The following is a 144179-nucleotide window of genomic DNA, read 5'->3' on the forward strand; positions in this document are numbered from 1 at the left end:
TAAGAAAAATTTGTTGAAACTTCTACCAAAACAACAAAAGTGAAGAAATTTTAACCTCGTCTCTTTCTATTATGTATCTACCTTTTTTGCTGCCATGTAAATCGGATAGCAACATTTGAGCCACAATTTAATTAGTTATTCATATTATTTAAAACTAACCTTTTCTGTGAAGGAGTTTGTTTCGTTATTTCTAGATCTCAAAGTTAAATAAAACGTTTTTGTTGCATAGGTTTACATAATTAATGAAGTATTCTAACATTTGAATATAAATAATATTTTTACATGTCTATTTTCACATCAAATTACCAAGTTTTAAAAGTAATCACGAACTGTTTTAAATGTAAAATAGTTTTTTATGCTCGTTTGAAACGTCAAACAAAATACTGAGAATTTTCTTTCGAAATGAGAAACACTTTGAACAAACTATTTTCAGTTAAAATATGTAAAGTTATTGAGGTCAATTAGAAAGGTTATTTAGCAAAAAGCTGATGTTTATAGTTAATGGTTAGAATTTAAGAAGTGTGTTTTAAAAATTATGAACTACCCACTTAAATGTTATAATTAATTGTATAATTGAAACCGAATATCAAAATACAAAATCTGAATACAAATGAACTAAACGTTGAGCTCTATTAATTAAGTGGAATAGTCAGCATAGCTTACAAATTTTACGTGATTTAACAAGCTTGTCTCCGGACTAAGGATACTATTTTAATGATATCCAGGTTTTTACTCGTACATACATCCGAATCAATTCTCGCTTATTAAACAAGAATATTTTTCCACGAATTAAATGTATTTTCCAGAAATTTTATCGGAAAAATATAAAATGTTATAAAGATTTCATATTTATGTAAACTTGATAAGCAAGCCACAGTGTTTTTCATATTTAAACAAAGTTATTTATTTGTTCTAAGTCTGTATTGTTTTACATAATCATTTTTATGCAAAATTTTAAAACAGGTTAAACTTAAAACTTTAGTTACTTAATAATTATTATTTTTGAATTGTTTTTAAAATCATTGTCAATTTTGGATATTGGACGAGTTTACTTACTTATATAGGAACACGTAGTCCTCTAAGTTAATAGTTCATTAGGTACGGAACCTATGAAAATATTTACCTTACAGCAGGCGATGATAAAGTAAAATATTTAACTGCATCATTACACTTTTCATAAAAAAACCTGCATATTTATGAATAACTATAAAAAACTTACCTAGTAGAAAAAAAATAAGAAAATTTTTCTATCAAACAAGTTATTATATCGACTTATTTAATATAATTTGAGATGTCGTAACTATAAAAATGGTTACACGTTGCATTTTGTAAACGTCATCTAAAAGATAATAAACGCGTAAAATAAACTTAAGGTATGTTAAATTTATTAAACAGGAGATCAGGTTGCACAGAGTTTGAAAAGATAGTTATAATAATTTATATTTCAAAAAAATGTAACAAACTTTAGTGTAGTATGTCAAAGATGTAGATGTAGGTATTTACATAGATCGTTTCCACAACTGGGATGTCCAATTAAGGGAAGTGTCTCGAAAATTTTATAGTATGTTACAACCTTTGTCAAATCTCAAAAAAAATTATCCCATGTAAAGCTAAATTTCACTTTGTAAATTACTCTTTTCTGTCCCAAAATATGACTATGCTGATGATTGTTTAAACTAAATGAAATTTAATTCAATTGACTCGATCACCTGCTTCAACCTGTTTCAGATATATATTAGGGTAAAAAAAAATTATCATGTCTCTGGCCACCGAAATCAAATATAGTGGCTACGGATTTGGCACCGCTGAAATTTTACAATACTCTGTCAGCTACACTCATCTCATTCAATCTTTGTACACCTGTGCATATCTCAAATGTAGATTTGTATTTTTGTCCGATGTTTGTAACAGACCTTCACTCGTCGGTATCACGGTGATTCACACTCCTCTACATCGGTTCTGAGTTCATGTCTATTTCGGTTGAATTAATAGCTGTTCGTCTCTGGAATTGGCGTTGTTTCAAAAAGATCCTTCCCGAAAAGCTTCCATTAAAAGTCTAGTTAAAGTCTGCTATCTAGAAAAGCTGATTGCGTGATTTATTTATCTTTCTAGTATAAATTAACTTTAAAATATTTCAAAATATAGAAGATCTTTTAAAATGTCTAGATTTTTTTTCTATTGAAACAAACTTATAATTAAATTGTATTTAAGCTTAAAATATTACAAGCTGGACGAGACAATCACGATATTATTTTTTAAAAAAAGGTCATTACTAAATTGTGTCCTTTACTTTCATGAATTCTCTTTGCTCTTTGATATGTATTACTTCGCCAGTTTCATAAATCAAAGGTCGTTGAAATTAAAGTAGTAATAATTAAACACTTATATAAGTACGTATTATATAAAATATTTTATTGTTATTCACAAAAAATCTTTTAATAAACTTTTATATGTTTGAAATCCATAATTTTATTGTAAATATGTATTTTCATAACAACGAAATTAATTACGTTGCGTCCACATGTGATACATTAATATATTTAAGGGAGACCAATATAGTAACAAATAGTTCTTGGGATGTTAATATAAGAAACATTATTTAATGTACCAATGCACTTTATTGTACACTCCTATCACTTCCCTTTCCAACAACTTACTTTTATTTATCTGTCCAAATATATGACTAAAAATGTAGTCTAAGAAAGTTTATTTTTATGGTTTTTTATTAAATACTAGCGAGAATAATCCTTAATACTATACGTACTATAAGAATGTTAATTAAATTTAATGAAACTACAAAAAAAAACTAAATTTGACAATAATCGCTGGAGCAACATCGTTTTATGACAACGACCTCATAACGTGTGACGTTTCTGACACTGCTATCATTGCAATGCCTTGAAAAGCAGAATATTCCCCATATTAGGTACATGAGTAATAAAATTTTATTGCAGTCGTTACGGCTACGGTATACAAAACAAGTTCATATATTATTTACTTCGAAGTATTTGTAGATAAAGCTAAGATTTTTTAATATCTTTGCTACATACTTCCGACGTTACGGATACTTTGCAGCAATCGTGATCACGGGCAGACGAGACAAAAATATCTGTCAGTTGGTCTTGTTATTTGTCATCTACCGGCAAGTGTTTGCAGTCCTCTAAAAACCTCATACTAACTGTGGTCTGCATTGAAATCAACAATAATTTTATTCTTATTTGATTTTAAGTTTGCAAATCTGTGAATAAGGCAAAACACTATACGAGTATATATACACGAGGCAAAGTAAGGTAAATTCAATAAACAGAACAGGCTAATATAGTTCTGTTCAATAAATTATTGAAAATCCAAACATTTCATTTAAAAATAATACCTCTATATTCCTAAAAAAAATTTTAAATTCCCGTATAAATTGCGTGCCGATTTATTAATGGCAATAAAGTCAGTCAAGTGTTGCAGCGGAAGGCTCTATTAAATCACGTACTAGAAAAGGAAGCTGCTCGCTTATAAATAAAGTTGTTGTCATGTGTAATATTTCTAGCTATCTGGTAAATATTTTTTCGTTTTATTCTCAAATAATATTCAATGATTTTTAATAACATATATATTAATATTTTATTTATATCATACAGAACAAAAATTATAAATAACACTATATAAATATATATATGTCAATGTGATAGAACAACGAGCTTTACGTGAGTATGTTTGTAGCAAGCTTTTGGCTTACTATACAACTTTGACCACTTAGATAGGTCTCATTAGTTAAGGCTATTTAAAATAAGAATACCCTTGACCAGGGCAAGATGTAGCATATAATAAAAAATGGTTCGCTGAGACACATTGTGGTGCATTCGGATCAATGCCAAAATATTTTTCATGTACACACATAAAGACATTTAGACCGACGTAGAATAGATTTTTTTTTTTATTGTTTGTGTAAGATTAGACTAAGATTTAATAAAGTAGTCTTTTTAAATATTTACAATGAAAAGTATTAAGTATTTTGAATTTTTAACATATAGTTTAAAGTTACGATACATAAATAACGGAAATCCTATTTGAAATTTATGTAACAGACATATGTGGGACGGTTTTAATGAGATATAAATAAAAATAAAAATAATTTCCCATAATATATACAAAAACTAAGATTAGCCTTACTTGTTATGAAACAAGCATCCTTTATTTTTGCTGTAAAGTTACTTAACTAAAGTTCTCTGAAGTCGCAAGAATAACAATAAATAAAACTAATTGCCAACTCCCAAGTTACAACAACGATATGTTTTTAAGACCATAATTTTTATAGTGAATTATTATATAACTATGGTGTAATAAAGTTCGTGATTTTTAAGAATTTTATAACACATTAAAAAAACACTTTTATTTCAATTTATACTTAAGACACGGACACGCTTTATACAGTGAGACGTTTTATACTCAGAGACATTGATCTCTAATTTGATTTTACATTTTTGTTAAAATACAGAAAGCACATCATTAATTTTATGCAAAAATACACAACTACAAAGTCACTGCAACATTAGTGTTGAATATGTTGTAATTCGTTGTATAAGTATCTCGAGTTCACATAATATTGTTATTTTTCGTATTCTGTAAGTGACACAGTACGCTGTCACTTACAGATTATTAAGAGCAACAATACTTTATTTTTTATACATCTGCTAAAGCTTTCGTTTTTAATTATCATTGGGAGTATATTTAAGCAATTACTATACATTTGAAAAATCAACATAACTGTTAAATAATTATCAGAGTTATTTCTTTTAATACTTTATTTTAGTTAGTTCTCCTTTTCTTTAACCTGGTCTTAAAAGCGCTTGAATGGAAAATCAATGTGATTTTGGTTTCAAGAAATTTTAGGTCAGGCGTTAACTATTCTGGTGGCAGCAGAATACACTGCATAATTATAGTATTATGGTTGAGCCTCGAGAAAACTTGTGTTTCAAACTTTCTCCGCCTGTATAGGGAATTTATTTTTTATTAAAATAATACATACCACAAAACTACTTTCACAGAGACTTTCGGAAAGTCATTAAGGGTGTCTTTGAACTAAATGACTAAGCATGTAAATGTATCGAAATATCATAAATAAAATTAATTAAAAGCCACATTAGAAAAAGCGGTAATCAAATTCGTAGAAGATTATCTAATTATGTAAATTTATTTGTGACAGAACAAAGCACACGATAACATCCGAGGCGCGATTTGATTTTTAACGATATTGCAAATATTTGTGGTTTCGATGTCGAGTAATATAATAGTAAGTGGGCTTCACTGAAACTTCTTACACATAACACAAGCAATAAAATTGAGTTGATTAGACATTCAAGGCTTTTTAGGACATTAAAGGTTTTATATAGCCCCTAGTTATATTCATCTGAGTCGAATAGATTTTATTTATGCGATTCCGCTTAAGGATAGCGAGTTTGATTGCGTATTTATCTAAATTGACTACGCAATAGTCTGAATATTTATAACAGTACATAACAAAAACACATTTGGTCCCATATCGTATCGGTTGACAATTGAAATGACGAAAATGAACTTGAGCAATATTCAATTAAAACACGACTAAGACTTAATAAAAGGAATCTTTTTTAGTGTTGTAAAATAGAAAAATACGCCATTTAATTGAAAAAGAATATAAAATTATGACAAGTCAGAAATATTATAATTGAAAATAAAATGTTTAGTTAAACAATGTATAGAAAGGAATTTCTACGAAGTGCCATTATTTATCTTTCGGAATATGTTTATTTAAGATAAAAATGTTGTTATTCAATTTAGAAATAACAATTTGAAGTAGAAAATTGCTTTTGTTATTGTTGAAATTTAATACAATATAGTACTTTTATGTTATGCGAGGTTTTCGCTTGTATTCACTTAAATAATTATATGTTGTTCCGATATAAGCAGTTCTTTATTTTACATTGTACTGAATGTTATGTTTTATAAATATTCTCGTAAATGCTTTTTCATCTCGTAGTCCTGGAAACATGGTAGATGAAGTATCCGATAGTAAATGAAACAAAAAAAATACGAGGAATATTCGAAAAATGTTCAGTAACACCAATCGTTTATAACACTCAGAAAATACGTATATATTATATAATGTTTATGTCCATATACTTGTATTATTCAGCTGTTCGAGAAAGATTATTTTTGTTCAAAGCCCTCTCGATTCAGGTTTGGCTTGATTAGGTCCAAGTATATACTAGTTATTAAGCTAGCTTTTATCCTATTTCATATATCTAAGTAAGGTTCGTAATTTCCTTTCTTTTTTACTGTATAATAATAATAATTTGTTGTTTTATATATTTTATCAAAATCTTATAAGATATAACTAAGAAATAAAAAATATATATTGAGATTTTCGTGAGTTTTGTTCATTTAAATGAAACTAGTATTTTTCGGATAAACTACGCGTGATTTATTTTTGTAAAAAACTACATACTCCCGACGTTTCGGTTACTTTACAGCTACCGTGATCACGGTTACAAAAATAAATCACGCGTAGTTTATCCGAAAAATATTAGTTTCATTAAAAATATATATATATATATTGAGTACAAAACACATACATAAGTATATCATTGAAATATAGAAGCATAAAGAAAATATTATCAAATGTTCCAGGAGGTTAACAAATGAGCCCCGACGTATGCTACATTAGATTAAGTCTTGTTTAGTTTCAATATAGCTAAACGTATATTATTATAAATAAAGTGTTTAAAGACATAATTATTATATATTATCATAAATAGTAATCTATTTATCTAACCAAATAATTTCAAAATATAATTTAATTTTAAAAAAATCCGATCACTATACTTTATATGCATCGTTGTCATATAATGTATAGGTTCAATCAATCCGTAGGTCGCTTTGGAAATTGTTATTTAAATATTAAATTTACCTACTCTATTTAACCTATGGCTTTAGGATTGTCGATCGCATAATTTGTTTTACTATTATGATTATATGAATTAATCTATTACCCTCACTTTAGTCGGTGTATTCAGGACTCTACACTCAAAGTTTAAACGTCAGTATCAGTATCAGTACCACAAGTTTTTACACTACATACGGATCGTTTTCTTGTTTTCTTTGTAAGCAATGCAAATTTTAGGTAAGCTTACAGTACGTATAATTTGTCTAAAGGATTTTTCTTACAAAATCATAATCGAGGCTCTTTGTTGAACAACTTCGAAAAATCATTTTAAAGATCTATATACGGTCACAAAATTCATATTCTTATTCGTGTTTAATCTACACGTTTATATATGGCTCGCCTCAATGTAAACATTGTAGGTAAAACTGAAAGTTAAAAAAATATAAAAAACATTATAACAGAAATCACCAAAACAAGGTAGAAGAATTTTGAATTCAGTTTAATGTAGACATTTTTGTGAGCTTAACTCATTATGATGTTGCGGTTCAGTAATCAAGAGATAAGAAGCAGTTAGAAATTCCAACTTCCAATAACAGATGGGCTTTATGACATCTTGAATTTAAAGTAACTGTTGTAAGTAGTTCAATAAATCAATAGACTGACCAACATTCACGACACTAGTGATGTAGACACACAAAAGATAACTTCTTCGGAGTTGTTAATCGAGGTTGCTGAGTCATTATTTGTTGTTGTTTTATAATAATAAATAAAGAAGAACAAATGAAGTTTCATTTTATTTCAAGAAACGATATGATATTATAAAATATTTCATTGTATGATATAACAAGTCAATGGTATTTGAACGAACATAAAACAGCGGGGCGTTTCTAATTTTGAAGGCAATTTTTCATCCCGGTCTGGTCAATGACTTCTTATAATAAAAGTAAATTTAAATGAATCTCTCCATGACCTCAATATCGTGACACAGTAGTTAAAGTACTTTTTCTATTATAACAGCCACTTTATGTGGTAACACCTTTTTATTACAAGCTTTTTATTTAACTTATAACGAAGCTTTGCATTTACGTACACAATTTATAGAAGTTAAATTTAGTAACTCAATTTTGAAACAGATATTTTCGAGGGATTGAACAGAAATTAAGTAAACAAATTTAGTTTGGATGACAATGTACGGCTTAATTTGTTAATTCGTTCTTAATCCAATTTAGCGGCATACCGAAGATGGCGTAGTAGTTGTTTTTTTAATTCATTTATAACATGGCCATCAAATCAAAAGACTTCTAAGAACAACTCTGTTCTTATTTCGACAGGAGAGTGATTTTCTGTCGTTTCATCTCTTAGTGGATGGAAATGAAGATGTAGATGTTATAGTATCCAACCATATACTTTTGTAACAGCCTATTCACTCTAACCTGGAAGACACCGAAAATCTCCTAAAAGTATGAGTTGTGCTGCAGAATACCAAAGTATAGCCCCTTCAGTAGCTTCACAAAAATGTCAAAATGTCAGAAACAATATCTCATCCCCTAGTCATCACTGTGCGTTCAATAGACACCAGCATTAATTATTTTGTTCACATCTCTATCCACCAGGTTCCAGAAAGTAGAAAATTTGGGATTTTCAAGGTGACAGCAAATGTCATTTCTAATTTACATACATACACTGGCTCGGTAAAGCAAGTTATACTTGAAAGTGTATCCTGGGTATGTAAAACACGCCGCGTCTGGAGGAAATGAACATCTGCGTTTCTAAACTAAACCAAGGCTTATAACCCAATAACACGGTCAGACTCATTGTGCCAGTGAGGGCTTTATCTGGATACTACGGGAACTCCCAAACCACCTCCAGAGATCACCATCTGGTCCCCTCATCCAAACGCCACATTGACATATTGGAGGACCACTGGGATTATACACAGTTGTCAGAGCAGACTTTCATTGGTGACTAGCTCACTAATTGGCCCTCTACTGCCTGCGAAAGGCCAGCTCAGCACTCGTCTTTGGATCCTGTCTTCCAATTTCTACCCTCTACAACCAAGCATTGGACAAAACAAAGATTTTGGCTTATCGTAATCGGCTCAAATCACAAGGTGTAGATCCAGCCTTCATTCGGCTTCATCAGACAAAAATGGGAATCCAACGAATTGGTTGGCGGCACGACTTTGTCTAATACGTGGCAATTCATTGTCTGCCAGAGGCCGATGCTATGACGTCTTGCCAAGAAAGCTGTAATATTTAAACGTCAAAAATAAATAAAAAAAGAAAAAAATATTCTTACCATCTACTTACAACATCGTAACAATATCGATATAGTTTAAAAACTTAATGATACATTTGCTTGTAGAAAAAAAAATCAATTAAATGACTTTGGTGTCTAATTTTAAGTGTTAAAACCTTCAAAGTAAGGAAGGATTTGTCTATAGATATTTTATTCAAGAAGGTAAGGATTTATACTTCAATGTTATAACAAGTTCAAGTAACCTATTTTTCTTTTATTGCATATTAAAATATCATATTGTTTTTTAAAAACGTTTTTTCATTTTATTTAGTAACTCGTAACTCAGTTTTATATACGTAAATAAGAAGAGGCATATGTGATGATCGTAAGATATTCTCAAAACCCCCAGGGACTACATCTTGTAAATACAATATTGAAGTATCTTACGATATGTTCAAGAATAACCAATGTCTTAAACCGCAGGGACCTTGTCGATTAACATTAAACGTCCCGATACTCATTTTCTACTGCAACAAGAATAATACGTAAATATTTGCTGTATAAATATTTCCTTTATTTAAGCATACGTGGCTGGTTTAAACTGTACACCGTTTATGGAAATATTTTATGCACAGGCAATTTCATTTTTCAACATTTAAATGTCAAAACCAAAATTAGCCAAACCGTTAATTAATGCCAATTGCAAAGCGCCAATTTCTTAACTAACTTATTTGAATTAATTTGAATTATAATTAATAATTATTTAACTGTATTTATATACATTTATATTATTTGTTTATACAATAGAATACATAAAAGAAATATAAAATAGACATACTTTTTTTAAACAGTAGTTCGAGAACAACTAATTTGTGTACGGTTACAACTCATTGTAATTCATATTTTGTAAAAAGGTCAGATTCGTTGTTTGAAAATGAGGAGATTTAGAAACATCAAAAGTAAAACGTTTTCAAAGTGTCTCATATATTTTGACAAATTCCCTTTTCTCTTTGTTATGTTTTACAGCACCGGGAGTAATTTCCAACAACTTGTGACATGTCGCTGGAAATTAAAGTTAATATTAAAAGCTACACTTCTTTCCTGTCATGAAATATACATATATATATCAAAATGTAAAAATTTATGAAATTTAAAAGTAAAAACTGTTGCTCTATTTATATTCTAAAATCAGAACAATAATTATTTTAAAATATGTACTAAAATTTTTGTTTGGAAACATAATACTATATCTGTTTGTTGGTTATCTATTATGAACATTATTTATATTTGACTTGCACGACAAACTTAAATAACTTTGAATAACAGCTTTGATATTTTCATTCATTTTTCACATAGAAAACATCCAGAATACTGGAGAAAAAAGTTGTTCATAACGAAAGAAAATTGTATTGTAAGATGTTTTGAAAACAATCAACGATTACGGCCTTATAAATTTTCTGGTTTTAGATTTTTCATGTGTACTGTTGCTGGTAGATTTTTTTAAAATATCCTACAGAAACGTCGTATATGATGCTCCATTCTAATGAAATAAATTATATGAAAATTTTATGATTTGCATACTTTATTACATAACAATAAAATAAAATTTTATGTGATAATTAAAGCAAAATTAATCGGAGCCAAATTTTATACCTATCTGTGGTGTGTTTTTATGAATTGAAAAACGATAATTTTATTTATCTAATATGTTTAACTGCCTCAAAGGCTCTGTAAAAGGCAAACCAGTAAATTTTTTAATTAATTTAAGATACCCGAGAACCCGTGTCAAAAATATACTTATTTAAAAAAAAAAAATTATCCATGGGTAAGACCATAATTTGCTGAGTTAAGAAAAGGAGTCGTCATGTTAACAGCTTCCTAAACAAACGATATAAAAATAAAACAAACTTGTTTCTTAATTAAATTTTTAACAATGCCTGTCTTATAAAAAACTTTATAGCTTAATAAGGAATAACATTTTTTAAACTCTATCTCCACAACAACATTGTATTTGATTTAACAAACACCGCTCCATAGACGACTTATCTCTGTTAAGCTTCGTCTCTCGTGGACACTTGTTATGATCGATGATTGCTGCTGGGTTAAGGAGTTTGTGGATATGTTTAAACGAAAACGGGTAATGTATGCTTAAACAAGAAATCCATTTAATATCGAAAAATCATTTAGTTATTAATCTCGATGCAAAAGAAATTCATCATCAAAAATTTCAATTAATTAACAAGGTCTTAATTATTTATTACGTCGCTTAAACCTTGCTATAATTATATTAGTCACCTCAGTTCTATAACTACAATGAATATATTCCTTTATGCATGGGAAATACATTTCTAATTTACGTAACTAAATTGCTACTTAATTTGTTTTCCTGCTCTCTTAAAGTGTAGGTTTAGTGCGTCAGATGACAATCGGCACTTAGAAAACCAAAACCAGTCAATTTGTCATGAAAACGTTGCAAAGGAAATATACTGGTATGGATAGGGCGTCGCCGCATAACGACGCGCAGACATATCGCCTTAAATCTGCGACAAATATACGAGGGCTACTGGATCAAGACCAGAGTCATGAGTGTCAAAGTAGTAGTGTATAGTGAAGTAATAAATATCGTTTCGGCTTACGCTCCGCAAGTCGGTTGTATAAAAATCGATAAAGATTCATTTTAGAATCTCCTGGACGACGTACTACAAGAAAAACCAATTGCTGAAGTAACAATAACAAGAGGCGACCTAAATGGCCGCGTCGGCAGTGAATGTCGGCCTTATGAACTTTTACACGGAGGGCATTGGTATGGGACCGCAAACGAAGAGGGTAAATCGATCATGCAATCTACCATGTCTCACGATCTTGCCATTATTAACACTTACTTTTCTAAAAGGCCAGACCACTTAATAACATTCAACAGCGGTACAACGTGTTCGCAAAAAACTGCAAAGTTATTCCGGGAGAATGTGTTGCACCACAGCACCGAATTGTTGTTATGGACATTAACTTTAGATATATAGTTATACCTAGAAAAAGAAAGGAACCTGAACTAACTAAATGGTGGCTCTTAAAAGGAGATACGGTACAGGAATTTCGTAGGGAGATGGAAGATCTAAAACTAATTAAAAATGTAAACAAAGTTGTATTGTATTGTTGTGTTGTAAAACAAGACATGAGAAGTAGCGATCTTCAGGAAGACGATGTCCATGATAGAGCGAAGTGGAAGCAGAAAATTAGAAGAGCGGTCCCCGAAATAAGCTGAGACAAACGCTAAGAAGAAGAATTAAATTTTTACCAGCCCCAAATATTATGTTCGTTCAAACGCCATTATGCCTTACTAAAACCTCAATTTTAAAATAACAACTTATTTTAAAATTCTCTACATAGGATTTTAAATTATTAAATACTACTTAGTTGTTAGTACTTTTTTCGTATGAAATAAGGGTGAATCATATAGACACTTAGTATGTTATATTGATATAACATCGTTAATGTATCCTAATTGTAATAGCATTACAAAAATATTGTATTAAAACAGCTCTATCACTTATATAAACAATCTTTATATTTGATCGAATATTAGAAAGGACATGCAATGTATTTTAAATGCTTTCTGAAAACTCCAAATCCAAGTTTTCAAATTTAGAATTGAAAAAGAAGAATTAAGGAAATTAAATTCGGTTTTGACCAAAAACCGTTGTTTTATATTATAGATAAAAATAAATATATTTCAAAACACATTGTAGTATTTTTCACCCGCGACTTCGTTGACGTGGCTGAGAGTCGTCATTGAAATAAGAAACAAACAAAAACAGAACTTTTCCTTTCACAATATCAATACAAAAGCAGTTATATTTTGCAATTTAATACTTTTGTTTACAAGAAAGACGCTTTTCGTTTTCTAGAATCATTTATTTTGTGATTTCCAATAAATCTTAAAATAAGATATTGTTATAAAATTTGAAGCTTGTTATGTTGACCTAAAGTATAAAAAATGTAGTGTAATTTTTTTTAATTTAACATTTAAACTTTTACAAGTACCAAGATTTAAATATTTTAAAACCAATTACTAGCTCTTGATAAAACCTTAGATTTCTTTTTTTTTTTCTCTAAGTTTTTTCGTCAACTAAACATTAAACACTTTAACGTTTGGTTATAAATAATAGATAGATGATTAAAAAACTAAGAAGTGCTTTTTATTAAAACTTAACTGTATTGAGATTTACTCCAGATTTTAATTAAGAAACTAATATTAATAGATTAAATAGTTCGTTCCGTGCATAAATTTTCCTATCTACTATCAGATTATCTTTGTACACGACCGATAACAGAATTTCCAAACGAAACCTGAATACAAATGACCAGTTCATAAAGCAAGTCCAATTAAGCGAAATATTCAGATTACATCCAAACATTGTTTATCAATAAAGTTTATGAGAGTTGGTTAGATGTCGTCTCTACTGGGGTGGCCTTTTAATAATACCAAGCACCTATAATTAAAACTAATCATACTCCTTAACTATGAATCACTTCCCAAAAACTCGTTTTGAGGAAGTGGAGACATTATTATGGTTTTCCTAAGCAAAACTTAATCAATGCTTTCTAACTTTGCATTATGAAAGAACCTACTTGAGCCGGGATTAAGAAAAAATAATAGTTTTATAATAATATCCTAAAATAATTTAAGAAATAATTTTTTTCATATCCTAGCAAAGTCTATCGAAGCTAATTAATATTTCAATAAAATATCTTTTTCATCAGTCTCTATTTCATGCCTTTGTACTTATATCCCATCCATAGGAAGTAGCAATAAAGTTCATAGTCAGCAATAACGTCTTTGTTCCAACAATCATTGGCCACACACAACGCTTGTAAAACTTTTGTCTTAAAACTGCATAAACTCCACAAGAGGATATTCTTTACGAAAGAAGGTGGTTTAATTTGTTAAGCCAGTCTGATTCAGCGATTTAACTCTCTCGAAGTTGAATCTACTCAGCTGAAGAATCGGACCAAATTAGTATTATAAATAGATTGGTCGTGTGATTTTTTTTTCAACCCACTATGTTGATATCCCACAACAAATGGTGAATAAATAGTAACTTGGAGAAATGAAAGTCATCTGATACGTCGATTTGATAAAATTTAATACTAGAAGAATAATTTTAATATATACATGTTTATGACTTGATATATGATAGCACTTAAATATTTTCAACTACTTAAAAAAACACTGCCTTACCTGCCCTTTACGGAGAAGGAGCGTTTTAGGATCAGTAATCATTTTGATAAACAAGGGAATTTCGTATTATAAAAATAAATAAGTATTTTACACAAAAATGATAGATTCTCCTTAATTATTCCATGCTAAAACCGTTGCCGCTTTGAATAAAATAGCCCGGTCTCATTCTACAATCTGTACGGTCATCGAACGCTACAACTTCTTGAGCATCAGGGGTTAGATCTTGTGTACGAGTAAGTGCCCTTTTAATGGTTGTAGATCTTACTACGCTACAATAGAGGTGAAGAATTTCATAGAGGTGGTATGATGCCAGGGGTATTAGAAAGCAATGGATAAAACGCAACTTTTTCTTTTATTACTCGGAGAACAAAGCGCATAAAATATTCTCTAACTCTCGACCGGTGATCCTGAATGAGGTCATGTAAAATCTCAAAAGGACCAACGCATCACTTTTCGGAGCCGCGACCTAATTGTTTCTGTGTCTCTCGTCAGGCTGAGAAAACATAGCAGCGCTTTGTGTTAGTTTTGTCATACTCCACCCGCAAACCCAGCTCATAGATGTTTCCTAAGAAACAACTCACGCCTAAGATATTTAACTCCGAAAAACTCCGAGGCTAGGATCTTTGCTATTACAAGGGTCAGCTTCAGCGAAAGACAGTGAACCCGCAATGAAATGAGTTGAAAGCTGAATGAATAAGTTAGTAGCAATTTTCATATCGTATTATTGTACTGGTGTACATTTTTAAATTTTATTTTAAAATTTAACTACGATATTTTCTTTAACATGTGCAGCACTTTCCAATACACGATTTTCTATTAATTTATTTTTATTTTAAACATGAAAGGATATTTCAATGTTACATCACATACTTTTAAACCGTTGGAAGTGATATTGTTACACTTAGTTTTTTGACTTCTTTTTAAATATTGAAACTGAAAAAAAATATCATAAACAAAATCCATTTTATAAATGTAATATAGTCCAAAGATAATAAAAACTCACGAGTGCCATACGATTTTCTTCTGATGGTAGTTTTTATTAATTTTGTAATATTATAAATTTAAAAAAAAAGCGAAAAATCTTTGGCAAAATATGAATATTAGAAAAAAAGCTTGAGCTTTGTTGCCCTTTTAAAGTGAGCACATTTCAGGGAAATATCAAAAGCTTTTACAGTGATCTATCTATATCTCACATCTATTTGATGATGTTTCAAATGGTTTTGTGTAAATGAACAGTTTAGGTTATATCACAAATTTTTTATGAAATAAAACCAAAACAACCAATTAGTGATAATTCAATTCGTTGAATTGCTACTTCCCACTACTTATCCTGAAGGGCTACAATACGTGTTATGTAAAATGATACACATCTGTAAAGTTTGATGTTCATAAAATTAATAGTTTTAGTGGCTGCATCATACAAACAACGAAACACATATCAACAATCTATCACATTTTTACTGTAAATAACATTTCTACTTTCCATAAACCAATTTTAAAGCAAATTGGTCGATTTCAATATCATATTACATGCGAAATTATTTCCAAATATGTTTGTGTTCAAAAAACTTTTAACTGAATACTATACCACAAACTTATTCCTATAATTGCCACCAACATTTTTTCAAAAATTATGCTATAAAGATTTATGTAACCGCTTGTAAGGAAAGCAATTTTATATATAAAACACGGTAATTTTGCAACTTTGCATCGTTATTTAGTGACAAAACGACAGTCATCTTAATATTAAATCATTTGACTTGTAACCTTATTATATTTATATTAATATTATAATTTATCGTTCATTATATCCGGTACATTAAATTTATAACTACATAAGTAAAGAAAAATGTGATTTTTACGTTTATTTTGAAACCACTACAGATATTTCTTAATACAATATAGCTTTAGTTTGTGATAAATCAAGAACTTTTATTATTTACTGAATAAGTTAAATTATTAAAATTGAACAACCTTGTAACAAAGGAAAATTTATTTCAAAATATTAAAACGAGATACTTACCATACTAGACGAGACTGAAGTTGACGACATGAAATTTTTTTAAATAACGTTACTGAAGACGAAAGTGGCTCGAAAAATGTGTGAATTTAAGTTGTTATTAAACTGACAGCGATTATTTGATACCAAAATTGTAGATTTGAAAATTCTCCACAAAAAAGTAGAATTAAAATTTTGCACAAAATTGTAGATTTAAAATTTTGCACAAAATTGTAGATTTAAAATTTTGCCCGAAATTGTAGATTTTTTTTTATTTAATTAAATGATATAACAAGGGTTTTTAAATTATTAGGTAAAATTATCTATTTCTAAAATAACAGCTTGGTAACTTAATTTTAACTTTCATTGAAATTATTCCAAAAACCAAACCTAAGTAGGGCGAAGAATATTTCCCTTATAACTGACCAAAGAAGAAATTATTAAAGTTGAGTAAACAAAGATGGTATTTTGTTTCAGACCAGTGTTTTGGGGTCTTTAAATTTAGATAAAAATGACATATAATAATAGCCAATATGACCAACTAAGTAATTCATTTCCCAAGAGAATTGACTCCATTGAGAGCCTTAGTTGGAAGGCTTAGTTCATTTAAATTGTCTAAATTTATGTTTAATTTACTTTTAATAAAGCGATAAGCGGACCAGTACTTTGTAGTTTTAGAATAACTTTTAAATTAAATTTGGGTTTCATCCAACAAATCTTAAGTTTTGTTAAATTAAAATTAAACAACTACATCTTTTGTTACTGTCATGAAAACTTGAACGCTATTTTAGACTAAAAATATATAGGAATAAATTTAAGAAATTACAAACTGCTTTAATGAATCTAAGTTTTTCGGATACTGAGCGTTTTTTATTTCTTTATGAAAGGCAGACGGGATGAAAGTACCCGCTGTCATTGTTGCTGTTTAGGAACCTTAACTTTGGCATTATGTAGATATAAAATAATAAAAACGTGTACATAGTATCCGAATTAAACTAATCCCATTAGAAGTACACGCGAAATTCTTAGGTATCATTACAAATTGCTTCACCGTCCGGAGTCGAGCTTCAACTAAGTTTGTTTGAAAATTCCGAGATACGATGTCTTAAATAGAGATTGTTATACAATCTACATAAACAAATGCTTTGTTGAAATCCAAAAGCACCTCCGTATTTCTATATTATAATAACATACAACTTTATCGTATCTACTATAATGAATATTGTTTAGACGCACCTGTGTACAGCATCTAGGTGCACATCTCTTTTTCTTAAGTCGGATAATAAGCTGAGTATCATTTAAGAAAAATTAATTTAGACAGACACAGTTCTAGATGTTCCAATATATCCAAAAGATCTTTTGTGTTCAAGGGTAACTAAGGTTACTTATTGAATTATATATGTCTACGTTACTTGTGATATAATAAGTGGATGTTTTTTGTAACCTAATTTATTATAATCACGAGCTCTTTCTATGTTACACAGAACCTTTAACCTTTAACCTTTGCTATAATTTACGCAATGAAGAAGTACTCAAAAAGAGGCACAACACTCGTTCTATCGATAATATGTTTGTTCAAGTATTCAATCTGAAATTTTAAGAACAGGGGAATTATTTTTCAAAAATTTCGACCTCCATTTATCGCTACTACATTTTATTCCGTACACTCGCTTAATTGAATTTATTTGGTGACAAAAATATGTTTTTCAATATTTTATCCACTGTCGTAATATAATTTAGCGTCTATTGTTTATTTTTTGTGGTCAACTGTGAAGCAATTAAATATCAAGTGAAAATGTTTATTATAATTTATGAAAGGTATTTAATATGATTGCATAATTTAGTGGTATCTTTTATTGATAACAAATAACCTACTACAAATTATTTCTTCATAAATTACGAAACGTATATTGATTTAATCTCAACCGTTAGATCAGCCATTATTGTGAGGTGCTTCTTTACACATGACTTACTCAAATATCTTAGCTGAGAAAAATCTTAACACATGTTACGGAGTTGTGACAAATGAGCCTCGATGCATGCTATTATGGAACTAGTGTTGTGAATCATGTAAATATCGATATTTTATTTTCTCATATAATCTATGCGTAATATTCAAAAGGCAGACTAAATCTGTTGATTAAAAAACGTATTAATAAGATGTGGTCCTTGAATCAGAACGAAGCTATGAATAAATTAAAACGTGACATTTGAGATTGACGTCTTAATTTTAGGGGAATAACTTTTTCATTGCCGCGGTCGATCCTTCCTGTTTTGAATGACGCTTTTCATTTAGAATTTTCGCGAAACTAAATGTATAGTCACAGATTGGTATTTTTTTTATCGAATACTTTTTTCTCATCAATAATATACATCGTAAATGGTTTGTATTAAAAATGTTCCTTTGGTCATGCGACTGAATTCCACTCGTATATATTGTAAGATGCACATCACCCATGTACAAATTATATTTTATTGATAAAAGATAGGAAACGATAAAAAAAAACACAGTTTTATAGGTTAATATTACAATCCTTTATAGTTTTAGCAATTTAAATAAAATATTTTATTCGCCGTCAATAGCATTATTACTGAGAATTTTATACGAAAATTTAAACTTATTGTTATTACATAATACTGTGTATTTTTATTACAGAACTTGTTTGCAGTCCATTAGCTCTTGAATTAATTAAAAAAATATCTCTTACTTATATAGAAACGCAATGGAAAAATAAAAAAAGTTAACTCTACCATAATGATAGCATATTATTTCCAATTTCGATCTATAGTGTTTTCATTCGTGGTAATAACTTGAAAAATGAATAAAAAACTGAGATGCTCAGATTTCATCGGATTATAGTTAATGAATTTCCTACTCGTTTCATTCCTCTATGGAATCCGTTTCGTGTAAAATAAATATCTATTAACAAAGAATAAAAAATACGCTTACTGTGAATGCTATTGTTTTGAATTAATATAGTCATGTATATATTTTTTATAATTATTAATTCAATAATTAATACGTATGAATTAAGCGAAATTTTATTCAAATAACGCGATTGTATTTCTTAATGCAACAACAATTCCGTTTACCAAATTCTCTTGTTCCAATTTTATTTTATTTTATTTATGTAGTTTTTTCACAATTCGTTAATTTTAAAGCATCAATACGTAAGTTGGACGAATAAAATTACATTGCATTGACGCACTTATGCTGATACTGTTATATGTTTAGACAATATTTATTAAATATTATTTAAATTTATTAACAAACTATAATCAGTTTGTTAATATTCTAAACCCTTTTTTCACATATTATTGAGGACAAAACTAGTATTATTCGGATTTACTACGCGGATTTTATTATTTAAAAACTACATAATCCCGACGTTTCGGGATACTCGCGAAAATCTTAGATCTCATTATTATTGAGGACGCAACGCTTTAATAAGTCTTAACCTCATTATTCGATAATTAATCTTTAAATGTAAAATGATAACTTATGTATATAAAAACTATAAGTATATATAATAAATATTGAATAAAGAAATAAAAGTATCCTAAAACAATAAAAAACTTTTAAACAATAAAACATTTAACTATGTGCAATGTGTGATTACCTGTCAATCCCTGTTCAGGTTATGAACGAATATTTAAACTCGCTTCCATACATACACGACCAGTTCAATAACACAGGCACGCTGTCTGACTTTGTCGCAGTCCGGTAAAAACATTTTCACGGCAAACATCACCCGAGCTGTCATTTGTGGATGACGGAATATGTCGCGATACTGATGTTTACGTCAATGTTTACAGTACTCTTGTTTATTGACAAATATAAAGACGCTATTTTAAATCTAACTGTGATTTCAAATCGAGATATTTTTGTAAAGATATCCACTATCTCTAATTTGTGTAAGAGTTGCGGACAGATTTATTTTATTCGAGAGTTTCTTATATTTGAAAAGATAGATAAGAAAAATCGAACTCCTAATGAAAATTAATATCTATTATCAATAAAAATACTAACGACTTGGTTTCCCTCAACACTTTATTCCCTGGACCTCTTCATCTCTCCATCATTATACCAATAAACACACGTTTCCTCGGACAAGGAAAATGTCTACGAAATTCCTATTAAATGTTCCAGACGTACAACAAATGAACTTTGACGCGTGCTACCATGTGTGTGATGTTTTGTAGTTTGTCCATAAATAAATGTTTGCCATCAATACATAAATCTTTATATAAAATGATTTTCTCCACTTTATTATCTAGGACAAGGAATAACTTTAAGCTGTTATGGAGTTGTTTTTAGAAAGATATGTTTTTGTTAAAGCCTTTCTATATTTGTTAAAATGGCAGTCAAAGTTTCTAAGACATCTACAGTTAAATATATATTAAATTCAAGATTATCTTATAATTATAAAAAAAATTGCTTTAATATATAAAATAAAGTAAAAACTTTTACATTAATATAAGAATTCTCTGAATGTTTTATATGCATAGATCTAAACTTTTTTCTACTAATTCCTACAATTAGTTACGTGTGGACGCATTTCGTCAATTATTGTCAGACTTACAACATTTGTATATGATTACAAAGAAGATATATAAATGACTGTGAAAAGAATTTCTTCCTTTTAATCAATATAATTATGAGAATATTGACTCTTGTATTAAAAATAACAATTTGAGATTACTGTACTGAAGGATGTAATCTACACGAACTTTTACAAAAACATTGAAACAATTTTAACGAATTTATAACATCCATAACGATGGCTACTGTGAAAAAGCCTTATAAATAACAGGCAAACTCCACTATAGTTATAATGAAACAGTCAAATTGGTTCAAAAATAAGACATATCAAGTCAAATATTTCTTCTAAACTTAAATATACACATAATTAAAGATAACTGAATTTTATTGTATAATTATTAATAATTTACGTTTCAGAAACTATGAATATCAAATATAAAACTTTGTATTGCTGTTAAAGAAAGTAATTCTGCAATAGGGAGAGTTTATAAGATAAAAAGTTGATCCTAGGGTGACTTCGATTTATAAATGCGGTCGGAAATGAGAAAACGCGCCCTCCGGCAAAGCGCCACCTGAAAACGTAGCTAAAATATTTCAGTGAGCGCAGCATTAAAGGTAAGGAAAGTTTATTTAAAATATAAACCTTTTATTCCTGAAAACAGTAGAAGACAAAAAGCGTTTTTAAATCACGTCATTGGAAAGGGAAGCGACTCGCTTATAAATTCTGTAAATTTGACAGGTCTTGTTACGACAGACGTTTGGGTTTTATCGGTTCTAAAATTATAGGCTTTGATTTAGTTATATTTTCAATTTTATATTGATGCAAAGAACATTTGAGGATCTTTTTAAACATACGTTTAACCGTGAGCGCATTCTGCCGGCATCCAGAGCGGTACGCCAGAAAATTAAGAAATCGATGGCGGTAGATCATAAATAACAAGGACCAACTGACAGACATTCACACCTCGTCTGCCCGTGATCACGGTTGCTGCAAAGTAACCGAAACGTCGGGATTATGTAGTTTTTAAATAATAAAATCCGAGTAGTAAATCCGAATAATACTAGTTTCATTTAAATGAATACTCGCGAAAATCTTAGATCTCATTATACGTTTAACAAACTAATTACTATTACAAATCGTTAGTATTCTTTACTATTTACCTTCATATAGTGTCAGCTTTCCTATTAATATAAAATATTATGTTAATTCAGAATTCCATTCTACTGTATATTCCAAGTCAATGACATTTGCCCTTATTTTTATTTCCTTTATTTACTGGCAATCGTGAATCACTTTATCGAGTGACCATACGCAAAAAATGAAATACATAATTTTAGAAAAGAAGTGATACTCCCACACTGCTGAATCAATATAGACCAAACGTTTAAAACCGCATCGAAATCGGGCTGTCCGTTTGCGAGTTATGATACCACATACAGTTGCACACACAGACATCGAACTTCAAACTAAAAACACAGGGTTGTTTTTGCGTCAGGGTTAAAAAATTAATAGCACTGGAATCGAGTTTGAATTTCTGACATTCGCTTCGTAACTTTCATAGAGGACGATAGCAGTCTACACGAGTGGTTGTAAATTGAATTTAAGTTTGTGGAGGTGCTGTTAGTTTGTAAGAACATTCGTTTTAAATGAAACTAATGTTTTCGGATTACTACGAGTTATTTTATTATTTTTAAAACTACATACTCCGGACGTTTCGGTTACTTTACAGCAACCGTGATCACGGGCAGACGAGATGTGAAAGAACATTAGTTTTGTATATATAAGTGATCCGTTTTTGGTTTCAATAAGAATAAGTGAATAACTTTTTAAGACTGTTATTAAATACTAATAATATTAGTTTCTGAATCCTGAATCTGTAATAACAATCGTTTAACTCTCGGATAATATTTACTAAGTAAAGTGATTTCAAAACCTGAATTGGCGGCTTTAAAATAATATAGAATTTAGAAATAGCAAATAGTTTTAACTGTAAATAATTTATTCTGATAAGAAAAAAAATAAAGTTTACATAACAGTTAAGTGTATAAACATGATATTGCACAATTTTATAACGGCGGTATATTTGTTAAAGGAAGGAAGGAAATGCTCTTTTAAATAACATCACCGGAGACCGCGGGACCCGGTGATGAGTGTGGAGACGCGTTGTGTGTTGATAAAACAATTTAAGGATGCCATTGATGATTGGCGTCACTGGAATTTTAAATTCATACAAGAATATCTTTTATTACCTTGTATTTAAACGACAACTTTTTATGAAAAAAATAAATTAACGAGACATTCAATTTCACGCAAGTAATGTTTTCAGTACACGACATTTTGTGTGAACTAAAAAGAATACTATGTTCTGTTTTTTTTAAGGGCATATGAATACTTTAAGCAGCGTTCAAAAATAAAGAACTGTTTGTTTCTTTGTTAACATTAATAACAGTTTTAATTTCTTAATAGTAACTTTAATCTTTATAGTTTACTTATGTATGTATCGCTTATTTACAAATTCCATTACAGTGATAGTTTAGTAACTTTGATAAGTAAATATCAATAGATTTATTAAAATCGTCCTGAATTTTATATTCAAAGAAGATGAACATCAAATTACTTTTCAACTGAATGTGTTTGAGAAGATTTATACTTGTAACAGTGTATACCAATCACTTTCGTTTATAACCCTCACTGGCGTTGTCTTACTTGACAAAACCATGACATTTATTTGAACTATTACTTCCATTATAATATTTTAACAATATATATTAAAAAAAACAAGTAATTTTAAGATTACTTAAACGAAACATTCACAATTATTCTATGCATAATTAGTTGTAAGTAAATGTATAAATCATTCTTTAGGCTCCAATAGAATCGAGGAACATATAGAATATGCGGTATAAATATAAGTTTGACGCACTTAGGAAGGATCGTAATTCTGCTGAGTCAGGAAAGGACCGTCGCGTTGTCATGGTTACGAGACATGCACAAACTATCACATGGTATTAGTAAAGAATTGATATAGTTACAAGTCCTTTCATATTTTTCTTCATGAAATGAAATTTTATTTGGGAACAATCAATTCGATCTTAATCACCAAGGTCCCAGCGGGTTAATATATCGTTTAGTCTAACCATAATTACATTTAATCTACTGCGAGGTTCTACGTACTATGGATATGTTTTTGGGTTTAAAAAAAAAAGTATTAATATAAAAGACATTTTTGGTTTACGAATATGAAAATCAAAGTGATTTCGATTGGAATATAAGGGTTAAATTTATCAAAACATAATGAGATCTAAGAATTCAATTCAATGAATAACAAGGAGATTCAACCAATTCTAAGGGAAGAAACAATAAAATCGATTGAAACACAAACTAGATAAGGCACCTGGATCAGATTTAGTCACAAACGAACGACTAAACACTACTATAATCAATATTATAAATATATTTCTATCCTGTATTCTAACTGAACTGAACTGAACTTTCTAGAAATGTTTGTCTTGGTCACCTGTATTCCACTAACAGTTAATATACCCCGTTTTATTCCTAAAGCAAAATTTTTTAATTCCTTTGTATAGGATTTATTGTTTTAACATTTTCTTATTCAGTGAGGAACATTTTCCATAGTACTATGTACTAGGTACTGGGTACTGGCGAATTGGTGAATTGCTACAGCAGGTCCCAAATCACCCTAAATACGGGCAGGAAGGGGAGCCGGGGAGTTTTAGTGGGTATTCCCAGTGCCTATACCATCAGGCGCTGGGCGACCCCCACACAAAACTCACTGTCGAGCCAGGGCAGTGAGCAGTCTGTAAGAGGATTTCTCCCCGAAAAATAAAAAAGAAAAGTTAGGTACTGGTGTACTTTGGGAACCAATGAAATTTTTATATGAATTTCACAACTCGTTCCAAATAATAATTAAAGTAACGTGCGTTTAAATTATATGAAGCGAAACAAATTATCATGTTTTATGAGTTATCGATGGATTTGAATAAAGTTCTGAAATTAATTTATTATTGAATCTACGTTTTTCACGGTACTTGACACTCAATTCAAGAATCCTTTTCATAATATTTTTGAAATAAATCCTAAGAAACTTATATGAAATATCACAAAAGTGTTTTCAAGTAAATAAGAGCGCATATCCTTTAAGAAATCATAGTGAATTTTTTTTTTATTTTATAATACGTAATTTCCGTTTCAATTTTAAGTCTCTCATTATCTACAATATAATTTTATCAACAAACTTTATTGATAATGAAACTAATATTTTTCGGATTATACTACGCGTGTTTTATTATTTTAAATAACTACGTACTCCCGAAGTTTCGGTTACGTTGCAGTAACCCTGATCATCGTGATCACTGCAGAGGAAAGCTAAATTATAACCATCCTTGAATTACAATCCCTCAAGAGATGCCGGGATCATGACACGGTACCAACATGTGTCAAACTATCACCTAAAAAAGACATAAAACATAGCGGCAGGAGGCTTCACCAGGCAAGTAAACGGTTACTTTGTCATCTTATTAAACAACAAATTTTATTTTTGATATTATTAATCTTATTGCATTTAGAGATCAAATTCAAATAATTCTTCTTCCGATTACTTAATTTAGTCGTATTTTTTTCTATACCAGGTTTCAAAAATCAAATACCCTGCAGGATAATGTGGCAAAATTTCGAGTTTTGTTTAAAAAACTAACATAAAAGATTATCCAACGGCAAATCCGATATAAGATACATTAAACTGATCTTAAATCAGTACATTCATACTGAGAGAAATGTTTTTATGAACTTATGTATTTATATGAATGTTTCGTAATATTTTTGGGAGCAATATAAATTACAAGGTGCTTATAGTAATGATACAAATTTTAAGAAGATTGTGGCAACAACTTTTTATGGATTTTAAATGACAAAAATGAGATATTTCTCAAGCAATAAACACATTAAATAAAATTATATTTTTTAATTTTCTCAGAGAATCTTTAAAATTTATTAAATCCTCTTTGTTTTATTTACTTATTATATACATTCAAATAGCTTAAGTTACGTGTTTTATATTTAATAAAAATAAAACAGAGACGATCTTTATCTATAACATGTTAAACAGCTGTTGGAACTGATGACCATAGTCTATAGAAACAAAAAGCTGAGAATTCATTCCCAGATGTGTTATGAGATATTTGTTAAGTCAATAAATTACTCAGGAACTAGCGCGGAGGACATACCTATATCCCTATAGTTGTTATAATGTATTATAACGTGCCAGTAATAATTTTAATATGTAAGACTTCTGAAAACGTTAAACTGAAGTAACAGTGTTATAATATTAATGTATTGTTTATTAGTTCTAAAATCAACCGTAGTATTGATCAAATTGTATAAAGAAATATAATAACGGCCATTATTGATGGAGATACAAATATGCTCAAAATACGAGTACGTCAATATAAGTACTATCTGATACAGCATGCATTTTTTTTTAAATTTAATATATAATACACTTTTACTTAAAGATAATTAATTACACAAACGCATGCTTCAATAGAGCTTTCTCACTACAACGACTACTAAGGTACTGTCGGTAGTACGACTTGTTTTGTTACATTGTATATGAATATTATTATAATTGTTTAAACAGTTCCCACTCATACATGAGATCTACATCTTTGTAGACGGACAGTAAGGTTTAGCCTCAATTACTGTAATTTAGGTTTCATATAAAACTATTTATTTCTTCACATTATTTATTCCATGTTATTATGTGTATTTATTAAGCTCTTTTTATTTATTATAAGATATATTAACAAGGGTTTTAAAGAATATATCGTATGCCAATATATTAATATTAATAAATTAAGGCCAGTCAAGTGTTGCAAGGGATTATCCACCTTACTATAAACGGAAGGAACTCGCCAATAAATATGGCCGCGTATATTCTGTAAATAATATCATTTATTTGGAAAACAATTAGTCCTATATTTTTATAAAGGGATCTCTTATTTATGTTTTAAGAATAAAACATAGCTCATTCTTAATAAAAATTGTGTTAAATAAGTTACCTTGAAAATTTCATTGATCACGAACAAAGGAAAGTTTCATAATATATCCGATGTTTAAAGTGTGACATGTAGTAAACTTTCTGCTATACCATCAAGGGCCTACATAGGAGTGCTCATGAACTAATTCAACTCTTTTCCTTTTCATTAATATATATCACTGATGCACTTATTCTCATATTTTTGTCATTATAAGCCAATTAGGATGAATAATCATGAAATGTCATTTTTTGCAATCATGAAACTGCAATTCTATTATGCATATAATATACAAGATCGAAAAATATTAGTTATAGCGCTATACTTAGTCTCACGAATCATATCACAATATTGTAACAATAAAAACACCTTTTTCACTTAATGTGATGAGACTTTCGCGAGTTTTATTCATTTAAATGAAACTAATATTATTCGGATATACTACGCGTTCTTTATTTGTCATTATTACAATATGTTATTTTAATACATGCAATATATAAACCATATTTGATGTCTCTATTGGCTACAGAACAATCCTTTAACAGGATTACTTAAAAAAAATTCCTTTCTGTGTTAATTGATTTTAAAACCCGACTCAAAAAAACTATTTTTTGTGGTACTAAAGTCCGTCTTCTTGGGACGGTCCTTAAGTATGTTTGGTTTATAACGTTTGAGAAGCATAACATTATTATTTTCCATATTATTTAATGTTACAGTATTCCTGAACAAAAAGTAATCTTCATTACAAGCGATGTAGATGCAATATTTATTCCAACTTTAATTAGTTCATTAAAAATGTAAGAATAATCTTGCGTAACTGTTGTTGTAGACCAATGTTAAGTATATATTAATTAACTTATATCATTTGAAAGTCTCATCAAAGCGTTAAACTTAATTTGTGACTTTTAACTCTTTCTTTATTTATAGTCCAAGGTCCCATTGCCCCATTTTGTTATGGACAAAACATATGTTATGGGCTATTATTAGTGTGATTGTAAAAAAAACACAATTTAGGGGGCTATTTAAATGTATTATGTAAGTTGTTAGATCAATCCTAGGGCCAAATATCCATCATGCATCTATCCATCTAGCATTTATGATTAATTAAGTGCCTTTTTAAAAGTGTTCCATTCAAATTATCTTATAATTTGTCCAATAAAAGCTTTTAATAATAATTAAATGATTTATTATCGTCTTATTTTTTTTGCTATCGGTATTTAAAGTGTCTGACAAAAAATTGTGAAGACAGAAAGTGTCTGTTAGTATTCATTTGGAATTGTTTACAATATTTTTTACAACACACGTAAAAATCAGACCTCAGACTATAAGTAATTTGAGTACAATTTTTCATTTATCTATAGGACCTGTTACCTGAGAAGTAGCCGTCGGTATAAGGTAGCAAATATGTATATGTTTACTGTGCACACTTATACTAACCTATGATATAAGTAAGATCCGGGGACCCTGCGAACTTGAACTATCAATTTCAATAAGTTCTTTTAAGTTTTGTAGTTATTATCTTTTTTGACAATGATAAGATGATTTTTAAGAAGAAATGCATTTAATGGGCTCGTGGCATAAAAAATGTTTGATTTATTACATATAAGTTGTATGTATATATACACATATACGTATATGTTACCTAAACATTTAAAAAAATAAAATATATATATATTAGTAGATACTCACCAAAAGACCCTGGCTTACATTTGAACTTAATTTTTTAATTAGGTAATAAATTTACGAGTAAGTTTTACTTTGTAAAGAAAAACATGGCGTCGAAAGTTTATTTTGTAAATTAACTAAAGGTGTCGCGTCGGGTTAGGTAGATTTACCTTCAAGTCTATTTTAACTTTCCCATGCAAGTTATTAATATCACGATGGATCATATGAAAGCCACTACATGAATTGGATTCTTAATATTATTGTGGATTTTCATAGATTGCACTACTGTTGTAAACTACAATTACGCTTTATGACGTCACCAGTCAGAGTCAACTATCGTATAAACATATTTATTAAGTCGTTTATTCGTACGGATGTATAAAACATCAACTCTGTCGGACTAAAGTCTCTATAACAATTGTGATTGTATAAAAAATTAGCCTTTTTAATAACTTTGTCACCATAACAGGCGAAGAGAGAAACTAGAATAAAAATCTTATATTTATATAATTTTTATTGAACACGTCAACTAATTTTGCTTATGAAATTACAGTGTTTTAATAAATGAAGTTATAAATTATACATAGTATCCAATACTGATACAATATTATTATACGATAGAGTTTGACTTTGATATATTGTAAAAGTATTGACTGCAAACAAACGGTTAAGAAAACGCTCGAAATCATTTTAAAGTTCCAAGACATTCAGTTGTGAACACAAGATTATACAAAGATGAAGTCCAAAGTTTACAACTTTGTGGCATTTCAGCTATGATATACCGCTCAGCTGTATAACAGTCATTGTGTATAATGTAAGGATTATATTGTCTTTGTCACAAGAGATTATTTTATAATTGTAAGGGAATATCTTTTTATGGAATTATCATTCTTGAACATGTATCTAGTAACAGAAGTCACAAATAGTATATGAGTTTATTTTTTATAATTTCGAAAATTTAATTGTAGTTCAACAAAAACAAATCTAGATTTAAACGAACAACTCATTTTATATCAATTATGAGAACAAACGTTACTCCTTAATATAATAAGTAGAAGAGGTTCCTTTCTGTTTCCGGATTCATTCTAATTAAAGAGGAGTTTGTGGTGAAAGACTTTAACTAAGTCATGTTTCGATACATCCTTATAATTTGAAAGGTTGCTTGTTGCGAGCAATCGGCCTACTTGAGGTAAGGTAGACACCGTCGCCCATGGACCTTGGCTGTGAAAGAGGGAGGGGAAAGGGTGGGAAAGCGAAAGGGCAATCAGCTCTCTCATTCCTCGGATGAAACGCAGAAATTAAAGAGTTATTCACACCGATTTTCTGTGAGAGGGAAGTACTTCCGCCATAGAGCCAGCGGATTTTCGAGCTGTAGCGGCTTGACCACACCTAGGCTCTACCACCTCAGAAAATTATTACCTCAATACTAGAGTATATTCACGTGTATTACAAATTAAGACCTCTTAGTTCCTGCATGTATGTATTCTCTTTGAACAATTGTTCGCCATTCCACGTGTCTCTTCAATGAAATAAGAATGTCATACTTGAAGTAAATTTGAGATACGTTCATTATTAAATAAATTTTCTACGTCATACAATTGAAATAAAATTTTTATTTAGGTAAAAGCCATAACAATCGAAGTAGCTACGTTCTCAACAAAAATATCTGTAATAAGCACCTTTTTTAAGAAGTATAGAATGACTCGTATAATAAGTAATTACTTCCAACCTGTCGTCATAAGGTTTTGGGATTTTAAATATATTTCTTAATATCTCAGTATTCTTTAAGCTCTGTGAATTATAACAGTATACTGGTAAGTTAATATATATATATATATATATATATAATCACTGAAATATTTCGTTGTATTTTAATATTGATGTTACAACAAGTCATACTGGCGTTTGAATGAACATAGCACGGCGGGGCGTTTTTAATTTTGAAAACAATTTTCTTCCCGATCTGTGATTACTTCTTTTAATAGAAGTTAACATAAGAATGTCCACCCACACTGGCAGAATGTACTGTGCACGTCTTTGCACGGATGAAGGCCACATTTAAAACAACCAACCCACCAATAATCTCAACATGATCTCCAGATACAAAACCAAAATTAAATTTCCTTCAACTCTAAGTTTCTTAAACAAGGATGTGTTTATGTCTTGTCCTTATATTCCTATCGACATTACTCGTGTTATATTCGTACACTGTAAATGTCTTTCATGTTTATCATTGACAGTTGTTATGAACCCAAAGGATCATATCTCATGTATTCTTGAAGTATCGTAGGTATAATAATTGTAAGTCTAAATAACGTATCAAGCCGCTGAGACCTTGTCGATTAAGACTTGAGTGTATCCAATACAGAATAATACAAAATAACTTGTAATCATATCAATTCGGTGTTTGAAGCTTACATTACTGGTTTTGATTGTAACACATTATTTACAAATGCCCAAAACCAGCAATGGTTATAGGATATAACAACGATGCGAGTAGTTTTCTTGTCTAAAACATAGATAATATAGAATATAATATTACTTAGCAAACGCAACCTGTGTCGGTGATGTGATATTTTTGCATTTTATTATATTAAGTTTAAACGATATCTTCGATAACCGTCCCTCGGGTTTCACGAATCTAAATCAGCTTAGGTATTCTATACCACTTTATTGTATTAATTTTCGATTTATCTTGACATTCAAAACCAAAACCTGATTTTTTTTTCTCTATCTTTAATAATGATATAAGTAACAGGTTCACTTCAGCTATGTGGTGGTTGGTGAATGTAATACCTCGTCTCGTAACCATGACAACGCGACGGTCCTTTCCTGACTCAGCAGAATTACGATCCTCCCTAAGTGCGTCAAACTTATATTTATACCGCATATTCTATATGTTCCCCGATTCTATTGGCACATAAAGAATGATTTATATACTTTATACATTTACTTCGAATTCATTACGAATGGAATACTTGCGAATGTTATGTTTTAGTAATCGTAAAATTGCTTGTTTTATAATATTATTTTTCAATATCGTAATGGAATTAATTGCCTAAAAAAAAGTCATTACCTTGTTAAGTAAGACGATGATAATGCAATTTATGAAGGAAAGCTATTGGCATAACTGTTACGAGTATAAATCATCACAAACACATTCACGTGAAAAGTAATTCGATGTTCATCTTCTTTGAATATAAAATTCAGGAGGTTTTTAATAAATCTATTGATATTTACTAATCAAAGTTACTAAACTATCACTGTAATGGAATTTGTAAATAAGCGATACATATGTAAGTAAACTGTAAAGATTAGAGTTACTACTGAGAAGTTAAAACTGTCATTAATGTTAATAGAGAAACAATTCTTTATTTTTTAACGCTGCTTAAAGTATTCATATGCCCTTAAAAAAAACAGAACATAGTATTCTTTTTAGTTCATACAAAATGTCGTGTACTGAAAACATTACTTGCGTGATATTGAATGTCTCGTTAATATATTTTTTTCATAAAAAGTTGTCGTTTAAATACAAGGTAATAAAAGATATTCTTGTATGAATTTAAAATTCCAGTGACGCCAATCACCAACGGCATCCTTAAATTGTTTTATCAACACACAACGCGTCTCCACACTCATCACCGGATCCCGCGGTCTCCGGTGATGTTGTTTAAAAGAGCATTTCCTTCCTTCCTTCCTTTAACAAATATACCGCCGTTATAAAATTGTGCAATATCATGTTTATACACTAAACTGTTATGAAGACTTTATTTTTTTTTTTTCTAATGAGAATAAAAAAATTAAAGGAATAGCAAATGGTTTAAAACCTTTAATTTTTATTTCTTTGTTATTTTAAGGCTGTCATGTTGGATACTAATTAATTTTACGCATTTAAATTTTTATTTATTTTTTTTATTATAATTTGATGGATGGGATCATCTCTTGAGAAATTGATTAACTACGAGTAATATTTGAATTTTATATATAATATTTTACACTCTTATCAGACCAGTTTCTAATGAACACTCATCAGATAAGTCTTTTCCCAACTCTTCTCATTTTCTATGCGCTGATAATATTAAAAGTTTCACCTATTAGAATCTGATATTAAAAGTACCGTATGCAGCTTATCTCAGATATAGTAAGGGATCTCCTAAATACCCTTTGAATTAATACAAAATTATAAATGTAAATAAATCAAAGCCTATAATTTTAGAACCGATAAAATCCAAACGTTTGTCGTAACAAGACCTGTCAAATTTACAGAATTTATAAGCGAGTCGCTTCCCTTTCCAATGACGTGATTTAAAAACGCTTTTTGTCTTCTACTGTTTTCAGCAATAAAAGGTTTATATTTTAAATAAACTTTCCTTACCTTTAACGCTGCGCTCACTGAAATATTTTAGCTACGTTTTCAGGTGGCGCTTTGCCCGAGGGCGCGTTTTCTCATTTCCGAGCGCATTTATAAATCGAAGTCAGCCTAGGATCAACTTTTTATCTTATAAACTCTCCCTATTGCAGAATTACTTTTTTTTTTAACAACACTACAAACATTTTTTATTTGATATCCATAGTTCCTGAAACGAAAACTATTAATAATTATATAATAGAATTCAGTTTCTTTTAAAATGTCCTGTATATGTTTAAGTTTAAAAGAAGTATTGTATATTATGTCTGTTAGTAAAAAAAAAGAAACTGTGGAGTTTCCTTGTTACTTATACATGTACTTGAACTACGACCGTTTTCATTGACACTATGAGTATGTTGGAATTTTTTGATTTTTTTTCTAGAAAAGATTGGATAGATTACACTTTATTTCCTAGTCTCGAATTGATTAGCGAATAGAAGAGAAATTATATTTATTATTATTAAAATTACTGACAGAAATAACGACTTTTAATGGTCTTTTATTGACCTGTCTAGCTCACACACATATGCAAATGTTGCAAAAATACTAAAGGCTATCACCAAAGTACAAAAACAACAACCAAAAATCGATTTATTTTTTATGAATATTTTAGTCAAAAAATAACAAATGTGTAAAGTGAGTCTGGGATATTTAAAAATGTGATATTTTCTTTTTCATTTCATTTTATAAATTAAATAACATTTAAAAATTATATCTAAGATTTTCGCGTGTACACATTAAAATAAAAACAAGTTTTTTGAATGCTTCAGCTATAAAAGAGCTATAACTTAAGTAAAAGGTATAACTATAAGGTTATAATCATAACTTTTTCAACCGTGATCAAAAAAGCTAGATTAATAAATACCATGTTATTTAATTTTTTTATGTAAAATCCTATTAACACACACACACACACACACATATATATATATATATACACACAATACATCACACACATGGTAACACGAGTCGAGTTCATTTGTTACGCGTTCGTAACATTTGGTAGCAATTTCGTAGACATTTTTCTTTTCCGAGGAAACGTGTGTTTATTGGTATAATGATGGAGAGATGAAGAGGTCCAGGGAATAATGTGTTGAGCGAAACCAAGTCGTTAGTATTTTTATTAATAATAGATATTAATTTTCATTAGGAGTTCGATTTTTCTTATCTATCTTTTCAAATATAAGAAACTATTGAATAAAATAAATCTGTCCGCAACTCTTACACAAATTAGAGATAGTGGATATCTTTACAAAAATATCTCGATTTGAAATCACAGTTAGATTTAAAATAGCGTCTTTATATTTGTCAATAAACAAGAGTACTGTAAACATTGACGTAACCATCAGCATCGCGACATATTCCGTCATCCACAAATGACAGCTCGGGTGATGTTTGCCGTGAAAATGTTTTTACCGGACTGCGACAAAGTCAAACTGCGTGCCTGTGTTATTGAACTGGTCGTGTATGTATGGAAGCGAGTTTAAATATTCGTTCATAACCTGAACAGGGATTGACAGGTAATCACAAACTGTCCACATAACTTTTTTCCAAATATTAATTTAAGATATCTGAATGACATTAAGTAAAATGAATTAAATGATCATTAAATGTTTTAAAGTTAAAAATAAAAAAGTGCAACCAACCTTTTTCAGAATAAATGGTATTATTTACAGAATACACGCGGCCATATTTATTGGCGAGTTCCTTCCGTTTATACTGACGTAGTTAATACGCTTTCCCTTGCAACACTTGACTGGCCTTAATTAATTAATATAATATATTGGCATACTATATATTCTTTAAAACCCTCCTTAATGTGTCTAATAATAAATAAAAAGAGCTTAATAAATACACATAATAGCATGGAATAAATAATGTGAAGAAATAAATAGTTTTATATGAAACCTAAATTACAGTCATTGAGGCTAAACCTTACTGTCCGTGTACAAAGACGTAGATCTTATGTGTAAAGTATTAGTTTGAATAGTGTTAAAATATTAATTCTATTTCAAACAATTAATATAATGATTTTATTTAATCGATTCCATACTTATGTCACAATCGTTGTTGTGATAATTGGTTAACCTTTAACATTGGCTTCAATATTAATATATTTACAGGTATTTTAATAAACAATTAAATAACCACAAACGCGTGATCAGTAGGTTTTGTGAGGGAGGGCACTATGGCTATAAAAAAATGTCAAGCCTTACTCCATCCTTAAAGCGGCTTCGGATTGGACTATAACGATGGATACGTGTGAAAAACAATACAAAATCCCCCAGGATGTTTGTGCTTCGGCCTCCAAACCAGACATATTTATGTATTCGCGAATTTTAATGTTGTGAATGTTGTGATGATAGAGCTTACGGTTCCTTGGGAAACCAACATCCCCAAAGACCATACCATCAAGGTCAACAAATATTACGAGCTCACGAATGAACGTACTTCGAAGGCAGCCCTAGTAGGTTCTTTTCAAATTTAGTTAGGTAGGGAGAGGAGCTTGGACAAAGGAGGTGAGCGTTTAAGGCGCGTTAGATAGGGGCCCCTTAAACCTACACCTGGGTCGCAAGTCCCAGGCACTGTTGAAGCTCCTCTCCCTGAAACGCGTTGGACCCGGCACCCGCACGGTGAATCTATGGAATGCTGAGAGGTTTCGTCTCTTTCTTTATCACAATTCATATATGGATTTAGTTTCAAGATCAATCCACTACATCATATTTTACGAATTAACAGTCATTAATCCAGTCAGTGAAATACTAGAACATTTTACAAAAGACAAAATATTACTTACAAAGTATAAGCCCTCGTTGAAACACAATATATATATTCACAGTTTAGTGCACACTTGATAAAGTCTTCGCCGACCAAACGGTGGGAATTGACTGTCTGTTACATTAAGAACATTATAACACTTGCCAGTCGTTTTTAAAACTACCCTCATTTAGTTTCTATTTACATTTGCAACAGTAGGTCAATTCACAAATTAACTTTACAATTATTAAACATTGTGTAGTACAATTCAGTTAATCATTACAATATCTAACATAAGAAATGAAGAACTTTTTAAATTATTATAATAATATACATATATGTAATAAAACAAGTCGTACTACCGACAGTGCCTTAGTAGTTGTCGTAGTGAGAAAACTATTGAAGCAGGTGTTTGTGTCACGAATTATCTTTAATCCAAAATGTATTATATCTGAAATACATTATAAAAAAATGCATGCTGTAACAGATAGTACTTATATGAACATAATTTGATCATATTGCCACTTCCATCAATAATACCCTGTTCTTATATTTCTTAACACAATTGATCAATACTACGGATGCTTTTAGAACGACTACAATTGAGAACTATTAAACAATCTCGCAGATGATCGTCGTGGAATAGTCTTAGACGGCTGCGTTTCGTCCGATGAGTGAGAGAACCGGTTGCCCTTTCCCACCCTTTTCTCTTCCCCAATCAAGGGTGATAACTCATCCGCAAATCTACATTGTGGATGTCCATGGGCGACGATACTACCTCCACCAAATAGTCCGCCTGTTCTATTGCCCCTTTAGTATAAAAAAATATTAATACTAAGTGATTGTATTTAAAACCATTCTAATTGTTTTATATCAAACATCTAAAATATGACTATTTATATCTATATAACTCTATTTGAATCTATACCACAAACCTATTACCCTGGTTTATATAGCTACAATTCAAAAGTTGATAAAACAAATAAAGACCACAGAACGATATTAAACAATGACGTAGATTTTCCACCATATAATTTTTTTAACCTATAAAATTTCGATGTCAAAACAACAAAATCATTTTAAGTTTTACACACAATATAATTCATTTATTCAGGAAACGATAGTGCCTTTTGTTATAGTAGATAATATTATGTTAGCTTTACAAACGCGAAATCTTACATAATTAGATTCTACGTATTTCAAAGCTGAATCGCGACTAACTTTGAAACTTTGTTTAATCCTGTATTTACAACTTATCTTTCAACTTTAAACTAGTTCAAAGCGTGTTTCTTTCTGTTTATTTAATATCATCGATGTTCTCGAAATTTCATAGTATTTTTGAAACTATTTTACTAAATTAATTGATTTTATAAACAGTCTTTTTAATTTTATATATGTAAATGCACAAAAATACTGAGTTTCGATATTAGTCTTTTAAGTCTGGCCGCTTACTCGTAGCAACATTATCTGGGTTTAAGATAACAATCAATTCACAATATATTGTACATGACCGGTGTGTTTTAAGCCAACCATACCTATTTTTTTCATGATTTCAAAACCAGTTGAAACCTTAAAAATATCTTATGAATAATAAATATTTGATTTTATTTAAAAATACGATGTTTCATCCAAAAAACAGACACACTAAAACGCTCCAGAATAAAATTTTAGTAATATACATATATATATATATATATATATATGTATATCACTTCGTCTGCCCGTGATCACGGTTGCTGCAAAGTAACCGAAACGTCGGGATTATGTAGTTTTTAAATAATAAAATCCGCGTAGTATATCCGAATAATACTAGTTTCATTTAAATATATATATGTATATGAATCTGAATGATTCTCATACGCTTTATTAAAGTATCAAGTCTTATGTCTGTATTTGTTTTTGATGGGAACACTTGTATAGTCTGCCATCCGCCCCCCTCCATCCAGGCGAAAATGGGGTTGACTATGCGGGAAATTGAAAAGTGCGGGAAAAACCCAATCAACCTCAGAGGTGACCCTCACCGATATAATGAAGCAATATCGCTTTTGCCTGCAACAGTGAAGCTTCGACGGCTTTCGCTATACTATTGTGGGAATATCCACAGTTACTCAAGAAAGCACGATTGTGACCTGTTTGAATTGTCGTTGCTGTCCGCCAACTAGCCGAGCATAACTATAATATCACTTTTCACGTATAAATCTAGATCTCACAAAAATTTATGAGATCTAAGATTTTCGCGAGTATTCATTTAAATGAAACTAGTATTATTCGGATTTACTACGCGGATTTTAGTATTTAAAAACTACATAATCCCAAAAATGTGGAACGCTTCACGATTTTGCGTGTCATCCTTGCGCAGGGGCCATGCACGTGCAGGGGGCACGCAAAATCGTGAAGCGTTCCACATTTTTGGGATTATGTAGTTTTTTAAATAATAAAATCCGCGTAGTAAATCCGAATAATACTAGTTTCATCTCACTAAAATTTCCATACCTACAACAATACTTCATAATTACGTAAATAAAGCTAAATTATAAATCAAATATTTTTACTAATGCTTTACAATCTACTAAAAACTTTTAATCTGTAAACAAACAATTTTCTGACACGTGCTTGTTAAGGCTGTTCCATGTGGCTTCGCTTACTTCATCAAATAACGCCATAAAGCAAGCGTATACCAGCGCGCTGATACCAATTCTGACGTTTGGACACCTTTGTAATTTTAATCCAAAACCAGACTACTGGACTTGCTATTTGAGATTTATGTCCAATCAATTTTCCTGCTATCATAAAAAATATGTAACATATGTCCTTACTAATAATAATTTAAAATACTTAGAAACTTAAGGCCTGCAATGATAATATTTTCACGCAAGCAAGATCATTTATATGAACTGTTTTGTTCACAAGCTATATATTTCAACCACTGCTGTGATCAGTTGCATATAGAAAATAATATACCCTATAGTTTACGGAAATCGTCAGGGCTGAGACAAAACTGAGGTATAAAATTACGTAACATCGCGTACAATAAAAGTAAAATAAAATAAAATTATATGTCTGTAGTAACAATAAGTCCTTATATTACAGTTTCGTAATAAAATTATCGATATCAGTCTGTACAAATGCAATATTTATTTCCCTTTTTATAATTCTATGCTTAAATTAAATAGTGATGATAAATTAAAAATAACTTAACACTTGGAGACTTTCTGTGAGAGTCCATTAACGAACAAAAAATCAAGCCTGCCAATAATAATTTTTCGATACTAAACTAATAAAAATATATTTAGAACTAGTTTTTTTGGTGTGATAATAATCTAGAACGCCCAAACAGTAAGGTCATTAAAACAATATTACCAGTTTTATTCGATTAATTCAAAAGAGACACGTGTTAAGGCTGTAGAAAAGAGTAACCAAACGTGGTTCATAACAGGAAAAAATGTTTGGTAGAAGTATCCAGCAATCATTATGAAATAATGTCATAGACTATTCGTTGACTATGACCATTATCCATTGAAAAGTCTAGCGGAATATGATTAATGCCTCTAATAAGGAGTCAAAGTTCACATGAGCTAAACTGTGCTGTGGAAACTATTGCTTCCATTCTGAAAGTTTTAATTGTCAGGTAGTATGTGGATTACGCGAAGCTTTAAGTCACAAAAACTGTCTGTTGATGTCCCATATAAACGTTTGTGTTATAAATTGGAGGAAATCTCAGATAACGATGTCATTTAAACTATGTTAAATAAATGTAATGATGATAATGAAAAAACTACAACCATTTCAATTAAATTATATTTAAATATACACTATAAGACCAGTATGTCAACAGGATATATATATAAAAAAAATTGCAATTTTAGATTTTTTTTTATCTATTATGAGAATTTCATTGCTAAAGAAACAAATCGTTGTGTTTTTTACCTGGTACTGATGTTATGAATTATAAAACACAATTAATTATAAAGATGGATAAACATTACGTTTTAAATTACTCTGTTAAATATATATTTATAGGTATATGAAAACATTCTCGATATTTTATAACTGACAAGCGTTTTAAAATAACTTTTCCTATTGTCACAAATAATTTTAATTATGAAAACTTTAAATGATTTAGTAATAGTGCTGTCAGACAATAGACAACATCCTGCGTGTCGGTTTAATAAATTAAATTAGGTACTAAGCTAACTACAAGTTCGTATTGTCTCGCAATATACGGAGTTTCCAAATTTTCATTAATTTATATTCGTAAATATAGTAAAAACTTACGTTTATCATTGAACGCGAAACGGGAGACACTTCGTATGTAGTGCAATTCAAACATGTGCTAAGCATACTGATAGTTTAAGATCAGAATAACTATAAAATACTTGACTTAACTATACTTAACTATAAAAACTATAAAATACGACTGCACTATATAATGATTTGGAACAAAACAAAAGCGACTGAGATTTCTTCTTTAAAACACAGTATATTTGTTATATGTTAAATAGTGAATTGAATAGAATGAAAATATAATGCAGTTAATGAATTATATAAATATTTTCATAAAACATTCGACATAAATTTAAAATTCTCACGTCTCCTTCGCTTCATGCATTCCGTTTTGTTTTACGACTCCAAAGCTCCACAGATGTAATTTTGTTGAAAACTAAAATAAACATGAAATTGTAACACCGCTTTATTATTCGTTTTATTGTTCCCAACACACGAAAATATAAAATAAAAATTGTGTCCGCTGTTTACACGCAATTCTCTCACTGCTGAATAGAAAAGATATTTAGTAGAGAGACGGAACATTATAAATTACGTATAAAAAAATTCTTTCAATAGAGCTGGCCAATGTATTTACAGTACTTTCAACTTTTTTGTTCTGATATGTAGAGGTAGAGGAATGTTCGACTAAATATTCGTATTCTGTATCTTCGAACATTGGACGGTGGTGAGCTTTTAACGCGTTAGATATGGAACCCTTAAACCTACACCTGGGTCGCAAGTCTCAGGCACTGTTGAAGCTCCTCTCCCTGCAACGATGGACCCGGCACCCGCGCGGTGAATCCATGGAATGCTGAGAGGTTTCGTCTCTGTTTGTAGGTTAGCTTACCGATTATATAATTAGTTGAATTCTACAATCAAAGCTTTTATTGAGCACCGCGGCAACATATGTGATATCGAAACTCTACCTTATTTAACCATTCACATTTAATATAAAAATAATAACATAAATCGAGTTTTCTTTTTACCAAAATACAACCTTTTTTATTAAACCACATTAAACGTACTAAATATTAAATTGTTAAACTACCGTTTTACTATTTGTTTAATCCTATAATATTTAATCATCGCTGAATTTTATCATCAATTCGTATAAAAATATTAATTGTGTTTATATTAAAAGAAGTTATTATTCGTCAACTCGGATATCTATCTAATTTTGTAACCATATTTTATTCACACGACAGCCCTGCGATGTCCGTTAGAAAAATTAGGGTGTCTATTGTATGTCATGGGTCGAGCGTTGAACTTAGATAATCAAGATCTGTCCGGGTGGATAGATTAGGCAGCGTATTAGTTAATACTCTATTGAACACATCAAGATATGTCTAGACTAGTTTATTAAATGTAACATAAGTTATTCAGTTTATGAAATTAGGTTTAAAGGATGTATTTTATTCTTTCATTATCTCATATTGATCTAATTACTACGATTACTAAATAAATAATATATGAGAAAGCGATGCATCCTCGTGGCTCTGATGCCAAGAACCTAGTCCCTTAATAGGCTTTCGAGTCTTGGCGTTCAGTACCGATGACCATGGATGGGTTTACACTTTGAAGCAAAGATAGTCTTTACTTAAAATGATACTTGTTTATTGCTAACAAATTCTTGCAATGAATGTCAAAAATTGTATAGCTGGGATTCTACCACTGTCGCTCCTAAGAGCGACCAATGTAGAAAGAATTCAGTACGATTATGCTTGGACTTTATATGGTAAATTCTGTGTTACAATTGTGGGTACTTAAACGAATATATCACCTGATGTATTACTAAAATTATTTACATCGGTGAAGTGGGTAATTTGGTAACATTTATAACGAACACGAAAAGGAATATTTTCGAAATGACAAGCCTCTCGGCGCGACGTATAAAAAGCAAACTTTGTGCTTAAAACGTTTAAAAACAAATTAACAAAAAAGAGTAAGTAAAGTAAGAAAGGTCACGATTTACTAAAATAATTTCTCATATTGATAATAATCTAAATTGAATATTTTTCATCTCTTTTGCATTTAACGAAAACTGAATATATGGTTAGTACTATAAAAAAATTTTAGAAAAAAAAAATCGGGTCCGTTTAAAAAATTACGTTTAGTAATTAGGAGTAATTTATTTTATTCCAGAAAAATAAATATTTTAAATTGTTGGACAAATTAAACGATTAAATTTCGACAATGTAGAGTATAATGTGACTTACAACAATCATTTTGAATACTGTTTTATATAGCTGTAGAATAAAGTAAATACGTAAGTATATATTGAAATAAAACAGACGAAGTCTTTGACTATATTAATATATTAATACAGAAGTTGGGTATTACGAACATAATTTATAAGAACAAAAAGCTGAGATTTCATCTCCAGATGCGTTATGATAAATTAGATGAGGTCAATAAATTACTCACTAAATTGTGTTTAGACAATTCAGAGTAATTTGATAATGTTACATAATTTAGTATATTTAGAAAGACGTTTTAAAAAAAAAAACAAATATTACTTAAATTACGTCTTTAAAAAACCGAATATTATCTTATATACTTCGTTTGTATAATAACTATAATGTACATGTATATATATATATTTTAAAAATAGTGAATTTAAAATTGAAATTTGTTTAAAAATACTTTTGCCAAATAATAATATTAACAGTGCGTGGAGTTATATACAGATAGAAATCTTTGACAGTGACTTTTGTTATTATATACAGTACAAAAGATAAATTCACGGGAAAAACCAATAGCAATACGATTGTATTCAAAAGTTTAAAGAGATATCAAAAAGGTTTATATCCTGTGAAGTCAATAAAACGACACACAAGTCAATCGGAAACACGGCATGAGCTAAAAAATATTTTTTATTTTACAAAAGCATCTCGCACAACATCTCTTTTAAGATATGCAATAAAAAGGGTTAATTGATTTATAACATTTTTGCTCTATGCTAAAGGGGGCAAACGAGCAGACGGCCTACCTGATGGAGGTAGTACCTTTGCCCATGGACATCCGCAATATAGTTTTGCGGATGTGTTGCCTCCCTTGATTGGGGAAGAGGGGAAGGAAAAGGTGGAAATGGACAGGGCATGAAAAGAAGGAAAAGGCAGGAAAGGGTGAGAAAAGGGGGAAGGGCAACCGGCACTCTCATTCGTCAGACGAAACGCAGCCATTTAAGGTTACTTAACGCCGATCTTCTGTGAGAGGCTGGTACTTCTCCGGTCGAGCCAGCTCATGTTCGAGCGGAAGTATGAACACAGCTAGGCTAGAAATAAAACACGTTATTATATTAAATATTTATAATAAATAGAATGTTTTAATTGTAATTTTTTTTGTTTACTCATTTTTTATCCCTTCAAGTTTTATTGACAACCCGAACTTTTCGAGTGCATTTCATCAATTGCTCATAATTTCCAATCTATTCAAGACACAAATAAAATCCCCAGTTGATTGATTATTATTGTTTGTAGTTTTACACTTTTAGAAACTATTATTCCTTTATAATATATAATCCTACCGTACGTGTGTACGTCGCTGAGCTCCTAAACGATGGAACCGATTTGAATGTATTTTTTTTATGCATTTGTGTGCCGCAGATGTTTTAGATTCACAAATCAGCCCGCCAGATGGCGCTCTAGTCTGTATGTAGGTTATTTGAAATGTGAAGGCTGTAACGTAGCTTACTAAATGTATTGTTTTAACACATTTTATACATATCTTTCTGAGAGCAACGCTGGTTCACGCGGACAAAAATTAGTTATATAGATAACAAGACGATCAACAACATTTATTTAAGATATCGTATCATGTCTTACGATTTAAAATCTTTTAAAGCAACTTTTACTGTTATTGGGCATTAATGTTATATTGATCACATACAGTCAGTCAAAAATGAATTTTCAACTCCGAGATTTCATTGTCATGATCTCGGTGTAGGCAAAATATATCTCCTGTTAAAAGATTAGATCTTTTACGAAGTATTACTGAGTATGTACGTTGTTTGGACATGACTTCCAGCCACGCAAATATAGAATTCGTTCTACTGATTTCAATAAGAATGAATCGAAAAAAAAATATTCTAACAAAAGTGTTAAATATTTTTAAACTGTGTGAAAATAAATATAAAAATATAAAAGCATTATTAAAAGGAGCCCGGAAATAAAACAGCGCGGGAAAGAGCTCAAAACAAAATCCATTTTATTTTATTTCTGAAAAAACCTAAGTTATTTTCTATTTTTTATACATTTCATGGACACAGAAAATACAGATATATTTAAAAAATCGTCCGACTGATATATGGCTTTAATAAACTGAGGTCATTCAAGTGTTGCAACAGGAAACGATTTTAAATCAAGCACAGGAAAAGGAAGTGGCTCGCTAATAAATATGGCGGCTTGTATTCTATAAATAATACTAGTATTCTGGTATATATTGGGTATAACTCGATTTAAATTTTAAATTACGTTAACGTCTCTTTAGTTATATTATTTGGACCAAGTTGTGCGTTGACCGGATATTACGTTTTAATTCATTCCTGAAATGTGCTTATATTCATATTGCTACAGATAATATTACTCTGTAAAAATCTAAATATTAAAATAATGCATGATATATTTAAATAGGGATCAGTTATTTATATTTTATAATAAGAAATTTAATGTAGTTTACCTGTCAATTAAAAAAAATAGTTTCGTTGTCTAAATCAGTTAGGTTTTTATGTGCAAAAATATTAATCAAAAATATGTGTCAAGAACCGTGTGGACGTAAAAAAAAAACAGATTTATTTCACAATGATCAAGCTATTCATGTTTATTTCATCTCTGAAAAAATATGATTTAGGCTGTAATTATATGAAATAAAGTAAGGCGTTAAATAAAGTAAGTAATTAAATAAAGTTAGTAAGTAAAAAAGTAATAACTTCGAGTTATAACACAAAGTGCAACGATAGATTTTAATTTTATTTCTTATATAAATTGAAGCTATTTTTAGTTTCCTTATCATTATAGCAATGTTATTAAATAAATATGGTTTTAATTTTTCCTTTGAATTGCTAATCTATTTCCTACTATAAATTTTGTTACACGGATTGTGTTGTCCATATTTCAAAGTACTACCCTACTTTGATACTCTCATATGCGATATATATTATAGAAAAACTATAAACTGTCCGTATGCAGTTTGACGTGGGAAAACTTATGGTAAGGCCGGATACCTTCCCTATTTCCTGTTGGGAAAACAGATAAATCATTTCTATCTGATTCATAGACTCCGCAAAGGCTCTGAAAGAACCTTTAATGGATCATAATTAATTACATTATTCATATAGTAATAGATATTATTTACTTTCATTGGCATTTTTTTCATTTTTATCAAATGTTTTAGCGACCAGAATTTATCTGTTAATAATAAAGTTGCCAGACACAATAACAATATATGCTAAAAATCTTTGTTTTTAAGTTGCAATTTAATGCGTTAAAACCAGACTTGATTTATCAGACAGTATAAGAAATATTTAAAATTGATCGCTAACTATGAAACTGATATAGTGTAAGTTGCTTATAAATGGTGGAACTATTATATTAAATAATTTAAGTTCATTTAATTCTCTCGACATATGTAAAATATCTTTTGCGGTTTAGGTTTTGCGAGACTTTTTTTTTTAGATTTTTGCTAACTACTATTCAAAACTGCTCTTATTTTATATTTTCAGACACGTTTATCTCGCCTGTCTATGATAACGGTGGCTATAAACTATAAAGTGATCGAAACGTAGGGAAAAATTGAAATAAAATAATAAAGCTGCGTAGTAAATCAGAAAAACAGATTTTCTTGAATGTTCTCATTTGAATGATTAGATTTCCCGAATTAAAAAATAGGAATAGTATACTGTTAAAAAATAAAATATTACAAGAAGCGTCCGAACAGATTCGTGTTGTAAATCGTCTGTGGATGAATTCTAAGCTTTTTGTTCCTATGACATAGGGTCCTCATTACCAAATTCTGTGTCAATTTATTATATTTATAGAGCGCCTCTGTTTGCTTTTTATGTAGGTATGTTTCAACTTATTGCTAACATTGGAAATTTGTTGCAAAATTCGGCTTCAGTGTGATGTTAGTTGTAAATGTAAGCAATTTAATTTAAGTGTACATACGATTATGACACAGATAATTAAGAAATTGTTTTAAAAAATCGTTTAAAAAAAATACAACTACCGACTAAAAAAGAATTTCAAAAAACAGTAAGTACTAATAATATCTACGTCTTTATATGACCTTCACTTTTTTTTACAATGAACTCTCTCCTTTGTGCGGGTAATATTTTTAAATAAATCTGTAATCAAGTCACGGATTTTAATTTTTTCACAATTTTCTATTTAGCGTATTTTGGTGAAAAATTTTCGTCACAGACGCGACAAACTTTCATAACGATAAACCCTAACTTTCGAATGAAAGCCTAAATAGTCTTTATTTTACACTATTTTCGGATACAAATTGCTTGTTAGTTCACATTTCGATTTCTTAACAGCGATTCGATTATCTCAATCGAAGAATACATGATAAGCGCCATCTGTTGGTACGTATCCAAATTTAAAATTACAATAATTTAATTCGTTTTTCCTATACACGATTTTTAATGAGGAAATAAACAAAAAAATATCACTACTGAATAAGGTTTTCCGTGAATCATTCTATATAAATGTGGCTAATAACAATCAAGGCAGAACGCGATCGCTATTATGATGATTTATAAAAAAGGTGGTTATGTTTTAGTTAAACGCTATCAACTTAAACATTTTAATTTCATTAAAAAACATATTTTTGTACATCTTTTCCCCTTGTAATAAACATGAGCAGTTAGAAAAGATGCTTTAAAGAATATTTTAACGGCCTATTATTTTCAGTCTGTTATATGAATGACAGATTAATATTATTAATCAAGTAATGTTCTTTGCGACACACGGAACCCTAAAAGGTTATATTTTGTCTGTTTCTCACCAATATCTCAGGAACAGGCAGTGGAAACAATGTGTTCAACAAATTAAATACTCGTCCGCTGGTAGTATTAACCTTAAAGTGAATACAATATATTGTATTTTTTATATAAAAATAGGCAATAATTAATAAGGAGAAAAATCCCTTAACATTATTAAAATTTCAGAACACTCACTTTTCATGTTTACAAACTTATTTGCGGTTAGTAAATTATCAGCGACGTATTATTTTATTTGGACAAGAGTTTACCAAACGCAAATTTAATTTTGTTTCCTAGCTAGTTAAAATTTTATTTAAATATCCATATAATTATACATTACATATATAACTTAATTTAAAGGTAAATAAAACTCAGAGCACGATGAGGGCCAAGCTTTATATATACAATTATCATTACAACTAGAAATGAGCCGTCTGTCTGTCTATCTCATATAGATCAGACATAATCTCCTCAACTTTCGTACCAATTTTTCTCGCGATCTGAAACAAAATACGAGTTTTGATATGTTAATCGGCCGCCAAACTGAACACTGCTCTGTCAGATATATAATGCATCAGTACGAGAGGCGAATCACATATAAGCAGACTCTTTCTCGTTAGTGTGATAGAATAATGGATAGTGGATTTTCGGAGTGCATTTAAATTTTTTTAATCTTTCGTTTGTGTTATATTCAGATAACTTTAAATCGATACTGTTGAAAATTATTAATTTAATATATATATTTTTTTAGGTTTGTGTAAATTTAATAAGAGTAATAGTGATATTGTATCAAACATTATTTTCGAATAAAGTCTATTCTGATGTTGTTTCTAAGAATATATATATATATCTTACATCCTGTTGTTCTGTCCGTGGCATGCTCGTGTACAATGAGACCAGATCTCCGTCGAGCACTCCTCGCGCAGCTCCACCACACAAGGCGCGACGCGATACTTTGTACGTCCTATAAACAAAGTTAATAATATTATGACAGAGAATTGAATACGCGAGATGTTTCGAATTAAATTAGGCGTTTAACGCGTTAGACAGGGGCCCCTTAAACCTACACCTGGGTCGCAAGACCCGGGCACTGCTGAAGTTTCTCTCCCTGCAACGCTGGACCCGGCACCCGCAAGGTGCATCCATTGAATGCTGAGAGGTTTCGTCTCTAGACTCATACATCCTCTTTGGTTATCGTATATTCCGATTTAATACAACATCTTAAAGAACAATGCCAGTTATAACGATATTTCATTGACCTGTAAGCTTTAGGGTTGAGTCCCGCTAGATGGCAGCAGTAGTTGTTGATGACGTTCTGCAACATCAATAACCTTCGGTAGACCTTCTCTGAGACAGGCAGCACGTAACCTACTCCCCCGTCGAGGGTTGCTGGAAGGAAAACATTATAACAATATTTATATTAGCCCACTATCAGCGACATCTATACTCTGTGACAAATAACCTCACATACCAGCATTTCAAAAAGTAAGCGTTACTAGCCTTAAGCGTGCGAAAACCAAACAAATAAGGCTCACAATAATTAGTTAATTTAATTTTAAATTATACTGTTTATCAAACAAATTATTCCCAAACTTTGCGGCGGACTAAAGTTTGGGAACCTCTGTCAACAATACGCACATCATGACGTCACCTTATACTGATATCTAAACTACATAACAGTAATAATTGCATCAAAACCAGTTAAGCATTTTTCGCGCGTGTCAACAAACATTCACGTATAACACGAATATACTAACTGAACATAGTGACGTGTGTCTGTCTCTCCCCTCTAGCCGCCAGACGAAACATGGCGTGTACTCTTTGTCCCAGATGATAATCACATTTACGAATCAAACGCTGACCTGTCGATAAAAATTTTATTAAATTATAACAAATATATACATATATATATATATATAACCATATATTTTTCTAACAAATCATTTGTATTGTCTATGATTTATGCACTATCAGTTAAAATATCAGCGCCTAAATCAATTTAATGCTGAAAATAATAGCGACAAAAAATATACAGCCATACATGTGTTGTAAAAAAAGGTTTTACATATACATATACCTAAATAAATTTTATCATAAGTCCACGTCGTAGTAATGCCAGTGTTGCATGTATAGAAAATTAAATATTAATATGGCTAATAATATAGCTAGTAACTCACTAACTAGGTAATATTTAAATGCCCTACCTCCATAACTCTCTCTGGCTTGAGGCTGGTGCATGTACATAGCAAAGTTACCCTCCGACTCACTCACGAGGAAGCCCAGACTCGTGTTGTCTATCATGAACTGCATGTCGTATATCTGAAGGTAAGAAACATATTGATTATATATATATATATATATATATATATATATATATATATTGCAGGAAGATGCGAGGGTAGTAGAGGGGCTAACGACATATAAGCAGTTGTCAGCGATGAGGGGCCCTCTTTTTTCTCGTCCGTGACGCGCGTTGGTGTGATAGTTTAGTCGTTAGTAGATTTTCGAAGTGTGTTTAAATCTTTCGATTGTATTATATTCGGATTTCATTTAACGATTAGTTTAAATCAAGATAGTTGAAAGTTATTCATTTAGAATTGTTTTTATTTTTGTGTAAATTTAATAAATTAGCGGTGGAATTGTGTCGAATGTTATTTTTTTAAAAGTCAATTCTTACCTAGTTTCTAAGAATATATATATGTATGTTTTCTACCCTTTTGTAAATTTGTAAGAGTAAGAGAAAGAAATTCTCCCAATATAATTAAAATACATCAATCACTTACAACAAACAAGAAATATATGTTTCGTTACGAACAAGTTCAATTGATCAAAATTTAAATCACGCAATTTTATGACCGTATTTAATTTTAAATTCTCTTCATATTATCAAACGGATAAATCTATTAAAATATACTTGATAAGTAAAAAATAATAAGTATTGAAGAGAATATATGTAAGTATGTTAAGAATTTTCTACGTATAGTAAATGTACATACTACCATACATGGGCCACATTGTTCTATATTCCACAGATAAAATATTTTTTTATATATAATTACATCAAAGCTATATTCTATAATCGAATTAAAAAATGACGTAGAAAATATATATTAAAAAATTCATCTATAGGCATATAACCAGTATCCGTAAATGCGACCTCTGACACATCGGTTCTCGCTTACACCGCCTGAGCTACCACGTCACCTGAGCCGTCCTGAGGTCCCTGGACACGAGCGACAGTGTCCTGTGTTGGTGTTGGTATCTCAGGAGGGATATTGATTTGTAAACATCAGCTACCAATATCAGATTCTTAACAGCCAACATTCTGTGGACGTAAATTTGGGTGTCAATGAACGCTACGCCGACGAGGTCGTTGTCCTTCAGCTGCCAGAGATATATCTGTGGGGAAGAATGAAAATACTTGATTATTTTTTATTTTTTTCGGTAGGACTCTATACTGAAATATTTATGTTGGGATGGTACAGAGAAATCTTTAGATATAAAAAAACTATTAGTAATCACTGTGTATATGCAGAAAATGTATGAGAAATACTTCTCAATTTTCGTCGGTATGTCTATACATCTGTGTGCTGATTTAAGTTACTGCTATTATATATATATTAATATAAATATACCTTCTGACCCACAGCCGATATGAGGAACCCTAAAACTTGTGTGAGAGCTGTCACGGGACCCTTCTGTTCCTTCGCGTATATTTCTTTAAACCTATTTTTGGTCAACGGCTGGCCCGGTTCGGGTACAACATCTATTATATCGTAAATCAAAATCTGGAAAACACATACGAATTAAACCATTTACTTTATAACAAATACTATTCAAGGTGAAATATAGTATATTTTTGTAAAAAAAAATATTAAGATAGTTAAAGGTAAAGAAATATATAAATTAAAATTAATCTTCATTACCCTCCCTCTAGAAGTAATATCCTCTCCGTAGTTATAATTAGTCCCTATCGCGATGTAACCGCGGAGACCAGACCTGGAAAAAATAAGAAATTAAAAAAATTACCAACTAAATTTTTCTGTAATGTAATATAAAACTAACTAAAGCCTCCGGTTAATATTTTTAATTACTATGAAACTCCTACAATAATATCTTTATAATGAATGCAGACTATGTCACTTTAGCACAAAATCTTATTAAAATCTGACGAGAAAAACTTAAGTAAGCAAGTTGATGTGTAGGTAAGTTTGTTGTATATAGACACACACACACACACACATGAATCAACTCTGTATATAAAACACAAATCACACAACTGTATAAAACCACACACACATCACACAACTATATAAAACTATATAGATGACCGACCTGGTGCCCTCGTATGACAGTGACACGTTCTTCAGACACGTCACATGTTCCCATTCATCCAACTCTATCCTCGTGTTGGGTATGACTTCCCATGACACCGGTGAGAACAGCATTATGGAGAAGCGCTCCATCATGGGATATGGAAACCTGCAGCATGTAAATTAATCATACAAAAATCAATATTATAAATCATGTTTGATAATAATGATTGATTGGTGTATGGGATGTGTGTGTGTGTCAGTGATGGTAGTGTGTGGGATGTATATTGTAAATAATTTAATTAATTTAAATAATTCAAGAACTTAGACAAATACTCATAGCAGAGATACTTTATAGTATCGTTGTATCTATTGATGGTGCCATCTAAATGATGTAAATTTTCTTACAAAACCAACCTGTCGCCTTTGTTTTCGTTAGATTTCTCTTTATCCTCTCCGTTGAACTTATAATAGGAGTGCGTCGACTGGGACACCGACGACACCAGGCAGTACGTCCTCGACTCCAGGTGGAATGTCACAGAGTGGGGTGTTTCACGCAAAGGAACCTTTCTAACCGCCCACGACGCCTCGAAAGACAGATGCGTTGGTAGCGCACAGATACGCAACGAACCCTGAAGAGGAATGGCGGGTGATTCACTTATAACATATTCACGAATACATATGAGGGTAGATTTTAATAGGTTGATTTTATGATCATAATAAAAAAGTGTTAATAGTCTATGTATGTAATATAGCTTATTTAAGGGTTATCCAATTTTTAATTATATCAATAATACAGGTTCAATCACCTTGTCGTTAAAATACATGAAGCCCTGGGGACAGTTGGTGTTGTTGAATGATGCGAAGGTCGCTGCGTTGTCGGATAAAGGATGTATGCGGAGTTCGCCTCGAGATCCCAGCACTAGCATATAAGGGGTCCGACCGCATACAAACACACCGCTGTAACCGCCGACGTTCCCTGAAAATAAATTAGTATATTAAACATCACCAGCCTACCGGAGCGCACTGCTGAGCAAAGGCCTCTTCTCACATGGAGAAGGTTAGAGCATTAATCACCACGCTTGCTCAAGACGGGGTGGCGATTTCAATCTTATAATTTGTAATTATAAGACCAGGTTTCCTCACGATGTTTTCCTTCACCGTCTGTCAGTGGTGTCTAAATACTCTTAGAAAGCACATATGACTCGGAAAAGATCACATTGGTACTCGCCAGGTTTCGAACCTGCGTCCTCACGTGTGAGGCGGGCCTTTAACCTCCAGGCCGCCGCGACTCACCTCACTCACTCGGGAGTATATTTATATCATGACATAAACATTGCCAATATCAACATAATGTATTCCCACTTGAATCAAAAAAACAGTTACAATATTCAAAGATCATTAATTATTACTACTTCAATCAATAAATTTAATACCAGGTTTCGAACCCGTTGCTTAAAAATAAAACACTGTACGTATACTAACATTCGAGCTATAGAGTCCCGTATATTCATACTTACCAAAATACCTCAGCTGCCTGACCCCCTCCCGCAGCGTGGACGCTTCGTAGCTTTCCTCCGGACACGACACGACGCCGCTACGATAACCGAACGGAAACGACAACGACATACGAGAGAAACGCATCCGAAGGTTACCCCTGGGATACTTGTAGGCCTGAAAAATATATATTTTGTAAATAATTAGAGCTTACTCAGAATAGTCTAAAATATATGACAGGAGCAATTAATTCATAATATTTTTTTAATCGCCCGGTAAAGATATATTAAATTTGTAATTTATCATTAAATTTTTAATAATTTATTTTCTAATAAACATGAAATATACATTTTTATTACTGGATTTATTTAATTTATACGAGCATTTGTTTAGAATTATTTTTATAGAATATCTCAATGGACCCTCTACTATACTACTGCTGGTACTTCTATACTACTACAGACCTGATATATCATCAGCTGGTCGTCATCACACCTCAGCAACATGAGAACCCTCGACCCCTTATGTCCCAGGCCGACGACTAGGATTTCTTGAAGTCTCTCCGCGTTACTACTATGCCCTGTATTGAATTCGTCTTCATCCGTTTGGTTCGGTATAGGAACGGACTCTAAGCTGTCAGCTAAAATCTGGTGAATTAATAAAAATATAAGTAACTATGTATAATACATAGGGATTATTAAGTAAAATATACAGGGCATTAACATAATATAACGTGACACTATAGGAAACAAAATTAGCAAATAACTCTCCTACAAGGACGCGATAGTTCAATTAGCAAGGAGGTTGAGATGGACAGTAATAGTCGTGGGTTCGTTTTAGGTTTTGATAACATATTTTTTTTTTAAATTGCTATCAGTTTAGCTCTATGAACTGTTTATAATACTGTATTTTATATGAATGTTATACAAATTTAATTAAATATAGTTCAAACATGGACCGACAAAAAAAAATTTAAGCATAAATGTCATCACCTTTATAAAATTCCCTAATAATCGTTCTCATTGAAAATAATACATAATATTTCGATTGAAAATTATCAAAGATGCTACGTGCGATGTTAGAATCATCACTGATCACGTCAACCTGAAATAAAAATCCTAAGTCTGTGTACACACTGTGTAAATTAATAATTATTTAATATATAAAAATTCTCTATATGGGATAATAAATATTCATAACAATAAAAGTATGTAAAATATGAAATTATATATATATAGTAAAGAAATTCTCAAAAAAAAGTATTTTAAGTGTTAATATTGTGTTAGCAATTAATGTTAATGCTTATTTAAGCATATTAATCTGTAAGTAATTTATTTTATTGTAAAATCTCATTGTCAAATTGTCAAATGTCATATTGTTATTTGCTTTTTAAAATTGGAACGAAATTCCTATGTATGTATATGAGAATGCCACCTACCCTTTCACCAGCACAGACATCCCTAACGAGGAAGCTTAGTTTCATTTCCGGTAGCGAATATATCTCGAGGTTGCCGTTATCTCGCACCACGAACAACCAATACGTAACCCTAACATCCGCCAATAGGCGGCGCCACCAGCGACTCACGCGCCGGGGAACTCCCATAGTGTGAGACTGCTCGGCTAACATTATCTGTTGGAAATTTATATATATATTAGATTTAATTTCATATATATTCATGAACCACCAGCTTTCAAGACTTCAACTGCTAGAGATAAGTATTTTATTTTTTATAATTTCAGTTAGTATAAATTTCTTAAAGTGCCAGCCATTGAAAGTTGCATCGAAATCGGTTCAGCCGTGTCGGATATAGACTGGAAAAATTGTATTTAAATATATATTACTTATACAAATACTATTATATTTAGCAAACATTCAAAATAAATGTATTTTAATGACAAAAATCGCATAAATTCAGCAACTCTTATATATTACTCTAGTTTAGCTATTAGATTTTGGACAAGACATATATACTCTACATTCATATATATAATTTCACCTTTAAAAATCTAACTAATTAAAAAAAAAACATTAACTGCATAAATAGTTTACATATAATTAAATATGACACCGGTCCAAATGATATGTCTCAAAAAATTATGCTCAGAAACTAGTATATATATATATACTAGTTTCTATATATATCTATATATAGTATATAGAGCTGAATCACTCACACTAGCCATGGACGCTGGCGTCTGATCTCCTCCATACAGTAACTCATCTTCATCGTTCAATTCATACACTGTGTCCGCCTTGAAACCTTCAGCCTTGATATTTTTCTCTTTCATTTTACCCGTGAACTCACCTTTGACCTGGAAAATATCAACAATAATCGATACAATCTAAACTGGTTAGCAATTTTTTTTATCACAGATAATACAAAAAATAATCTGTAATACAGTCTAAAGTATATACGGACATATTAAAAAAATATTATTTACATAAATAAATTTTGTGTTATAATATATTTCACCTGTATGTTGTCGTCTGTGCTGGTGAATAACCCACTGAGATCTCTGTAAGGAACGGCTTTCAGTAAGGCCGGTCTGTGAGGCACCGCCTGTCTCGTTGGCGCGAGCCGAGCTGACTGTAATAAATGAAACATTATATACATGTGAAGGGAAACTTCGTAATGTCGAAATGACATTAGGTAGGGGTAGAAATCAATTTTTAGTTGACTCGTATTGTTTGTTCAAGACCAACTTTATAAGCATTGCTTACATTCACTATTGACCCACCCTTACTATCGCTCCGTCTCTTTCTATCCCCTTCTCCAAACGTTAAACGCAACCCTGTTGGAAGTCACATTAGAAGTTTCCCTTCAATTGTTGTTCAAATCTTTTAACACACACACACACACACACACTACGTAGATATCCCCACCACCAAACAAAAGTCCTTCACAGACCACACACACAAGCATACTAATATACATAGTCATCTAACACACACATTTACATATACCCCTACCTCTGTACTCGATATACGTACTATGTACTTGTAAAACAAACATTAAGAAATTGCACTACATACATGAAACAGATAAACCTATACTGTTATATTCTTTAATATATTAATTGATATATATTAATTGATATATATTTGATATATATTAATTGATATATATATATCTTTAATATATATATATATACATGTATATACATGTATAAATTCAAAGACAAACCCACTATATACCCGTGAAAATATATTAAATCCCTATATGTAGTTCAATAAAACTTGGATATAAATTTCGTAATATGTATTATTCTAAGCAGCAAGACTGAATGACGGAACCTAATGTAGTATGATGATCTAACTACATTGTACTTGACATATTATTGAACAATACTGAGCAAGTATATAACACACAACACTATACAAATGACATTTTCAAACATTCACACAATCATACATATGCCACGTGTGGTGTACCAACCGTGGCGTCCCTGGCCCGCAGCTCCCTGAGCGCGAGCACCAGCGCCCGGCCGCAAGTGGACACCACACACAGGTAGGGGTCGGCGGTGCACGCGCTGCGGGCCGTCCACTCTAACGTGATAGACTGAACCAACACGCCATCTGGTGGACGGAGACGCCGTTCAAAATAATTATTACGAATGCAAGTGTTGGAATAATGTGTGATGTGATGTGATGTGAATCTTGTATGCTATTGAATTATATAGTAAACATATATTGGTATTATGAAATAGCTGAGTAAACTATTTGTCCGATAGGAACAGTGTTTTTTTTTTGAGCGACTCGCTATACTGGCGCCTCAGGTCATTCATCCATTGAGATGATCTTAGCAGCCGAATGTCCGATCAAATTGAGATTTATTTTGTTTTATAGCCTTGTTATCTGGGATGGATTTTGTCAATTTTTTTTTTATCGGACCACCAATTTCAATTTATGAGGTCGGAACACGGACCCATGTCCAAAAAACGAGAAAAATATACAAAAGTCCCCCTCTTACCTATCACATATGTTAATAAAAATGAATAAAAATCTTAATCCAGGAACAGCCAAAAGTTTTGTTTGTTATATCAGTTATCTGCCAGGTAAAGTCCTATCAAAAACCGCAATCTATGTCAGACATTAGGCGGAACAGACAGACAGACAGGACATTTAGTGTAACCGTATTTATACCATGTGCTTATTACAAACAGACAAAACGATTTTAATTATTCGTACCAACTGAAATGGTTATATTTATAATATTATATTGATATATTTATACATTTTAAAAATCACTTGTTTGAGGCACAGTTTCAGATTCGATTTTTAATATTCAGCGTTGCTTACAATAATATCCTACAATATGGCTGAAGCCAGTTATAGTTTTCAAGTACAAGTCCATACTCAAATGTTGCTTACAAAATAACAATGGTTCAGTATTATGATTAATTATAATCGGTCATGAAAATAATTCTAAGGATTATAGTATATTATAATTAGCACGGCACAGATGGCGCCACTTGTAACACTCACTTCTCACAAGTCTTATAGCTGTTGTGGTAACTTGGACCATGAACCTGTTGTTCCCTAAGTTACCCGCGAACACCGTGGGGGCGCTCGTCATGAAACCAGAATTATCCACTTCGTTTATTTCCTGGCCGGTTTGAAGAATCTGCGTATATTAATAAAAAAAAATTAATAAAAAAAAAAACAAATAATAATAGAGTCAACGAGATCTAAGACTAAATTTTAATTTAAATACAACTAATATTATCAGATTACTACACGTTTTACAAGACATTTTTATCTCGTTGCTGCAAAGTAAGCGAAACGTCCTCGAGTATATAATAAAAAAATATTACTTTTATTTAAATAAAAGAGTTTTTATTGTTTGATAAATCATGAGGGTAGTTTGTAATACGGTTTCCTGGGTAATTTTCGTATTATGTATCATACGTTATATATAATACTATTACTGTTGGAACATTTTTAACAAATATTTTCAATAATATAGAGTTAAAAAATGTGCTCTTCAAAATTACTGCATTTAAAGTAATATTTTCTGACCAAAAAAAAATCGACATATAAATATATGAAGCGAACATTTAAGTTTTTAAGATAATTGAGCGAAATTATGAAAGTGGAATTTAAAAAGATTTTATTAAGGAAATTGTAATTAATGTAATTGTTGTTTTATATATATATGTATATATATATATAAAACAATGTATTCGAAATATAAAATTATATATCTGTTCGAGTGTTTAACTCTTAATAATCATTTTAACGTTCTCGACGTCTGGTTAAGTCGAATATATTTTCTCTACTCACCATACTCGAGTCTTCCTGTGTCAGTATCAAGTAAGCATGGCTGCCTTCCATATCTTTGTGGGCTTCTCTATTGACTTCCGTCGCCTCTCCGATCACAGTCCACATATCTATACAGCCTGAAACAAAATACACACACACACATATATATATATAGGGTAGTTGGAGACGCAAATAGTATGAAAGACGTTTTTAAAATATACGATTAATATCTTTTTACTATAGAATTAGAAAAGGCCTTATTACATAATTTTAAAATTATATATATATCTAGAGAGAGAGAGAGAGAGATATTATATAGGTGATAGGACCTAGCTAAGGTCAAATTACTACAAGGGGACTACTACTCGAACAAGGGGACGTACCACCCTCGCAGAAGCTCTATCTGATGGTGTTCTGACCTGGTAGATCGAAGGCAGTGAGTAGCTGCGGTGTGAGCGACCGTTGTAACACAGCCAAAGCTCCGTTCTTCCCTCGTCCGCTGCACGCGACCATTTCGAGGGCCGGCCTCGACCTCCTCCCCGCTCCCTCCTCGGACACCAACTGGAGCTCCCCCATGGACACGTCGCCGATAGGACATATGTTCAACAGGGAATCGCATACCTTTCAATACAAAAGTACGTAATGACATCTAAGACTATCGCGAGTATTCATTTAAATGAAACTAATATTTTGTAATATTTTAGTTTTTTAAAATAATAAAATACGAAAATACGTTTTATTCGTTATGGTGCTCTCACAAAAAATATGGAAAAAGAAAATTTATAATGACACCGTCGTTCTAAACTATTATTTATACAATCATTATTCATCGACATTCTCTTAGAGCACCATATATTATGACGAATAACAACTGTACAGTGATTTAACATATATGCGAAGCGTTTTGTTCATACACATATATATATATACTGACCTCGAACACATAGCTGGTGAGCTGGGTGGAGGTCCGTATGTCAGAACCGTACACCTCCAGCTCGTCCTTGTCCGATATTTCCACCACATTGGTGGCGACACAGTCGCTTATGGTGTCCAAACGACGCTTCTTCGCTTGCGGATCTAACATTTCTTTTTGGGGTTCCTTCGGCAATGGTTCTTTATCTTTATCTGTAAACATTATATCATATATTCACTAACATTTAAATGAAACTATAGTGAAACACGTTATTCGCAACAGACTAACTTCTTTTTTTTTTTTTTGTCATAGACCAACACACAGTTTCTACAAAATGATAAGAGATGGCGCTACCATTCGCTAATTACATATTTTGATACACATTATTACAGAAACTAACATTATTCGGATATACTAGGCGTGCTTTATTTTTGTAAATAAACTACGTACTCCCGACGTTTCGGTTACTTTCCATCAGCCGTGATCACGGGCAGACCGGATGCATATATTAACTATTTTATAACAAAATGGCGGACATATTTTTGGAATCACCTCCAAAGATAATTTGTGTACTTTCATAATCTCGGGTCGGTGCAAAATTGATGCTTAATGGCTTAGCTGGTGAAGCAACTGTAACGCGCTATTAATGGGTCGCAAGTTCGAATCGATTTCTTTCTATTTATGATATAATAAAAAAGGCTCAAGATAGCGATATAATAAATCTCTTCCCGGAACAATAAGATCAATATTAATAACATACAAGTAAACACAAACCGGTTTCGGACAGCGTAAGGTCGACCGTAGCTTCTAAAGGCTTGTCCACGGAGAACAACATTCTATTTTCCCTCTCGGTCACTCTCAATAGCAAAGAATTTCCAAGTCTCGATCCAAGAAATAGAAAATCTTCTTCGATCACACACATCTGGAACGATAATATATAAAAGTTTTGTTTAATTTATAGAAAAAAAAATCATTTTGTTATTGAAAAATAAAAAGTCCTCAGAAAATGAACGAATAACACTAAATTCGCATAAAAATAATTTACAATTAAACAATATAAAGCTAACATTGTTCCTGCGTTTATACTCTTACCACTAGTTTGTATTCAAACTGAAATCTTAACACATAATAAAACTGTAAACTGTTTTCCTTATTTACATTGCTGAACTGAACTGAAACTTGTTTTTCAGTTCCATCATGCTCAACTGAACTGAAGACTGTGTTTCAGTTTAATCATGCTCAACTGAACTGTAGACTGTATTTCAGTTTAATCATGCTCAACTGATCTGTAGACTTTATTTCAGTTTAATCATGCGCAACTGAACTGTAGACTGTATTTCACTTTAATCATGCTCAACTGAACTGAAGACTGTGTTTCAGTTTAATCATGCTCAACTGAACTGTAGACTGTATTTCAGTTTAATCATGCTCAACTGATCTGTAGACTTTATTTCAGTTTAATCATGCGCAACTGAACTGTAGACTGTATTTCACTTTAATCATGCTCGACTGAACTGTAAACTATTTTAGTATTAATCTAAATTCGCTGATAAGTTATCAATAAACTCACACAGGACGTCAACACAGACGCTGCGGCGCGGTCCAGGTGAAAGCTCCGTACACTCCTCACGGAGTCCGATAGTAAGGTCAACACGTACAGTTGACCACCCTTGAGGGCGAGCGACAATCGAGTATCACCTAGAGCTACCACTCTAGCGCCGTCCAGCGTTATACAGACGCCTTCTTGAATACCTGGAAATTTATATATATATTTAGGGACCACACATTTATTTAATTTAAACCGAACCTTTAAATTCCCGAACGCAAACGAAGTGACGTTAAAGCTATGACATTTGTTTTGTTCACTTTTACGCGGGAAAATATGTGCCGATGCGATTTGTGTCCTAGTAAATTGAATTTAAATTATTAAACGTGTTTTGATTTGAGATAATTATTATTTTGTTCTAGTTAAGGTTTTATTTGTTATTTAAAACTACTGGCTTCATAAAAGAATTATATTTTTTTTATGATTTTGTTACTATATATGTCTATACTATAAATAATACTTACGTAGAGGAAAATTAGTGGTATGTGTAGCAATACTGTTTAGAGAGACCCCGTATGGCGGCACAGATTGATTCAAATATATCAAAGAATTCACAGCCATTATTAAACAACCGCCTGAAAAACAAAAGATCACAATAATATTGATGATTGTAAATTAATTTGTATGAAAAAGTATTATTTAATTGTTATATACAGGTGGTTCATAAATGTGACACATTTACCTAATGGTTTCTGAATCGGAACAGCCTGTATACAGTCAAACGGCAATCCTCCTATAGACCATATAACAGGATGTACTCTGGCGCTCATATTGAGACTAACACCAGCCATTGCACAGGTATCGTTACGAACGGCCGTACGTCTAGAAACAATGTATTTAATATTTTTAAACATAAACAGATAAATCACAGATTATAAAGTAAATATATTGTCATAATGCCAAAGTCAATTCAAATTTAAATATAACATAAAATTTAACAAATAATACATGTTTTCTTCATTGTTATATACAAATTATAAACATATATATAAAATAATGAGATCTAAGATTTTCGCGAGTATTCATTTAAATATATATAAAATGTTTTTTTCATCATCATCATCAGCCTATCGGAGCCCGCTGCTGAGCAAAGGCCGCTTCTCAGATGGAGAAGGTTAGAGCATTAATCACCACGCTTGTTCAAGACGGGTTGGCGATTTCAATCTTATAATTTGAAATTATAAGACCAGGTTTCCTCAAAAAGTTTTCATTCACCGTCTGTCTTTCAGTGGTGTCTAAATACTCTTAGAAAGTACATATGACTCGGAAAAGATCACATTGGTACTTGCCAGGTTTCGAACCCGCGCCCTCACGTGCGAGAGGCGGGCCTTTAACCTCCAGGCCACCACATTATTTTTATTATTATATTATTTATATATTTTATAATCTGTACTTTTTGTACACGGTTCGTGAAAATTATGTAACATTGCTTTGACATACCACCTTTTAGTAATTTAGTTAATACTATATATAATTTCGGTTAAATTTAACCCTCACCCAGCAAATGTCCTAACCGGCTCGTACAGTAACAACAATGTCGGTTCATAGTAACCATAGAGAAACTGTATGTCCAATATATTGTCTATCTTTTCATCGAGTTCTTTCAATATTATCACATAAGATGCTAGCGTTGGTGCTCTGGATATGGTTTGTATTGGTTGCTGGAAAAAAATATTAGAAATTAATCAAAAATTATAATAAAATATCACACTAAATATATAAAAAAAATATATATGTAAGGGGCTACGCAAATATTTACTTTATAGAAAATATATATATATAAAGACGCAATAATAATCCTTAACTAACAAAATATAGAGATATTTCTTAAACTAACGCATTCTATTGATAGTAAATAGGTTTTTGGTTATAAAAAGAATTTCCTTGTCAAGTTGTGAAAGGTTTGACAAATTATTCAATTAAAAATAAGATGTCTTCAAACAAGAAATGTAGAAAAAAAAACTTGTAAGTAATAATAAAAAAAATGACAAATAAAAATAATCACATGAACAATATTGTACATATTTATATGAAACTAAGTTTTTTGGATGCTTTGCTTTTTTAATTATTTTATATTTACATAATCCCGATTTTTACTTGCTTACTTTACAACATTTTACTGACCTACTCATTTTACAGCAACCCTATCCGAAACACTTAATTTCCATCATAGTGTCTTTTCTATTGAATACGTATCTAATATTATAAATGCGAAGTTTGGAAGAATGTGTGGGTATGTGTATGTTTGTTGCTCATTCACGCAGAAACTACTAAACGGATTTTGATTAAATTTTACAGTTATGCAGCTTGGACATTAGAATGAGACACAAGTTATAATTTATCCCGGTATTCCGTTTAGCTCCCTGGATAAACAGCATAATACTTTTCTTGTATATGACACAAACTACCTATGACAGTTGGCTTCCAAGTGCATCGTTTTAAAAAACATTATTAATTTTTCAGATGCCTATTTCGAAATTAACGCCGACAAAATCACACGCAAAAACTAGTTTAATATAAAGATATACAATATAAGTCTATTGTAAAATTAAGATAAATTTACCAAATTTTTTAATGAAAATAAAAAGATTTAAGCCATTAAGTGTATACAAGTGAATTTTTCAATATTTAAAGCCACTTTTTCAAAATTACTAATGATTTTTAAATGTATAAATGAAGCTTTCATGTCTACAACAAATTTTATATTTATCAATAATTAAATATACCGTTTATTTAAACGCAATAAATTTATATATATATATTTATTTTAAACAAACTTTAAACCATTACTTAATCAACAAACAGACACGAAATAAAATCTGGTCAAGACTTCTTTTTATGGGTAACTTATTTGCATGAAGGTTATTTACTATAAATAAAACTAATATTCTCAGATGTAGTACTAGTATTTTTAGTTTAAATTACATACTCCGGACGTTTCGCATGCTTTGCAGCAACAGTGGTCACACGATGAAAAGATTTTCATCTCGTCTCACCAAAACGTAAGGAGTATGTAATTGAAAATAATATAAAATAGCGATAGTACATCCAAAAATATTAGTTTTACTTAAATGAAAGCTCGCGAAAGACAGATATCATTATAATATATAATTAATTTGCTTACATTTTTCTTACAATCTAATGGCTTAGCCTCCAAAGGGTCACCCTCTTCTGAGGTTATATCTTTCCTGAACGGCAACACCGCTAATTTCCTTCCATACAATAACATTACGGCACATCTGAATTCTGGGTCCACTCGTATCCAGGGTATGTGGGGATGAGTCGTCCATCCACCCTGGAAAGGCATAACCATAAGTGTGTACTAATAATACTATAAATGTTAAAGTTTGTGACAATATATGCATGTATGTATGTTTGTTACTCTTCCACATAACATAAACTGAACATAATTCGATGAAACTCTCCCATGATGCAGGTAAGGGATGAGAATAACATATGATTAATTTATTTAAAAATTATTTAAATTTCAAAAATGTGTCATAATAGTTGTATTTTATATGAACTCACATATCTCAGACTTTACTTTAACTTACTAAATTTTAATTTATCTTGAAAACATTTTTAAAAGTCATAGAGATGAAGTGGTTAAGAGCTATAATTATATTTTACTTTTAATAACTCCATTACATAATAAACTGACTGAAGAAATAAGCATTGAGAATATTGAATAAATTCTACATCAAAATCAATACCTTCATATCATCTTCTTCAAAGTAATGCATACTAAGTGTAATGAGATTATTAACTTGCGGATCATATTGCACTACAGATAACTTTGCCTCCTTGAATGACACCAGCAGTAAGTCACGACCAGCACTTGGACATTTCACTGATGCTATTGACATCACATTGCCCCAGAGAGTGTATGAGGCTAGACATTCTAGTTTCATTTTAGGTGGAATCGGTTGACCAGCTGAAAAATTTAATTCATACTATTATTGGAAGTAGATTCAGTAATAGTGTCCTTCATAACTGAGATATATAACAACATACTGAACACTTTTGACATGAAAAATATTATTTTATTTGAGTGATGACATATTTTTTTTTTTTAGTGTATCTTATTATACAAATTAGGTAAACATGAATTAACATACCGGCATTAACCTCTTTCGCGTGGCCCTCAGGCAAAAGCCTGAAAACCTTTATTATATTAGCACCAGCAGTAATCAGGCATACTTCATCATTATTAAAGAAACAGCAGCTAATCGCGTGCTCAATACCCGTAGCAGGGTGAGTTTGACGACAAATAGAAAACATTTTTTCTTGTTTCCCAGGTTAGATGTTTTAAAACTACCAAGTTTGTTTTGCTTTTGTTTCCTTTATAAGCATCTGTACTTTACATCTTCTATTGGCTCATTGTTCTTGACTATTATAGGAATATTCCGTACTTAAGTTTGATAGTAACTTAAAACTATTAGAAGCTAGATTTCAACGCCAATACTAAAATGAAAACGAAAACATAAAACTGTCAAGCGTCAAGCTTTACCTACTTTCTTGTTTTGTGGTTTTGACAGATGTCAAGAATTTTCAAGAGTATCCGTTACACAGATATCTTTGCAATCCAAAAAAATCGATTTAATCATCTCCATAACACAAAATTCGATTTTTAAAAATCATTTTACAAGCAATCGTAGTTTTATCGTTTTCTTTTGATTGAGAATTAAAAGAAAACGACAAAACTACTTCTAACAATTACGAACAACTTAAACTTAAAAAAACAAACTTAATTCTTTCTTTCTTTGTTTAAAATTTGCGTGTTCTGACTTTGTATTATCATAGTTAAATGTTTTTGGCGATAGCATGCACGTATGAAAATTCTGATTTTTATCCGCTTCCAAAAGTATTTAAAAAATAATTATTACTAATTATTTATCAAATATTGTGTACATCGTTGAAAGGAATAACTATAGGTCTTGTCCTAGTTGAAATAAGAAGTCTTGCAAGTAGGAAATCTAACAGGGAAATATTCATTTTGTCATTGCTATTACAATTCTTTGCTTTTTAGGACAACAAATAGTTTAAAATCTCATAATCAAAGTAAGGCCCTCTTCGGAAAATTTCTTTTAATATATAATACTGTCTGGGATCGAATATTTTTTTCTTATTATAGTGTCTTATGCAATATGAGTAACGAAAATAGATGCTTATTGTTCCAGTATTGACTTTTCAAACAATACTTTATTTTAAAGGATTTTTATTGTCCTTGCAATGGTCCTTTGGGCAATTTCCAATTCTTCTTTCTTTATAGTTTAATCTTTCTAATTCTTCTTTTTAGATTAGGTCTTTAAATAAGGATACCAAAAGATATGTTGAGGTAGATAATAAAGTAAAATTTTATTCGTTTACTGATTTATTTTGTTGCTCGTATAGAGACGGAAGGGTTATGTCCTTTATCTATGAGGTTTGTTTTTCTATGTATTAAAAAATACATTATATATATATATATATACTTATAAAATTAGCAGATTTAAAAAATACACCTCAAATATATATTTTATTGTCATTTTAATATTATGTGGGCGATATGGTCGAAATAGTCCTTATTTTTAGATTATAGGTCCTACTATCTTTAATGAAGAAAGGTTTTCAATCATAATCTTTCATTCAAAACCTTAAAGTTTACTTCTTATTGTAAATCAAAACTCCGAAGGTTATAAATAAAACACTTCCAATCAGTTTCAAGATTTTTATCTAAGAACAATATAGGATATAACTATGAAATTACGTCGAAAATTTCAACATAACATTTGTCTTAATGAAAGTAAGGTAAAAAATATTATATCACATAAACCGATTAATTTGAGAGCGCATGGAATGAAAGTTATTACTTTTATTTGTTTAATACGTATTTCCCCTTGAGACAAATCGTGGAAAAATTATATAACACATGATAATTATATTAAAACGTTGGCAAAATAATATAGGAACTAATTATACACAAAGGTATTCTAAAATTTATATACAATAAAAAAGGCAACATTTCCAAACATTCAATAGAAACATGACTTTATAATCGATACATCGATTATTGTCTTATAATTTTAATATTCGATTTATAGATAACATTCGAGTTATGTAACGCTATCGTGAGATATCAAGGTGTTCAAATCGAATTCAAAGATGTCATTGTTGGAAATATTAAAACTAACTTAAAATTGGAATAAAGATTAATATATAAATAAATGAAAAATTCTATATCATATATTTATTAAAGAATCTATCATTTCAGTCTTCCATAACCGTTCGGATACCCATAACCCTTAATTAGCGCTCCACTCGGCGGAACGGCACATGTCCGCTAGCAATTCGTCGAACTCTCTGACAGAATTTTCGTGGAGTAAAAGGTCTTTGGACAGGTCGTCGGTGCTCATTTCGAGTTCTTTGCTCTCAGTGCACGCCTTATGTTCATCAGACAGCTTTAAATGCGGTGCGTTGAAGAAGTCCTTGTAGAATTCAGCCAATTCACGTATTGGATGATCATCGGCGAATGGAAAATGGAGTAGTTTCAGCGGAGGTTCGTTCTCGTTGCGGAATCCTGAAAACTTCTTCGGTGGCATCTCAACTGATATCGGACTCTCGGATACTGTGTCCAGGTTTTGAGTGCTCTTGCTGTCATTCGTTTTTTCTTCGGGTGCCTTAGTTTGGGTCATTCTGCACGCTGGTAGAGGTAATTTCTCTAGGAATTCCTTTATGACCTCCCTGATTGCGACCTCGTCTACAAAGGCTGCCAGCCGTAATGGTTTACTCAGGTCTATAGGAGACGAGGACCTTGGTTCTTTCTCCTTCTTTTTCTTTGACTCGAATATAACGTGTTTGGGGCTCAGCTCGAAATGATCGCTTTTGAGCAACAGCGCTTTATCTGTCTTGGACTGATTCGGTGATATGGAGAAGTTCGTTCGGTATGAGACGGTGAAACACAAACCGCCCAAAGGAGTCTTCAATATACCCGCCTGTATATTCTTTACCGAATCGCCCAGCGTCTTCAGTTTTGGCTCACCGTTGTATACCCTGTAGAATATCGTGAAGGATTCGGTTCTTTGTTTCCTTGATAAGTGATACGCTGGTGTTATTCTCGTGATTGTTATGAGTGACTTCAAAAGGATCCCCATCCTGAAGTAGACCGTGTTCATAGCCTTTAGAGACGTATCAAACTGAGCGTCGTCCAGCTTGAGGGTCCACAGTTCCAGCACCATTTCATCCCCGTCTTCCGTTTGCACGGATATTTCTACGTGTAGTTGACATCTTATGGTCTCTAATATTCTGTCTGAGGGTAGAGCGTTTTTGGTAGCTTGATTGACTTCCGGTGAATCCGGTATTTGTAAATTAAACCAATCAGTGTCTGAAGTATGTGGTTTACTATTCGGTTCTATTTTGACACCCTTCCTAGACTCCACTATAACCTGAACTCCTTTGTAAGCTAGAAACTTTGCGAATTTAGTGAATTCATTCTTGTCACTTATGTTTGAAAATGCTGCGTCCGGCGCCATTTTATTTAACAGATATACTATATTAAAATACAAACACCTGTAAATTACTATCTACAGTTTTAATATCTATAAACTATATATAAACAAATATATCTATCCCTCGTCAGCTATGCAATTCTCTACCAAATTCCTCAAATTGGGATTCTCCATAGCGGCTGCGATTCTTTCCTTGTCATTGATTTGCTTGTTGACTGGAAACAAAGAAATAGTGTTGTTATTATAATTAATACTTTTCATATGTTAAAATATATCAAACTCTTTATATTTTTATTTGTTGTTTATATTGAGCGGCCTGATATCGCGCTCCTATCGTTACATTTACTTAACTTTGTATTTACAAAACAAAAATAGTTGTCATTGTACACTTATTAGACATTAGCAATCAATAAAAATCGATTTTAATCTTAAATCTTAATATTAATTTAAAATTCCTTCATTATGTTTTTATTGTAAAGTGGTAGTTGTCATGTGAAAAAATATGTTAGTACATTTTTAAATACATTTTTTTATCATTGCTATAGGAACCTAAGGTTTTGATTAAATATGCTATACAAACACTATTATCTCTTATATGTATTTAAAGTGAATTAAATTGACAAAAAAAAATGCAGATTTATTTAAAATGCAATGACAAATTTAAATATATAGCCAAAAAAAAACTCTTAATATTTTTTATAAATATAATGTTTTGAATTATCACCAATGAGGATTTATATACATCAAACAACAATGGTTTAATTTCCAAGACATTATTTCCATTACAGGTACTAAAAACTATGATTCTGGTGTATTTCTTTTATGATATTTTAATAAAATTATTGGTTAATTTTGCAATAAATCCTATTATAGAATTTTAATTTCAATGTTAAATTTTTTTATATTTCATTGATAATAAAAAGAAACCTACGATAACGTAAACTGAGAACCCCTTTTATTTTTAGGTCAGTTGATAATGTTATTCGCCTAACCATTAGAATAAATGAAAATTCAGTCTCTCGTTCCCGTGCCAGATGAATATTACAATAAATTTGTTCGTAATATCAAAAGTATATAATATAGATGTCAGATCATATACTAAAATTGAACAAAGCAAACTTTGTTTATATCTCGTGCAAGTTTAAACAACAAAGTTGTAAAGAAACTTCATAACTAACTCTCAAGTAATGCATGGCGTACATCAATATGTCATTTACAACAAAATTATGATGCTTACCATTTCCTGGTATAAAGTTATATGCAAATTCGTAATCAGATGGCAGTAGATAACATTTATAGTTGAAATTCTAATAAAGAAATACTTGAGACAGGATGCAACAATTATTTTGATGTAAAAAAAGTAAATATTTTTCAGATATGCATTTTTTGTTTTAAACATCATGCTCTCGACGTTTCGGTTACTTTGCAGCAACCGTGATCACGGGCAAATGAGATGGTCACGGTTGCTGCAAAGTAACCAAATCGTGGGGAGTATGTAGTTTTAAAATAATAAAATAATGCATAGTAATCTCAAAACGTTAGTTTTATATCAATAAATACTTGTAGAAGCCTTAGATCTAATGATTGTTAGTGTAATGGTACTCAACTCAAGTGAGAAATGTATAAAAATATCATGATAACCGACAGTCAGACAAATATATGGTCTGTGAAATTATTTTTTACTGTATGCAACCTTTTTGACATTGATGCTATGGGAACTAAATGGATTTAAGTGATAAATTATAGCCTATATCTTATTCCGATATTTAAACTATTTGAATATAAAGTTTCATCAATATTGGTAAAGTTTTACTGCAACACACACCCATACATAAACTTTTATATTTATAATTTTAGTGGGATTAGGAAAGGAACTTAATTAAACTAGCTTTAGAATAAGTCGTTGGAATTAAGCAATAGTTATGCTATACTGTTGTTTATAACAAGAATAGTTGAAAGTAAACTTATTTAAAAAAAACATTTGATTAATGTATTTGTCATAATATAGAGAGGTAATAATTTCTGCCTGATTTTATTATATAGAGATTAATAACATATATTTGTAATTAATGTTCCACACAACTCATAGGAAGAACAGATATCAAATGCAATTCTGTATTTGGACTTTGACCTTGTCAATTTTTATATGATATCTAGCTATAAATTCAACCCCCAACAATTTTATCTGATTATTGAACTTAAAATATTTGTTATCCTACTTGATAACAATATGTTATCAATATTATAAGACATAAAATCTATTGTTATTCAGAATGACACTAGTTATCCGTTTGAAAGGTATCAATGAGTGCTGGATATAATATCAAAGCCAATATTTCATAATTATTTAGATATATTGTTAAAGTATTTTATTAAACGAATGCTTACTTTCATCTTCGGTGGTATGAGCCCCTTTTTTTATGTATATATCCAGTTTGACGGGGTGATGTAATGATCTCTGTATTTTGATTCTTATACAGAGTCCTATGAGTGTTGCTAAAGAACAATGTGGAACAGTTGGATTGTATTCTACTCGTAATACGGGAACCTTATCTGCAGTTGGTTCTTTCACGAATATACCTTCTTCATACACAACTTTCAAGTCCTCTAGAGTACTAGGTTTCTCCGGATCCCGTATCGTCCGCAAAAAGTCTAAAACACCACAACACTGATTAAAAACACGTAAATGTTTCAAAACTCACTTGGAATGTTTTAAAACGAACCATATATTGTCTCTCTTAAGTCATTATCGTCTTTGTATCCAAGTTCCTGTAATGATGCACTTTTATCCATATAAGCTGGCGCCGCAAACTCCGTTGTAGGTTTTTCAGTATTTTTTAACGACAGCTTTGAGAAAAACGATATCATGTCGTCAAAAACAATATAACTAGTAGCTACGTGATAAACTCACAAGATGGACATACTTATTATGTTGGGGTAACTTTTTTTTGTTACATAGCTAAAAAATATTCCTTCAAAATCGATTTTATCCTTAAAATATCGATTTTATCGAATAAGCATTTAAAGAAAATGTTCTTATTATGTATACTTACAATGGTTAATATTCCTTAAATCTGTCTGTATCACTTTTGATCCTTTTGATAAAACTCTAAAATTATTTTATATGTTAAACAATTATAGATTTATGAAAAATATTAGATTTTTATTATTAAAGTATCTCGGGCAACATTAAATTTTTTATTTTGTTTTCCATAATATTCCTAATTTAACGTTTGTTTATGTTTTATTCTCTTAGTTAGTGCCTTATTATTTCTGTAACATTTTCTTTCTCGTAATTTACTAGGGAATCTTTGCCTGCCATAGTTAGTGAACGTTGATTGTTTTTGCAATGATTTCATTTCATTATTACAAGTAATGAAAATTCGATTGCAGCCCTTGACCCAATGATTGATTTCAGTTAATTTCCTTGACCTATTTTTTTTAAAAGTAGGATATCCATATCCTTTAGCATTCTTTTTTGTAACGCATCGCAAACAAAAAAGAATTATTTCATAGTAACAGTATTAAATTTCCACGTATTCAGTATGCTTTATTTCATTTAATGCCGAATGATATATCGAAAACGTTTACATGGTATACACTTTTCATGATTTAAAAAAAAAATACTCTAAAAAGCTATGGATCCCATTTTTAATAATAGAATATATATAAATGAAATCATTAGTTTTCTTTTGTAAAATCTGTTACAGAATCATGGGGGGTATTTCTGAATTAAAAATATTATCGCCCTTATTGTTCTCAAACTTTTTAGACCGGTAGGTATTGTCTCTAATGAAGAGATGTAATTCTTTTCTGTGTACTATTTATATGTTTTAATAAAAGCAAAAAGAAAACCCTATGATAGGTTATGTTTCCAAAATGTTCACCTAGAAATGTGATCCATTAAAAAAGTTATTTTAAATATAAAATTTTTCCAAGCATAAGATACTATTAAACCACATTTTAATTAATAGTACAAATAGTTACACAGCAAGCCATGAGCAATGGAACTTGTAATTTATAACGTTACTGACATAATTGACTTTTTCTTAAAAGTCCCTCCTCGCGGAAGAAGTGAAACTTTGTAAACAAGTCTTATCCATTAAATTTCAAATAAAATAGTGCCCTGTTAAATTATAAGCATCAAATTGAACTAAAAATATAATTAATATTATAAATAAATTAATATTGAACAAGTACTTATTTCAGCAAAATTACTTCGCTGCACAGCAACAATACCATGCGCGTGTGCTTGGAATCTACAGACACACTCTCCTACTTCCTACATTTGTGTATCTTTATCTCTCCCTCAGCGTAAACGTTTACGCAACCTTGATGGAAGTCTCAGTTTCACTTCGGAATTAAAGTGCGTGGATTAAATAAAGCTCATGAAATAAAACGATTATTACTTATGAAGTAACTTTATTAGAATTTTTTGAACGACTTTTTGGAGCCTTTTCCCTTGGAGACCTTGAGAACGTTGAAACGCACAGTCTTGGACAGCGGCCGGCACTCGCCGATGGTAACGATGTCTCCGAGTTCAACATCCCTATAAAGTTATAAACAAATATATAAAAACCACAATTATAAGAATATATAACAAATTGGCTGTATATTGTCAATCAGAGTTTGGGTTAACACGTCTTTCGTCAAATTGTATTCGGAAGACCGTCGTGTGAGTATCATCATAATATAAAAAAAAAACTGTGATGTCATTTTTTAGAACATTAATTGATATATTTGGCCAGTATTACAAAGGAGGCTATATGTATAAGACAGGGTTTCCACCTTAGTCTAGGATAAAAGTGGTTTTGGAATAGTTTTTTTTTTTTTAACATGCAATGAAAAGTCAAAGATACCCCAAGAATTAATTTTTCAAAATTTAATTGAATTTACTTTAAAGTAAATACTTTCTGTGTCAAATTTTAATAATGAAAAATTATAGCAAAATGCTCATTGGCCTTAAAGAACTTATAAACAATTTACTTAGTCTTGCAAACATTTTTGTATCTAGTAACACAATAAATTAATCTCTTTATATATTTTTTAATAAAAATATATGTATATATATTAATTTTTAACAAATATCAACCCTAAAATTTAATAATTCCTTTATTTATTAGTGAAATTTATTATTACCTGAAACAGGGTGATAGATGAACGGACATATTCCTGTGTCGTTTCTCAAAACGGTTGTATTTTGGCAGGTAGTGTAGGTAATCGCGTCGGATGACAATGGTTCTCTGCATTTTCATCTTCTGTACGACACCAGTTAGGATTCTGCCTCGGATGGAAACATTCCCAGTGAATGGACACTTCTTATCAATGTATGTGCCCTCAATTGCCTATAAAATTAATAAGTTTGATACTAATATATATATATATATATATATATATATATATATATATTTATGATTCTTATGTATATGACATCGACATATTTATTAATAACTGCCTATTAATGTTCCTTTTATATTGTTTGATAATGTATTTTGTTAATGATTGATATGAAACATTTTTACTAAAAAATATAACAATAATTTTAAGCATGTAATAGGCAATTAATAATTATGAATCAGAATTTGGGTTTAACAACACTGTCTTCTTCATGTAGTAATCAGAAGACCGTCGTGTGGATTTCATCATTTTATATATGTTTAATAATATATACTAATGCCTTCACCCTGTTTTCGTCATATGATCTGACACCCACAAATTTGTAAACATGCAAGATAGCATGCAACCAGAAATGACAAAGCCTTATCCCGGACTTAAGCATTCATTTCATATTTTGTCCTTTAATTAGCTATATATAAGCCACATGCGATATTTTTCAGCTTAAAATGAGCATGTTTGCTTCAACAAAAAGCACAGTTGTAATAAAATGTATGCTTATATTTATATATAAACCGAAATATGCTAATATAGAGAGCACTTAAAATTATTCATTGTAAGCATTTAAATATTTTATCTTAAGCTATGGTTAGATTATATACAGGACATCGACCAGCACCTTCATAGATAGGAAAATTTAACTTACATATTTAATATCTTTGTGTAATTATAAACACAGCTTGCATATATAGAAATAAGTCTTAGTTTATAATGTATCTGTGACCATTTTGGTTGCTAATAGTCACAAGCTGTGTTTGTTATAGGTGTTACATGTACAATAAATATATAAGTTAAATGAACCATCCAGCAACCACTGTTAGCGACGAAGCGACCACCTTCCACCGGTATGATGTAAACAGTATATCAGAATTCAGACCTCACGCGGCGTCTTGAAACCTAAACCGACATTTTTGTGGTGTCTCATATCCTTCCTCTTCAAACCGCCTTTACGGTTCAGGAAAACCGTAGCCTGTTTCTGAAACGCTTTCTCTGTCTACGGAAAAAAAAAGAATGTTAATATCACTCCATGCGTTACCTCTCTGGGTGTCTTGAAACCGAGTCCGACATCTTTATGATATCTTAGCGGTTTCCTGCTTCGTTTGACACCGATGCCTTTCTTACGGTTCAAGAAGACAGTCGGTTGCTTTTGAAACGAACGTTCGGTCTGCAATTATCGTTAATTACGTTACTGCTGAATGTAACAGCTATATAGTAACCTGTTACTTATTAATGTTCAACTTTATCGGAGCATAATACATAGATAACCTAGACGGGTATGAAAACAACTGTATACAGAATGAATTATATTTGTATGTAATAAAATTGTACACTAGCAAAGTTAGAAATTATCGAAAGGTGTAATTCGAATGAAGTTTGCTTTAGAATAAATATTAAAAAATTGTTAAACAACCTAATCCCACGTGGATACTGAAAAACACATTTTATATATTTATGAACACAGAATTTAAGTTTTTCATTTATACAGCACTTCCGCAGCATTTTATACTGGAAATAGATATATTTTATGTTAAATATTACTAAAAGAAACATATTTTTCAACGAAAAACTCTCCACCTACCTGATCCGCCATTTTGCCTGACAATGAAAAGAAATACTACAGTTTAAAAATTTCACTATGAAGACTTGTGCACCACAGATAATCGTACATTATACTTCAACATTATTTCGTTGGACAGAAATAATAAATTTAATAAATTATAGTTTTGTTTCAAAATTAAAATTATTTGCACCTGGAAAATGTATTAAAACCTAAACATAAATATATTTATTTTGTTTTGGCACAATAATTTAGAACCATTTCCTGTGAATTCAAGATGTTCATAGAAAAAATATAAAAACATCAAATTGTCAAATCGCGAATTGTTATGAAAATATTTTAACGTTGATTTTTCGCGATATTGCGGTGATCAAAAATATAAATATTTTCCATAGTTATTTTATTTAAAACTTATTTTTCATCGTTTTTCTTATTATTTTAACCTTGTGTTGTTTTGTTCTTAGTTATACGCGAGAGCAATGTATACGGTTTTAACGTTTGTTTTTCGCTAAATATAATCATTTAACATTTTTATACATTTAAAATGGAAGAAGTGAGACAACTGGTACAGGAAGAGGGCAGGGAAGCGAGAAACCTGGTCGCCTTCCATGTTTCCGTGGACACGCCAGGTAAATCAATATTTGATTGTCTGATAACTATTAATATGTATAGATGTCTATTGCAAAGTGTACGTTCACCGTGGGCGTTAGTGGCTGGAAAACTAATAAAGACATCGACTGCTACTCTTGTTTTTCTTTTAAAAGAAAATTTGAAATCAAATTTTCTTTATTAGACTTGTTACACATTACAAATTTAAAAAAAAAAACTTGCTGGATAAAATTTTCGTTTTTGTTTGAAATTATAAACTCATTTTTAAATATAAACAATAGTATTTATTTTCTATTGTCCATTTTTTGCTCTGGACTGCATTGCTTTCTATCTATTTTGACATAATTTTCATATTACAAGTAGAGATGAATCAGTGCCTTGTTTTTTTCTTTCTGAATAATTCAATTTATTTTGCTATTATTCAATGCAATAAGATGATTGTTGGCTGAGCATGACCAATTATAGTTGTATCCAGTATTTTGTAATCAAAAACTCTGTTATGCTCTCTTAATTATTGTTAAAATGATATATATTATAAAATATCATTATCACATTAAATTAATTAAACCTTTTTTGTTTATACCCTCTTTGTCAATAATATGAATTATGCATGTTTTATTCTGCCAATGTCAATAGATATAAAACCTGAGGTAATCAAACTTTTTAGTCATCAATTGTTACTTCTTAAAAAATTATTAAGAATTTAAAGTGGATCTGTAACTGCTATGCTAAACATCAATGTTGATTTTTTTAATACCAATGATAAAAATAGTCAAACTGAATATAACTATTTTGTTATATAAGGTACTAAATATTATAAGTTTTTTAAAGTGAAAATCTTATAATATTTATTATGTCGCATTACAGTTGGCCACAAAGTAGAGTTTAAGTGATATGCATTTAGCCATTGAGCCGTATCTTACACTTATTGACATTCACACTCATTTGTGCGAGTGCTTCATGATATTTATTGGGTTGTTCTCAAAGAACATTTCTGAATTTTTTTACATGTCTCAATAAATTTATACTTATATAACATATGAACATGAATGTGGTGCCCTAACAGAGGAATGGATGCTGAGACTGCTGAGTAGATACTGACTTTATTTGCAATAGTTAAAAAAGTAGGTTACATAATGTATAATGGTTAGTTTATTACTATTTAGTTAATATAATCTATTGACTACATCTAAATTCTTCTATTATATATCATATTTTTGTATAATTTTATAATCTATATTAAATAATTTCTGACAAATTCAAGTTGAATGTACACAATACTCAAAAAATATTATCTCTAAAACTATATAACACTTATATTTCATAAATTTAAGTCATTAATTTTTGCAACTTAGAAATCTAATAGGATTTTTCGCTATAATTTTTTTTGTTAGAATTTATTTTGAAAGTTCTTTGGGTTATATTTTTATATAAAATTATAGTTTAAGTTACTTGAAAAGAAGAAAAGATTTAAAACTAAAAAGGCATGCATGTTGTTTAATTTTCTTATCTTTTTTTTGAAGTAATAATATATATATATATATTTATATTTTAAGTTGCCTCAATGTAACTAAAACTTAGGGAATATGTGGTTATAAAAAATGTGATAGTACATGTATAATATTTTTATAATAATAACATTATTATTTGAACACAATTTTTCAGTAACTATTTTATACTATGTATTTCTTTTACTAAAAAAGAGACAAAAAAAATTTTATTTGTACGAGCCTTTTTAGTTTTATTATAATTTTTTTTAAGTAACTATTTATTTACCACAAATTTGGTATATAATTTGTATCGTTTGCCTTATTAAAAGTATTGAATTAAAAAAAAAATTAAAAAAATATGGTAATCACTTTATACCTCTACGGTTCACATATGTTATGCTTCTTTAAAAATATTTTTTTTATATTCAAGACTTCTTTGTTTCTTCTTTTTAATAATCTTATAGATTAGAATTAAATAATTTTAAGTATATTTCTTAACATTACGGTTCTAACAATAGTTTTGATCAATATAATCTTAAGATACTATATTATTATCAAATAACTTTGAACTATGAGTTATTTGGTATTATTTAATGTTAGAAATGGTTGGGAAACATTAAAAATTGGTAGAGAGGAGCTTGGACGGTGGAGGTGAGCGTTTAACATTGATAGGTTGAGTTGAGCATTAGATAGGTGCCCCTTAAACCTACACCTGGGTCGCAAGCCGCAGGCACTGTTGAAGCTCCTCTCCCTGTACCAATGGACCCGGCACCCGCACAGTGAATCCATGGAATGATGCGAGGTTTAGTCTCTTTCTACATGGCTTATTATAAAATCTATTGCCGCTGTTCCATATGCTGTTCATACAAAAACTTATTTTTTTGGTATTTTTGTTGTTTGTTGTTGTTTAAGTGAAAATAATTTTTCATCAATTATTTCAAGGATGTTAGGAGTTTTTCCTCGAATACATTTTATATGGATTTTGATACTTTTGAATGTGATATTGACATTTTTCGTATGACTAATTTCTATCTTGTTCAAAGTAATTCGAATTAACAAAAAAAATTAAATCAAATGGGATCTATTTGATGTTTATATTGTTGCAATATGATATAACAAACGAAAAATCATTTTACTTCCGAGTTTGTAATTAGAGGAATGCATATACATATGTATTGTGAATTAAAACTTATCAACTGAGTTCAACGTTGAAGGTTTCGTAGTAATTTAAATCGATATATTGTAGCGCACTTGAAGAAACATCGTCAATGAAAATCGTATCGAGTAGAGCAATCAATATGTTTCTTGAGCTCTCGTGACTCAACCTTGTCCATTGCATCCGAATATCGATCCTTTAGTTTTCTATTTTTACTAACGCTCTGCTATCTGTGTTGTTTATGAAATGCTATTAGATGTACAGTACGAAGCTATGTCCCGAAGCGAATGTACGACTTGATGTATAATGGCGACATTATAAATTATTATTATTTAATATTAATATTGAAAATTTTATAAAGTTTCTTTGTTCATAATTCAAAAAAAAATATTATAATACTATATGCCATAGTTTAAATAAATATCTCATAGGACAGTAGCTTCTTTATAAGTTTTTTATTTCAGCTCGTGTTTCTCGAAAACCTCCTCGAGCATTACCACCTCCTCGTCGGGCTGCGCCGCGGACCTCTCGTCTGAGATCCGCGTCAGCTGGTCGCGATAAGCGTTCCGAATTACGAGCGAGATACTGGGCTCTATTGTTCGGAGACTTGCAACGTGCAGTAAGCTATACCCAAGAAAATCAATCGCAGATAACCTTCATCATGTAATTTTATTCATGAGTTATTGAAATCTTTTCCAGGTTGGCGAAATCTACAATACTGTGGAAGCTCACGAAAACTTAAACGAGTGCCAAGAAGTTATACTAGTACTTGAGAACTATACGCGAGATTTCAAGGCTTTAGGCGAATGGTTTCGATTGAAATGGGAATACGACAATACGCCACCACCACAAAGACCGCAGAGCTTAGCTTGGGAGATACGAAAAACTGATTTTGTTAGACCAGAATCACGACGTACTTATTCCATGAAAAGTTCACCTTCGGTGTCAGGGAAGAATAGTCCCTGTTTATCAGGACATAACACCCCAAGTGGCAAGAATAGTCCAAATTTGACGGGAAAAGCCAGCCCAGGTAGCGGAAAAATAAGTCCAAGGATCACTCATCCTACCTCTAGTCCTAAAGCTAACGTGGAGTTTTTTACCAATAAGCTGGTCGCTTCTAAAATCACAGCAAAACCGGAGCCGAAGATCGCTAAAGAATCAAGGCTATCTGATATAAAAGAAAAAGAGGTGAAAGTAACATGCGATGTGAGTGACACTGAAGAGAATTTGTCAGAAGAAAATAATAAAGTATCTACCATTGAAACTGGCCTCACTAAAGAAGTTAAGAACGCTCTTCCTCAAAGAGTTGCTATAAAATTGGCCAAATCAAAAATATCAGAGACAAAAACTACCGAAAATGAAATTTCAGATCAATGCAAAACAACTATTGCACAGTTGGATGCAATGGAAAACGAATTTTTAAAGAAAAATCTTATTGAAAGTCAAGTTAAGAATGATAATATGATCAACCAAGAGATGGTCATTAAATCCGATTCTACATTTACGTCTGCCGAAGATAAGAAAATTGAAATTAAGATTGAAGAAAATGATAACACGTGTTCGGAGTCGCCGACCAAGTCTGAGGACAATTTCGCAGATATATCAAGTGAAAGCTCTCCGAAGTCTGAAGTGGAGAAACCAGATAATAAAAAAGATCAAAAAAACAAATGCAAAAAAACATCGAATTGCAATACAAAGCAAATCGAAGAAAAGAAGGTCGCTCAACCCAAAAAACAGATAATTGAAATAAAAGAAGCTATTGCTACAAAAGAAGAACATAAAGTGGAAGAACTGGAAAATGATATTGATACGAACATTATCAATAATAATAACATAGAGCCAGTTAATCAAAAAGACATAAAGGATATATCAAATAGCGAAACTGCCATTAGTAATGGCTGGGGCGACGTAAATTCTGAAAAGATGAATACTGGATTAAACTTTAATAATGTTGAAGAAATAAGAAAAATCTCGGCCTTAGTGGCCAAAACGGTTGCTAATGGCCCTTCTCACCTAAGTAATGAAATCAAAACTAAAAATGATTTTTCTTTGGCATTAGATAACGTACAGGAAGAAAATATAAAAAATCACATTCAAGACGTGCAAAAAATTCTCGAAAATGATAAGAAATCGAAGGAAATAAAAGATATTACAAAGGAAGTGATCATGTTGTCTAAAGACGAGGTTGACGTCAAAAAAGAAATAGAAGTGAAAAAATTAGACAACAAGCAAAATAATGATTCAAAACAGTCGAAGCCTGCTTATTCACAAGCAGTTGCAAAACCCAAAGCCGTAAATATAACGAAAAATGAAGTGAAAACACCGACACGACTCATCCGTAGCTCAACTGTCGTAGAAATACGACCGAGTACTGTAGCAAAACAACCAAAAACCTGCCAAAAGAAAACCAATAAATGCAGTTACCCATTCAATTTGACTACAGGTCGCACCACACTATTTGATGGTGTTCCAGCCACTCCTGCGACCAAACCTGTCGTAACAAAGCGCCCAATAATAAAAAGCAACCAAAATATGGCAGGTGGTGATGCTAAACCCGTAACTGGTAAAGAGAATCTAAAAAAACGTCCGCCAAGACCGACTTCACTGATCGCTAAAGAAAAAGAAGAGAAGAAGAATAGAGTCAATCAAGCTCTGGAGAAAGTAAAGGATTGCAAAGACTACAGTAGCTCTGACAGCGTTATAACTCAGATCGACATATCACGTATAGAATCAAGTGAGAGTCTGAAAACTCTTGTATCCGAAGATCATCAGGTTTTAAAAGATGTTGCCAATTCTATCGAGGTTCTAAATGTTGACAGCAATAAAAATGATAATGAAGGCTGGCTTACAGTCAAATCTCGTCGTCTCAGTCGTGAATCCAAAAAGCATTCAAAATCCCACTGGGCTAACAGATTCAATCAGCCTTCTGCCACGACAAGCCTACCGACGTTAAACATGCTCGAATCTCCTAAACAGGAAGATAATAGCATCTTAAATCCAAAACCTGTCAATGTAGACCGAGCTAAATCTGAACAACCACAAACTCAAGATGACCCACCGCTTACTAAAATTATAAATGGTTCAGAACAACCACAGAAACCTCAACTGCAAGAGAAGAAAACAGAGAAACCAGAAAAAGTTGTTAAGGTTGTCGCAAAACTGAAGTCAGAGAACAAAACTAACGATCCATCAATGATTAGACAAAAATCTGACGTCACTGGCTTAAAGACAAAATCGTCTAGAAACAAAGTGCTGACTAAAAAAGCAGAAAAAGTCAAAGACTCCCACAAAGACGACGATATGTCAGACTTGACTAAGAACCGCTTGCATTCCTCGTTAGAAAGTCTAACATCCGCCTTGGCCAGATCACAGGAAAGCACCGAAGAGGCGTTCGATTTCGACAAATGGAAAGCTGAATTCAAATCTACTTTCAAGTATCTAGAAGAAGACGATCAGATCGCTGACCAGACCGAGATATTGAAGTCCGCGGATCCTTCGGAGATGTCCGAAATAGCCGCGATGACGTCACAGATTGAAGAGAACGAGAGGAAAATAAGCCTGGCATTAGATTTCCAGTCCGAAGTCGATCAGAGGAAACTTTGCGCTGAAGAGGATTTACTGAACAGGCAAATCCTGGAGCTGCAACAAGTGTCGGACATTGATATCGACACCGAAACCGATGACACAGAGGCGAGTATCAGCTTTGAGGTTTTAGAACAGTTCAAGCGATGACGTCATTGCCAGAGCTTGTAGTATAAGAAGCATCAGTCTGTGGTATCTTAATATAAATAAATTTCGGATGATCTAAAATAATTAAAATAGCTCATTAAATTTGTAGCTCAAAACGTACCAAAATGTAATTATATATTTTATGTCGGCGGTTTATCATGGCATTGTTTCTGCTATGCTGAAAATTTGGAAAACATTTATTAAAAAAATATAGGTTTTTGGCAATAAAACCTAATAGATTTTTTTGCCAAAAACCTATCCTTCACGTTTATTCAGTCTAGGCTATTTTTCTAAAGGGAAGGCTATTTTTCTATAGTTGCATATACAAATCGTGCTTGTGTGTATATTCTTTATATATTTCCTAATTTAAATTTAAATTCTTCTTTATCGTTCTTTATTTAAAAACCCTAATACATTGATAGACCGATGCCGAGATCCTCATAGAAGATCCGCCTCAGGTTCTATCAGAGAACTTGGGTTCGTTAGCGGCAAGTCTGGAAGATCAGTACGAGACGGCGCTAGCTGGGATGACCTGGGCGGAGAGAGTGGACACGCTCGTAGTACTGGAGGCTTTGGTGGCTAGAGATCCTGGTGGGTCCATATAATTTGGTCACTGGTTTTGGTGTCAAGCAGAAAAATCCTAACGTTCCTATTCTGTTAAAAATATTTTTACACCTATCAGATTTTTGGGCAAAATGTTCATTTATGGTCCTAATTTGTTTGTTATAATCTTATATATATATATTATTTAATTTATATTTTTGTCATTAAAGGTCGAGCGCAACAATTACACGAGAAACTATCTCAAGGAATAAAACGCCGTGGAAGCCTACAGGATGCCTTACGAAGGTTTAAATATATATAATTTAAATATATATATACATAAATGTATTTGCAATTTTTGTTGGAGTATTGTTTATTGTCCTAATATTATAAATATAGTAACTGATACCCGCGACTCCGTCTGCGTAAGAAAAATAATAAGAAACTATGACAAAACTTTAAAGCCCCGTAAGCGCCCTACCTCCCTAAGTTACTTTTTATTACATCAGCTACCTGCCAATAAGGTCCGTTAAACGCGGTTCAGCCATTTTAGATATTAGCCGAAACATACATACACTCGTATTGTGTTTACATATATATAAAAAAATAGGGGTTGGTGATAAAAAAAGCAAAAATTTTGGGTTGTATGTATTTTTTGATGCCACATTATAAAAAAATAAAAACAAAAAATTTCGTTCAAAAATTAAAAAAAAAAGTTTAAGGATGAACAACTCTTATCACTAAGGGGTATAAAATATAGATGTTGGCCGATTCTCAGACCTACTCACGCGTGCACACAAAATTTCATGAGAACCGGTCAAGCCGTTTCGGATGAAGTACGGGTACGAACATTGTGACAGGAGAATTTTATATATAAGATAAGAATTAAAAATACTTTCAGACTTCAAGCCAAACAAGCCAGGGCCGAGAGACAGAGAATGGAATATCAAACTGAGCGTTCCAAGAAAATACATCAGTTACTGGCCAGAGTTGAGGAGGTCAAGGTAACCGTGAACCCAGGGATATGATTTAAATAACGTCTGGCATAAGTTTAACAAAAAATATTCCACCAGGTTGCCAAAAACCAACTCATAGAGGAGAAGCGTATGAGAATGGAGAGGAGATTGCAGAAAGCAGCAGAAAATCGCGATCAACATTTAAAGGTAAAATACACATTAATAATATACTTGTTTTGTTACAAAATTAAGCAATTTTTTTAACTTTTACACAGGACATAGTCCGCAAAGCTCATGATGAAGAGGAGAAGTTGAGGGAGATAGCGTTCATAAAGCAGTTGGAGGCTGAGAATAGACGCCATGAGTTTTTGGAACAATGTCGATCACACACAACACGGCTAAGAGGAATGAGGAGGGATAGGCTACACAAGTTGGTTAGTAACAATGTACAGTCAAGTACAACAAAAGAATGAGAGTGAGTTAAAGAGAGATAATCACTTGTTGTACTGACTTTGAATTATTTAAGGTATAGGTTAGACAGAGCGTATTGTTGTGGTCAATTTATTTAAAAAAACAACAACAGTGCGTAATCGCTATCAGCGTGCTATCAGTTGTAATTTTATTCACAATTCGTAAATAAAGTTAAGTTTAAGTTCACTAATTAGACACTCACACTATTCGCTCGCGTTCAGAAAAGCAAACACGAGATCCGAACGAAAATGTTTAAACGGTGTATAGGCCAAGGTAAATTGTCTCTTTACAATAGATTAATTTAAGCGAGTTTTGGAACGGATAGGGTTACAAGAAGTGGGGCCTTACAAAACCTTCTTGTCCATAGATTTTTTTAGAAACAGCGAGTAGTTCTGTTTATAGTCATACTGACTGGAAGATTTAAAATATATATATATATATATATATATATATATATATATATATATATATCTGTTGGAACACTTCCTTCGTAGTAAGATGGCCCTAGATAACATGTATAGTTGAAATTCTAGTAAAGAAATACTTGAGACAGGATGCAACAATTGTTGATGTAAATGAAACTAATATTTTTCGGATTACTATGCGTTTTTTTTTTAAACTACATACTACGGACTTTTCGGTTACTTTGCAGCAACCATGATCACTGGCAGACGAGATGTTTGTAGTATTAGAATAATAAAATACGCGTAGTAATCCGAAAAATATTAGTTTCATTTAAATGACTACTCGCGAATGTCTTAGAACTCATTACTTTGATGTAACTTCCATATCAAGTATATTCATGTTTAAGTTAAAGCCGTTTTCTTAAATTTCCAGGAACAAAAAGCTGCACGTGAAGCCGCTGTTGGCGCTCGTCGTCAAGCTATTGAAGCGGCTCGAAAGTTGCACGTCGAGAACTTGATGGAGAGGCGGAAGGAGAGAGACGCCAGGGTTGAAGAGATGAAGGGCTTGAAGAAACAGGAGAGAGATGACGCAGCCAGGGAGAAGGTAGGAGTGGGGGTGGAGAGGATTTATTGATGAGGGAAGAGGTAGGAGTGGGGGTGGAGAGGATTTATTGATGAGGGAGGAGGTAGGAGTGGGGATGGAATGTATTAAATTGGCATAAAGATATAATTGAAAACTGCTTTAGGAAATAGGAGTTTAAAATTAGAAACTAATTTCATCTTAAAATGATGTGACTTTATTTGAATTAATAAAAAGTGTTCCATTTTTAAATATATTTTTCATGTTGTAAATATTTCAAAAACACAGAGAATACATAATCAGACTTAAAAACTATAGATTTCAATATCATGTTTTAATAGGTAATTATATTTTAATATACTCGACTCTCCTACACATCTGTGAACAGGAGGGTAGTCCTGTTATTCACATTTATTTAGCATCACACGTAATGTTAAAGACCTTATACCACAACCGTCAGCAGCTGCTATAGCAGTAACAGCAGCAGTAATTGAACTGTGTAAATAGTATATATATAGAGTATAATAATAGAAAAAAAACTTTAAAATATTCGCCCAATGTGACTGCCTGAGCTAGCCGGGCTGTGAGGATATCGAAATATCTAGTAATATCATGAGATAGCTTGTGTTAAAACGCAACTTAACGCCCCATACAGAAGCGAAGGAGGTTAAGTTATAACTTCGTTCTTACAAAGAGTTTTTCACTATTTTTTATAATATTTTTTTGTTATTTAATTCTATAAATTCGGTCGTGTGGTGTGTTAGCCTAAATTGAATCCTAATTGTACAGGCTGAAGGTGTAAAGTCCCGTCTATCGGCATTAGCAGCGGCCGCTGAGTTGGAAGCAGATGCTTTAAGATCTCGTATAAGGGACAAACAGGACGCCAGCCAACAGAGGCTCGAGTCACACTTACAGGCCATACGGGAGAAAGCTACCGGGCCCAGACCCGCAGTATGTATTTAGCCTAAATATATACTATAATATACTTTATAAAGTGTTATACAAGATTTTATGACTACAAATTTATATGATAATATACAACTCTGTTAAAAGCTAAAGAATGTGACCAGATGATTATTTTTTTTTATATTTACTAAGAATTAAAATTGTTTTTCAGACAATATCCGAAAGCCAGGACCAAGCTGAGAAGGAAGATTTAGAATCGAAGAGAATAGACCAGGAAAGGAAAGAGAGAGAGAAGCAGAAGGCTGTTAAGCGGAAGGCGAGGAAGATCAAGCAGAAACTACTGGCTGGGCTCGTACTGAGGTAGGCATATAGTTAGGAGGGAAGCTTGGACGTTGTTGGGAAACATTACATTGTGGTAGAGAGAGGAGCTTGGACGGTGGAGGTGAGCGTTTAACGCGTTAGACAGGGGCCTTAAACCTACACCTGGGTCGCCAGTCCCAGGCACTGTTGAAGCTCCTCTCCCTGCAACGATGAGTCAATGGAATGCTGAGGTTTCGTCTCCTGTGTTGTGTGAATTCCAATATAAAATAATATAATTAAATGCATCAATAAATGTATTATACAATGTTATTCATAAAGTGATTTGTTTTTGTACTGCATATAAAGAATTTCTTGCAGTTATTTTTTTTAATATAAACAGTATATATATGTGGTTGAGATAATTAATTAATAGTTTTTGTGTGTTTTTCCCTTGGCATCAGTGAAAAATTGACAGAGTAAGTAATTTTGGATGTTTTTTTTTATTAATATTTTTAAATTGAGTCTTGATTATTATTGACCAATACTATCTTGTTCTGCCGTGATAGTTTTTATTTGTTAGAAGAAAATTATCTATACATATAAATTTTTAGTAATAGTTTGTATGGGTATTAATAAAAATCACACTTAAGGCAATATTTGTTAGTGTAGATCTTAAAAAAAGAGGTCGAAAAAAGAGGTCGAAATTAAGTAATACTATGTTAAATACATATATAGTCATTCATAGTTATATATATATATATATATATTTATTTATTTATTTATTTATATTTCTCACAGAAGCCAAGCCCCAGTGTTCGAGGACAATATAACGACGTTGGACACAATGCTGAACCCACTCACAAGCAAAGTATACAGAGCTATTAGTTCCATACGTAACATAATGGCGCCTTTCGTACCGGAATGCGAGAAAGATGACGATGAAAAGGAAAAGGAAAAGGAAAAAGAAAAGAAGCAAACCCCACAAGTGAATGGAGAAGCGGAGAAGAACAAAGAAGATCCGAGTGTTAATGGAGAATGTTCCAAGTTCTGCGAGCCTAGCACCAGCGGGACGCAGAATGTTCCAGAAGTTAAATCCAAAAAGAAGAAGAAAAAGAAGAACAATAACAATAATAATGATGATAAAGGGAGATGGAGTAAAGCGAGTTCTGTTTGCAGTTCTTTGATTGAAATGAATAGGAACGCTAGGATTGAGAGGAAGATAGACATTGACCTGCCGTATCTGGAGAAGCAGATGAATGAACTGTACAGGATGATGGAGAAGTTTGAGAAGGTTTGAAATACAGCTTTACTTGTATACACATAAGACTGTAATTTGAATGAAAGTGCATTGACATGTTCTTAAATATATAAATTAAACAGTTATTAGGTTGTACACCAATGAAAAATACTGATAAAATTCCAAAACATCAAATGTACGTAACCAAAAAATAAACAAATGCTTTGTCTAACCCAAATAAAATATATCAATGTTGATATTGATATATATTTTTTCTATATATTAATAAGTGAGTTATCTTCCAGCACTTCCTAGAGAAGGCGTCAGTGCAAAGATTCCAAGCTGTGAAAGTCATTAGTCAAATGCTAGCTGTCGCTGCGGAGAAAGAAGATCTCAACCCGCCTATATCAGCCAAGTAAGGAAAAAGTCACTATATATATATATAGAGTTTTTTTGTTCTTCAATCTTTTTAAGACATATAAACTAAAAAGTATGTATATTTATATAAGAGAATATTTAAATATATACAAGTAATTATAGTTAAAGTTAAAGTACAAAAAGGTTATATATCTCCTTTACGGTCGGTTCTTAACAGATCTTTAGTCTTATTAAAATTACAATTATACAATATATAACACGAACAATAAGTGAAATTAGTTTGGTTTAATAATACATATATATATCTTGCATATCCGTCAGATGCCTCACCAACGCCGTGACCCTGGTGTCCCGCGTGATGGTGTCGTGCACCGCCACGGCCGCTCAGATCCTCTCCACCAACACTTGCGTGCACCAAGCCACGCTGCTGTGCAGACAGATGGTGAGTGGAACTATGTTTTATATGTGGTACGGTGACTCGGATACCATTTTCTTACTTTGATATCAGTGCTGGGGAGCAGCTCTTGCTGGCTATGTTAATATCAGTGGCAGAAAATACTATTTGCTTGGAATAATCGAATCTCTGTAATAGAAAGTGTCTTTCACTCAAGATGATGATTAATGATGGAAGTATAGACTGTCTGAATTAAAATGACGCGCTCCACAACTGCATTTACACAAACAATATATATATATATATGTACGCAATACACACGAAAAAATGTAGCTATGATTGGCCATTCAGTCGTTGGTTAGGCACAAACGTGGCAGCACGCGTTGGATAGCAAAAGTACCGTCAGCATGACAAGTGAAAAACATGTAAATAAAATCAGCTGAATCCTATTGAAAATACGTATATAGGACTATAAAAATATGACGTGGCTAGTAAAAACATTTCCCAAAATGTTACGTACATGATGGCGGTCAAAAATGAGCGACTGGGAACAATGTCGGCAAATACGTGTCGGCGTGTCGAAGAAGAATAACAATATTTACAATAATTTGACATGGATAAAGAAATCATTATTCCTATTCAGGTGAAAGCTATTATAAAATAGTTTAAATGAACTAATTTTTTTTCTACCGTCATAACTGAAATAAATTGTTTATTTAAATTATTTTTTATTGTAATATTAAACTACATGAACCGTAAAATGTCGAGATGAGATGTCGCGGTGGCCTGGAGGTTAAGGCCCGCCTCACACGTGAGGGCGCGGGTTCGAAACCTGGCGAGTACCAATGTGATCTTTTCCGAGTCATATGTGCTTTCTAAGAGTATTTAGACACCACTGACGGACGGTGAAGGAAGACATCGTGAGGAAACCTGGTCTTATAATTTCAAATTATAAGATTGAAATCGCCAACCCGTCTTGAGCAAGCGTGATTAATGCTCTAACCTTCTCCATGCGAGAAGAGTACTTTGCTCAGCAGTGGGCTCTGATAGGCTGATGATGATGGTGATGAACTGTAAAATAAATACTTCGATAAAATCTCTGGCCACTAAATACAACAATTTAATATGGCCTATGGAAACTACCAAAACACCAATTAAAAATATATAGTCATTGAATCTTTGAATTCCACTTTTTTGTAGACCGTAGTTGCCAAGTGTTAGTTTTACAATTAGTTGCCCAACTAATCATAACTGTCTTATTAAGCGAGAAAGAGGACGTCTTGTTCCATAGAACACGCTAGCTCTGCGCCATATTAACATTATCGGATTTATCACGCGACTAGTCCACCGATATGTTGGCATACAAGTCGCAGTTTACGAAACAGTCGTCGTTCCCACACATACAATCGTTCATCAACAATATTCGCACTCACACATGTAAATCAAATAAAAAAGTAGTGGGGCGCGTCATTTTAGTTTAAACAATCTATACTTATTCGTTGGCAATTTTTTTTTAAATTTTTTCATTATTCAGGGAATTCCCCTTAAACATTGGTAACATATATAATGGACAACGCTTAAGGCTTATAAATTAAAAAATCTTTTAACAATTCTTCAGATACGTACATTAAAATCTGAAATAATCTAGTAAAAAATACGCAATAATATTTTAATCAATTAAACATATGATTGGTATTTAAATAAAACTAGTATTATTCGGATTTACTACGCGGATAGTCCGATATAGATATCCGCGTAGTAAATCCGAATAATACTAGTTTTATTTAAATGAATACTCGCGAAAATCTTAGATCTCATTATGATTGGTATTTAACAAGTCCAATGTTATGTAATTGGCCGGTTTAGTTTTACAAACATTCACTAGTACCAAGGTCGACGTATTTATTTCAGAGTTCACGGTTGCTTGTCGGAGTTGTATATTTTAAGCCTAATAATTATTGCACATGACACTCAGTAGTAAATGTTTAACAAGTTATAGTAACCTATGCATGACACGTAATATAGTTGCCATGTATGAAAATTGTTTAAATAAGTATGATTAAAATAGGTCGTATATATTTTTTTCGTTTTGATATGATTTTGATATTTTTTTTTATGTTATTATTTACATAATAATTTTGATGTTTCAATAATATGAAAGTAAATAATGAATTATACAATGTGTTATATCGAAAACGTCTAAAAAACTGTATATCATTTTGGAAAATATGTATCCGGATAAGTTAATTCCAATATCAATAACTTTTTCGTCGAAACAAAATATGTATTTTTGTTTATACAACAATGTCGTAAAAGCTAAAGGGTTCGGGAATTTCCGTGCAGTTGATTTTGATGTTAGACATCAAAATTCTTTTACAACTAAACTCATTCAGTTTTCACAACTTCGACAGTTTTTCACGCTAGAGTGAAAAAGCTCGCAGGAGATTTTTATATTTATCTGTTTGTTTTGTGCATTTGTTCGTTTCTAATAATATATGTATATGTATGTAATCATTGTTCATTTTTAAGTTTTAAAGACTAAGTTCCTTTAATTTGATATAGGGTGTGTAGTCGGGGGCGGAGTTTTATTTCTGAACTTGGCTACGTTTATTATAGAATATAATATAGTTACACTATACGTGCGATGTCATACAGGACATGGGAAGCCTTTACTTAGCTAGGGTTGTCACTGTCATTGTAAGTGTCAATGTCACTGTAATTTTTCATCGAGCACAAATAATATATATATATATATATATATATATATATATATATATATATATATATATGGTAAAATAGCATTATATCTTTTAAAACCCAAAAATAATTTCTTTCTCTAATGAGATAAAGTAAAATAAAAATACTTTATATGAACCCTAATAAAAATAACATGTAGTTTTATGTGTTACAAAAATATGAAAGATATTTTTTGGTTCAGTAATTTGATATACTAAATAACGTTAGTGTCAGCCCTACGATCCCCGGTAGCGGTGAGTGGGCGCCTTGAAAGCGGCGCTAATGCATCCGGGAGCGTTCACATCGCCCACTACACTCGACTAAACACTTGATCATCTTTTATTTATCAACCGGTTTATTAATATATGTATTTTGACTAATATTATAATGATTAATGTTATCTTTATATGTATAAATATCAAATATTATTTTAGTTTCATCGGAATGTTGTATTTTATATACGTATTGTTATGATCTCATATATATTTTTAATATACTTAAGAATGATTATGAATAGACAATATGGAGTTGTCTTGTTATTTGTATCATGTAAGCCAGGATGTTGTAGGTAAAGAGATTGCAATGTTTTATCTCTCATACAGTGGGTTCGAATCCTACTTGTACATATATTATACATCTGAGGTATATGTAAATTTTCTCGACATTTTTAAATGTTAAAGACATTATTATTGTAATTAATAAATTTTGATTGTCGCTTTGGTCACGAATTATATCGATAATTCAGTTTGATTGAAGTAATTTATATGACAGCTATGCAAATATGTCGTCTACGTTGCCTCATTAAAACTAATTTATTAATAAATTCTATACGATCAGTTTCAATCTATAACATTAGAGTCGTATATTATTTAGTTTTTCTATATATGTGTATATAATTAATTCGGTCCTTAACTATAGTTTCTGTATTTAGATATCTCTAAAGTTTACATTTCATATTTCTCCGTCTATCTTTTGTGATCATTGTATTATTAATCGTTTCTAGATTATGTTTACAATTTCCAAGATATGTATTTTTTTGCACTAAATTTGGAAGAAATTTCTAACTTTATAATTTATCGCCTCAATTATCAAATTTTTGAATAAAACATGTAGAATATCACAAACGAGATACATATTTAGGTTTTTTTGAATTCCAAGAAAAATACATAATTCCATACAATATATTAACTTCATTATTTTCTAATAAAATAGTAAGCCAGTCCACTCGCCTTTCGAGTAAATTTTCAAGTGTACTCGCCTATTCAAACGCTCCCTCTCCCTAATGCCCTATCGTCTGAACACAGCCCCGCCTAATGGCCGATGTTGCATTTGACTTACATTATGTTGTAATTGATATATAACTATTATAACTAGCTTTGGCTTTACATTTATTCATTTACATAGATTTATACTTTCATTTAAGCTTTACATTTAACATAGATTCACACTTTCATTTGTTTACAACGATTACGTATTACTAATTGCTATATGCTACCCGACTATGTATTTGATTACCTTGATTTGATAGTAAGGAAGTTTAACAAAAAACCATCCTACTATCCAGTTCCTTTTGTTATAAAACAAATTTTTCTAAATTTTAATTGTATTATAAAATCGGAACAAATAAAAGTATTAGAGTTCTTATAGCTCAGTGGTAGTGACCGCGGTAATTCAAAGACAATAGCAGCTTCGATTCTAACGTAAACATTTTGGTTTAGGAAAAAGATCTGAAATCTAATGAGCGCGAAATGGAACTAGCGAAGCAGCTATGTGACAGTCTGTCTGTCGCGCTGGATTCAGTGCTGTGCGCGTCACGGCTTCACCACGACGAGGAGACCCCTGACGAGGAACTGGAAATATTGGGATTGTTGAGGAACAGAGCTCACATGATCATCAGGTAAGTGCTGGCTGGTAAGTTTAGCTTTAGTTTAGCTGAACGAAATATGGAAAACTAGTTTAGCCGAGGTAAGTACTGAAAACAGTTATTCAACAATTGCATTATCAAGACATATGATAGTTTATAGTTTTTTTTTAATACTTTGGCTTCATTCGCACTGGAGTCATGGAACATTCTGCCAATGTCAACGTTTTTATTTGTTAGACGAATTATAATGGATACTGTGTGGATTAAACACTAAGTGTCTTGTCGTTCATTAATTAAACTTTAACATGACAGTATCAACGTAGGTTCTTGAGTTCGAGCGGACCGTATGAACTAAACTTGTGGTAATGCTAATATGATAAACAAGAGATATTTCTATATATTTTTTCCTATAGAATTGTCTGCCATGATGGTGTTATCTTGTGTAGATCGTATATATGGTGTAAAATTATTTTGACAATACATACAAGTATATATTGAATACTAGCAGAAACGCGACTTCAGCTTTCGTAATTACAACAACAAAAAAAAACTTGATTGAACGCGTAATTCGTAGAAAAATGATTCATGAAACTTTAATAATATTATACGAAGATAATATATGAAGATATTGCGGTGTATATACACACATATATATATATATATATATACATATATATATACACACACACACACCCACACACAGAGATACATTCATACCATAAGTATCTAACTTCACACTACACACGTAATGTTTCAAGCTTTTTATGTATGAATAATAGCTCATGATAGTATCAACATTGCTTTATGGTCATACTACAGACGCCCCGTGTGTAGTAAGATGCAAACATGTATTAAGGTTATTCCACTCGATAGTCGTGTTTATCAAAAAACGTATTTATCATAATTTATTAGATTATCAAGTATGAAAATGTTACTGTAAGTATATGTGTCCACGAACAGTCGTAAACATAGTTTTAAATGTACTTCAAGTTCCGTATATCTCCTTAACTATATGTAGTACATACGTACGTATGGGTCTAACGATAATTCTCATGATAAAAACTGTGAACCATTTTGTATAAAATTACCTTTATCGGAATAACTGTACGGACATGTTTTTAAATTATCACTTTATATGCACTTCTATTAATATGTCATATAAATATAGTGTATTTATAGTACAATATATACACACACACACACACACATATATATATATATACATATATGTGTGTCTGTGTGTGTACATATATATGTAACGTAAGATCTTATTATTCTGCAATTTTTTAAAGCTATGACATGTTGATTTAAATCGACTTTGTACATATATTTTTTTCGTATAAAAATATTTGCAATGTCGAGCACGTTTTGAAGCGAAATTTTATTATTAGTTTAGATTCAAACTGGGATCATAATTGGATTTTTTTTTAAATCTTATATTTGTATGTTTTGATTAGTCAGTAATAATTCTTTAATTCAAAAAAAATATTTAATTTTATATCAATAATACAATTATTAAAAATTACGTATTATTTAACTTCTGTTTATAGTTAACAAAGATTAACATATTGTTTTTTGTATATATTTGTGTTACGTTTATTCATATATATTGTCAATTTATTGCAGTTTTATATGTGAATATTAAAAAAAAAGGTTTACAGAGTAACTTCCCTCGGTTTCACGTATTACGTAATTTACAAAGCACAGCTGAGAAATGTTTAAAGGAAATAAAATAAATCTAGATCATTTACTTAAATATATTTAAACATATCGCATGTCGTTTAAAGATATTTCGTGTTGATTATGGCTCAGGCGTTTTCTCGAATTCGGCCACCCATCCATAATGCGACCTGACAAGAAAGGTATTTACAATACATACATACATTCATACAAAACGACAGTAATTTATATATGTAATAATGTCTGAAGTAAGTTATAATTCAATCCGTCTAATGCATTAGCACTTACATCCCCCTTGTGGGGGTGAGAATGAAAAATAAGGGGATGGCGTTAGAGATTTCTTTTTGATTCACCGACGTAATAAAAGAGGAGTCATGTTTTGAATGAAAAATACTCCTAAAGAACACATCTTTGTGTTTTTTATATTATGATATCATTATAATATATACACACATATTATATTGCTATCAATTCGTCATATTTATATTTAAATAACTCGTAATATTATTAGTAAAATTTTATTTTTTATTAACGTTAAAAATACTGTTTGTTGAAGTAACTACATGAAATTAAACTTATATAGTATAATAATATTTGTGTCTTAAATTTTACATCATAGTTCAATCGAGCAAGAAGGTTCTATAATGTCGGATGTGTATATTTAATATTGAAAAAAAAATATACAAAGCAAGTATTGTACAGAATATAACGCCTAGAATTAGTACTAACTTTGATTGAACCGATTATTCTGCTATAGAAGTTTCTGTCAATACAGTTTAAATAAAGACTGCGGGGTTCAAAACAAAAGTCCCATTTAATTAACGGTTAACAATGACCCGGCTATGTTTTGTTTGGTGACAAGTTGACGTTGACAGTTGAAGTGTCAAATGTCGCGCGGGTTTTTTTTTTAATGTTCAGAATGATATGCCTTTGATACTAGGTTTTTTGTTTTCGTTTTACATTTTTACCGTCATGTTTTCATTATACTATTAGTTGGGATGATTTTTTTTTGATTACTGTATAATCAGCAACGTGTTATCGTTTAGATTGAGTGTGAGTTTGTAACTTAAAACTACACACGTATAGTTTAAAGGTATTTTGAATACATTCATAGTAAGGGTAGTGATTTATATGGTACAGTATTATAGTATTTGCTAACTCTATGATATTTTTTACCCACCACGCTGTTTCAGAGTGTCTACATGGGTTACATCCAGTAATTTCTTTCAAAATTTTTTATTTTCTTTAAAAGGCCAAAACTATTTGGGAACATACAAATCCAACTATTGTTAACATACGCGAAATGATACAGTTCATCTTATTAAAGCAGTTTAAATTGAGATAATAATAATTTTAATTTTTGTTTTTTTTTATTTTTTTTATTAAAACACAAGCATGTCTCTTCAGTCATCCTAAGATTCTGGAAGTATATTTTAGTATGTATATTTTATTTTGAAATGTTTTATAATACCACGTGCTACACCTTTGTATTCTCATAATACTTATGACTCAGCTACCATTGACATAACTGTAATCTTACTTTGGGTTTGAATCAAGCTAAATGCAGATATCAATACTTAATTCATAAATCATCTTCTATAAAATAAGCCTTATACGTATAACAATAAGAAAAAAAAACTAGGCACAGTCGTTGTACTTTAATTAGGATCTTTAATATTGACCCAGTGATTAATATTAAAAAAATATCATATATTTAATATAACTTATGCATAACGTAGGTTTAATTTAACCTAATTTTGTTTTCGGTTAAATTTAAATATATAGAATTCTTCATTACATTATAAACTGGTAATTCAATCTGGTGTACATTTAATTGGTACTTCTGTGTAGCATGTGGCACGATGCAGTGCTATTGTGTGCATATGCGAAGCTTTGACATCCCGCCCCAGCGCAGGCTAGAACAACACAGAGGTTCATATTCAAATAAAATTATTGTTATTTTTTTCTTCTAAGTAACGTAATTGTTTTTATAGTATGATTATTGTAATATTTTTTTAAAATTACGTATGACATTATTTATTAATGTAACATATATTATATATACGTGTGAATATATGGTTGTTTTTTGAGCATTCAAGTCAAAACTATGTTTAATTGTGATGTTGCCTCTGTGTGTCGTTTGAGCTGTGTGAGGGTAAATATATCGATGTAGGAATTATTACAAGTGATTATCGATTACAGTGAGTTGATTAAAACGATACGATCTATTTATGGTGTTACGGTTCCGTGTAAATTATATTAATCATACACACACACACACACACACATACATAGAAAATGTACTGAATTATAATAGTATATCTCAAAACAGTGTCAATATAAAGGAATTTTATTTGTTTCAAGGGTATTTTTATTTAGTTATTATATACATTTTTATTATTATCATTGGGAATTGTCTTATAAAATATTTGATTTCAATAGTAGAGACGAAACCTCTTAGCATTCCACGGATTCACCGTGCGGGTGCCGGGTCCATCGCGTTGCAGGGTGAGCAGCTTCAACAGTGCCTGGGACTTGCGACCCAGGTGTAGGTTTAAAGTCCCTATCTAACGTGTTAAACGCTCACCTCCACCGTCCAAGCTCCGCTCTCAACCTAACCAAATTCGAAAAGAACCTACTAGGGCTGCCTTCGAAGTACGTTCCAAGAATCAATTGACAAACGCATTTTCCTGTATTGTTTGCATGGAGTGTGCTCGTTATTGAATGCTAAGGATCAATCAGATCGTATTAAATCCTTGGTTCGATCACCACTACACTACTGAATTGTTCGCATAAAGATTTTTTTGAAATTTTATTTCATGTTCAAGTGGGAATTGAGTGTTTGGGAGAATATGCTTCGTACTCTATTGACAAACTTGTAGAGAACTAGCTTCTGTCCGCGACTTTTTCCGCGTTGTCGTCGATGTTATGTTCATGGTACATATAATTTATATCTTCCCGAATTCAAAAAATTATGAAATATATATTAAACTATGTAATTTTGATACTAAGCTATTATATTTTAAGGTTTCTTCAAAATACCTTTATTATATTTTATGTGACAGTAATAAAAATTATACATATTACATCTTTTTTGTCTCTATATTTTTCTTTGTTTTTTTTTTTATTATTTCTATCAAAGTCGTAGAGTCAATTTATTCATTACAATGAATCGCGGGGTAAGGACACCTATTATAGTACCCTGCCCTCGTTTTATAAAGCCAATGAGCCGCTTTATAATTAGACAGCATGTCGTCCGTAACACCACGCCCACCAATCGCTTAAATTAAAATGTTCGTCTCTTAATATGAGATTGGTAATGTCCTGTGGTGCTTAAAAAAGTCTATTCCGTACGGAAGCAGTACGAGCGATCTCATAGGCTTCATCGCCGCTCGCTTATATTAACTTCTGATGAATATTACTAACTTAATAATCATATTATTTAATAAATTCGTATCAATCCTACATGTATATTTTTAACAAGATATTATAAAACAAATGCAATAAAAATAACAACAGACTGATACTTTAAACATATTTTACGAAACTTACCTAATTATATATTTCGTATGTAACTAAATAATTGTTGTTCGTATTTCCACAGTCCGCTGTCACTGTGGCCCCGACCTTTGTTGTAAATTTAACGAGGACATTTTTAATTTATTAAAAGCGTCGGTTCGATGATTATTTGATGTGCCAATATTTATTTTTTATTACATTCAATTCTGACATCTGGTCAACTAAAAGACTGGGGGCGAACGGTTCGTACAAAATGTTTTGGAAGCTCCCTTTTTCTATTTTCACTTAGAAATTTTTGTTACTTTTAACAAAGATTTGTTGTTACTTTGAAACGTAAAAGTTTGCTTGTACCCTCTAATCTCAGAAATTACTTGTTAGATTTAAATGTTTTATATCCTATTATTTAGTCAATTTATCTAGGAATAATATAAGATATATAAAACACTCACTCACTCTGCGACCGAAGTTTACGAACCTGTAAACCAAAGAGAGTGTGAATTATCCTTAAGGCTAGTTTAATAACACGTAACTATTGAACAACAATATAATATGTCATACAAATATATTGTTTTATAAGAAAAATAATATTGCTTAATAAATAAAAAATGTTTATATTTAGATACATCGTAAATAAAGTCTCTAAAAGAACAGTCCTGTTTATAAAGTCAGCACTTAGCAGCACTGTCCTTCTCTTGGAACAGCTTAATTCAATCCGTAGGAGAAACAATATTTATTCAATAGTTCCACTGAAGGGGCGAAGACCCCTCATTCAATTTGTGTTTTGTCAATGATGCTCGCTCGATTTAATGGCAGGTGACGTGTATAGGAACATTTACCCCACCAATAAATACACTTAATGTTGTATCATATTGAAGTTTTAACATACATATATATATATAAGACAGTTGATAAAAAAAATATATATATATTTATTAATTATTATATCTATATACATGTAGCATAGATAATAAAATTATATATTTATATATGTATATATATACGAAACTATCGTTAGGTCAAGTGATATATAACTTTTAGAAAAATAGCTATATATATATATATATATACATATAATAAAATTATTTTTTATTTCATCAACTGTAGGGTGGGCAACGAAGCAAGTACAATTAACAGGAATATACGACATATTTTTTTATTTATTTTGATTTAATTTCACAGTCGACGCGCATATGTCGGTCTGTATGTGTAGTGTGCAGTGTGCATTCGTTGGAAGAATTAGGTGTTTTTGTACTGATTGATTTTTATTACTTATGGCTTCCTTTCAATGAAATTATTGCGTACAACTGTTCGGTAACAAATGAAATTTTATATCGTATAGTAATGATGGTAACAGTATATATATAATGTACGGTTGCCATCGAAAATATTTGTTTTAAGTAGAATGTAAATCTAAGGCAAGTGATCGATAGCCCCTACTAAGGTGTGATCATTTTGTGATTCGATTTTGTTATATCTAATAAGTTCGTGTGTTACTATGGTATGGGTAATTAGTAATAATATTATTAATAAACAATAAGTCGCCTAATAATAAATACTTTCATAAAATTCTCTATAAGGAGTAATCTAGATAAATAAGCCTTTATAAAAAATTTCAACAAAACCACTCTATAGTAAAAAGGAGATATGAAAACAGGCTGTTGGTATAAAATTAAATAGGATATTTTATACCAACATTTAAGATACATTCATTTTTAACAGAAAATACTTCAATATAATTACAAATTACCTATAAAAGAATTTATCACAGATCATGTATGTATATATATAATTTTAAAAAATCCCAATAATGATAGTATAACAATAATCAATCAATGAAATATATATATGTACATGATAGTTACCGCACGCGTTCGGTGGGTCGCGTGTCCTCTATCCTCAAGGGTAGCGGGTTCGATTACCGTCTCCAGGGTCTGTCATATGCATGATATGTTTGTCAGGCCTCACTGTCATGGCGAAATTTCTACCTATTATTCGGTTATATTTAATTTATTAATATTTACTATAATTGTATTAAAGAAAATACTTTAATTTTTTTGTTAAGGTCTATGAGCGTTAATATAAATATAAGAATTTAAGAAATTTAATTACTTAATTTTTTTAATTGTCTCTTTAATTATTACAATTTTTTTAAATTAATATTAACTTTAATTTGATATTTTTTTTACATTGCTTTGTATTATAGCAGCATAGTATACATTTGACGAAGAATTTTAAACTCTACTACCATTTATTATGGTTTAAAATAAGAAAAAAGCCACAAAAATGTACCCCACAATTAATTAACATACACGTGGCCATAAAGTAAATATTTTCATTAACAGATCTCACAGTGTTAAATCTCGTTCCGATGATTTAGTGTTTATTTTATATAATAAATAAATAGTTTAGACGATTTTAATGGAACAACAAGAGTGTTGTACACATTCTGGACATATATTCTTTGTATGTATGTCAGTGTTATTTAAGTTTAATAATATTGAAAAAAAAAAATTTTGCTTACGAAATTTCGCTTTTAGGTTAAATTGTGAGATTTTTCTCAAATACCATACATCGCCGCACAATCGTTATTCGATAGTAATTAATTGATTATTTCAAGTTTAATTTTGACATTTCCTGACATCACACACACACACACACAATGAGGAATCTTCACGGATAGACGTTTTACATGTGTGTGTGTTGTAATCGTGCTAGTGTGTGTGTGTCAGTCGTGCTAGTGTGTGTGTGTGTGTGTGTGTGTGTGTGTGTGTGTGTATCTTAAATAATCTAATTAATTTAATACACTTTATATAAACAATAACTTCATAAACATCTTCTCCATGTAAACTATGACTGTGTTAAGTTCCACGTCCAACAGTTCACGCTAAACTCTTAAATTTTTTTTAAATTTTCACGTATTTGTGTTGCTAAAATTAATAAATAATGACTATTTTTCCAGTTAACTTCAGATTTATAAATAGTTTCAGCGCAGTTGTGAATGGACATTTTATTTTAACTATAATCAGGTAAAGAAAACCAACTCTAAACTCACATACTTGGAGGATAACATTGTTAGTTAGTTAGTTAGTTACATTCGGGAGTTAGAGATGTTACGTAAATGTGGTTTCCGTGTAGTCCCAGGGGATGGAACTCGTTTGACCCTCGGGCCCACGAGTTTATTTATACACTATGCATATAAAAGAATTGTGTATAAAATTGCACATGCATTGCATTGCATATGCAATAAAGTTTATAAAACATCGAAGAATTTGCCAATAAATATAACCCATTGAATACTTTATTTTCATTAAAATGACTTAACTTTGCCTTGTAAAGTCGCAACTATGAATTTTTCCCTAATAGTCGTTCACAAGGATTATTATAATACAGTGTGGTATTGTATTTCTTATGTGTATGACACCTGGCGGTTAAAGGATCGCCTCTCATGCGTGAGGTCGCCGGTTCGAATCCTGGCGAGTACCAATGTGATTTAGTCCGAGTGTATAAGTACTTTCTAATAGTATTCAGACACCACTGACAAGCGGTGAAGGAAAACATCGTGGGAAAACCTGATGCTCTAATTTCAGATTATAAGTTTGAAATCGCCAATCCGCCGTGAGCAAGCGTGGTGGTTAATGCTCTAACCCTCTCTATGTGAGAAGAGGCCTTTGCTCAGCAATGGGCTCCGATAGGCTGATGATGATGATAAGAAACTAGTCTTGCAATTTAATGACAATTTTTTTTTAAATAAGAAGATACGTAATAACAATATAAAATGAATTTTATATTATACTCATTTTGAAATATTTAGTAAAATTATTGTTCAGTTTCTGAGTTATGTCCGTTCAAAGGAACACACGTACATTCGTTTTATTGAATAATATAGGAGTTTTTATTTCATACCAGATTTGCCCGCGACTTCGTCCGCGTTAATTTCGGCATAAGTATTATATGTATAGTTCACCGGGTGAACTCTATTCCGCCCTAGAGGCAAAAAATAAGAGGAACCAGATTTTATTAAGTTTTTGGTTTTCTTTTTAGATCGAAGAGAAATAAAAATGCTATGTCCGTCTCCTGGTTCCGAGCTATCTCCCAACCAATTTTCAACCATATCCCTACAGCTGTCCTAAGTTATAAACAGTGTAACTAACACAACTTTCTTTTGTATACATAGATTAATATTTGTTAACTTCAAGATATTTATTTAAAGCCATAACATAATTTCTACCCTCACGTGATTTTAATGTAGTAATGGGACCCAGAATCAAAGTAATAAATAGCACTCACTCCGCCTCACATCTCAATGGACATCACGCTGTGCTGTTGTGTCCAATGATTTTGGGGCTGACGTCATAATTATGACGTCATTAACGCCGCAGAGCATGCGTACCACGATTTTGATTGATTTATGTCCGATTTTTTTTATAGTCTCTTACGAGTTTGTTTCGTCGGTAAATTTATTTCGATTCTCATATATGAAAAAAAATGATACCTATTCGTCTGATACCGATTTCAAATCTAAAAGAGTGAATTTTTTTATGAATTTTTATTTATCTTGTAGGCTAGTGTTGTACCTAGTTTATTTGTAAGTATTGTTTCAGACTTCATAAAGTCAAATCCGATATAATAATGGTGATATAGAAATATCGATTAGTAATCTCATTTATCTTGATCCTTACAATTGTCGCCCAGCGGCGATCCCCGCTGTTTCCTACTGAGTCCGATAAGCTTAACACGAGTATGCAGTGTCACAATACAAACGGGGCGTTTGCAGTTTTTTATTTATAATTCTTTCCAATTTATAGTAATAATAGTAGTAGGGTACTGTAACGCGAAACGCGACGTATGTAGTGTGACATTGCAAAACTTGGTGTAAGTATATCGGTAGACGATTTATGTTTTACAGTAAGTCTTAATAATGATTGCATAAAATTTTATATCCATTTTACAATAAAGATATGTATCGATTTATTTTTATTATATTAAAAAATGTATTCATATATTTGTTTGCAATATATATGATCATATAGAAACTCTTTAGGATTTTAGATTTTTAAGATATATAAAGTGACATGGTATTATAATGTATGTTGTAGAGAAAAAAAAACATAAAATCCATCACCTCCTTTTAATAAAGTCGGTTAGAAGTCTCGTTAGCAAACAATATAAGTAATTTTATGCAAGTGCATTTTCACACGAGCATGTGGCCTTTCACACGACACTTAGACATCAGATTTATACCCTTGAGTTTACAACGGATTATGTTACTACCTTCAGTTTAGAAGAGATTTTCGGTTCACGGAGTTCGTTGAACCCAACGTCTTAACTTAATTGTATTCTCAAAAATGTACTCGTTATTAGATAAGTATATATTATATTATTATATTGTAAATTCCTAATAAAGGCATAGTTCGATGGGGAGTGTTTTTTTTTTAAGAATTATAACAAGGTAATATAATTTTTATTCAAAGATAACTGTTTTTTCAAGATCTATATATAGAACATATTTTTATCGTGCTATGACGTCACTCACACTGAAATTTCGGAGAATTATGTCAACGTAAAATTTTTCATTTATTGAACGCATTATAATATAATTTTGATTACTACGTGGAGAAAATATTAAAATGTATGAAGGAGTAAGGGAATTTTTTAAAAAATCTTCAGTGATTTCAGTGATTCTACCTAGCGACGTTTTAAAACCTTTTCTTTACCAACATTGATAACTCTAATTGACTTTTGTATATTGTGTCCAAATATATAAATATATACAATTGTAACTTTATTAATGTATTTGTAAATATGAACGTGTTATCGGCTTGTCGGCTTCAACGATGAACATGTGACTGTCCCATATGAAAACAGACGTATTTTTTTCCATACCCTTAATAGATTACGACAGTTGAGAACAATCCAATACATCGCAACGATTATAGCGGCTAAGTAGAAACGACTAGGGGTAGTATGGGACTGGGGTGTTCGAGGGAGATAGACGGACGTGATGTATGGAGATAGACAGAGATGGAGGTAGATGGAGATGTTTCAAGTAGCGACAGATTGGCGCGCACATGTCGAGATGCGATGTGCTTTTTGCTAACATCTATATAGGGATGTCTGTTATATTTATCGATAGTTTTATATTCTTGTGGACATTTCGATGTTATTTTTTTTTCCTTTTTATAGTAATTTTGAAGATTATAAATAAATTTTTAAATATTTTTTTATTGAAATTAGATGACAGATAATCAAAATAATATACGAAATGTCGTTGTTTTAGTATGGTTATTATTATATGTAATATATTTTGATATAAAAATATATATCCACCACTATGTCGTGGAGGTCGCTTTAAAGGGGTGCCGCAGGCGGAGTAGCACTTGTTTGTCCGATTTAATTTCATTTATCAACGCATTACTTACTCAGAGAGAATTACTTAACGGATTACTCGACTTTGCCCGCCTTTTTTTTATATGTAAATACGGCACGAATTTAGAATTTAAATTCGCTACGGATACGAAGTAGGTTTCATTGATTTTTTTTTTATTACATACGCCGTGTGCAAACGAGCTCTTGTATAGTTTATGTCGGAATTTTTAACTATATATGTATAAATTATTATGTAATAATTTATACAATTGCAATCAAACCTCTCGATTCACATGTAAAGATAAGTTTTTTTTTTTCTATTTAGTTTTTTCTATATATATAATTGGCTTGTAATAAAAAAAAACTTCATTCATTTCAATTGTTCCATCAGTTTGCCATACTGTTTGTTGTATTCAATGGGGCGTCGTTGTATTTGTTCAAAATAAATCTGCATATTTTATACGTGTCTATTAAAATGTAACATGAAACGCATTACACACGCCCGGTTCGCGTTATACAAAAAAAAATGATTCATTTTATAAAATAAAATGAACCTTAAATACGTCGAATTTAAATTTAGAACATTCTAATTTTATTTTATTTTTTATGAAATATTAAATCATGTTTTAAAATTTAAAAAAAATCTTTAATATATTTTCTTTTAATTGTGAAGAATAATATTCCATATTAAGTAAAACCTTTTTATATGTGCTATGTTTGTTTAAAAATTAATAGTTATTTGTAATTAATTTACAAGGAATGCCCCCAATAGAAAGGCAGCCAAATTTTGTTATAGCAACACTATTAAAGTTCACGAAGTAATGGCATTAAATATATCAAGAATAAAACTGGTAAAGTTTATCAAAAACAAATTAAGAAACGGGGAACATTTTAAATGGACTATAAATTTTTCTTAGCTAACGGCTTGTGTTGCCAGTTTTTAGTTCTATATATATGTTTTTTTTTATTACCTATATAAGAAAATACATATATTATTTAGTCCATTGTTAGTAATTAGATTTTATCTCTTTTTAGAGAGCATTTATATGGATATTTAATATTAATTAATTATGTACCTACAATTTCAATGAAATTAGAGCAACAAATGTATAATATATATATTTTTTTATCTTAATTAAAATAGATAAAATTCCCAATAGAATGGGTATTTTATTTTAATATGTTAACACTGAATGCGCAAGCGCCTCTGTTAGTTCGCCTTCCATTAGCGCGTTTGAATATAGAACAGCTCGTATTGGAGGACGTCAGTAATTAATCATTGGCGCCTGAACTTTGTTTTCTATCTTTATTTTATATACTGGCAACTCGGCCGTAATGCAGTCTCGCAATTAATCATATTAATATAATTTCTAAATGTATTCCGTTTCGACTAATATAAAATTAATTTTAGATCCGTCCAAAAAGGTTTCGTGGAAAAAAACGACATACCAACATGGCGCCATTTAAGAGCTGGAAATTCGAAATTGGAATCACTAAATCAGCCCAACGATTGGTCATTCAGACGTAACCTGGTCGTGTACAAAACTGTTATTCTATATAAAAATGTTTTTAAACCTTATTTCTATAGTTATAAAGGTTAATATGAATGCATATATAAGTTTGTCGGTATGTACACGATAATATTGGACCTCCTTGCAGAGTGACGGGTTAAGATAGCGTTATCTTAAATATTTCTTGCCTGGACTCCGTCTTTCTAGACATCATTTCGTTGAGACGGAATTTATACGACCCAAATAATATATATTACACAAATGTAGCTTTGTTTTGTTTTTTTTTTTAAATTTAGTTTTAGTCGACAGTCGTATGCAAACGGATGTATTTGATTGGCTTATATTCTAATAAACGCGAAAATTTGTGTAAACGTTTGTTACTCTTTTATGAAAAAAGTACTGTATTGATTTTGATGAAACTTCTCAGTTATATCGATAATACATCAGAATAGCGTTTTGGTTTATCCTGAAACTCCATGTAGTCGCTACGGGAGTTTCGTTTATATTCTATATGAAATTACTTGACATAGACTATATATGTAATTTTGAGTACTCTCTCTGAAACCAAAATAAAGAGATGGTAATATAAATATGAGTGCAAAGAGTTTTTATATTCCAAGCCTCAGCATACCGCGAAGAGCCACTCGTGAAATAAATATCACGATATTGTTTGTCTTGGCTTCCATCATTTCCACAGAGCGAGCCCCCGACTGCAAATAATGTAACCCTTATCATTACACAAGGAATCTTCAAATTAAATAATATTGACTTAGTTATAATTGGATCCATGAGATTGCAAACACTTGGGAATTTGTATTTTCATTTTTTTAATAAAGCCGTACGTATTTCTTTGATATTTGCAGTTCTATTTTCGGAATTTTGAAATTCGAACGCCAATTTGTTATGATGAAATCTGTGATAATTTTGTAATTCATATATGCAATTTTCCTCTTTCAATTCCGAAAACAGTTTTGCATTTATTTTTCCAACTAGTTTTTGAATTTCGAATGTCGAACGCAAATAAAAAAAAAAATTACAATGATAATAAATGAATGTTTTTCTAAACTAAATTATTAAACTAAGTAAAAAAAACAAATAGAAGAATATATATAATGTTAATTTTATTATCATAAAGATACACATACGAATTAAAAAAAAACCGTATATTGTACTAAAAAAAATATGTTTTTTTCTTTGTCGAATTAATTTAGAATTATGTATCATAATATTGTGGCTTTCACGAATGTTTTGTTTGGACGAATGTCAACACACGAGTATTTGTTTTCCATTCGGCTTTGCTCGTCCCAGTAAAGGGGTGCTGTTTCAATTAATCGCTTAAATAAGACAGCGCGTACCTCTGAATAATTTAATCATGAGAACCTTGTTAGAAGTAAATGTACTGTGAAGTAAATTATTGTTTTAATGATTTAAAAAATAAGGTAAAAAAATATGTTATGATTTTTGGTCCTCCGCCAAGACGAGTTACAAGTAACAATTTTTTCATCACCAAGTTTGAGTTATGTATTGATATAAAAGTAATGCTCTGCAGAAAACATTTTAATATACGTATGATATGCACGTCAAAGTATATTATAGGTTTAATTTTTTGTTCCAGCTACCTCTGTCTGAACGGTTGTATCGCGAATGCTGAACACGCGGGTGAGGCTCGCGAGAGTATTCAAACTCTCCTCACGGTCTGCGCGGATCTCTGTGGACCGTTTGTAGCTGACGTTGTGAGTTTACCACCAGTTAACATAACAGGCAAAACCGACGATCCATATACGTATTAATTTACGAGTATAATATTGAAGTTATCTGCAACTTTAGAAGTTTGTGGAACATTCTAGAATTATATTTTTTTCATACGCAGGACATTAGAGAGATTCCATCCAAATCAGTTAAATAATCTTCCGACGCAGAATTCTTTTAGAAATTTTGTACAGTTAACTAGAATAGTTTTTATTTCACAGGGTAATGACAAAATGTATGCAAAACAAGCTCTCCGTACAGCGCTAGGTAAAGGCGTGTGCGGTTCGCGAGCCGAGTTCTGTATGTTATTCGCTAAGGGCGCGTCTCTAGGGGAGTGTGGGGACTTTGTGAAAGCGGCCAGAACAGCACACTTGTTAAGAAGCATCGCTGAAATGGACCATCTGATAGTACAGGTTAGTGACGACTAGGTCCAGTTGCTAAAGAAACTTAGTCCTGAATATAGGCCTAAGTTTCTAGGGAAAATAATTTTGTGAAGGTAGTTTTTGTTACCTATACTCAAGCATTTTATGTTTATTTGAATGTAAAATAATCGCGTCTTTTCTATTTCATTTCGTGGTACGGAACAGTGGTTTTTCATCGGAAGTTTTATAATATAAAAAATTAATATGAATTAAAAAAAAAATCGAAATAAACATTCTGAATTTATCGAAACTGTAATATTTTTTTGTTTGGAACTATGGCTTCAAAAAAATATTATAAGTAATTAAATATTATATGTGTTTCACGTTTAAACAACAGTAGATCGTTACCTCCAATTGACCAAACCCAGTTGTAGGCTAAGCCGAAGATTTATTCAGGGCACAACTCGTTAGACATATTTGTACAGTCTTTAATTAACGACGCCATCATTACAGTTTGTTTGTCAGCAAACAGGGGGCTTTTTGATAATGTCAGCTTTTTATACGCATTTGTTTGTAATGGACCAATAATGGCATTTATTTTAGTAGGATACCTTTTGTGGGTAGTCCGAGATTATATCGTCAGTGGCAAAGATTTTAAACTAGATGGCGTAAGTGTTGTAAATCCAAGTATCAATGTAACATATATATTATATAAAAATAAATCAAAAAAATTAGGGAGGAGCGTTAAGTGGTCTATCCAAAAAATAATGTCTTTTCTTAAACAACAACCGAGTATAACTCATTCATTCATCATATTATCTTTCTTGGGATTTGATCTAGGTTAATCGATTTTTTTTTTCAATTGTTTGAACTTGAGTTTTCTTGTTTCATGATACAACCATTGCACCAATCTAATAAGTAACATTAAGGCATAGTTTCCCAAAAAAACTTTTATTTAAACTATACAGAAAAATATCGTTATATTATTAAGATAAATTTTAATGTTTAGTACAAAGAACTCCGGTATATATATCTACTACTTCAGCTGTATGAATAGAATAACGAAAATGAAGTTAAAAGTCGGGATTCATATAACAAAATTACGGAGACCAATCAATTTAAAATCGCTTCGTAGACAAGAAGCCAATTTATCATCTGTTCAACGTACCATGCTCTAGTGATGGGAGATATATCGATAAATCTATCGATATCTCTCGCTCAATTTTTGTTCCCACATCTGATGTATAGTTTTTGTTTAAAAATTTTAATTTCTTACGTCGTAAGTGTGTTTTATTGTTTTGAATTAAAATAGTAGCTGTGATTTTGGATTCGAATGCACATAGTTATAATAAAAAATGAATTTATAGTTATAGCAACGAGAGCCACTAAATTTTAAAAGTTATATAGTAGAGAATTTATGTGTTAAAAAAATATAAGTAAAAAGTATTAATCTAGTGTCTTTTCTGATGTCTAGTTCATATAAACAGTTTGAGTTTCAAAGCATTAAATCGATACGTCTTATTTAAAAAAAAAATACTAAAAGTATCGATAATATAATCGCATCACTATCGATGCAGTGTTTGAGAAGCTCACCGCAAACATATTACAGCTTGAATACTGTTTGCTAAACTCACTGAGATCACCGACTGAATTCCTTTGCCAATTCAAATTACATCGCCTTTTACGTATCCCATACAGAATAGGATTCAAATGCAACTATTTGATATCATATTGCTACGAAACTTTTAATATTTTGTTATAATTCTATCAAAAATAGTATTTATTAAATACTTTTCTAATCAGTCTCTATATAATATAAAATTTAGTTTCAAATTCTACTGACCAAATGAGATTTTTGCTTAAATAGTCGAATAGTTATATGTATGTAATACAATATGTTTTACATCAAATGAGATTTAATTTCGTGTCAAGAGATCGTATAGGTGGAAATGTAAATAAAAAATAAACGCATTGTCTCTGCGTCAATAGTAATTTGAGTAGAAAGTAGAATGGGTCAATGTACGGGGGTGGAAAATATTTTGACATCTGTCAGTCTGACATCTGACACGTGATCAGCTGTCAATAAGTCTGAATGTGGGAGAGTTAGTCTAATTTATGGTCTAAAAATGACGTTAAAGCAAAAATGATGAATTTGTTTTAGAAGTCTGGAAATTGTAGATTATATTATAGGTATACTATATTGAATGAAGACCTGGTTAATGCTTTTAAAATTGATGTATAGGGTGAATTATTTTAAACATCGTAAATAATAGGAGTTGCTCCCCAAGGCTCCGTGTGTAGCTTACAACATCTATGTTAATTTCGTATAATAGTATATTTTAAATGAAACAGTAATATTCAGGGACTGATATGTAAGTTAACAATAATTATATAAGTAGGATAGAAGTTTGTAAAATTTTTATTTACAAAAATATTTTTCACGTAATGTCATTGCGTTGTCATTTGTTGAAAAAACGAAGGTCACATATAGAAAACAAAGAATATTATTATACACACAAAGTCATAATGCAAAAAAATTAGGAAATGCTTCGGTATACTTTTGCTATTATTCAAATTAGTCTCATAAAAGTAATAAAAAATGTAATTCAACAATTTAATTGCATGTGTTTGTGAGGTGACACAATATACAAGACCAAAATTAGTTCCCTCTAACTTTTTAAGACTAAATAAACATAAAATAATGTTACATTAATAATAATTAAGCCACAAGATCAAAGTAAACTCGCAAAAATAAAACTCAAACAATGCATGTCCCAGGAGGTATCTTTGATGTTTGGGCCACGTAATGGCTTACAATGGGGCCTGTAATGCCATGAATAATTGACCCATGGGATGTGTGTTTGCTGTGCTATGGTAATAGATAAACACGTTTATAAGATTATTAGCGGTCGCAGATGCGCCAGTGTTTCTGGGGGTATAATGATTGATTGATATTGTTCCGGGAGGGTTTATATTAGCGGTTTACGATTACCGGTTTATGGTTTTTAAATGTAATTTAAGTGGCGCAACACTATTATGTTACCATTAATATATATATGTTTTTTTAATTTCTGTGACGTAATAATTTTACAAGAAATATTATAATAACAAATCTATACTGACATGCGTTTTTAAATCGTCTCATTATCTGATGTCTACGCTGGAATTATTAAAACCTTTTTTTTTTATTTCACATAGCCTTAATTGTTAAGAATCGTTTAATATATTAAAACAATGTCATTGCTATCATCCAATTTATAATATTATCTGAGTAACATATATCATACAGAAATTTCTTCTCATAGCATAGTTAATAATTTGTTGATTACGAAAATAGTAAGGACATAAAACATGTATATACTTCGTAAAGTTGCTGACAAATATTTTAATTTCGTAAATTTTTATAAAGATAACTGAAAATATATTATTACAGAAACATCTATATATTATTCGTACCTGTGTCATATTAAGTGTACGGTCATGACTATGACTCGTTGAAACTGGTAACAGATAAATTTATATAACGGATGCGTATCACACAGTTTCAGCGATAAAGAATTTAACTTACCAGATAACGCTTTGAATAGTTATCGGTTAAACATAAACATACTTGTATATTGCTTCACTAACAACCAGAACGGCCATTAATGTATATGTTATTTAAATCGTTCGGCATTAAAAATATGGAATATATGAAAACCTTTTTAGTTGATCCATCCATAATATGTCACGACTTTGTCGTGATATGTCATTAGTGTTGCCATTAAATTTTAATCGTACGTGCTATTAGTCGATATATATATTTTTTATTTTTATAAAGAGAATAAATTTAGACTTTTTTTTATATTTATATATAATAAATATAATGCAATATTTTATTTGATTTCCGATTATATGTTCATTTTTAAATCGTCGAGAAATGTTTCGTTATTTTTTATCATAAGGACAGATAGAATAACATTACACGTCTAAAACAATCCACATCCTCCCTATTAAGTTTTCTGTGAGCTCTGGCGGGAGACTTGAGATCTCATTAAATCAGGGTAAAGTTTAGCGTGACGCCCGCTCGTGAGGAAACGTCCAAGATTTGTGTGGTTTCACTTCGTTAGGCCATTTTCTTTACCTCATCCCTTGCACGGGAATGTTCAACATAAATAAACATAGCTATGTATTTTCGATATATATAACTTGTGCTAAGCCTCTTGTTATTATTAGAGTTTTAAAATACTCTTCATCCTGTTTATTATATCTTGTTAAAGTTATATTAGTGCATATTAATCCGAACTATAAAGCCTTGATGTTTTTTTATTATGCCAACACAATGAGATCTAATACTTTCGCGAGTATTCGTTTAAATAAAAACTAATATTTTCGGAATTTACTACAAGTTTTTTTTTTATTATTCTAACAAACATAATCCCGACGTTTCGGTTACTTTGCTGCAACCGTGATCACGAGCGGACGAGATGAGAGATTCTCATAAGAAACGCGTAGTAAAATACGAAATTATTAGTATTTACTTCAACACATTGTTAAGGAAATAGAAAAAAAATCCTTATTCAGAAGGACTATTCGAATACTAATGATAAAACCTTTAACAGGCTGTAACGTAATACGACAAGAGAAAACTGTGGGGTTGTATCTCAGCTAAAACAATGCATTGCGTGATCCTCACTCATGAGCGTACAGATTTCTGAACGCTCCAACGATTCTGACTTTTCCCCCGAGATTTCCTGTACCAAGCACTCGGAGGGTCGTATATAGTTGATAGTTTTGATATCTTACCTTACCTTAACCTTACACTAAATAATAGATAGATCATTCAACAAAAAATATAAACGAAAAATTATTTTTTTTTCCAATTAGAAAAATACTTAAAATATAATCGTTCGTTTAAAGTATAGACACGATAGTCCAGTTGGTGAAGCAATTGGTATACAATATCCCGGAGTCGCCGGTTCGACCCTTGGTCTTGATGAATTTTAAATTGTCGATTTTCTATTTGACTTTTTTTTTTATTAATACGAAATGTTTTTTAGTACTTATAAAGTGTTATTCAATAGGATGCGTTTGGTGAAGGCGGATGGCCTTTAGAGTTTAGAGCGGCTGTGGCGAGACTGTTATCACAGCACGCACCAAACGAGAAGGAGGCGCCTCGAACTACGGCATTACGTACGTCTACAACTGAAGAAATAAATATATTATAAAAAAATATATATTAAAAACAAATTTAATAATTAACAATCTCATTGAATTTTTGCAACTGATTATATCATATAACTGAATGTCAATATATATTATATAAGATAATCACTAATTTATTTAACGAAATCACTTTACGTCCAAATGAATGGCATATGACAGAAGACTGTGTATCGATTTAAAGGTAATTTAAATTTATCAAATAGGTCTCAGCAACCAAAGGCTGGATCAGAAATTGTCGGAGACAATGGTATTGGATTTAATTGTACTCGTCGGATTCGTCGTCGTCAATAATCCTCAGTTACAGGTGAGTTATAACGCATCCGTGTGTATCCGTGGTGCGATGTGTGTGATCGTCTGAATTAATGTTAATATTGACCTATACGGTGCAGGTGTAGCCCGCATGAGAAAAACGGTTGGCCATCAAGATGTTGAACGGTCGACATTATTATTACCTACTGAACTAATATTATATATTGATATATATCCATATATGTAGATAGGGATAGTATTACACACACACACACACACATATATATATATATATATATATTACTATCTTTTCAAAAAAATTACAAATTATTTCCTTACATGTACATATATTTATAATCCGATACGTACTTTGTTTAATATGATTTTAATGCTATTTTTTTTTTCCAAATATAATACATTTTCAAGCATATTCCTCTTGTAGAAACAGTGGCAACACTGTTTCTACTTGAATAATAAATGAAAGTTCCCACAGTCACAGGTGTTCTAAGACTAGAGGGGTCTCTCAAGGAAGTGTTTTAGAGACATCGTCGTTCCTTACACATAAAAGGGACTGACCATTACTATGAATAATTAATTCTAACAAGTAACTTGTAACACATGTGTTTTTGTATATGATAATGTCCGATTAGCCATTTGTTTCGAGGGTAGGACGTGTTTTGTTGTTTTTTTTTTTGTCTCTCCAATAAAAAACTAATTTCCTACATCAGGCTATTACAGTTGGAATGATTTAGGAGGTGTCAATTGATAATTTTGGTTTAAATATTTTGGTATACGTATCTTAGGAGACAATATGCGATGGTTGGGGTGTGCTGAAGACTCTGTGTACTCTGCCAGCGAATTGGCTGGTGTCTGAGACGAGGAGTCACGCTCTTTTGCCGACTCTCATAGCGTTGTCTGAGAGAAAGGAAACGGCTGCGATTATAGCGTCCGAACTAAACATGAAGGTAGGTTGACAAGTAACGAATACGCGAAAATTGTATCTATTGTATAAAATATAGGACTCAAAATCCATCGAGACGAGCTGGAATAGAACCTGTTACCTCATATAAATGTTTTTAGTTTCATCACCAGTTATGCCATAATGATTTTGCTTGTTTCGATGTATTTAGCGTTCCATATGGAATTTGAGACTTATTTTTCTGATTTTTAAGTTCATTTTTAATTATTGTCGTTTAGATCTTGGACGACTTCATGAAGAATCCGCAGTCGCAGGAAATCAAACTCATACAGGTCATAAAACAGACCAAAAATAAAAAAGGAAAGAAATAGATTTAATCTCTCATAAGATTGTTTTCACAGGATTTGACAAATAATTTCGATTATTTTACCGGATTTTAAGGAATTAAAAAAATAAATAAACAAAAAAATTCAATACAAAAATGTAATCGTAATATGCGGCGTTTTAAATTATATAATATGATTTTTTAAAAACATCGATTGTAGTAATCGTTTGCCAAATAATCGTTAGATATCTCGTGACGTGATATTGTTTTTATTATACAACGTTTAGAAATTAAACAAAAAAAAAATCAACATCTTCATATATATATAGATGAAATTTTATTTTAGGAAACGTATTTATTTTAAAACATATTAATATATTCATTTATTATATCAAAATTTTGTATACTATATCTCTACCTGCGAGCGGTCGTGGGACATCGACCAATCGTTTTGTTAGAGTGAACCCGGTTCACGTGAAACACTAGAAGTAAAGAAACGACCTAAAGTTCAAGATGACATGGAACCATATCCCAGAGAGTATTTATTAATTTGAGGAAATAAAAACTTAGATACACACAGTAACTGTACGTGAAAGAAGATTTGTGCTTTCAGTATGCCAAAAACATTGAATGTACGGAATATGGCATCCTAAAAAAACTAGAGGGACATCTCAAACGAAGGAAACGTCAACACTTTATGATAAAAAAAATAAAAAAAAAATCGTTAAAAACATATATACAGTAATCTAAAGTAGTTCGCTTGATAACAATAAGGAGTGAACTATGGTGGACTACCCTCCTTATGATTTAATACGATAATAGTCTATTATCTTAAAATTCCGATTTCATCCATGGCTGTATCCAAATAGATAAAACTCTGGTTGTAACCAAATGTGGGACAAGCCCCGACCATAGTTCACACCTCACTAAACGCATAGTTATTAGTTATTGTGATAGCTGAGAATTGATGTTACGTGTTGTATAGCTAAGTGAGGAAGATTTGAATACTTCGTGAGTTTACAAAAGTTAATATTCTCAATCATCCGATCTAAGTGTGTTTGAAGGGGACGTTGCTCATCAATCGATATATTTTCTTATCTAAACGTCTAATTTCCCGTTAAACAGCAGTTGTCTATCCAGTATAAACCCCCTACTTAGTATTTAAGTCTCCGCAATAGACTCCTCACTCGCAGTCTACACCGTTCTCGGTGGTAGTGTAAACGTTAGCCTTGTCGTATGTTAATCTGTAGCGGACTTACACTTTTTGATGTCTCTATACATATTTTTCTATGGATGTTATTATCATATACGATACATTTATCGGTACTTTGTAAAGTTTTCACTATTGTATTATAATTTTAATGATATCCAGGAGTCGCACAAGTAACATGTTCCCTATTGTTTGTTCTGATGAGTCTTATACATTAACTTCCACATCTCTAAGATCGTTTCTTTCTTGTTATTCTGTTAATCTGGTTGTTATTTCTATGTGATTATATTTATTTGAAAATAAAGTGGTCAGTTCCGTTTTTAGAGTTAGTTAGTAACGTTTGTGCTGGAGGTGTGCCTTGAGGAACACCAGACGATTTTATCTTAAAATCAGGATATATAAGGTAGGTATTATTATAGGTGCGCTGTGATAACTAAAAGGGGATAAGATTTGTTCGGATAGAAGGAAAACGATGCTTTGTAAACGTAACTATACGTTAGGACTGATGATGCACACATTCGAAAGCTTTACTAATGGTGGCAATGTTTATTTAACTAATTTCAATGTATATGTTTTTTGCTTTTGTGATAATCATTATTTCATTTGAACTGTGATTTATATGTTAGTGTGTATGGATATATTTAATTTTGTTTAGTTCTAGCGACCCAACGTTGAGTGGAATGTATTGTATCTGTGATTACTTTCTTAGCGTTTAGTAACTTCGCGTATAACTTTAACTTTCATTGTGTATTTTTGTGGAAATTATGAATAAACGTTTGTGTAACAATTATTATTCGTTTAATTTTTTTTTCATCCCAACTTTCGCTATCAATAAAATAATATACGTATATCCGAAGAAGACAAGGTGATTTTTTTGAATCGAAATGTCATCGAGATATGAAATGAGAGCATTACACCGATAGATGTCATTGGGTCGATCTGATCTCGTGAGATCTATACAGCATCTCAATTAAGTCGGCATTCCTTTGATCAGACAAATTTACGCGCCAACACTAAGTGCCGTTTGAAATATGGCGACGGCGTTTTATACAGGGTGATGTTAAATATGATATCCCTGCTACAGGTTTACATAAGATACAAGTAGTTCCCAATTAATTGCATTATTATTTTATTAGAAAATATTTTTAGTGTCTCACAATATTGCATTTTTTATATACCTAATGTATAGTGCTTGAATGAGTTACTACCTGTGGTAAGTGGAATTTAAGCCTTGATGTTAAGAGCGTATTAAAATTATTACTGTTTCAATCTAATAATATATACAAATGTCTAGTCTGTCTCACTGTAAAGCAAAATTTGTCCCATAATTCATTGTTTTTATCTATAATATATGTCTAATGATTTAAACAATATATTAAGTTTTTAATACACCCTGTACAAAGCCGCGGAAGCGGTAGCTAAGAGCCGGCGGAACTTAATGCTCCAATACTGTATTTATATCCTCACTCAGAGTGTAATTTATGTCTCCGTGCGACTCATCGCTACGACCCATTACGATTTTTAATATTGAATACGACTGGAGAAATGAAAATTACATTCAGCTATTAATAACATTAGCAGCGTACGACATAGATTTACAACACATAAATCTTAAACACATTAAAAAATGCATTAATACAGTGTTAAGAGGATTTTTTTTTTTATTGTAACATTCGCATTAAGGAGTTCGTATAGCCTGTCAATAATTATAAATTTTCGAACATACTATTTCAGTTTTTATTACATTACACGTATTTACAAAAAAATACGTTAAAATTTTAAAAGCATTTCCTCAATATTCAAACTCCATTAGAGAACATAAATCCGACCGACATCGGAAGTATTTTTCCATTCCATCGCCCTTGATGACTCCGCAGCCATTTTTCTTTAAAATGTTTTGTCAAAGCTGTCATTGTTGTTTAGTGATGTGTGCCTAATACATTAATGTCGATTTTTCTTTATCCGATGGAAATGACTTAAGCATTGTGCCTCATTATTTTCATTTGGTTAACCGTTTTAAAATATCTAACCTTTCACGAATTGATTGCCTTTTTTATTTTTATTATTAAATTATAGATGCGATGTCAAACATTCTTTTCTGCCAGTAATAAAATATTTCTGTCTGCCAATAAATACATAACAATATTTAGGAGTGGTTTTCTTTGGTTGGTAATTGTATAGTAATTTTATTTCAGTAATATATTTCAACTCACGCGCGGTGGATAACGACCTTGGATAGGTTAATGCTGAATAGAACTAACATTAAATATTGCGATGTCTGATAATTTTTGGTACGAATGTACATTGCATGCATTTGTATATTCGGATTATTATAAATATGTTTTTCCAAATACGTACAAAAATTCTCACGTACGTCACTAAACATGATTCTAGTTAAGATTTTTTTATATTGTATAAATTATTGTTTCATAATCAAAGTAGATGAATGTAATGTGTTCTGTTCCACTCTCGCATAACACAGTCAGCTAAAAGCTTCTCAGCACACTGACTTCAATGTTAAGTTTATTTATACCGGCTCTACCTCCACGTGTTAGTTAACTCACCCTACTCTGTTTACGATTGTATGAATATAAATATTTAAATAGATAAGGTAGTATTTTATTATTTATTATTCGAAATCTAAGAGAGTTTTTTGTTTTTTACGTGTAATATATTTTTCTTGGTTACCGAGTAAGTTATAGTAATTTCGTTAATATGCTGGAGTTGATTTAGTAGACAATTTTATTGTACTAGCTCATAGCCGCGACTTCTTTCGCGTTGTTTGATATATATTTATTTTTATATGTTCAAGAAAATACTCATCACTGACTGACTGAATTATTAGTATACGAATTAAGATTTCTGAAAATTTGTATAATTATACATTTAATGCAGATATCGCATTTCTAACGTGAACCGAGTAATGGTAATGGAAGTTAATTTTTCTTATTTTAAGCTATCCCGTACGTAAAGAAGAAAAAATTACAGTAAGAACAATTTGCATTTTCATACTGTACACTAAGAGTTTACCGTTTCCCTTTAAATAAACTACGTTAATACTGTAACTTAAACCTAAACAAATGGAAAGTCTGTGTGTGACCTTCATTGTTTTACTTATATACTACAATTATCGCGGGTTTGAACGAATAAGTCAGGTTATTGCGTCAGACATTTAAAATTGTAAATTTAGGATAATAGCTAATTTAATACATGAAAATAGCAGATCGCTACAATTAACAGACAATTAACGTTCACTTTGTGTTTTAAAATATTAGACATTAATACAATAAAAGAAATACATTGAAATGGTCAGCTTTACGAGAAAAAAAATTGTAACCCTACAATAGACCAGGTAACCAACTGATCAGATCCCTGATTTAGAGTAGATATAAACCTAAAAAGGTTCTACCAAATTGGTTCGTTATCTACCCTTCAATCTGGCCATATGTGGTGATAGCATCTACAGTAATTAGATGATACAGTAATAAAATCATTGCTGCGTCATGGGGAATTATCTTTTATCTTTTCATTGTTCCTTTAAAGTTAATAAATTTGCAATATGTCGGTGAGAGTTAAATAAGAACGGGTGTGCGGTGACATTTTTGTTATGTCAATAATATTCTGTCATTTGACGTTTCATTTTTTTTATACATATAAGTTATACAAACCATTGCACGAATTTGTTATGCCAAATTCTGTCAATATAATCTAAAATTAAAAAGTATCTGTACTTTTATTTATATAATCTATGCTCAAATACAATATTTTTTTTTTTATGAAATTTTACATATTTATTCATCAAGTTTTCATTGTCACGCTAAATCCTGAGCGGCAACAGTGTTTTAAACTACAGTTTTAACGTAAGTTAATCAACGAGAGTCGTGTAACGGTTTGATGTATTGTGACAATGCAAACTCGGACTAAAATATTTTAATGGTGGCTAATTGTGGAATAAAATATAACAAACAACCATTTATTCTATCGTAAAATTAAAGTTTCATACAGATGCCTCTCCGTTATATGTAAATCTTAACCTTTACATATCTTTATATATTCTTGCTTTGCCTTTATATTTAGCCTCACCGCTTCCTAGAACCTATGATGACGATCACTGCTAACGAGAATTGACTTTCTGACTGCAATTGTAAAATGCGTCAGACATCGCTAACCCCCTTTAATTAACAAGATGGACGTTCAAATACAGGACAGGAATATTTAAAACATTAAAATATTATTAAATAGGATGCTGATATGTATAATATTATGTTCCAATCGCATCAATCTAAACAGAGAACCTTTTCATATAATTTATATACTTTTATCTACATTTAGTATAAAATCTCAGTCATTATATAGCATTTTACGCCACCCACGTTCAACTTCCGTATGTAAGGAGATATTTAATACATGTTTGTTAGCGAATATTAAACAAACATACAACACAAACATTGTAACAAGATCGTCGCTCGCAGAAAATAAACACCCTGTCTCTATGGCGCACCCTGATGATACACACGGACGTATAAAAACACAAACGTAGCCTTAATGAATTTAACATAAATAACTATACCTATACATATTCATAAAAAGCATTGGTGTTAGCTCTTACAGATGTGTTTATATTAATAGTGTACCTGATTGTTGTTATTTTTTGACGTCCGTGTGTAGTGCTGGCCACCTGGCGGTGACGTCACATCCCTCGGACACAATTATAAAAAGATTAACTTGGTAGGTGTGACTTCATGATTCATAGCACGCGATGACTCCGAATCATGAATTAATGTTATCGATGTTAAATACGAACATTTATAATGATTACCCCTCCGTATGTCTGTCTGTATGTTTGTTGTAACACGAAATTGAGGGTAGGAATTAGTTGTTTTTTTTTTTTAATAAAATTGTGAGGTTTTATCTGATTTTGTTTATGGAATTACAATTTAATTTTTTTCCTAGTAGTTTTTATATTCATTTTACATCAAACAAGTGTTTGCCTTTGAAAGAAATACCGGTATTTTTTGTAAAATTATCTTTGAGGTCTAAAGTTAATTTTCCATCAATATAAATACGTCTTAACATGTTGTGTATAGTGAATCATTGTCATTCCATTACTTTATAACTTATCATGTTAAAAATCATACGAATTTTTTAGTAACGCCTGCAACAGAATCTGAATTTTTTGGTTGTTAAGTAAATTAATATTCGTGTATTAAATATACGTATATACCTATGTATTATTCATGATGGAATAACATAAATGATTCAGTCATAGAGTTGTCCGAGGCTTATATATAATCCTGTGAAATCCGGCGAGTCTAAAAATTTGATGCGACCTCATGAACGCGCCCTTCTGGGGGAGTAAAAGCATATTTATGTTAGTTTCTGAATCACGATGACGCTATCCCCTCAGCGAGGTGCGGCCTCGCTGGTACTATTTCAAATCTTCATTATTATCGACTAATATAATGCCAATATGAATATCGAAGAGATATTTTCTTGTTGTGTGTCATTCAATGAGAATTTTTTATATAAAAATATTAAAATTTATTATCTTTAAGTGGATATTATTAAAAAAATATTGTACTTTTGTTAGTAACTTATATGTTAGATTGTTTTTTGTTTTTAGACAGACACCATTTGTATATTGAATAATTTCGCAATAATAATGATATAAGATCAATAAAATATTATTTATTAAAAAGAAATTTATTAGAAATACTTTTTAACATATTCAAATTATGTAATCGATATGCGAGCATCCTAAAAATGTACTAACGAGGCCGCACACTACGCACTTAGCTCTCAGCTTCTGTCAGGGACAACTTGAAACGCGTTTCTATTGCAACTTACATCTATAGATATAGATGTAGATATAGATATATCATCTATAGATTCAAACACATAGAAAGTAAAATCTTTTTAATAATTTATTATTTCATTACAATCTGAAGTGTATAATTTTTATGTACATTTAATTTATTTTCCTACGTTAACTCTCTGAATGAATAAATTTCTAAGTCAACATATCGCTTAATAGTTTCGTGACAATTCATGACTACAGACACACAATATATATAATAGGCCAATTAATAAAAAAGATATGTAAATATTTTTATAGTTTCAAAACGTCAACTCGTTTATTATTTAATCTGTGCCAACTTTTCTTTAATGTTAGTTGTTTGTAGAAATGGCTTTTGGATTTTAATATATTTCAGTGATTCCGTTTTAACGATGCTTTTAATCCATTAAATCATAACATAATATTTGAATGTTGCTTTAATTTTTATTTTTAAACCCTGAATGTAACGTTTTTATAAGTTTATAATTATTTATTAAACTTTTTTATGAATAGATAAAGAATATTTTTAAGGAATAGAAAAGTAGCTTTAGTCCTAATAATGTAAATTGTGAATTAACTTAAATTCGCACACATACAAACACACACACACACACAAACACACACGCACACACTAAAGAAAGAGTGATTACTCACAATGGCGGAGGAAAGGGTTGAAAACCAATCAGCTAATTGATAGATAATCGCAACGAAGTATTAGCCTTTTGTACAGATGTTTTAGGGAGGGACAATTATTATTGGTGGCTTATTTAGATACTTCTCTTAAATTAGTTTATTTGTAACGGTTTAAAAGTAAATTAACATCTTGAAGACAACGACGAAAGAAACCTAATCGTTTATTTTGGTTGCGAGAAACTTGACAGTTATTTTTTTTTAATTGGACAACAGCATCTTGTACAAGACACACATTATACGGACGATTAAAAAGTTATTTACTTTTTTATTTTAAATATTACAATGTACTTATGCTTATGTGTTAAATGTATTTTTTTATTCAGTTTAATTCAAATACAAGTATGTACTAACAACTTAATATTTCTCTACTCGCATATACAGCATATATAAATATATATATTTGGATAAGAGTATTGTCAAGTGAATTGTTTTTCATATTAGGGTAAGTTCTAATATCTATATTGATTGCGTCCCAAATGAAACCCTGATCGAACATGACAAACCATTGTTCATAACACAGCAATCGTGAAAATCTTCCGCCATATTGTTTACAACAACGGTCCTGTCAAATGGAAACAACGAGACGACAATTTGACTTTTTTTTTTATCATGCCATCAATAATAGTAGTTAAATAAATTAATATGTAAATAGTTTGTAATATTAAGTATTACGAGCTCACTAACGAACTCACTAAGAATAGGTTTGTTGTAAATTTGTACGCGGAAGAAGTAGGAGCGAGAGGTATAACAGCCAAATCTGTCTACAACCTGCTAAAAGACTTAGGCCTGCTGAGAACTAACATCAGTTTATTTTTGGAACGTGAATCGAAGGCAGCCCTAGCAGCTTCGTTTCATATTTGGTTAGGCAGGGAGAGGAGCTTGGACAGTGGAGGTGAGTGTTTAACGCGCGTTAGATAGGGGCCTTAAACCTACACCTGGGTCGCAAGTCCCAGCCACTGTTGAAGCTCCTCTCCCTGCAACGATGGACCCGGCACCCGCACGGTGAATCCATGGAATGCTGAGAAGTTTCGTCTCATTAGTATGTTTAATGATTATAAATACAAATAAGTAGAAATTGTAAAATATGAATAGTTGTGGCCAGTCTCATATTGCTTCAACTATTTGCCGGAGGAACTAAAGATTTGTTCGAAAATGTCAAAAGTGCAAATAATGTTATTTTTGAAGTAACTGTCTATTAATTTAGGATGTTGGACACCTCTGTTTAATTTATTTGTTTAACATGTATGTATTTATTTATTTTGTTAACTTTTAATTTTCGCTGTGGTAACTTATTTTAGCAAAATTTTTGTTGTATAATCAGAATGTATGTGATTTTAATTTACCTGAATCTAAAAAATTCCAATTTATTTAATTCATCTCTCTATAGGGAGCGCGATTACGCGTGTCCGTATGAAAGAAACATAGACATGTGATTCTACTAGAAGTGTCTTTATTATTATTTAAATACATATTAATAATACTTTAAATATGTTAAATATACATTTATTAGAATTTTCGTAACATCGTTATATAGTTTTTTTGTTACAAATATATATATATATATGTACGTATAAAATATAAAGTTTAAAGGTAGCTTTAATTGATAAATGTATGAAAAAATTAAAGTCATAAGGAATAATAATAATTAATATTTTGGAAACAACGCGCTCGACAAAAACCTTATATTTCTATGAGTATATTATTAGTACGTAATAAAGTGAGTTCCAGTATTGAGCCATCTCCAGCGCGTGCAGTCAAGCGGCCCTTCTTCAGTAAGTATATTGGGTATCCACTGACGTTACCCTGACAAAGGATACACGGACGGGGGTGAACGTGGACAGTATCAGCAGTCATTTGCAGTATTTGCTGATTGTAAATATTTAAGGACTTTTTTTTTGTGTGATATATTTTTGTTACTCGATTGAAATTATGTTTCGCTTAAAATATATTGAAATGTTGTTATAATATAATATTAACTAACTGAAATCAGACAGATCTCTGTTTATGTGCGAAAATTATTAGTGAAAAACTGCAAACTATATAGTTAGCTGTTTAGTGTTACGATGAAAATATTAGGACAATAAATTGAATCTACTGTGTTCGTCTTTAGTCACAGCATATGTTAAATAGCGTCATGGCGTGCGCGAGCCCATAAGTTTCGGACATGTAATTAACAACAAAAAAATATCGACTAGTTAAAAAGCTATAACATAGTCATACTAACACTCTGTTTTTTCTTTAAATAAAATATTATCGATATAATTCGTTCATTAGGTAGCAACGTTACATTTACAAAGTAACGCGATTTGATTACGAACGAATCTATATCACACGAAATTGGCGCTAATTTTTTTTTAATTATTATATATAAAAACTTTTTTCTGTTTTACAATCCATCGGGCTGTATGAATTATGTCAAATTAAATTCATACCCAATAGCAAAGGTTCGTGTATTGAGATAAATTGCGTGTTCGTAACAAATTATTATCATCTGTTGTTACTTTATGGGGTAATCTGTTTATGAAACACGCATATATAATATTTTTTACGCTTAATACTAATATAAAAAAAAATGATTTTGCTTTAAATTCTTTGTATTATAATTTATGTCAAATTAAAATTTATCGTTAAATCGTGAAATAGAGATTCTCAAAAAATCTCTCGATTCAAATTTACTGTATATACATTTGGTGAAACCTACAAATAAATATAGCAACGGTCGTTTCAATTTGAATATTATATGAAATTAACTTGAGAGTAAGTGTGTTTTGAAATCAAAATATTAATCAAGCGTTGTTTTTTAAAGTGACGATAACTTAAAATCGTGCTCCATTGTTATTTATATTCTATAATATAAAAACCGGTTAATAATGGATGTTTGTACACCGTGGAGTTTAAATCCAAACCTATTTGAAGTATCAAACACTTGAAGTGAAAGATATTCAAATGTATTCCATTTCCGGATCCCGTCCCTTCGTATACAAATGGCGGCGCGAACTTATAACTGATGAATTCCATTGTTTATTTAGTCTGAGTTTTTATTGGATATTTTACTCGTCGACTTAAATTAATAAGATTTCATCACAAACGTTTTATTATAGATAGAAATATTAATTATAAAACTATCACTTTTGAACGACAGTCACAAATAACCTGAAAGCGTATTTGTTCTCTTTAAATGCGGATGAAAATCACAATGGCGACGTTTTCATTCGAAGCACCTATAGTGTAATGTTTGGTTGCAAAGTAGAATCGTGACCTACAAACACACGGCGGCTCAAAGAAGCTAAAAATAGTCGGCTATTTAGAGAGCACTCAAGAAGTAAGTTTCTTATCTTGACGGAACTAGAAAAAAAAACATGGCGCCTCTTTGATGTGACGTAAGTGCGCAGGAGTGCGGTCCGTTTGAGAGAAAATAAACGAATTTTATTGCTTGTAATTTATTTATTGTATGTATTTAATTTAATATATTCGATAACGTCTACTACATGTACACGTTGGATTTGATGTCACAGCAGTTCATACTACGTCACGTCATCGGTGACAATGATTAATGTCACTTTGATTAGTACAGCAGGGGATGTCATGTCATTAGCTAATGTCATTATATTTGACAACTAATGAAAATATTGTTATGTTCATCCATTTCTTAGAGAGTCCACCGAAGAAAACCAAATATAGATATATTATGATTTACTTATATATTCTATTAAGTATGTAAGTAAATGTATATGAAGTACATTAAAACAAATCTCTTTAAAAAAATGTTCGATTAAATTGCAATTAAATGCTAATTCATAAAAACGTTAAATATTTTAAAAAAATCATATCGAAGTTAAGTCCTGGATGTAAATGTTTCAAATTTGAATCAAAATACGATTCAATCACAGCTGACAAAACGAATTAAATTACGTAGTGTACCTGAAAAATTTGATATTTCAGTTAGAAAATACGACAAGTGTAATGTATTCCGCGTTGTGAAATTATAAAATAATTCGTCGTATTATAGAAGTGACGTGATCTCGTCTCATCGCGTAAGCGTTGTTTCGCGATATACATTATATATATCGTAATGGATTCCGATGAGAGATATACTTAAATGGCTCGTAAATACGTCAATGTTGCATTAGTTCGGAAAAGTTTTTCTAAAAATAATGTTACTATTCCTTTAATAAAACAGCTGCTGGGTGCATTACGTTTTATTATATCTGAGACGTGTTTGTTTTGTTGCTTTAAGTGTTTTTTTTTTTTACATTCGTAAACCATTTCGTGTGAGTTCTGAATTTTTTTATACGTACGTTTGAGTGTGCTTCTCTCAAGAAATACGTACCCGATGTTATTTATCATTCTCTTTATCAAGTACACTTCGATTTTTAAATACATTTTATGAATTCCAATTAATATCTAAGAAGATAAGTTGTGGGGACCGTAAATCAATTATCTTATGGGAAAAAATGACTTTCCTTGAGAATTATTCTTATTATTATAAAATATCTTTACTATGAGTGTTACTCTGACACTTACAAAGTATTATATATTATATAGGGGCTACTGTCATCGTTACAATGCCGATTTAAGACAATATTCGGGTTCGATTCCTGGCCGATCAAATACTATGAACTCTGATGCTTATTCAACTCAGTAACTTTACCATGAGAACACGTAGTTAACTACACACAAACAGTTTTCCGTATTTCATTCATAATGTTTAGCATGTTGTTACGTACGCGCTACATATTATAAAATAAATGAACATCGCCGGGGCAACATCGTTGTATGGATAAAATATCATTTAACGAGTGACGCCGCTGACTCCGCGGAACCAACACCAAGCCGTGTGAACCAGAAGATTCCTGATACCACACAAGCTATGGAATGGGATTGCTGTCCTAACATCGGGGCAATCATGTAGTCTTAGGTATAGGTTATAAGTTTTAATATGTAATTTTTATTATAATATACAAATAAGTATGTTCCGTAGTTTTCCTGGAACCTCCGGTTGCCACCTTATATAATCATCTAATAGCATTACTGTTTGTTAATTTCTCACCGCTGAACGTCTAAACAGATTTAAATGAAACAAGGCGTAGGGATAGACAGGAACTCGGAGAAGGACTTAATTTTGGACATGTAGAGTTTTACAGCTAGTTTTTTTAAGTAACATATTTTTTTTTTTTTTTGATGACGCAGGGAAACTCTTTTTACGAGCCGTCTCACCGGCCTTGGTGGGGCCATATAATTTATTCGCCAAAAGAGGTTCTTATAAATTTTTTAATAAAACTCTATCTGTTATGTCAAAATATAATACAGATACATAATATATGCTTATACAAAATCTTCGTACATTTACGATTAAAATATAATTCACAAAATATTTGTAAGTCTCTGTTTTCCTTTCGACTCTACGCTTAGTCTGAGTTGACATCGTCACACTGCACACAGAGCGTTAACAGTATTGCCGTTGGTTGTTGGTTCAGACACAGGAAACGCTTCGTATTTAGTGTGATGTAAACTCGTGCTAAGCGCACTACTGATTCCACAAACACGTTAGTAGATGTTAAAATAATTAATTTTTCCATATTAATGAAGAACAATCACACGTCAGTGGCTGATAGCATTGGCCTTGTTTGTTATGAGAAACGTGAAATTTTGGCTCTTTTTACTCAATACTTCACTTTCATCCAATATCCCCTTATTATTTTGGACTATCAATGGTATTAATTTCATAGTCAAGGTCAGTAAGCGAATCGGTATCTGCATGTAGAAAAGATATTTAGGTTGGCTGGTAAGGGAGTGTGTAAGGAATACTTATTTCCACTTATCTTTATACAATGTCAGTTTCTTCGTGAATACCCTTGAGCTGGCACAGCTGTCGGAAGCTGTGGGTTCATCTCCAGCATCTTAGATGTTCAAACTTTATCTTTAAACCGGTACGAATGCAAACAAGTGTTTAGCTGCGCACGCGCAAGTTGCTAACCAATCGCAGCGGTGCAACACAAAGGGCGGAGCTATATAGAACCTTTTCAATAATTACCGGTAATTTTAAAGGCCTCGATCAGATAAACCTTTTTATGGGAACAATGCCTTGTCATAATATTTTTATGTATATATTTTTTTCTTATAAAAATGATACGCCATTTTCTTACGAATAAGACGTTCGGCTCTCGATCATTATCGTAAAACGTGGAGCCGCTGTGTAATTTGGTTGATGTTATTTCATATAGATCTTTAGTTTGCATGTCTGTGTGTTTCTGGGTCTCTGTTCTGTGTTATATTGAGATGATTTTTACTGAATAAGTTTAAATAAATATGTATTACGAATGCTGTGACTTACAGACATAGAAGGTATTTAAATAGAGATTGTAAAGGCTCTCTGTAAGTTGCAGGAACGATACCATTCGCGCAAACGAATTTTTCATAGTATATTTATTGTTTAATTTTCTTTATTTAAATGTAAGCACAATACTGCTTGGATATTAACAGCGTAATATAAGTTGTATACGTACATATTATGTTGATAAAGCCAGTGTACATTTTTGTATGGAAATGTACTCAATAATGGTTGATTTATTTAATATGTCATCGCTAGACAGATTATTGTTATAATTTTCAAAAATATTAGGGAACATGTATGCACTATTTCCCACTGATTATATTACGTAAATAATGTATTGACGTTCTTTAAAAAAAAAACAAGTATAAATAATCTGAAATGAATATAATATATTTAGTTAAATAATTTATATTTATATAAAAATATCTTTTTTTTTTTTTGGGTCCTAAAAATCGTTCCCTATATTGGCTCACATCACAGCACTCTGACGTCTTTCAATTCGACGAAGGTTGCATTTTTCGGTGTGACTGACAGCCGGTGTTACAAAAAAATAACATTTAAATATTTAATTTTATTCACATAGAATCCTTAATATATGCTTAATCATATATTTAAAATTTTCGTTTATTACTAGGTTATACATTAATAAACATTCGTATAATCTCGTGGTGAGATTTACGAATACTTTGAAACTGAAAGTTTTTTGTTCGACTGTAAAATCTTACTAAGGATATGTTTACTTAATAGTTTAAAATACACAATTCATATTATAGTTGCGTTAATTAAATTTAACGTTATGTGCTTTTAGCAAATTTATTATATTTGTATATTAAAGAAAAACGATTTATCTTATACAGTCGAACTATCAAAAATAATATTTTTTTAGACCTGTATTACTTTAATTTCAGCATTGAAATGAAATAAAAAAACCTCTATTCAATCGTAAATCTATCTATTAATATTTTGTCCTCTCAAATTTATTACTAATGGAGTCAGTGGAAGGTTTAAAAAAAAAGTTCCGAGCTCTCGCTCAGGATACGAAATTGCTATCCATTATATAATTTGAGTTATTCAGAAAATTGGCCCCTTTTAAGTTCATTCGTATAGATTATGAATATTGTTTTTTATTTATCGAAATGGAAATATACTAATTTATCATATATATATATATATGTATATGTATGTATGTATGAAATGCTTTAGACATTTGAAATTATTTATCCGTAACGAAACAAACGTCGCAAATAGTCGCATAATTTTATTATAAGAAAAAAAATTTTTTAATCAATAATAATATTTACGGTCCTATTTGACTGCTCCCTATCGATATTTGATTTGTCTTACTTATTAGCTACATCGTATTTATTTCCTATAAATAAAACGCCTGTCAGTTTATTTTATACGCACATCAGTACTCCTATATATAACACGGATCGTTTTAGCGGTTATTCAGATTTAGAAATCAACTTAAGGTGAGCAATTCAAGAGTATTCAAATATTAATTTCATATAAAGTTAAACATGTTTTTTCTTATAAAAAGATATAATGTATCGGATTGTTACTTTAAATATCAATTCTATACTTAATTTAATTCTGTCGTAATTTCATAATTTTCCTATACACATATTGTGATTACGTAAATTTATAATATTTTACAACATTATAAATTGATGTTAAAAATTATCATCCTATTTATAAAACATGATTGAGATGATAGATTACATTAATAATTTACATATATATTTCAGTAATCTGTCTATAATGGCGCGTGTTTGCATGTATTTGCTGTTTGTATTGGCCGCGGCCGGTCTCTCTGAGTGCCGTAACGCTGACGCCAGCAATTATAATTACGATAGCGCCAAACCCTACGGATCGGCTGCTTATAAGGGACCTAATTACGCTGGTGATGCCAACTACGCCAATGACAGAGCACAGGCTCCTGGTAATAACGCCGCAGCCAACCAAGGTTATGCTCCAAATCCAGCTACTTCGAGCGGTTACAACTATGCTAACGATAGAGCCGCTTACAGCGCTCCTTCTGCAGCTGGTAATTCAGGAAACCAAGCCAACTATGAAGCTAACAAACCAGTTTACAAGAGCTCTGAACAAAAGCCTGAATACAGCAGCCAATATCAACAGAACTCATATGAGGATAGCAATAAAGCCGCCAATGAAAATCCATCAGCTTACAGCGGCTACAACTCCGCCGGTTACACCGGATACAGCAACAACGAGAACGAGGACAGCCGCATAGGAAACCCGTTCAGCCAGTACGCGTCATACCCCGCTTACTCCAACAACCGCTACACATCGCCATACAGCAGTCTATACAAATACTACGGTTTAGGAAGAAGCGCTGAGAACGCTGAAAATTCAGCAACCGCTTACAGCGAAAGCAATGCGGCGGGATCAGCTCGTGAGGGTAATAACGCTGAGGCGTCCAACGAATCCAACGAAGACACCAGGAGGTACCAAAACTATCCATATTATGGTTACAATGGCATGTACTCCAGCTCCGGCCAAAGCTTTGGAAACTATCCCAACTTTTAGAAGTAAATCCAGCGATTCATCGATTGAAATCGTCACACGTGTTCTTCTGAAGATTCTTCTGGATCCCACTCTCTATCTGACACATTACCAATAGAAAATTTTCGATCTTTTCCTCATATATATACATGATGTGAAATTATAATACATTTATTTCAAAAGTATTTAAGTGTTTCATTTAATATACTTGTGTATTAATAACTATTTTTTTTTCTATTATATGATAAAATGCAGTTTTTCGAATGATTAAATTGAAAAAGGAGGTGTCTCTCTGAATATTTTCATTAAATGCCGAAAAAATTTTGGTTCTTTGGCTTTGTTGAGTGCAAAAACGAAAAATCGAGACTTTATATAAACTAAAGATTTAGATTCAAACTTATAACAAATTTATCTCTAAACTGCTACAGAATTTCGTCGAATTTACGGCATTCAGAAATAATGTAGGTCTGTAAAGAAAAAAAAATAAGTCTATTCAAACTTATCGCGTTTATGAAAACATTTTTTTTTTGTGTAATTTAATTATTTGAATTAAGAACTAGAATTTCATTTAAAGAATCGACGCAATGAAATTAAAAAACACAGTTACCGAACATTAAATCTTAAAGCGTTTAACATACCAATATCGAATCTTCAGTACAAAATGTCAGCCTTTGTTTAACTACTTCTTAAAGCGAGTCAAATTGATTGCATCAGTGAATGAAAACCATAAATTCATTTAAACTTACCTCTTACTCCCGTATTCGTTCGTTTAACATGTGAGAATGAAGATAATGAAAAAATTAACCAAACATTTTGTACGTTATAGCTATTATGATTCATAGAAATTAGATAGAGAAAAGTTTTTTAAAACTAAAATACTAAGATTCTGTAATTAAAATCTAAAACATTTAATGGAGTTTTATATTTTTTTAACCAAATTTACTTATAAAATAATTATAATATTCTAAAACCATTATCTTTTTCTAAACGCTTGTCGGTTGTCGAATCTGACGTTTGAGGTCCGCCATTGTTTTATCCATCGCCATTGGCGTTTTAATTTTTTTATTGGCGGCCATTGTTTTATGGTTTCTTTGTACTTTTTAACAAATGTATAGCATTGTTTTTATTTATTATGCAACAATTACAATAAAAATATATCGAGCGTTGAAGTTGTAATGTTATAAAAAAGATATAAACTTAAAATTTTATTTTAATAAAATTATATATAGTCTGTCTAAACTCTTGAGAAACATCGAAAGAAATTTATTTTTTGAGGTAGGTAGGTAGAAACAGATCTATTTAGGAGACACAAATACACATTTTAGTTTAACGTAAATTATATTTGTTTCTTGTTTCTCGATGTTTATAATTAAATAAAAATATTAGTTGGTATTCAGTAAGTAAGCATTTACATTATCATTTTCATTTTTTATCAATACTTTTGACTGTTGATTTATTTTAAGTGTGTTTTTTTATTACGAAACGTCTTAGTGAATAAAATTAATTTAGAATATATAAATAGTGTCTTATATGTGTTTAGATTACAATTATAAATATACAAATAATGATTTTATTAAGTAAAATCTATAATTAAAAATGGTATGGTAAGATTTAAAGCTCGATTTGATATACTTAGAGGCATTGAAAGCATATTATTTTCTTTAATTAAAATATTAATTTGTTATATCAAGCAACACCCCGCGACCACGTGACGACTCCGTGACGGATCCTAATTCGTGAGGCGTCATGGGAACGGTCACGACACGGGCACGACACGTGACGATACCGTCAGACGATTATTTTGGACTAATGAGAGCATATTGTTGATAAATAAAGTGTTAAGGGTTATTGGGTGTTTTTAAACATTATTTTGAACCTATTATTATGTTAGAACGTAACTTGCTAGCATTACTATACAAAAATACCATTTTTTAAAACTTACTTGTAGTATAGTACTGAAGTTTTTTTTTCAAGACTAAGGTTAACACATACAGTATAAAAAGAGGTTTTCAAGTTCTGGTTACAAACTTACTTTAGTAAACTAAGTTTAACTCGTTGAACTAAAAAGGTTTTATACTAAATGAATAATTTAGATACCTTTTACGGCTCACGTGATTTCTGGTTTTTGTTTAAATATAAAATTGAATATAAAACATTTTCTTCGTAAATTAAGTGTGAAAAATTCAACAACAGGAACGTCTTCGAACCTGCTACCTTCGATATATAGTCTTAGAACTTTACCAAATAAGCTCTCTCGCTTGACTCTACTATCTTATATAACGGATTTTCTTTAGTACAAAAACTAATTACACGTAAAAAATAAGTTGAAACCTTGAACATATACGCTTACAGCGAGTCTTCATCACTTCTCACGGATAGTATTAAGGTAATCTTTCATAAATGACTATAGTTTTTGGGACTACAGACTATACTATTCGTTTTTTATTATTTTATATCCACATAACCTCGACGTTTCGGTTCTGGACAGCAGCCGTGATCACGGTCTGAGATGAAAGTCATAAAGACATGACACGTCGCTATTGAGAAAATATAAAATATTTAAAAAACGCGTAGTATGCGGAAATCTTACTTTTATTTAACAGTATATATATTCGCTACAATCCTGTCTATCATTTCATTCATCAATGTCTTCATATTATATTCGTGTGACGTACGTCTCGCGCAGAGGCTTGTCACATCAAAAATATTCCTTTTCGTTCCGTGTACTCGTTCGTTATAAATGTTTTCAAATTATCCACTTAACCGATGTAAATAATTTTAGTAATACATCAGGTGATATATTTGTTTGAGTAACCACAATTTATATACAGAATTTACCATATAAAAGTAAAGTAAAGTAAAAAGCATAATCGTACTGAATTCTTTCTACATTAGTCGCTCTTAGGAGCCACAGTGGTAGAATCCCAGCTATACAATTCTTGACATTCATTGTAAGAATTTGTTAGCAATAAACAAGTATCACTTTGAGTAAAGACTATCTTTTCCCCAAAATTTAAACCCGTCCATAAGTACCGAACGCCCAGACTCGTAAGCCTTTTACGGAACCAGGGTCTCGGCCGCAGTGCCACGAGCCTCGAGGATACCCTCGCTCTAACATGTAAATACTAAATTGTAGTTGTTGTAATGACCTATCAAGATCTTTCTCCCATAAATGAATTTTTAATAATAACATTCTTACAAAAAATATTATTTTTTACATTTTTTTAATAATAAATAAATTAAAGCCTTTTTTTTTGGTATTATTTTTACTATAAGTATTTCGATATCGTCTCGCCGGCTTCGATAATTTTTGATGTTAGTGTTCTGTATTAAAATAATAAGCAGATTGTTGTCTGTTTATTTGTTTTGTTACATTTAATGTCAGGAACATTGATTGTGTATGATGAATATCTTTAATTTTCGTATAGTCTGTGTATCTAGACGTATCCAAGAGTAGAGATTGCAAACCTATTCGTTTCTATAGATTTCGAGGAACAACATTAAATATACTAATATATGTTGCGTCCAATTGAACGAAGTCGCGGATAATAACTAGTTAATTTTGTATGTCCTACATGAAATAAATAAACTATCTTATTTGTAATAAGATACTGAATTACTTAAAGTATTTTACTATATAGCTCACTTAACAGTTAACGGGTTATTTTCTGTTGGAGTACGTCCACACTGTTTTTCTTCTTGGTCCTATGTCTCCTATATGAGACAGAGGGCGCCCTCAGCACGCCACCATCCCGTTCAGTCTTGAGCCTCGCCTCTCATGTCTCTCCAAGTCTTGCCGATGTTTTTGGCCTCTGCTATGATCGTCCCCTGCCTTGTCTGCTTAGGATGGCCACGTTTTCGCTTTCCTTCAGGAATCCAGTCTAGGGCTTGCCTCGGTATGTGTTCCGGGTCCCTTCCGAGCGTGTGGCCGATCCACTTCCACTTGCGATTTGATTTGCAGTGATCGGTCCGCTTTGTACTGTGTTACTTTCGCTAATCTTTTGGTTTTAGGAGATAGTGATTAGCCCACTATACCCTAGCTCCCTTGGGGTACTGCCACCTTAGAGCCTGTGAGCGTGCTTGATTTTGTCTCTGGTTTCCTCCCTGGCGAGTAGGTTCTGTTTTGAGGCGCAGAATATTCGCCTTTCGCCCTTTACCCTCAGCTCAGCTGCATCCTATGGCAGCGGTCACGCGTCTGCGCGGTTGTAGCAGTTCCAAGGAGGGACGACGGGGACGTGGGTGACTCGGACTTGCTAGGGCTCTGCGTTAAGAAGGTGTTCTGCCACTAGCACTGCAGATAGTTTCTTGCCATTTTGTAGGAAATACTGTCCTCACCAACAGTGACTCCCACCAAGACTATGCCCTGCCTTCCCCTCCCAAACTGTTGGTTCACCGTATTATAGTAACGAGTTGTAATGATTAACTTGATTCTCACAGTTCAAGGATTTTCAGTAATTAATATAATTTATACTGAGACTGACAAGAAACTGTAAAAATAATATATATATATATGTGGCTAGTGTAGTTATATGTATATGACATTACTAAAGCCATTTGGGCTTTTAAGAAAATTGTCGGTGTTGCCCTCACAGCTCGGTGAGTACACCACGATCAGAATAAATATAAAAACATTTTATAATATTTAATATATTTTAATTTTTAAAAGTATATTCGATTTTTCATTTAAATTAGGTGTTTAATATAAGATATATATATCAACTATATACGAAATCAAATAAAACCTATAGAAATTTTTTATTCTAATTGTAACATATAATTAATATTAATAAGGAGGAAATAGTTAAAATAATATTATTAATAAAATATGAAAAATGTATATATATATATATATATAAATTGCTATTCAAATATATTTATACTTTTCGTGTCTTCAAGTGTAGTCGGTAACTAAATCATGCCGCTAATGCAACCCCTCCTTATACTTTACTACGATATCGCTAGCTTTGTTTATCACAAGTTCGTTTCGTTACTATAAACGGAGAGTTAATAGTTTTTCTTTCAATATCTTCGCATATTATAGTATTAACTTAGGCTATGTAATAGAAAACGGGATACTCTTTGTGTGTAGTGTAAACGGAAACTGATTGTAAGGAGATATTAAAGATTTTATTTCGTATTAAGACCCCATTAACAGGAATAATATTACTATTCTATAGTAAATATACTTTAACTGGCGAACAATAATTAAAATTCAATTTACTGTGCACTTAACGTAAATTTTAGTTACGAACTGTCACGTGACTTTTTCTTTGAAAAGTTTTAATAGGAGTTTTTTTTTGATATTAATGAAAATAAAAAATAATACTGAAAAAATTAAAAGTAAGTACTTATTATATGAACTATCGGCTAGTAATCGGTCTATCTAAATCGGTCACACCGTTTCTAGGATTTTGGTACACAATATTGCTTATTTCTGTATATTTATCATCATCATCAGACTATTTTTGCCCACTGGCAAAGGCCTCTTCTCACATGGAGAAGGTTAGAGCATTAATCACCACGCTTGCTCAAGACGGGTTGGCGATTTCAAACTTAATTTAAAATTATAAGACCAGGTTTCCTCAAAAAGTTTTTCTTCAACGTCTGTCAGTGGTGTCTAAATACTCCTAGAAAGTACGTCTGTATATATACTATTTTTTCTATTTTTCCCTCCAATCCGGAAGCCATATTTAATGTCATTAGTCATCTGTTTTGTCGTTTAACAAGAGATGGCTGTTTGCGTAAACAATGTCCGGTTGTTACATACATAAGTAACGTTTTAACGGACATTTAAAATAAACCTTTGTTTTAACTTTTAAATGAGAAAATTTGCAATGAGTTACAAACATTTAAACGCACTTGAATTTGCAGTTTACTTAAAATTAAAGAGTGTGGGAATTTTTTGCGTTTTTATTTAAGAAATAAAACAAAGCGTTGCACAACTTTTTTCCTGTAAAATTTATTGTTCTAAATTTGAATCTTAGGGTTGTCATAAAATTGTAAAATGTAATTAAAATTTAAAGAGAGATAAAAGATAGGTATCATATGCAAAAAAGATAACCAAAAATGTATATATATGTGTATATATAAAATATTAATTCCAATTCATTCCAATAAATGAACACAAACATTTACAATAAGTAAACATAGAAAAATAAACACATTTTTTCAAACCCTATAATACATCTAATATTATTGAATGTATTTCTTATTGTATGCAATTCTCGCCTTTATACCTTGCGAATATGATGTAAATTCGCCTGTGTTATTATATGCATAAAATTACATGGAGTCATGTATGAAGAAATTGTGCATTTCATTCTAACCTCTATTGTATGTCGTGATGGCATATTATTGCTTGAATCATTTTTATGCACAGGATTACGCGGTGTAATTTTCCGGTCAATGCAATGTATGAAACATTCATGAGTTTATTTTAATCCCCGCGGTTGGTTTTATTCGAGATGGAGTCAATATTATATATATATAATTGAGAATAAAAAATTAATAAAAATATATTTAAGGTATAAAATAAAATTCAGTAAATAGATTTTAATGAGAATACGGTAATTTAATATTCAATATTAATATACACCTACATATATAGGTATCTTCTTGGCAACATCTTGCATTGTATCATTATAATAACAATATTGTAGGTTTAGTTCAGTAACAGATTGTCCAAGGTTCGATTCCCTGTTTGCACGTCATTAACCACTACACCCTAACGTCAACTCACCACTAAGTCTGATTGAAACTTACGGATTATATTTGCGGTTAGCGATTACATTAACAAGTCATAAATCAGACTAAGGAGAAATAATAAAACTTTTTGTTTAAAACTTTTTTTGTTTATTTTTTTTTTTTTTTTGTACATTCGAAATTGACAGCCAGTGTTTAAGTGGACCTACGTCTTATAAATTACTAACAATTCACTGACAGTTAAACTCGTTTAAGTTATTTTAATTTGTTAAGATTTTTCCTGTATATATATTTTTATAAACGTTTACCGCAAAACATTAATCTCATCCCCTCGTAACGGAAGTGGTAACGGAACAATTTATCATCAAAAAACCGCCTAAAAGCTGTCATCGAGAACATGGCGGAAATACGCGCCAATCTTAATACAATATGGACGTGTGCTGATTTTTTATGGATTTTTCGAGTTAAAAGCAAGCATTTTATATAAGGAAATATTTTAAATAAATTATCTTGTGCAGAATAATAATTTAAGTATAATTTTATCAAATCACGAGTCCGATAATACTCAAGAAATAAATAAATATGTATATATAAAATAACAAAATTCTAGTAATTGTAAGTAACACTCAAATCATAATTTTTCCAATGATTATTTACGATGTCTCTATCAATATTCCAAACAAAGGACAAATTGCTCTAATTATGGGATGCAATTTTAACTTCCGTGAGCGTTATTGTCAACAATACAGATAATTATACAATGGCCACCAATCTGTCACTTTTATTATATCTGCAATTATAAACGAAACAATACACACGAAATATTATGCGTTAATACTATAGACATAAGTCATACAATTGTTTGATTAATATAGAAATATAACCGAAATGCAGAAACAGATAAGGATTGCCGTCGAAGGGTAATTTAAAAAGTTAACATTTCTACAGATATAATGTCCAACGAATTCAACCTCTATGTTTACGTGTTAAAGTAATAAATACAACGCCATACAAACAAAGCATCTTCAAACAAGCGTGTTATATTAAAATGAATCTTATGTATCTGTTCATAGAGTTTGATTTAGAGCTTTTGAATAATGGTGAGTTTATTTTGGAAATATCGCAAAGAAAACAATAGTATCCATTTGGCGCCACGAGGCAGCACGCGGCGCGCACGCGTCAACATGGCGTCGACTTTTGACAGTCATTAGAATGTTTTGTGTTGATTAGATTAATGTGCGGTCTTCGGTTTCCACGGCCCCGCAGTCCGCCTTTCAAACATATTGTGTTTGGAGAAATTATTTTTAAGAGCATATACATTCATTTTAGATTCTTATGTATATCGAGCTCACTAGAGATGTTTTCATGTTAATTTCGTTACATATATTAATTTACGAGCAAAAAGGCTGGGTTTCGAAAGAATATTGTATTTGTATATTACGACCTCGTTGCTCCCTTAGGACATTGGACGACAAATTAGATTATAGGTTAGTTAGAATAAAAAAAGTAATGCAAAAACAATATAACGGTTATTGGCCAGCTGTATTATGTTCAGGACACGTGCCCTGTGATGGGCCCGTGGGGGATATGGGATACGGTTCCGCGAAACACAAATAATACTACTAAAGTGTTAGACGTTATAAATGGAATTTTAAAATTAACTTATCTTAAAACCTCCTTTCGAAATAAGTATAATATAAATTTAAAAATGGAATATATTATTTAGTGTAAGTAAAAATTGTATTCTCCATTAAATAATTCTGCTTAGATATTTTATTAGTTTTTTATGATACCATGGCTTCATTCACACCGGATTCTGACCATTTTGAATTCTATATATAAAACTTCATGACATTTTTTTATTAAATGGCAACACACATTGAGGAATCTTCAAGGATTTTCTTTGATAATTTCTTTATTAATTAACATGTGTAAGTAGCTTTATGTAGTTCTATAATTAAAATGAGTCGAATTCCACGTTCATACATACTTGAGATCCTCTTAAACGTAAAATTGGCGTTTCAAATCAATACCTACATATGAGTAGGTTTATATCTGTCAAAAAAATGACACATCATCAGCAATAATCAATTGTAATCCAATTAGAATATTCCCACACACCTTGCTGCCTGCATTTGTTATGGTGGAGTGAATACAACAAAAAACCATCCAAATATCACCCCACATTAAGGCGAGTTTTAATCAAAATGTTCAGGGTGTGAAATCCAAATAACGGGGGAAAGTATTCCCATAATGATAATGGAAAAAAAATATATAACATATTTTTTTAAACACGTGCCCATTAATCGGAAGACAATCAGTGTTACGATAATTGTTGACTGTGATTCCTGATGACATCGGCTGATTGGTTTTGCTGTGGTGTTTTTTTTTTTTTTATAAAAAATGTTTATGCCACATATGTTTGTGCCATTATGCCATTGTTTAAAACATTCCCGTCATATTGCTCGATGTATTTATTTTATTTCACTATTGGATATAAGATATTTTCTTTTAATTCACGGTAATAAGTTTCTTATTAAAAATTATAAATAAATTTGTACCGAAATCTGCCGTCCCAATAAAACCTTTTTGGATGAACGCTAATCAATGTGACAATAACATAAGTATATAATTTTAGTTTTTTCATTATATTCTGAAGTAAATCAAAAATAACCTAAATTTATAATCAATTGATCGCCATGCTAAGTACTAATTACATTTGGAAAGCTTAGAGGATATTTATTTCTATGAAAAATAACCAAATTCTATATTAATTAAAACTACTTAAGGATTTTTTATTCCGCGAGATTGGATTCTGTAGAAAAATCACTCATTGATATTAAAATTAATTATAGAAATACATTGAAACTGTCCGTATGTGTGAGGTGTGTAAAGCTTACTTGCGAACCCAAACCTGATATTAACAAGTATTACAATCATAATAAGAATAAAAAAACGGCTTACTATTGGTGTGCCGTTTGAATCGAGACTAATAGTAAACGTTATTGATCTTCAGTATTTAAAAATCATTAACAAATATGTCGTGACTATTCATCCGTGGATTTTTATCAAAACAAGGACTTAATAACTGCTAATATAATGATCTGCATAGATTGTTCGCAGCGCCGTGCTGGGGGGCGCATATGTCGGTTTTGATACGCTTCACCCGTTTTAATAGTCTTGGTACTTGGAAAGACTCCATTTTGACAATTTTAATCACTTCAAAAATCACCCACATATCATGTACCTATAAACATTTTTTTGTATAAGTAATATAATATAATTAATGCAGTAAAATATATATAACAGATAATAAATCAAGTTTCATATATAAAGTATCAAAACCTATACGACCTCATTGTTCAAAAGTGACGGGAGTTTCTGTCGGACTTTTAAATAAACACAAAAGGTATGAATATTAATTATAATAATATAATACAGAATATGTTATGAACTGTGCTTTTAAGGGTTAAGTTTAGGGTGGGATGCGGATATTATTATAATAATGAAATTTAGCTACTATCAAAACTATAACGATATAATAAATACTTTTTAAACAAAACTCGCCTCGTGTAAAAAAAAATAAATAATAATATTAAAATAAAACCGGGCTCCAGTATGTTTGCTATAGATTTTTTTTGTTTACCCTTTTTTTTATATTTTACACTATAAATAATTCCTATAACGACAAAGGATATGTTTTAAATGATATAGTTATATACATGAATGTGGTTATGTAAGAATATGTTTATCGTTACATTAAACAGATTTTGATAACGTTGCGAATAAAAGTGCAGGTGTAGTTAATAGAGAACCATTCGTTTATGTAAACTAAATGACTGAAGAAAATCCTAAAATTAATGTCCAAAATACAGTATAATTTTGTAGTGTTCACGAAAATATCCCCCTTGTTAGCTAAAAAGGAAGAAAATGTATGAAATATATTAATATTAATGACCCATCACGCAGAATGTGACGGTCATGATGCGTTGTTCGTTGTATCTCGTAATTGATTACCGGGAATCATTTGGTAATATCTGGTAATATTTCTATTAAACTACCTACAGTATTAAAATTCTTATGATAAAATTTTATTTTTTTATATTGTATACTAGGTATATAGTATGTATTTTAACAAATTATTTACTTTCTTTGTATATTAACTATTAAAATCTGTATTTAATAAGATCTGAGAATTTCGCGAGTATTAATTTTTTTCGTCTCAAACACATTTTCATCTCGTCTGCCGGCTATCGTGGTTGCTGCAAAGTAACCGAAACGTCGGGAATATGCTGTTAAAAAAAAATATGCAAAAATATTAGTTTATTTGAATATCAATATTTATTATACAAATTTTTATATACTCGTATTAATTAAATATTTATTTGATATATTACTTAACTAGTTCCTTGTTACGAAAGTTATAAGACAGTATTATATTATTTTTTATTATAAAACTTATTACATAATTATAATGTATAAAAAATATATATATTTATTATAGCCTCACACAAAATATAGGCAAAATCGTATTATAATGGCAATTAATGATATGGATGTATTAAAAAACTAGGTACTTATGTTATATAAAGATCATCATCACCATCAGCCTATAGGAGCCCACTGCTGAGCAAAGGCCTCTTCTCACATGGAGAAGGTTAGAGCATTAATCACCACGCTTGCTCAAGACGGGGTGGAGATTTCAATCTTATAATTTGAAATTATAAGACCAGGTTTCCTCACGATGTTTTCCTTCACCGTCTGTGAGTGGAGTCTAAATACTCTTAGAAAGTACATATGACTCGGAAAAGATCACATTGGCACTTGCTTGCTTGGTTTCAAACCCGCGCCCTCGTGCATGAGAGGCGATTCTTTAACAGCCAGGCCACCACGACTTTTATAATAATATAAAAATGAAATTTATATAAAACAAGTAAATACGAAAACTCAACATATTATATACTAAAACCTTCCTCAAGCACGCTATCGAGTGGTGATAACTGTTTGATAATCAGTGCAGTAGTTTTTCCGTTTATTGCGAACAGACAGACAAACGCGGCGAGGGACTCCGTTTTATAATATGTATTGATAATATTAATATTACTATTAAAAAAATATAATATACAAAAATTAAGTAGGCATACGAACATGTTTGGTAAAAATTTAAATAAAACATATATATATAATTAGTTGTAATAAATTACACAATATAGCACCAAGTTATTTCTTCGTAACCGTAAGCGTGCACAAAACGTTTTTGAACCGGTTTTTTTATTATCTAAATGCTTATGTTCCAGGGACTCAATAAAAGTCGGGTTGTATAGTTGTATGTGCGTCACAATTTATATCCGCGATAACCGTGACGCCGGCCGGAATGTTTGTCCGTCTGTTGCTGTAACTCGGAAACCTTTGATTTAAACTGAACCGAGCATTAAACGATGTTTAAAAATTGGACGAGCTAAACCAGATACTGGCAATAACTGGATAGATTGCTATAAATATTAATAAAAAAATATATTGATTTAAAAAAAAAAAAAAAATTAAATCCTTATTTTAATTTAAAATTGTATACGTTCTTGCTAATAAAATAAATAAAAGATTAACAATAAGGAGCAATCATTTTTTTAATATTCAAACGTCTTTTTTTATACTATGGCTTCATTCGCTCTGGAATCGGGAAATATTCTGCCAATGTCAACGTTTTTATTTGCTGTATTAATTTAAACGACTCGTCGTCCGATCGGTTGGTCAACTAGTTGGGCAACCGATCGAACTATTCTTCGGATAACTTCAGTATTGATCTTATGAGATTTTAATTTAAATTTATTTCATATTATTTTAATATAGGAACGTCAATGCTCCCGCCATATGTTAGAGCTTCGTATATTGACAAACGAATTACAATATCTGATAGTATTATCGTAGGCACTTGACAGCACTCTCTCTGTTTACTTTGTAACCTTTATATAAATTATATTTACTCTGTATTTTTCGCTGTTTACATAAATTGCGACTTATTTAGGCTCGTGATAAAAATAGAATATGTAACTCGGTTCGTTTGTGTTTTAAAATGTTTATGTTGAATATTAATCAGATTATCATTACTTGGTCCGGTACGTAATTAAATAAATAAGCGATTTAT

At 31.1% G+C, this 144179-nt stretch overlaps 6 protein-coding genes and 1 pseudogene across 8 annotated transcripts; 2 read left to right on the forward strand and 5 right to left on the reverse strand.

Annotated features, from left to right (window-relative positions):
- Positions 1–38133: 38133 nt before the first annotated feature.
- LOC116773729 (U6 spliceosomal RNA) lies at positions 38134–38253 on the reverse strand (annotated as a pseudogene).
- Positions 38254–47444: 9191 nt separating this feature from the next.
- On the reverse strand, positions 47445–65178 carry LOC116773452 (cleavage and polyadenylation specificity factor subunit 1). The gene is made up of 29 exons (XM_061528709.1): positions 64778–65178; positions 64373–64593; positions 63784–63954; positions 62157–62320; positions 61342–61481; positions 61124–61234; positions 60624–60805; positions 59828–59975; positions 59075–59265; positions 58560–58761; positions 58162–58277; positions 57364–57502; positions 56315–56454; positions 55352–55465; positions 55053–55190; positions 54316–54507; positions 53342–53524; positions 52901–53054; positions 52190–52359; positions 51798–52012; positions 51403–51549; positions 50994–51066; positions 50703–50855; positions 50272–50466; positions 49272–49386; positions 48825–48929; positions 48327–48456; positions 47923–48031; positions 47445–47567 (listed from the first exon to the last, which is right to left on the reverse strand). The coding sequence occupies exons 1-29, from the start codon at positions 64938–64940 to the stop codon at positions 47487–47489; spliced, it is 4362 nt and encodes a 1453-aa protein (XP_061384693.1). The 5' UTR covers positions 64941–65178; the 3' UTR covers positions 47445–47486.
- A 1177-nt stretch (positions 65179–66355) lies between these two features.
- On the reverse strand, positions 66356–68170 carry LOC116773491 (autophagy-related protein 13 homolog). The gene has a single exon (XM_032665950.2). It carries the CDS (start codon positions 68168–68170, stop codon positions 66944–66946), a length of 1227 nt encoding a protein of 408 aa, XP_032521841.1. The 3' UTR covers positions 66356–66943.
- Positions 68171–68214: 44 nt separating this feature from the next.
- LOC116773492 (MIP18 family protein galla-1) lies at positions 68215–71082 on the reverse strand. The gene is made up of 3 exons (XM_032665951.2): positions 70870–71082; positions 70535–70798; positions 68215–68361 (listed from the first exon to the last, which is right to left on the reverse strand). The coding sequence occupies exons 1-3, from the start codon at positions 71012–71014 to the stop codon at positions 68264–68266; spliced, it is 507 nt and encodes a 168-aa protein (XP_032521842.1). The 5' UTR covers positions 71015–71082; the 3' UTR covers positions 68215–68263.
- Positions 71083–72548: 1466 nt separating this feature from the next.
- LOC116773609 (small ribosomal subunit protein uS17) lies at positions 72549–75229 on the reverse strand. Of its 2 annotated transcripts, none has more exons than XM_032666090.2 (4): positions 75120–75229; positions 74577–74705; positions 73286–73491; positions 72549–72695 (listed from the first exon to the last, which is right to left on the reverse strand). In XM_032666090.2, the coding sequence occupies exons 1-4, from the start codon at positions 75129–75131 to the stop codon at positions 72572–72574; spliced, it is 471 nt and encodes a 156-aa protein (XP_032521981.1). In that variant the 5' UTR covers positions 75132–75229; the 3' UTR covers positions 72549–72571. The 2 variants fall into 2 exon arrangements, with proteins under 2 accessions (XP_032521981.1, XP_032521982.1); XM_032666091.2 differs by lacking the exon at positions 74577–74705 and adding an exon at positions 74418–74534 and having other exon boundaries at positions 75120–75211.
- Positions 75230–75430: 201 nt separating this feature from the next.
- LOC116773378 (S phase cyclin A-associated protein in the endoplasmic reticulum) lies at positions 75431–116736 on the forward strand. 2 transcript variants are annotated; one of them, XM_061528668.1, is made up of 22 exons: positions 75431–75727; positions 78818–78972; positions 79053–82043; positions 82505–82673; positions 82856–82931; positions 83527–83629; positions 83699–83788; positions 83857–84015; positions 84890–85060; positions 85826–85987; positions 86154–86302; positions 86704–86718; positions 87041–87533; positions 87785–87894; positions 88179–88299; positions 92706–92884; positions 107543–107660; positions 107898–108089; positions 113102–113210; positions 113447–113547; positions 114296–114457; positions 114690–116736. In XM_061528668.1, the coding sequence occupies exons 1-22, from the start codon at positions 75643–75645 to the stop codon at positions 114780–114782; spliced, it is 6003 nt and encodes a 2000-aa protein (XP_061384652.1). In that variant the 5' UTR covers positions 75431–75642; the 3' UTR covers positions 114783–116736. The 2 variants fall into 2 exon arrangements, with proteins under 2 accessions (XP_061384652.1, XP_061384653.1); XM_061528669.1 differs by lacking the exon at positions 86704–86718 and having other exon boundaries at positions 75432–75727.
- A 13465-nt stretch (positions 116737–130201) lies between these two features.
- On the forward strand, positions 130202–131520 carry LOC116773703 (uncharacterized). Its single transcript, XM_032666206.2, has 2 exons — positions 130202–130281; positions 130558–131520. The coding sequence occupies exon 2, from the start codon at positions 130571–130573 to the stop codon at positions 131357–131359; it is 789 nt and encodes a 262-aa protein (XP_032522097.2). The 5' UTR covers positions 130202–130281; positions 130558–130570; the 3' UTR covers positions 131360–131520.
- The last annotated feature ends 12659 nt before the right edge of the window (positions 131521–144179 follow it).

Source organism: Danaus plexippus, assembly GCF_018135715.1.
Source record: "Danaus plexippus chromosome 22 unlocalized genomic scaffold, MEX_DaPlex mxdp_27, whole genome shotgun sequence".
Classification (NCBI taxonomy): Eukaryota; Metazoa; Arthropoda; class Insecta; order Lepidoptera; family Nymphalidae; genus Danaus; species Danaus plexippus.

Coding starts and splice junctions, on each gene's coding strand:
- LOC116773492 (XM_032665951.2), bottom strand. CDS start 71,014: ATGATATCGTTTTTCTCAAAGCTGTCGTTAAAAAATACTGAAAAACCT. Junction 70,799..70,869: donor CTTAAGAGAGACAATATATG/GTTCGTTTTAAA, acceptor GTGGTGTTTTAG/ACTTTTTGCGGACGATACGG. Junction 68,362..70,534: donor TCATACCACCGAAGATGAAA/GTAAGCATTCGT, acceptor CTTTGTTTCCAG/TCAACAAGCAAATCAATGAC.
- LOC116773378 (XM_061528668.1), top strand. CDS start 75,643: ATGGAAGAAGTGAGACAACTGGTACAGGAAGAGGGCAGGGAAGCGAGA. Junction 82,932..83,526: donor CTACAGGATGCCTTACGAAG/GTTTAAATATAT, acceptor AAATACTTTCAG/ACTTCAAGCCAAACAAGCCA. Junction 113,211..113,446: donor GCCTCGAACTACGGCATTAC/GTACGTCTACAA, acceptor TTTATCAAATAG/GTCTCAGCAACCAAAGGCTG.
- LOC116773703 (XM_032666206.2), top strand. CDS start 130,571: ATGGCGCGTGTTTGCATGTATTTGCTGTTTGTATTGGCCGCGGCCGGT.
- LOC116773609 (XM_032666090.2), bottom strand. Junction 73,492..74,576: donor GTTTCAAGACACCCAGAGAG/GTAACGCATGGA, acceptor TTAATTTTATAG/GCAATTGAGGGCACATACAT. Junction 72,696..73,285: donor CATCTATCACCCTGTTTCAG/GTAATAATAAAT, acceptor ATAACTTTATAG/GGATGTTGAACTCGGAGACA.
- LOC116773491 (XM_032665950.2), bottom strand. CDS start 68,170: ATGGCGCCGGACGCAGCATTTTCAAACATAAGTGACAAGAATGAATTC.
- LOC116773452 (XM_061528709.1), bottom strand. CDS start 64,940: ATGTTTTCTATTTGTCGTCAAACTCACCCTGCTACGGGTATTGAGCAC. Junction 59,976..60,623: donor CGTCTGTGTTGACGTCCTGT/GTGAGTTTATTG, acceptor TTATCGTTCCAG/ATGTGTGTGATCGAAGAAGA. Junction 48,457..48,824: donor GACACACGTCACTATGTTCA/GTTAGTATATTC, acceptor TTTTCCTTCCAG/CAACCCTCGACGGGGGAGTA.